Source organism: Lytechinus variegatus, chromosome 4, assembly GCF_018143015.1.
Source record: "Lytechinus variegatus isolate NC3 chromosome 4, Lvar_3.0, whole genome shotgun sequence".
NCBI lineage: Eukaryota > Metazoa > Echinodermata > Echinoidea > Temnopleuroida > Toxopneustidae > Lytechinus > Lytechinus variegatus.
In genome coordinates, this window is record NC_054743.1 from 62,607,313 (window position 1) to 62,721,930 (window position 114,618).

At 37.4% G+C, this 114,618-nt stretch overlaps 9 protein-coding genes across 13 annotated transcripts; 6 read left to right on the plus strand and 3 right to left on the minus strand.

The window, feature by feature from the left end:
- The first annotated feature begins 3,050 nt into the window (after window positions 1-3,050).
- LOC121414471 (protein D3-like) lies at window positions 3,051-7,479 on the plus strand. Of its 3 annotated transcripts, none has more exons than XM_041607655.1 (4): window positions 3,051-3,306; window positions 3,657-3,798; window positions 5,661-5,853; window positions 6,757-7,479. In XM_041607655.1, exons 2-4 carry the CDS (start codon window positions 3,667-3,669, stop codon window positions 7,002-7,004), a joined length of 573 nt encoding a protein of 190 aa, XP_041463589.1. In that variant the 5' UTR covers window positions 3,051-3,306; window positions 3,657-3,666; the 3' UTR covers window positions 7,005-7,479. The 3 variants fall into 3 exon arrangements, with proteins under 3 accessions (XP_041463589.1, XP_041463590.1, XP_041463591.1); XM_041607656.1 differs by having other exon boundaries at window positions 3,051-3,259; XM_041607657.1 differs by having other exon boundaries at window positions 3,051-3,193.
- Window positions 7,480-10,736: 3,257 nt separating this feature from the next.
- On the plus strand, window positions 10,737-19,528 carry LOC121412789 (protein D3-like). Its single transcript, XM_041605554.1, has 3 exons — window positions 10,737-10,868; window positions 17,100-17,292; window positions 18,245-19,528. The coding sequence occupies exons 1-3, from the start codon at window positions 10,737-10,739 to the stop codon at window positions 18,487-18,489; spliced, it is 570 nt and encodes a 189-aa protein (XP_041461488.1). The 3' UTR covers window positions 18,490-19,528.
- A 3,268-nt stretch (window positions 19,529-22,796) lies between these two features.
- Window positions 22,797-26,990, minus strand: LOC121412790 (protein D2-like). The gene is made up of 3 exons (XM_041605555.1): window positions 26,813-26,990; window positions 25,065-25,260; window positions 22,797-23,380 (listed from the first exon to the last, which is right to left on the minus strand). The coding sequence occupies exons 1-3, from the start codon at window positions 26,939-26,941 to the stop codon at window positions 23,133-23,135; spliced, it is 573 nt and encodes a 190-aa protein (XP_041461489.1). The 5' UTR covers window positions 26,942-26,990; the 3' UTR covers window positions 22,797-23,132.
- A 7,031-nt stretch (window positions 26,991-34,021) lies between these two features.
- On the plus strand, window positions 34,022-54,415 carry LOC121414472 (carbohydrate sulfotransferase 9-like). Its single transcript, XM_041607658.1, has 3 exons — window positions 34,022-34,187; window positions 48,998-49,113; window positions 52,103-54,415. Exons 1-3 carry the CDS (start codon window positions 34,112-34,114, stop codon window positions 52,994-52,996), a joined length of 1,086 nt encoding a protein of 361 aa, XP_041463592.1. The 5' UTR covers window positions 34,022-34,111; the 3' UTR covers window positions 52,997-54,415.
- An 11,718-nt stretch (window positions 54,416-66,133) lies between these two features.
- Window positions 66,134-74,106, minus strand: LOC121414473 (protein D3-like). 2 transcript variants are annotated; one of them, XM_041607661.1, is made up of 4 exons: window positions 73,771-74,106; window positions 70,254-70,385; window positions 68,434-68,641; window positions 66,134-68,008 (listed from the first exon to the last, which is right to left on the minus strand). In XM_041607661.1, the coding sequence occupies exons 2-4, from the start codon at window positions 70,377-70,379 to the stop codon at window positions 67,782-67,784; spliced, it is 561 nt and encodes a 186-aa protein (XP_041463595.1). In that variant the 5' UTR covers window positions 70,380-70,385; window positions 73,771-74,106; the 3' UTR covers window positions 66,134-67,781. The 2 variants fall into 2 exon arrangements, with proteins under 2 accessions (XP_041463595.1, XP_041463594.1); XM_041607660.1 differs by having other exon boundaries at window positions 70,254-70,389.
- A 2,445-nt stretch (window positions 74,107-76,551) lies between these two features.
- On the plus strand, window positions 76,552-87,880 carry LOC121414474 (glutathione S-transferase A4-like). Its single transcript, XM_041607662.1, has 6 exons — window positions 76,552-76,816; window positions 77,525-77,576; window positions 78,367-78,499; window positions 79,151-79,292; window positions 82,911-83,054; window positions 87,756-87,880. Exons 1-6 carry the CDS (start codon window positions 76,721-76,723, stop codon window positions 87,873-87,875), a joined length of 687 nt encoding a protein of 228 aa, XP_041463596.1. The 5' UTR covers window positions 76,552-76,720; the 3' UTR covers window positions 87,876-87,880.
- Window positions 87,881-91,820: 3,940 nt separating this feature from the next.
- LOC121414475 (methyltransferase-like protein 27) lies at window positions 91,821-97,364 on the plus strand. 2 transcript variants are annotated; one of them, XM_041607664.1, is made up of 7 exons: window positions 91,821-91,848; window positions 92,357-92,513; window positions 93,065-93,187; window positions 93,715-93,853; window positions 94,345-94,437; window positions 95,213-95,437; window positions 97,278-97,364. In XM_041607664.1, the coding sequence occupies exons 2-6, from the start codon at window positions 92,391-92,393 to the stop codon at window positions 95,401-95,403; spliced, it is 669 nt and encodes a 222-aa protein (XP_041463598.1). In that variant the 5' UTR covers window positions 91,821-91,848; window positions 92,357-92,390; the 3' UTR covers window positions 95,404-95,437; window positions 97,278-97,364. The 2 variants fall into 2 exon arrangements, with proteins under 2 accessions (XP_041463598.1, XP_041463597.1); XM_041607663.1 differs by lacking the exon at window positions 97,278-97,364 and having other exon boundaries at window positions 95,213-95,540.
- On the minus strand, window positions 96,565-100,703 carry LOC121413149 (lectin BRA-2-like). Its single transcript, XM_041605912.1, has 3 exons — window positions 100,374-100,703; window positions 98,660-98,950; window positions 96,565-97,415 (listed from the first exon to the last, which is right to left on the minus strand). Exons 1-3 carry the CDS (start codon window positions 100,690-100,692, stop codon window positions 97,249-97,251), a joined length of 777 nt encoding a protein of 258 aa, XP_041461846.1. The 5' UTR covers window positions 100,693-100,703; the 3' UTR covers window positions 96,565-97,248.
- A 7,902-nt stretch (window positions 100,704-108,605) lies between these two features.
- Window positions 108,606-109,678, plus strand: LOC121412791. The gene has a single exon (XM_041605556.1). It carries the CDS (start codon window positions 108,620-108,622, stop codon window positions 109,676-109,678), a length of 1,059 nt encoding a protein of 352 aa, XP_041461490.1. The 5' UTR covers window positions 108,606-108,619.
- Window positions 109,679-114,618: the final 4,940 nt, after the last annotated feature.

The window sequence follows — 114,618 nt, forward strand, 5'->3', positions numbered from 1 at the left end:
CATTCTTAAAAAAAAAGATGTTGACAAGAAGATGTATCTTCAGTCAGCGTCCATGCAGCTACAGTGTATATAAACCTATATAACTTTTATTAAGTTACTCGGAAATCACAGTCAAATAGCAGTTCTCACTGACATATTAAAAATGTTCATGTATTGCACACATTTATGTGCCTTGATACCAATGTATTACACAGTTGTTATGCTGCCCTCAATGTAGAGATTGTTTGTACAGTTGTCTGATAAATGAGAAAATGGAAAGCACTTGGTGTAAAGAGCATAGTACTACATGTATACTCAGATTCAATATTATTATTATTATTTGTTTGGCGTCACCTGTGCCTGGGAGGCGAAAAGCGAACTGAATCACTATGACCCGCAGGTCTCTCCTCCCGATATAACTGACTGGGGGAAATGCAGGTGGACCACTACACCGGGGTTTCCCCCTACTCTTATACGAATAGTGCAGTGGGTTCTTAACGTGCAAAGGTGGTGACTCTCCTCTACACGGGGCCTCCATTTAACGTCCTATCTGAGGGACCGAGTGTTTTCCATTGTAACATAGCCTGCATCTATGACACATGGGAGAGACGTTTACACACAACGCACTGGATTCAGTCATCCGCCCGGGGTGGACTCGAACCCACGATCTTTGGTTCGACGGGCAGACGCGTTACCGACTGAGCCAACACCGCTCTCTATAGCATTTCTATTTCATGGTTTGATATGGTCATTGTAAGGTGACATCTCTCATGTGGAAAATTTAGAATTTCTCAACTTAAATCTGTCTGATCCATTAAAAATCACATCTGTTTCACTACTTGACATGGCTATTGACTATCTCACTCTCATAGTCATGTGTACCGCATGTACATTTCTGAATTATAGGGATAGTGAAAATATCTCCCAAAATGGTTGAAATTTGGCAATTTGGGCTCCTTTTGGAGAAGACCATGATTACTGTAACTTCAATTGGTTAAAGGAATAGATATATTTCCAACACATCGGAAATAAAAAAAAGATTGTGATTCTTAGTTGATAACAATAGTACATAATATTTGTATAAAGCATTTGCCATCTTAGTTTGATGTTCAAGGCCCTTCAGAGCAAATCAAAAAGAAGAGCAAGAAATACAGTACAGGCTCAAATTTTAACAATTAATGAAATTAATGTCTCTCAAAACTTGCATTCAGGTAGGTCTTCATTCTACAAGGTGGTTGCTGATGTCTGGGTTTTAAAACTCTGGAAATGATTTCCACAGGGTCAGCCTTGCATGAGAAATTGAAACTGGAACTTATTGGTAATAATATGCAACATTTATATAGCATTTGATAAAATGTTTCTAAGCGCTGCATACTATTACCCCGGCTTTAGCACGGCTACCCCGATCGGGCGCATCGGCATCGGGCATTCAAGGAATTCCTTCCTACCGGGTACCCATTTACTCCACCTTGGTCGAGAGTGGCAAATACAGATAAACACCTTGCCAAAGGACGCTAGTGCTGCAGCGGGATTTGAACCCCGGACCATGTGGTTCAAAGTCCGAAGACTTATCCACTGAGCCACAACACCTTAAAGATCAGAGGTTGGAAATATCAAGGTTTGTGCCAAGTAGTCTATCATATAGTACTAAAGAATGGCTTAAAGTCATATTCTAGTATTTCTAAGCACCAAATTTTTATTGAAATATGCATAGTGATGATGTCAGCTTGCACAATTTAGTATGAACTTTTATAAATGTACAAAGGAAAATAAAAAGCAAAAAACCTTGTATGTATGTGTTAACACTGAGTTTTGTTTCCTCTTTTGTATAAGATTTAAGAGGTATGTAAAATACAGTTTTCCTTTTAATTTACACAGACACACAAATATATATACAAACTATGTTCATTTATTTCCTAATTAGTTAATTCCATTCACTTAACCGTCGGACAGTCTTCTATCGAAAGGCTACCCCTCGATATAGTTAAAAACTGAGCTGTAATGATAATTGTTGGATTGAAAAAATGCAAGGGAAATTTTGATCAATTTTATCAGACTTTAAAGAAATTGATAGAAAGTAAGCTATGACAAGATAATGACAATGAGAGAATATAAAGAGAAGAGGAAAATGATTGTTCGTGTGTGCAAGCAATGAGACAGAGGGGGTGTTGCAAGGAAAGTTTTGCAGTCAATCCCAAATATTCTGTTGCAATTGATTGATCACTTTTAACTTTAGCAAATCAGATTACACTCCTTGTTTCATGGAGAAGATTAGCAATCAATAGCAAATTTACAATTAATTGCATGGCATATGCTTGATTTTGGGGACAAGAATAGACTTGCAATTGATCGCAAGTGAAGGAAGAGAGGAGGGGAGAGAGAAGGGGAAGAAATGAGAGAAGAGGGGGGGAGGAGGGGGTAAAGGAGGAGAGGTGCATTAGATGGGGAGGGAAAGGAGTATGAAGGGGGAGAGTGTGGGTTAAGGGAGAATTAGGAAGAGAGAGAGAACGAGGAATGGAAAGTGATGAGAAAGGGGAAGAGAGTCCATGGGTTAAGGGAGGAGAAAAGGTTAAGGGAAGAGAGGAGAGAGCTAGAGCAAGAGGATGGAAAGGGGTGAAATTGGTAAAGGAGATGGGATAGGTATAGAGAGGGAGAGAGGTTAAAAAAAGTATGTGGGATTAAATGAAGAAGAGTTGATCAGATAAAAAAGGAGATAATGAATATGTTTATAACGGGGCCTAGTGTCGTTGGATAAATAGCAAAGAACATGGTTTGCCCCTTGAAACCTAAACAAATACTACAGGTTTCTAATCATTTCATAATTCATTATATGGTTCCCGTTTGAATAAAAGGACTTTCTAATTATAAAATACTTTTGGGGGAATCGTCCGACCCGCCCCACTTTAATTTCCCCATCTCAACAATGGTTGCTCTCTCAGGCCATGATGACTTGTATTATTGGCCATAGTGATGTATTACTAGTTTATCTCTGTGTTTGGCAGACTTGTTTGATAATTTTTTTGAAAGAGCGCCACCTCTTCATACCCAGGCCCGCTATTATTATACATGTTATACTCGGACGCACAGGGACGTACCCGCACCTCGGAAGCGGACGATTGACCGCGAGCTGATATGTAAATAACATATTTGCAACACTTATATCATGGTGACTATTATTGAATAGAAGACGATTTGGTCTACATTTGTGGACGAGGTAGGTTCTGTGTGTGGAGCAATCGACTCACTTTGAGAAAAGTTCGTCATTTCTTCGTTGTCTAAAGTAAGAAACTTTACTTTAATTATTTCTTCAGATCGAACTTCAGAGAGGTAGGTTTTACTTGCAATGCACCTGTTGACTTGAATTTCCCCATTTATTAACCTTTGTAGCTTATATACCATGTCATCATATCATTTCAAGTTGTTTTTTCTTCAGTTTTTGGGCTGACGCGAAGAGAAGTTTTATTGTATAATCCTGTACTATTTCTTTGAATAATGAATTGATATTTGAAATATGACTTAATTGTTTTGAATTAGAATGAATGTTTTACAAGGCCTAAAGTCTAATATATTTATGTATCTATTCGCCTAGGATACTTATTAACGTTGCATTAACTTGATAATAATTGGTATCTGTAATGAATGATGTAACTTCTTTTTATCTTTCGAATGTTCATCAGCTAATTACAAATGGCATCGTCAAAGTGGGCGGAGTTAGGTGTGATACCGGATGTGATTGACGTGGCCCCGCCCCTCAGAGCTGAGGTCATTTACCCATCAGGTGTATCATGTGACTTCGGAAACGAGCTTACACCAACTCAGGTAAGTTAAGGCCATCGACTCTGTGGTTTAGGCCTAATTTTGTGGTTGCAAAATTATTATTCACGTCAGTGGCGCAATGAACCAAACATTTTAAGTATGCAAACTCGACATAAATTCGTGAGTGAGAAAACATGTTGGTCTTTTATTATAAAAACCTAATTTTGGAATGTATTTAGACATTATATATTAATATAAGGATATCATATTGGACCCTTTCCCCCTTTCATTTTCTTTGTTTTTCTCTTTCTCTTTCCTACTTTATCTTGATCGTGGTAGGGTCTTCGATTAGATTGTATTATGAACATGGCAAAGTGTGTAAACTTTGTCATGAATTCGTACTTCCATTATCTCATGAATATGCTGGTAGCCATGCATCATGAGAAAAAAAAATCTTCATTGAATTCCTTTGAATTATAACCTTGTAAATGTGACTGAGAGTGGATATATATGCTGGCACTATTTGTAAAGAGTATTCTTTGTCGATGTAACAGGATGAGGCGAGGGGGGGGGGTTGATTGGTGCAAGAATTAACAATTTTCCCCCTCAATGGAATAACGGGGAGGGGTTAGCTGAGATATATGAGTATACCAGAGACCTCCTATTTTCTTATTTATCTTCCTGTTGCCCTTTTCTTCCTCCTTTCTCTCTCCCTCCATCTCTCGTTCTCTCTCTCCCTCTCTCTCTTTAAAATATTATTAATTCGTTATAGCTAAAAAGGGGCGGTCACCGGCCTCTGCCTTCTTGTAGCATACCCCCATGGACCTATTGTTACTGCCTTACTGGGGGTGCTGCGACAATGCTCAGCACACCCATTAACAATAGAATAATCCTCCCCATACCCATGTAATATATGGGGTTCCTTTAATGTCGCATTGCCCTTTAATTGTATCCCCCGATCAGAGTTTGGAGGATATTATGGTTTTGGCCTCGTCGCGCCGTCGCGTCCGCCGCAGAGATTTCCTTGTGAGCGCTCTATCAGCTGCATATCTTCTCCGATCGTCTGCAAATTTGGCTTGAAGGTTGAGTATGGTATAGCAAAGAAGCCTCTTGATTTTGGTGTGGGCGGAGGTCACATGGTAAGGTCAAAGGTCATTTTCAGGTCAACATTAAAGTTTACTTTTAAAGTCACTTTTCAACCAAACTTGGATGGTAGAAGGATTTGGGGTACCTGCATGTTATGCTGCAGTGGCAGGTAACATGGTATGGTCAAAGGTCATTTTCTGGTCAACTCTAAAGTTTACATGCAGGACTCTCATGACACCTAATTCTGCAACCGTAAGTCACTTTTCAACCAAACTTGAATTGTAGATGGACTTGGGGGACCTGCATGTTATGCTGCTGTCAGAGGTCACATTGTAAGGTCAAAGGTCATTTTCAGGACAACGTTGAAGATAACATGCAAGACTCTCTTTCTCCACAACCATAAGTCACTTTTCAACCACACTTGGATGATAGATGGACTTGGGGTACCTGCATGCTAGGGTCATTGTCGCCATGATAATTGTATTTTTGGTCAAATTTCTGTGTGAGCTCTATATATCTCAATGACGGATGACGCGTTGGGTTCGGGGGATACATGTGCTCGGCTGCGCGACCCGCCGAGCATCTCTAGTTATCAGTAACCATTTATCGAATTAATATTATTACCCGAACCTACGGGCAACTGCCAAAATGAGATCACAGAATAAAACCTGAAAAACCGATGATAAATGTTTCTGCTTTGATTGACCTCGATCTGACGTCCGGGCGGACTTCCTCTTTTAAAAAGGAAAAGGTTGGGATAGTAATTTGTTAAAAACACCTAATAATATGTTGTCCCTGAATATGTTCTATTATTTTGTTTTATATGTGAACCTAAATAGGTAAAGGACAAGCCCCATATTACATTCCCATCTGAGGAGGGCGCCCTCTACACTATCATCATGACGGACTGGGATGCATCAGAGATGGTGAGAGAGGTCCATCACTTTATGATGGTAGACGTATCAAACGGGGACTCTAAGACTGGCACTGTCCATTCTGAGTACATCGGCTCGGGTGCTCCCGAAGGAACAGGTTGGTTTTATTCCATGTGTGTTTTGGAGAAAAGTATTGCATGGCGGCCGGGTTCAGGGGAATGGGTGACCGGAATATTCCCCAGGTAGTGTGATAGACGTATCGGAAATGGGACTCTAAGATTAGTACTTTCATTCATCGGACCAGGTGCTCCTGTTCAGGAACAGGTTGGTGTATGTTTTTTTCGTATACATTCGTAATTCCGAAGCTTCGATATTCCGAAGGTTCGGATATTCCGAAGGTTCGTTAATCCGAAAACAAAATGAGGTTCGTTGTTCATTTCGTTTCCGAACTAAAGAACCTTCGGATTTACGAACCTCATTTTGTTTTCGGATTAACGACCCTTCAGAATTATGAACCTCATTTCGTTTTCGGACTAACGAACCTTCGGAATTACGACTCTCATTTCCCCGCTCATTTCCTTCTCGGATTAACGAACCTTCAGAATTACGCCACAAATATTCGGATTAACGAACCCTTTTCCGTTTTCGGATAAACGAACATCGATGTATAGGCAATTTCCGTGTTTCGGAATTACGAACCTTCGAATTACGAAGTGTAACCGTTTTTTTTTTTGGGGGGGGGTGAAGGGGATTGAGAGGGTAGAGAGTGGTCGTGAAAAGTGCAACTGGTTATGCTCTGAGTGCACATATGAATGGTGGGTCTAGCACCTGTAAATATTAAGATACAGTAACCAATGTCCCTGTTGCATCATCAGGCAAGGACCGAAAACCTCCAGTTTTCCATCATGAGGGTCCTGTGAATCGCACACTCTGGCTCCGCTCCCTGGCTCTGATGACAACTGTTCGCTATCAATCAATGTGTAGGAGAGGAATGAGGAAAAAGTTTAAAACTTAGAAAAGAAAAATGAAACGAGATTTCCTGCATTATCTTCCTCTCCAGGTTTGCATCGGTATTGCTTCCTCATCTACAAGCAACCGCCGGGATTCAAACCTGCCGAGCCGTATCGTCCAAGGAACCGCGAGAGACGGTACAAGTTCTGCTTGAAGCGGTATGCTGCAGAGAATGACCTAGGTGATCCGGTGGCAGGGAACTTCTTCCAAGCTCAGTACGATGACTGGGTCCCGAAGCAGAAGGCTGAATTGGAAGCAGCAACTACCACTCAGAACTTTCAATTTTATTCACAGTGACACTACCTTTCCTAAGGGACAGGGGACAGAGGGTGTCCCCTCAAGGAATTTTGATAGCCCCCTTTTTCGCTGTTGTAACATTTCTACTTTGAATGCATTTACACGATGCTATTACAGTGTAGACTACTTGTTCTTGGTTTATGGCAACTCGATCCCGTTGGAACTCGGCAGGACAGCATTTTGCTGGTAAACGCCAAGCTGGTGTATATATCCAATTACCTAGGAAACATTTTACGTGTAGATTAATCAGTCACAGTGGCTGACCTTCTAGACGACAGATATTACTCTTGAGCCCTTTTATCAAAGTGGAGGCAATGGCAGAGTAGGGATTCGAACTCACAACCTTGCGATCATGAGTCCAATGCTCTAACCGCTGGACCACACGACTTGGCCAATATTATTTTGAGATATCAATCGCTGATGGATGTGTTGTCGCTTTCGAGTGGATCTAACACAATTCAGAAGATTTATATGAATAATCCCGGGGGGGGGGGGGCCACTTCCATTCACGAGTGGATACCATGCGCGACCATGGGGTCTCGAAAAGCACCCTAAACACGTAATTTCCATATTCTGAAAATGCACCCCTTAACAAGTATTGGCGTGTGAAACCCTACCCTTAACAAGTATTGGAAACAAAACGATACTCTTGGCAAATATTCCCTGAAATGAACCCCTAAACAAGTACAGGAATGTTTTATTGTTTCGGGTCCTTCGGTCGTCGGCTTTACCTTATTTGGTTTAGTACGACCCCACCTTCTACACCTCGGGCAAATCGGACTCTAAACACGAAGTGTTGGGGCAAAAAGGACATCCTTTATAAAACATTTTAATTTTGTTTTATCATCCCCGCAAATTCGACCCTAAACATGTAATCTTCCTAGCGAATTAGATACCCTTTTTTCATTATTTTTGTGTTTTTGACACCCTTTTCACGTTACGTACGTAACGTGCCCTGTCGTGAAAAAGACATCCTTTTTACGTGTTTTTTTGGTCGCGCATGGTATCCACTCGTCAATGTAAGTGCCCCCCCCCCGGGTCCCACACCACCTTGCTATTTGAGTTCAAATGACGGCCTTCTGATCATGAGCAGAATGGAACTATATGAACTGGACTATTCATCTCAAAGACTTCTAAAAATTGAACTTTTTGCATCCTTATTTTAATACTCAAATTTATGTAAAGCATGGCTCGCCTCGCTGGTAGAACAGCATTATAACTTTCTTGAATAAAACATTTAATATCATTATTAGGACCTATTGATAGAATTTTTTAAAACGTGATGATATTGAATTCTTTTGTTACCAACATTGCAATAATTTCAAATAAACCCGTTCACCTGGCAAGTAAACCTTTATATCTGAAGTGCCTATAGAGAATTTATAGATAAATTAATTAATTTTTGATATCTATTCATGCCTTTCCGATGTGTACCTCTAGGAAATTGCAGCACAAATATAACGTTAAAAATTAATGTGCAGTGTTATTACCTCAGAATCCGACAGAGCATGAATGTTAAGATCTCTAAGTTTTTAATTTTTTATGTATTTCCGTATACATGTAATACAGCGTGCATTCAAATAACAATGCTATCATGTTGGCCATTGTATATATTGAGCATTCGGTATAAGTTTAAAGTGATTTGAATAATGTCATGAAATAATCCGACTTTGCTCAGATATCACATTTATATGAAAGAAAATACTACGATATGATAATGTCTGAAGTGCAGTGTATTGTACATTCTTATTTATTATTTTCATGATTATGTTGGGTATGAACTGTAATGAGATTTTTTTCTCCCATATATTATATACGTGCTATATGATGTGATTGACCAGCCTCATATAACATGTATAAAAGTATGTCTTTTCTTTGTGTAAATTTATAGACGTAATGAGAGAAGGAGAGATGTAGAGGAGGAAATGAGGAGAGGGAGAGAGAGAGAGAGAGAGAGGGGGGGGGGGCTCTGTATAAAAATATACCACTACTGATTATCATGAATATACAAACTCATGAAGATTGATTAATAATAACAACTGTCTGACTCAGCGGATTCAGGATTTAAGTAAAGTTGACAGAGTTCAAACAGATACAGGGAATGGTTGAAGAAGGGCAAAGATTGAAATAAACAATAGACTATGAATTTGTTCATAATGTATATTTGGTGTAAAATATAGCAAAGAACTCTACTAACTGTTTAAAACCTAAGCAACAATTATGCAAGGGTCTATTTATGTTATCTATTGATGTCATAAATTTTTGTTTATCCAAGAAATTTGCACAATATCCTTTGAAAGAAAAAAAGGCACTCTGAATTTTCAAGAAAACGATGAATGTATGACTTTAAATCATGTCTAGAAAATATTTTGAACAAACAGGCATTCCAGATGGTGACGTTGCTGGCTTTCCATAGTTGTAATTGATCGGATCAATCGCAATACTTTGTAAAGACGGGGCCCTAGGCTAGGACACTTCATGATACTCCTGTAAATTATATTGAGAAGAATGAAAAATGCAGCGTTGCCTCCGCCCCCCCCCCCCTTCGCACAATTAAGCAAACTTTTTCGGTGTTTTCCCTGTCTGTTACTAGTTCACTTTGTGAAAAAAAATCTAAACTGGATGTAGGAAACTATGAAGGGACGGAAGCGATCTACATTTTGGGAAGCTTCATGATACTCCTGTAATTCTATTGAGAAAACAAAAAAAAAATGACGTCAGTAGCATTGCCCCCCCCCCTCCACAAGCAAACTTTCTTGGTGTCACCCCGGCCTGTCTGTCACTAGTTTACTTTGTAAACAACTTCTGAACTGAATATGAAGATATCATGGTCATGGATATATATAGAACATGTAGAAAAGAACGTGATGTACATTCGGTAAGGGCGAGACTGACTTGTGTATGCAGCAGTACTTTTGAGGACAAGATCATCATTTTAAACGTTGTGTGTTTCAGTAAGATTTAACGTCGGATTTGTAACTTCTTTCCAATATTTTTCAACCTCTGGGATATACGTATGTGGACATTCACTCGTTGACCACTGAACCCACTTTAATATACAGTTCTATATCTGGAGGCTTACTTGAGTTGGTGAGGGTGAATATACATGAATATATTGTGATTGTATACCGAGGTCTACAGTGTATACTAAATCGACTATCCGTCGAGGGATTTCTGTGATCATGTGAAATGTAGTTGACCTTTAGTTTTTATTAGGGATTCATCCCCATAGGACAGGGGTGGTGCTAATGGAGGAACGGGAAGTGACCCCCCCCCCCGAATTTTTCCAACCTGGTAAAAAAAAGGAACAAGAAAACGGAAGAGAGAAAATTATCCAACAAAGAGGACCAAGTCCAGTTATTCTTAATATATTCTTGTTAATGAGCACCTTTTCATTTGTGAAAATAATGTGTAAAAAAATGTCAAATTGTCATCTTGCTGCCCCTTCATAAAAACCCACCGCCGCCTCCATGTGATATGGGCTATACATGTGTCATGTCAGTCCTCTATTAGAGCTACCGCGGTGTAGATTGGATCTATTTCAGGGGCGGAGCAAACATAATTATATCGAAGCGTACATGAGCAGGCCTATTCAAAATCCATATACGAAGAAGTAAATTTTGATAGCCATTATGGGATATTATTAACCTGAAAATTCGTGCCTCTTTTTTTGAATGATTTTAAGTTTCCTTTCCCCTTTTTTGTTCAAGTTATTTCATTAGCTAATCACAAATGGCCTCGCCAAAGTGGGCTGAGTCAGGTCTAATACCGGATGTGATTGACGTGGCCCCGCCCCTCAGAGCCGAGGTCGTCTACTCATCAGGTGTGTCATGTGACTTTGGGAACGAGCTTACACCAACTCAGGTAAGTTTATCAAAGAATAATAATAAAAATACAAAAAATAAAATATGCCCTGTGATAAATGTTTAATAACAGAGGTTCACGGTTCGAGCCCTGGTCACATCTTTCGGATGGTGACGTTAAATGTCGGTACCAGACGTAAATAATCAATTCTGATTGATACATGCCTGATAAAATTCAATTACACACCCACATCCCTCACACGCACTAACTCGCCAAATTGAATCAAGTACGGACTAATAATAGCATTATAAAGAGGAAAGTAATCTGTAATAAGGTATACTAAACAAGAATTCACGAATTTACGCTTTCAATTAGATTGCATTACAAAGATGGTTAATTGCCGATTCTTTTTAATAGGAAGGGGCAGATAAGGGGGGACGGGGGGGGGGGGGGGGGGGTGGTGTACCAGCGTTTTCTGCTTAATAGCAAAAAGAAAGGATAAATATGTGACGAGAGAGATAATATATATGGTTTATTGCCATTTCGTCCACTGCCATTTTGTCCACTACCCACATGGTCTAATATCATTTCGTCTACCATCAGTTGGTCCACTATCCACATGGTCTAATTACCATTTCGTCCAATCACCATTTCGTCTAATAGCCATTTCGTCTATTATTATTTGGTCTAATAGCCATTTGGTCTAATGGTATTTTTTTGCCAATTGGTCCAATAGCCACTTTGTCCACTATCATTACGTCTATTCCCATTTGGTCTAATAGCCAAATGGTCTAAAGGCAAATGGTCTAATAACCACTTGGTCTACTTTCATTTCGTCCATGTTCCATTTGGTCTAACTGCATTTGGTCTACTATCACTTGGTCTAAACTCATTTCGGCTAACAATCATTTGGTCTAATTGCCATTTGGTCTAATAACCAATATGTCCAATTGCCATTTTGGCTAATCACCATTTCGTCTAATATTCATTTCGTCTAATACGCATACTGGTCTACTATGCTGCACTAGCGCCCTCTACGACCCGAGTCGACTCTATTCGCGATTGTGGGCCTAATTAATTACCAATTCTCTTCAACTTCTTGATTTATTTTATCACTGTTGACTAGTGTTGTTCGTCATTGATTACTTTGCATTATGGAAGTGTTTTCCACCCAAAGGGGGAAGCAATGTGTGTCTTATCGAGGTTATACATACACGATACGGGCAAGGAAAAACGGAATGGTATACTGGCGAAGGAGAAGGAAAAGAAAGGAAGGGAAGAGGAAAAATAAAATGAAGGGGGAAAGAGAAAGAGAGGTGAAAAGGAAGGGGAAACGAGAGGAAAAAGAAAGGAGGGGGAGGAGGGAGTGAGGAAAGGAAAGAGAAGGAAAATAAGGGTAAGACGAGATAAAGAGAAAGGAAAGGGGAGAAAAAAGGAAGAGAAAGAAAGAAGGGAAAGGTAGAGGGGAGAGAGAGAGATGGGAAAAAAAGAAAGGCAAGGGCCTTAGGCTCCTAGATTCAAAATTTTGTTGAAGCCCCCCTGCAAAAAAAAATGAGAAAAGGGAGAGATGACGAAAATAAGAAGGAAATGAATTTAGATATAAAGACGAGGAAGAGAGGGATAAGAAGGAGGAAAAGTGATGAAAATGAGAGGAAGAGAATTGACAAATAACAGGTTCCCTTTCGGGACAGTAAATAAAATAATTTCAGCTCGCGCTTCGCGCTTGCATCAAGTGTTTATCTCATCCTTACAAAATAGTCTTAGAATGTCCAGTTTCAGACTTGAATATAACAACAAATTGCCTTTCGAAATCACATGATTTATTCAGGAAGATAGCCAGCCTTTCCATTAGATTTAAATCTAAAGAAAAATCCAATTCGCGCTTATAGCGCTCACAATTATTTTTTAAAGTAAAAAAGAATCCATGACTCATGGTCATCATGTCATTGACTCTATAAAAGTTGGATCTATAAACATTGGTCGTCGGACGTTGGTAATCGGTATCTCTCGGTAATAAAGGGCCTCCAGACCCCCCCCCCCTCAGAAAAGGCATAGCTACGCCGCTGAATGAAATACATTAGTTAAACATGTTCAAGAGGGTTACATGGCTCTCAAAGTATCCTTTTATAAGTTAATTTACTATTTAAAAAAAATTAAAAAAATAAATAAAAGATTTTCTAACCATTCGAGGAAAAAAATATAAGAACGTATCGTTTTTAAATCTGAATTTAAAAAAATCAGATCAGGCTGCACGCTGGTTGATGAGTGAGGTCCGTCTCATATTCATGCGCGTATTCTGGGGGGGGCTTTGGGGGCCCGGGCCCCCGGGGTAGGCGAAAGGGGGCGCCAAAAAGGGGAAGGAAAGAGAGGAAAAGAAAAGGGAGAGAAAAAAAGAGGGAAAGAAGAAGAGAAAGAGAAAAAAATGGGGAAGAAAGAGAGAAGGAAAAAAAAGGAAGAGGGAAGAGGGAGAAAGAAAAGGAAAAAAAGAAAGGGAAACATCTCATGCTTCGCGCTCGCATTAATAATTTATTGAGATATGTATCCTGTACATAATAACAAAAGAAAAATGATTAAAATCTCCCATTTTTGAGATCTGAAAATAGGGAAACAGCTTCAGCTCTTGCTGCGCGCTCACATTTTTATTTATGATACATCCATCTCTTCTTGAATTCCTTCAAACAATCCTTAATCTGTTACTTCTTTATGTCAATTAACCAACATTTTCGGCAATAATTGCAGTAATTGTTCATTTTAAGATAATTATGTATCCTGTATTACAGGGAGTGTTCAAAGTGTCCTGAAATATAATTTTTTTTAACTCGCCGTGCACATGTTTGTATATTCATTTCTAAACTGGATATATAGTGACGTGGATTGTCAATGTCTAATTCCTTCCTTCAGCTTTTTCTCGTCTCATTCCCCGTTTTCTTTTCACTCCTTCCCTTTTTCTCTTTTTTTCTCCCCCACCCTTTTCTCTTTTTTGAGGCCGTCAATAAGGAGGGGCGGACGCTTTGCCCTCCTCGAAATGCCTATGTATCCACTTTATGAATGCTTACAAACAGTCCTTAAAACGTCATTTTTCATGTCAGAATATCACAAATTTCGACCCGCACTCGCATTGTTTATTTAGATGTGTATTATGTACAAATTTACAAAAAGTGATTAAAGTACCCGTTTTGAGGTCTGAATATAGGAAAATTTCAGCTCGCACTGTGATGTTGCATTTACAAAAGTAAAATATGTATCTTCAAGAATTCCTAAACGCAGTCCTTAAAACGCCCCTGTTTCATGTCAGTATATGGAAAATTCTCAGCTCGCGCTGCGCGCTTGCAATCCTCGCATTAGTTATTAATCTAGAGAAATGTTCAGGATTTCAAACAGTGTCAAGACTTACGATTTTATGTGTAAAATAATAGTGGGCCTACATGAAATACAATGTTTATAAAAACAAAAAAAAGATCAGCTCGCGCAAGCAAAAAAAAAACAAAAAAAAAAAACACGGAAAAAACCCTCTTCGATCCGCAGACAGGGGAATAAATGAATGAACATTTTTCGAGCAACAGCCCCCCCCCCCTGCCCCCATTAGCAAAAGCTAGATCCGCGAAGGGATGTGTTATAATTATACCCGGCAGGCCTATATACTCGCGTCAAAAAATCTACTCTAGTGATTTCAATACCCCCCCCTTCCTGTAAACTCCTGGATCCGCGCCTACGTAGTAGTAATTATTTTAATTATGTATATTATTTCTATTATGATTATCCTTATTATTATCATTTTTGTTAATATTAGTAATATGATCATCATAATTATTATTATTAGTAGTATTATTGTGAATTTTATTATTATTATTTATTAGTATCATTATGATGATTATCATTCTTATTATTATATCCATTAATTGCTACAGCATGAGTATATCACAAACATTATACTCATCGTTATTGTCAATACTACTAGGCCTACATTTATTTTAGGCGCAGGCGGGCTTCTAGCGACGGGAAACGAACAAAAAGGGAGAGGATAGTACAGGGAAAGAAGATAGGACAGATCGGGAAGAGCTCTTTTTTTGGGGGGGTGGGGGTATATTGATCAATAATATTTCTTTAAAAGGCTATATTGTCTTTCATCTGTTTATCGTATTTTGATATCGGAATACAATATTCTCCTTTCTTTTTTTTAAATAAAAATTGAGCGACAAATTAAAATAAAAGGGCCCTTTTCCATTTTCCCCATCTTAGTTCCCCCTTTTATATGTGTGTGTGTGCGTTTTAGGGGGGTGGGGTGGGGGTGCCTGAATTGCTGTACCCACTGAATCGACCCTTGCGATAGTAGTTATCATCATAGTTTTTAGGGTTTTTTTTAAACTAATATCATCAATAATTTCAAGGTATTAAAGTCATTTCGCTCCCCTCCTCGGATAACGCAAATTATTTGTATTAGACGAAATGGCTATTGGACCGAATGGCTATTAGACTAAATGGCTATTGAACGATTTGGGAATTGGACGAAATGATTAGTAGACGATTTGGTTGGTAGACGAACTGATTATTGGACCTAATGGTTGATGGACGAAATGACTATTAGACGAAATGGCAATTGGACGAGTTGATAAGTAGACGATGTGGATATTGGACCAACTGAAATTAGCCGACATGGCTATTGGACCAAATGAACGGTGGACGAACTGGTTAATGGACGATTTGGCATTAGACCAAATGGATTTAGACGAAATGGTTGGTAGACGAAATGGTTGTAGACGAATTGGCTATAGACTAACTGGCTATAGACTAACTGGCTATTAGACTAAATGGCTATTAGAAGAAATGGTGATTGGACGAAATGGGTGGTAGACGAAATGTTGATGGACGAAATGGCATTAGACGAAATGATGATGTAGACCATGTGGTGAGTGGACGGGATGGCAGTAGACGAATTGGCAATTTACCTATATATGGGCCTAAATGTAACCATCACAGAGGCAATATTGACCCCCAAATGAAAAGGTCGACAGGGCCCACAGCCCCCCATATCTGGAGGGTCTTAAGATTTGAATGCTAGAATTTTCTTTAAATTACTTTTAGTTTTTATCAGGGATCTATACATTCCTACAGACAATTACCATCCAAAGTAAAGCGAGATAGGATGCTTTCTTTTTTTGTAACGAGTCAGCATTTAGTTATGGAAACTGTCTTAATTACTGAATGTAATAAGTTGCTTAATTAAGTCATTTCAACGGTAGCCCCCACCCTACCCCCCCCCCTCCCCGCAATCGTCATAACAGTTCCTCTCAGTCCCTCAAGTTATTATTCTTTCACAAGATATACCTGGGCTTCGTCTTACAAAGAGTTACGATTGATCCAATCAATGTCAAATATATGGAAATCCATCATTGTCATAATATTTTCTTTAGAAATTTTTTTCAATGTCCAATGAAAACAAAAAAAAAGCATACTGATTTGTCGAGAACGTGTGAACATACGTCATTTCTAGAAAATATTTTGAACAACCATGTATTTTAGATGTTGATATTGCTGGTTTTCCATAGTTGATTGATCGCAGGACCCAAAACTTGGTGGCTGTTATGTAGGAGTTACACATTGATGTAGGGATTCGAGGTTCGACCCCTTGTCAAGTCCCCATGGAAGACCAGCCGCACATATAATTGGTGCAGCTGAATATGGGTTATCCAACCGTCTCTTGTCTTAAGTTTGATCTTTTAACTCTCTTAACATGTTTCAATCAATCATTTTTTCCTTTTCTTTTATAATCAATGTTTAGAATTTACTTCATTATGTATGTAGATGTTACTCCTTGTATCTACTGTATATATATTGTTATGTATTTTTATGACGGAAATCAAACAAACAAGTCTATCGGATGGTATACTTAAGAGGTCGGTCCCGAATGCAAGCCTAAACTTCTGATTAAAACTAGGTTCCGTCTTTGAAAGAGAAATCCATCAGTGTCACAGTTTTTTTCTGCAGGAAATTTGCAAAGTGTCCTTTGTAAACAAAGGGGAACCCACCAAATTCACAGGAAAACAGTGAATTTATGAATGTAGCTGTGTATCATAGTATCATACCTAGAAAACAGTTTGAACTAATATGCATTTTAGATGTGGGTAAGATGTTGCTGGCTTTCCATAGTTGCGGTTGATCAGATCAATCGCAACTCTTTGTAAGACGGGGCCTAGGTCTGTAAAAATGTGATCACACATACGTACCTATCCTCCATCGCTATGAACTTTGTACATAAGTGACATTCCGCAAAATAATTTTCACTTCTTTTAGGTAAAGGACATGCCTCATATCACCTTCCCATCTGAAGAGGGCGCCCTGTACACTATCATTATGATAGACTGGGATGCACCAGAGGCGGTGAGAGCGATACACCATTTTATGATGGTAGACGTATCACACGGGGACTCTAAGACTGGCACTGTTCGTTCTGAGTACATTGGATCAGGTGCTCCCGAAGGAACAGGTTGGTTTTATACCATGAGTTCTTTGGGGGAAAAGTATTGCATGACGGGAAGGGGCTACCGGAATATTCCCCAGGGTGTGTGGTAGATGTATCGAACGGGTACGGCTCGGGTGCTCCTGAGGAAACAGGTTGGCTTTATTCAATGTGTGCTTTGGAGAAAAAAAAATGCATGACGGGGAGAGGGATCGAGGGTGACCGGAATATTCCCCAGGGAGTGTATAGTAGACGTATCAAACGGGGACCCTAAGACTGGCTCTGTTCGTTCTGAGTACATCGACTCGGGTGCTCCTGAGGGAACAGGTTGGTTTTATACCATGAGTGCTTTGGGGGAAAAGTATTGCATGACGGGAAGGGGCTACCGGAATATTCCCAAGGGAGTTTGGTAGACGTATCAAACGGGGACTCGACTCTGTTCGTTCTGAGTACATCGGCTCGGGTGCTCCTGAGGGAACAGGTTGGCTTTATACCATGTGTGCTTTGGGGGAAAAGTATTGCATGACGGGGAGGGGCTACCGGAATATTCCCCAGGGAGTGTGGTAGACGTATCGAACGGGTACTCTAAGACTGGGACTGTCCATTAGTACATCAACCATGTTTTCCTGGGGAACAGGTTCATTTCATTGCCTGGGTATTTTGGTGAAAAGTTTTACATGACGGAAAGGAGAAGGGGCGGGTGATAGGAATACTCCCCAGGGAGTCAAGAATGTACATGCACTACTACAGATACTATAAAAAAATGTAAAAAAGTCGTATATAAGATTGAAAAATGTTATATTACTTATTTACCACAGTTTTTGTGTTTGTTTTCAATTAACCATATCTCATTGACCGTCGCCCTGTAATGAGAGGGTCGTGTTTTTTTTTTTTTTTTTTTTTTTTGATGAAGCGCACTCCAGATGACCGAGGTAATAACTGTGTAAAAAGCGATTTTTGTTTCGGTCATTTTGTGCAGGCTTGCATCGATATTGCTTCTTTGTCTTCAAACAACCGCCAGGATTTAAACCTGACGGGCCATATCTTCCAAGAAGTCGAGAGAGAAGGAAAAAGTTCTGCTTGAAGCGGTATGCTGCTGAGAATAACCTAGGTGACCCGGTGGCAGGGAACTTCTTCCAAGCTCAGTACGATGACTATGTCCCCACGCAGACGGCTGAGTTGAATGCGGCAACAAAAACTAAGAATTTAGATTTTCATCAATAGCGATTTAGGTAATTCTATTGGAGCGGCATTCCAGGTTGGGGGCGAGGTACCACCCCTCTTACCACCCGCGATGTTTCAAGTAGTAAGAAAAAGAGGACAAAACAAAAATATGGGAGAAGAAAATGAAGAAGGAGAGGTATTAGAATAAGAAGTCGATGGATGGAAAAAGAGGTGCTCAAAGAGACATCGTACTCAGTAGCGCCTTTGGCCCTGTACGATCCCTAATAATAAGATCAAGCTACGATCCCTGAAGAAATAGTACGGTGACCGTAAATAAAGTAAATGCAAAAAATCTTAAACACCTACAATGACTAAATTTTCAGTGATATTCTTGTTGGATATTTCTCTTTTTACTCAAATCAACTTTTTTGTTGGGGGTGGAATCGTCCTTAAAGCATGACCTTACTTTTGTAAGGTCAACACCCCAGCAGATTTATCAGGGTATGCATAAATAATGATAAGCCAAACTGCAGTAGGGCAAGTTCTGTTAAGATTGAACTATTAAAGCAAACTAGTTTTTCATTGCTTTTCATAGCTTCAAATTGCGTGAGGAATAGTGCATGATAGATATAAGTTTATCATAGTTCACAATTTGAATTAGATTTCAAAGACAGTTGTTGACTATTATTTTTTTTCTTTAACATAAAAATCATCAAATAGTAAGCATGATTGTGAAGGTCGTGTGTGCTTTGTAATATTGTCTTATTACTTTTACACTTCGCATAATTTATCAAACATGCATATTCTTGAAATCGCCACATTGATCCGTTTTGTCTGGTGTTAGTATGTACTCCTCAAATGAGGCATATTAATCATATTTATATGACGTGTATGATGTAGTGACTGTCACCATTCCAGTTTGATCAAATAGCATGAACAAATAACATAATATTTGATCGCCCTTTAGCTTTCATCACCGCTCATACACACATCTTTTGGACTTCGTCAGGTAGCCGATCTTCAACAAAGTGCTTATTTGATTTTTTTTTATTTTAATTTCTCGTTGAGCTATTCTTCCCTTTTTTTCAAATAAATTCATTACTTTTGTAATATTATTACTATTTTGTTTCGCATGATATGCTACTTATCGACGCTGCTAACTTTTCATTTCTTGAAGACAAGTAATCAATTTATTTTACGTGTAATCTCTTACAAATTAAGACCTAATATTTTTTTCATTCTGCAGACTCAACAAGCGATGTTTTTTCAATGCAGGTTCTCTGATATCTCACCATATTTTTAAAATTAATTTCCTTTAATTCCAAATCTCCGCATTCTTTAATTCAAAGGAATGATTATGCCATATCTTATAAATATAATGTTCAGTCTTCTGATATCCCATTTGTGAAAAAAATCAACACGCGATTAAATATATAAAATGAATTCGGATTAAAAAAAAAAAAAAAGAGTTTACCTGGCTTTAAAGCAGAGTGACCCAATGAGTCATGGGGCGTCATAGTCTAGATAAACTGCCGACTCGTCAATTGCCAACTCGTCCACTCGTCACATGGTCTACCTTCATTTAGCCTAATGTCATTCCGTCCAATAACATTTCGTCTATCAGCCATTTGGTCCAATAATCACTTCGTCTAATCCCCAGTTTGTCTATGACCATTTCGTCTCGTAACCAGTTGGTCTAATACCAATTTTCCTTTCATTCATTTTGCCCAATTAATACTTAGTCCAATTAGACCAAATGGTTTATGGACTAATGGCTATTAGACTAACTGGTTATTAGACGAAATTATGAGCGACAGAAATGAAAATTAGACAGAGTGGATAGTGGACGAACTGATGGTGGACCAAATGATAGTAGACGAGTTGCTAATTGGACGAATTGGAAATAAACAGTCTAGATGGCTTATACTTTTAAAAACTTGTTCAAATAACAAATGCAACATTTCCACTGACATAACAACGCGAAGACGGGAAGATTTGGATTAAACATGCTTGTTTCTATTGATACAAGATTACAGGTATCATTACAACATAACAATGTGTGTCAGAAATGTTAAACATATTCACACTTTGACCATAGTAAAACACCAAACTCGTTTCTATTGGTAACATTACACTGACATGAATGTAGTATTACAGACAATGCCGTTTTAGGAAAATGTATCATGAATTGCGGAAGCACTGTATGTCAATAAAATGTGAACTTTAGTACGAAACAATAACCATAAAAACCATGCGCTCTGAACATAAGAAACCTATATGTTTGCGAGCATGTTTTAGATCAATATTGTAGAAAATATACGAAAATACCAATTGAAATAACCAATATAAACCGCAAGGAATGTACAGTACATAAATATAGCACTGAGAAATGTTATTGGACTATCATAGACTATTCGAACTTTCATGAAATTCTAAACACTAAAATACACATTAGCCTATAAATATTTTTTTATATAAATCAATATAAGATAGAGAATAAACACTTTTAAGCCCATGATCATATATAATACGAATAAGCATAAAAAGTAAGTTGATATCACAAATTTATTTGTATAAAGTTTAAACATAACAATCGGTCAGATTACATCCGTCTGTATCGTAACAGTACTTGCAGAAATGCAACCACCATCTATGATTATATCATTTCGAAAAGCCAATATATATCTTTGTGGGAAAAAGAAAATCGTGTGAAACTAGTATAAATTTAGGGCATTAATAGAATTTGACATTATTGGCATCGTAGTAAGTCAAGATCAAGACAATGAGAACTTAACGATTTGTTTTCATGGATGTACTGAAGACTGTAGATAAGAATAGGATCATGTGAATCACTATAAAAAAATGGCCATATTGCACATCCTACAGGTTGCACGGGCCTATTAACAACGGGAAGGCAAAAAGATGTTCATCCGAGCCAACCATTCTCATTTTCTTATTTTGATATAGCTGATCGACGAAGTGAATAAATATGATTGTACTTCTAACACTGAATCTATGGAGGGTAACTACTAAACTCCCTTTTCCCAAATTGGGAAGAAGTATCACCAACTTTAGAACTATATTCGACTGGCGGAAGGATTAGGGTTATTTTACTGTTTCAGGTGATGAATTTGATCCCCGGGAGATGTCTTCATTAATGCCGATTTATTTTTAAAATGAGCCGGTCGGGGGACCCTTTTTCTCGTCAGATATGGATTGTCAGATATATACCTATATACCCAACGGTAGTAAACATTCGACCCTTGAATTTCATCCTTATTATTCATGATTTTTTTTTAAGTGCTAGTTTAACACACGAGTATATGGGAAATGTTTTAGGCCCCTGACACCTATATAGTGAAGCATTTCAGGATCTCAACGTCCACTTGCGTTTCCATATGTCAACGACACATCCTGTTCACAGAACCAGCGCCATTTTGTACGATTTAAATGGGTAACGAACTGATCGCCACTTTGGTCTGTCATTGACTGTGTGTAATAAATAGCTAGTCTTAAAATACACCTTTTGAGGTAATTCAGAGAATGAATTGCCACTAATTTTATCGATAAAGAGAAACAAATGTTAATGAGAGGGAAGTATATATTTTGCTCCTTTGTAACACAACTATGTTTGGTATATACGACTTACGAGTCTACTGAGTAGCGGGTTAGCATGTTATCATCCAAGGGGGCTATTTTCGAGACTATATTGTTCAGAAGTTGCATAATGGGATGGGAACCTGGCTGGAATTGAGTACTTTAGGACTTGAGGTGGTGCTATATAAAGGCTGCATGCTCGCATTTGCTTTAACGCCATGAATGTTGGAAATGGAAATAAAAGAAATGAAATGAAATTAATAATGTCATTGAGACGAAACTGGTCAGCGTTTGCGCATGCGCAATACGGTTTCCGATTGAAATCATTGCAATGCTGACGTTGTTCTTCGAGTTCTTCCGTCTCCCATGGAACCGTGATGAATCGTAAACTCCCTATCGTTCGTGATCGTCTCTACATTGTATCGATATCAGTCTGAGTCGTGTAAGAAGTGGCCCTTGCTTCGGGCCCCTGATGCCAGTGGATGAACCCCATGATTTAAAAGTTGCCCGAATGTTCAAGCACTAGCTTTGGAAAAATAATGGACATAAATGAAGGTTAAAAGAATAGGAGAATCTCTCCATGGAAGACGTTTTTGTTAGGGATTGATTGAAGTTCAAATAGGGGATAAAATGTTTAAATACAGTAATTTTAATAGTTAAAAAAGAGATTTATTCTGCAAGGTAGAAAGCTGTTTTGCCACATGTTGGAATAATGATAAAACATTGTAGAAAATATATATAGGGAAGAGGAATATAATATTGCATAATTGGCAATACATCTTCAGAAATGGGAACAGGTTGATTTAGGGTAACGAATAAATGCATATATTTTATTTTACCTTTTTTCTTTTCCAAGTATGTACATGTATTAAACAATGTTTTGTAACATTAATCTTATGTTATTATGTAATTTTCAGTAAGTGCGATCAAATGTTACCTTTAATAATTATTTGCAATATTTATATCGCTTTGTAATGTTTTGTTATAGATCTATGACATGTTTGATTATGAATATATTAAAATTAAAAAAAAAATGTTTCAAAACAAAAAAAGTGATGAATCGTAAACTCCCTATTGTTCGTGATCGTCACTATATTATATCGATATCAGTCTGAATCGTCTAAGAAGTGGCCCGTGCTGCCAGTGATCTCCTGGATGAACCCGGGAACCGATTCATCGAACTCGGCAAGGTAGAAGTTTCCCGCTATCGGTTCACCGAGGTTACACTTCTTGGCGAATTCACGGGTGTTCCAAGGCTTTCGGCCGTCGAGTCGCCGGGGCTTGTAGGGAAACTTGGAAAACGGGTCGATCTTACTTTCTTGACGGTACACCAGGTAAACATAGCGATGAAATCCTGGAATTAATTTGGAAAAAAAAGTAATTTTTCAGATAAATGAAATAATTTTCTCAATTGATTATTTTTTTCTCATGTACAAAAAGATACAATTATTTGAATAAGATCGTTATCGAGTGAGGGATTGTGTCCACATTTCAAGTTGCAAGCCCCCTCCCCATACATAGTATACTTATAGCTATATTCAGGGTTTGGGTTTGGGGTTTGCACAAACCACTCCCTTAGAAAAGTAGATAATTTCGTTTGATCATTTGGGAAGGAAATTATGACTATTTTTCAATCGAAGGATAGGCTTGTATAGTTTTATTTTTTTCTTTTCTGTTAGTCAGGGGCCGCGGAAGTGGGGGGAGGGGGCTTCAGCCCCCACTTTTTTTCTCCGAAACTTTTGTACAAAAAAGTAAATATGACCATATGATTGTGATTTCCTGCATGGTCAACCGCTCCCCCCCCCCCCCACTTTGGCTCAAGTGAGGTGGGGGGGAGGTATTTATCCCAATTTAGCATTGATTAGATATTTCCGATTTTCCATATGGGATTTTGCTATATGGTAAAAATGTGATATCGTTCTTAATATCGTGAGATAGGACACGTGTTATGTCTATTGCGCTGTCTGCTTTCACACGAGACGATATTTTTAGAACAATACGATTTTGACACCTTACCCTGGAAAAAATGCACGTGAAATCGGAGCAAGGCACCTCTGGTTATTTAAAAAAGGCCTGGATATTGATTTATATAGTAACACTGCTTTCATTCAACAACAATGAACTTTGATTATAGTCAGGTCTTAGGGCTGTTAAAGGGGCCTAACAATAGTCGCGCGATTATTTGTAACCCTTGTGGTCGTTTGCAATTGTATTGCAATATATATATAATAAAATTGCGAAGATGCACGTTCTGTTTACAAGACAGTAGAGAGTTTCGCTCCTCGATGCATGCCCGATTCGAAGACACAGTAAATGTATTGAAAATGTCATTTAATTGACAATGAACAGCTGGGAATCTTCGTCGAAAATTGGTGACTTGCACTTCACGGAACAGCAGTTTCGTCCTAAGTTTCGGAGCTGACCAAACATTGCAAACAAGTCATGTCGTTTGTTCCAGAGTCATGGACGAAACTGCTCTTTTGATTAACCAATATTCGACAAAGACCTCTCGGTTGTTCTTTCGGGTATTTGACAATACATTTTCTATGTTCTTGAATTCGTCGTGCGCCGTGGAATGAAAACTCCCTACTACCAAGAGCGGACGCCATTTTGTCTGAACAATGTCATGAAAACCATCAGATTGGTGATCGGATGATTTATCGCTTTTCATGCACAGTTTGCATAGGAAATGTCACAGTCACATCAATACAACCGATTTTAAACCGATCAAACATAATATCATTGGAAATATTGGGATAGTTTTGATGGACCTGAGATCGGGTCCCTCAGTGTGACTGCTACATAATGAAAGGGTTCATGACATTTTCCCGCGACAATTGCTCCTCTGTATGATCCACATATCATTTTAATGACCAACAATTTACCCTTGTCATGCACCACACCTAAACCTACCATTTAACACTATTGCAACCCTAACCCTAGACGAAATAAAGTCCGGAGCAATTGTCGCAGTAGCAAATGTGTCACCAAGAAGAGTTCCCGTCTTGTATCGTAAAGTCCCTATAAAAAAAAATTACCCGTTCCTTCCGCCGGGCCCGATTCAAGGTACTCGGCATGGACCTGGCCCTTGACCATGTTTTCTCCGGGGACGTTGAAGACCAGCCAATGCAGCTCCTCGTCGACCGGCTCACCCACGGGTCCGAGGTGGACGAACACGATTGTGTGGAGGCATTCGTGGCGGGCACGCCAATCGATGACGGGTATGGTGTGGACCTGAATGAAGAAGAGTAATGAGAGGGTGATAGAAAGAGAGAGAAAAGGAGATAAATTTATAGATACAAATAAGGAGAGGGGGAGCAACGGAGGGAGAGGGGGGGGGGGGGGAGATTACCACGCAGGTATAGGCAACACATTTCTTTATTGAATAGAGAGAGGGGGGTATACAACCCCCCCCCCTCCTCTTTTCACAAAATAATGCGTGTGTTTTAATTACGCGAATTTAAACTACAAAGTTTGGATTTCAAAGAGGCCTTTTTGGAACCATGATGGTTTGTCGTTGCTAGAAGCATATCCAACAACATTGGCAAATACATACAGCTGTGGAAATGTATTAACGCAACCTTGAACACAATTACTTATTGAACTTTGGAAATATCCAATTTAAACATATTGTCAATGCACTGCACAAATCTATTGACATTTTCTTTTTCTTTCGCACTTTTGTTTGGTATACAATGGAAATAAAGTCAAATAAATTCACCCTTGAATAAGGTATTTCATTTTCGATGTAGATGTCAACCCTCGAATGCTAACGTTGAAAGTTGATGGATTTTAAGCACAATCAGAAGTCATAAGGCAGACTATGACTTTTTAATGTAGCAGAGGAACTCGAGTAACGATCAAGTAACATACAAAGTCCAACTCTACGTGGATAAAGTTTAGTGAGATACAATGTGCAAAGTATGTTTGTTATTTTCTCTAGTAGTATAATCAGAATACCGAAAATGCATGGTGAATAACTGCAAACAAATTCTGGCGTAAAGATAGAGAGAGAGAGGGGGGGGGGGGTATATAAAGCAGAAAGACGACGAGAAAGGGGGGGCAAGATACAACTGGGGAGAGAGCTGGGAAGAAAGAGGGAGGGGGATAATGATGTATTTGATGATGATTAAGAAGTGTTTGATGATGATGATGGTGATGTCCTTGATGATAGTGGTGGTGATGAAAATTTTTATGATGACAATGATGATAATGATGATGGTGGCGATGACGATGATGTGTTGATGATGATTATGATGATGGTAACGTTGGTGGTGATGTTTTCGATGATGATGGTGACGATGTTTTTGGATGATTATGGTGATGATGATGGTGGTGATGTTGTTTTTTTATGATAATGATGGTGATGTTTTTGATGATAATGATGGTGATGATTTTTTTTAATGATGATGGTGATAGTGTTTTTGATGATGGTGATGGTGACGATGCTATTGATGATGATAATGTTGATGATAATGATGATGATGACGATGTTATTGATGATGATGGAAATTATCATCATTGTGGTAATGATGGTATAGTAGTAAAGATGTCTGAGATGGTAATGGTGATGCAAAGACGGTGGTGATGATGATGCGGAGGATACTGATGATGATAATAGTGATGATGATGATGATGACGGTGGCTATATAGACGATGGTGATGAAGAAGATGATTGTGCTCATGATGATGATGATGATGATGATGACATATAGCAGTACAGTGGTGGTGATGAGAACGATGTCGTGCTAGCTTGCTAGGCCTCGTTTAAAATGACTTCCCTTACCTGAGTCGGGGTCAGAGTATCACCCGGGTAACACTTTGTGCGAGTTCTTTTCCATTGCACCGACAACACTTCCACTGGCCGATCGTCAATGATATCAGGCACGATCTTGTACTCCCGAAACTTATCCATTCTCCCTTCCTAAACCAGAGCTCCCTTCGCAGACAGTAAACGCACACAAATGAAGAACAAAATCACCAAAACATATGTAATATGAAATTATAATATCGGTGGAGATGCTATCGATCATTCATGCATGAACTAATCCCAGCTGTGATGGGTTAGTCACACTATTACGATATCGAATATAATATCAATGAAGGCGCTATCGATCATTTATGTATGAACGAAACCCAGCTGTGATGGGGAGGTCACACTTCAACGATATTAGAATAATATCAGTGAAGACGCTTTCAACCATTTGTGTAGAGGTCACACTTCAGCGATATCGAATATAATTTCATTGGAAGGGCGTCTCATTTGGATGTTGCACCAGGCCTAAGTGTGTTTTTATATTGATTTAACACTGGCACAATTTTCATTTTTTCTAACCCCCCCTTTTTTTTTTGGGGGGGGGGTCAAGATGCAATGAGGTGTGGCAACTTAAATCCTACAAATTACTTGCCAATGAGGATATTCCCAAAATACTCTTTTATTTTATCAATAATAATAATAATTGGCATTTATATAGCGCTTTATCAATCTACGACTGTTCAAAGCGCTTCACAATTATTATTACCCGGTTACTGGATTCATAGCATTATTCAACTTGGTTCTTTTTATATCAGGAAAACTTCACAGTATATATAGCATCCCCCTCCCTCCTATCTAGAGAAAAAATGTCTGATCTGATTGTAAAATTATGCAATCGTTTTCATAAAACCGATTTTAAAGATATAATTTGATATGAATATCGCTGACACTTTTCTACACCTGGCTAAGACCCATATTAACATTGAAAAGGATAAAATGTTGGGAAACTATGATAGGTCGTCTTTATATTGTCCTGCCATAAATTCGTGATGAGTAAAAGCCATGCCATACTATAAGCATTTTATTTCTCAAATTATTCATTTAATTTTATTTACTCATAATACGTACTAACCGTGTAAATATAACGAAAGACATGAAATGATACAGAAAGCTTAGATGATAATAAATGCTATTATCACAAGAATATAAAAACAAGCGAGTGGGAACAAATAAAAAGAATAGTAAGTTTTGAACTTAAAGCTGCTCCTCTAGTGAAGTTATATTGCATGATACAGTATATCAAAGGGATTAATTTTTACAATTGAAAACCAGTGTACGTACTCTTATGTGAATCACTTGTGCACTTTTTGTCAGTGAAGCAAAGACTAGGTGTGAAGCAAGGCTTGTTACAATTATAACAATATCATTTACCAACTGCCCATTTTTTGTGAATGAATAAATGCATTATAGATCGTTTAAAAAGTGAGAAATAATTCGATTGCTTGGGGATGTTCACATTATTTAATTTAGTATTTAACTTGAGACTATTGATCGATTTGAATATTCACGGCATAATCATTTCACTTTGAGCCGAGATTGAAATCGATATTTCTCTCGGGATGGTACTTTTGGATGGGAGGGGGTGGTAGGGAGTTTCCTTTTTTAAATGATTTTTTAGTGATTATAATAGAATAGAAAAGAAAAGCGATAAAAGAAGGAAAACAGGGTAATGGAGGCAGGATAATCTCAATATAGATCACCCCGGCATTGCCTTGGATCCAGGATGGGGGGGGGGGGGGTACGTCCCGTGCCCCCTTTAAAAGTGATAGCCAATATTTTGGATGTAAACATGTCGTTCATACACAAATGACCCCTCCCATCAACTATTTTTATTGGGGATATATCATTTTTAATTGAAAATCTTTTTTTTTGGGGGGGGTGGGGGCTTGTCAAATTTACTTCGGGAAAATGAGCCCTCTCGTTGGAAAATCCTGGATCCGCCCTTGGGCACCGTCCCTAGGTTCCCAAAGGATAATTTAATGGTTTCCAGGGGCATTCATCCCTGCTCTAGCAGAAAATAAGAATTGAAGTGAATTTTCAGAAAACACGTATTATTTTTTATTTATCATTATTTATTCATATTTTGGATGAATAGCTCTTACCTTTAATTGTTTGACTGCTGAGATGATAAGGAAGGTTTCAAATGGATTGCACGTACATATCTGTACTTTTACGACGGGATTTGATACTACATACTCCAACTCCAAACTACAATTATTAGCATGTTTGATGGTGAAAGTCCATTTTCTTTTCAGCATGTGATTTCCTTATCAGTTTTAAATAACATGTACTCGTGGTAGAGAAAAATCGATTCGGTTTTGTTTTTTTTTTCGGTTGGAAGTATTGGAATGAAGCCATAAACACCAAACCATTTTTTTGTTACAGTTTACACTGAAAGCCTCTCTCCTACATTCATTACATAATAAACTGCGGCAAAGGTTTACACTAACAAGCTCACACTCTCTATATTGAAGGCTCGCACCCACACCCTCACTGCATACACGGTTTTTTTATTGAAGGCTCCCACACACTCCATCACACCCACACTAACGCACACTTTTTTAAAAAACAAGTGCACACCTAGTTACCAATAATGCATATAGCATTTCCATTTATTTGAAAGCAAGATAAAAGAGCATTGTAGATTAAATGCTTTGCTCACGGGCTTAGGTGCCGCGGCCAGGGATCGAACCCCGGACTTTCCATGTATAGCAAGGCGCCTTAGACCACTCGGCCACGGCACCTCTACACACGTGCACGTGGGGTGGGTGTGAGAATGTGGTTGCACACACGGCTTTATTAAAGGCTCTCACACACTCCATCACGTCCGCACTAACGCACACACCTGGAGGCTCACACTTTCACACCCACCCACCTAACCACGCCCACCTTATTTTGAAGGCTTACACCCACACCCACACTGCAAATACTTTTCATTGAAGGCGATCACAACATCATCACTGCCATACAAACGAACACACTCTGATTGCTCCCACTTTCACACACACACACATCCATCACGCACACTTTATCTTGAAGGCGTACACCAACACCCTCACTGCACACACGGCTTCATTGAAGCCTCTCATAGTCACGAAATCCATTACACTCGCACTAACGCACACACCCTGGAGGATCACACTCCCACACCCACCCACCTCACCGCACACACTTTATCTTGAAGGCTTACACACTCACACTCACCCTCAATGCACACACTCTTCATTGAAGGCTCCCAAAAATTCCATTACACCCACACTAACCCACACGCCCTGGAGGCTCACATTCACACACACACACACCCATCCCAGACTCTTTATTTTGAAGGCTTACACCCACACCCACCCCCACACTGCTCTCACGACCCACAATTGGCTCTGAAAATTCAAGCTCACACCCACATGCATTCACTGTAATAATAATAATAATAGGCATTTATATTGCGCCATCTATCTATAAGTATTCTATCCCGAGGCGCGTTGTTATTATTATCATTACCCCGGCTTTAGCTCGAGCTGCCTCTCAGCGCTCGATGCATTCAAGGAATTAATCCTGCCGGGTACCCATTCGCCTCACTTGGGTCGAGTGCAGCACAGTGTGGATGAATTTCTTGCTGAAGGAAATTACGCCATGGCTGGGATTCGAACCGACGACCCTCTGTTTCAAAGTCAGAAGACTTATCCACTGGGCCACAACGCTCCACATAACCCACACACCCACTCTACGTTGGAAGCTGCACACACCCACAATCACTAAGCACACGCCGCAGGAGCCCAGCCACAGCTTACATTCACTATTCACACTCTTTCCATAATAATCAAAGTCTTACATCCACATTCCCACACCCACCCCACGCGCACGTACTCTACACATCTTTGCGCGTTTAAGGAGCACACATCCATGTTATAAGCCTTTACCATTACGCGATAATCGGTGGTTCAAACAGAAAACGCTAACCGGACACGCCCAGAACACCCGTTGGGCCACTTTGTAAATCAGTTCTATAACTGAACGGGCTACCCTACGTTAATAAAACTGAAATAAATACATAAATTCCTGTAAACATAATAGTCGCATTCCGATGACCGTCATATTTGTCCCAATTTTTGTCAATTATAATTTCACTTAGAACCATTTTGCTGGTAGTTTTTATAATACTCACTTTGATACTTCAATAGCTCGTCGGCAGACATTTGAAATAAAATCCAAACGTAATAACGGAAATAAACAACAACAATAAAAAAGAAAAGAAATGCAACATTTGGTTAAGCTTTCGTATTGCCTTCATTCATTTTGAAATGTATAAAAAATTTTACAGTCGATATCCCTTGAATATTCTCACCTGCTCACCACACAAAATAAACCTTGTTTACTTCTTTATAATATCTGTCTATTATTACTCTCGACAGTACTGGCCCTCGAACGCCGAGGATGTCTTTTTCACGATAGGTCACGTTACGTACGTAACTTGATAAGGGTGTCAAAAACACAAAAATAATAAAAAAAGGGTATTTATATCGCTACGAAAATTACGTGTTTAGGGTCGAATTTGCGGGGAAGATAAAACAATATTAAAATGTTTTGTAAAGGATGTCCTTTATGCCCCAACACTTCGTGTTTAGAGTCCGATTTGCGCGAAGTGTAATTGACTACAATTCGTTATTATTTTTATAAACTTAACTTTTTGTATTATCACCTGGCAATAATTACGATTATCATGTTTTATGTATTTATTCATATAAGTTTGGTTGCCTTTTACTTTGTACATTTGATTAATGGCACGGCCCCAATGTAAATCAGACTGTGTATCTGTTTGGATTTTTTACCCTGTGAAAATAAAATTTATCTATCTATCTTAGTTGGGGTCGTACTAAACCAAATAAGGTAAAGCCGACGACCGAATGACCCGTAACAATAAAATATTCCTGTACTTGTTTAGGGGTTTCATTTCAGGGAATATTTGCCAAGAGTATCGTTTTGTTCCCAATACTTGTTAAGGGTAGGGTTTCACACGCCAATACTTGTTAAAGGACATGGCCACCCCAACAAAAACTTTTGAATAAAAAGAGAAAAATTCAAAAAGCATAATACTCAAAATTTCATCAAAATCGGATGTGAAATAAGAAAGTTATGACATTTCAAAGTTTCGCTTACTTTTGACAAAATAGTTATATAAACGAGCCAGTTACATCCAAATGGGAGAGTCAATGACATCACTCACTATTTCTTTTGTATTTTTTTTGCCCTTCCTAGTGAGACTACTGAACAATAATTCAAAGTAATTAGTCACTGGATGAGTCGTATTAATGTGCAATATAAATGGATATGACATATGTTTCAATGAATTTGATAATTTAATCATTTGTAATTATGTTTGTATTTTTTTTTTTTTTTTTTGATAAATATACATTATAATTCACTTTTCTGTATACCCATTTCCAATCCAATATCCTATTCTAGGTGATAATACCAATTCTCAATTCAATTCAATTTACATTTCATATGCTCTTGGAAATTAAATTTACAGTCGTCTTTTATTTTACATTCTTTCTTGTAAACTACACTACCAGTCGCACTTCTTTGGGGCCTGTTTGCCTGTTTCAGCCGGAGAGCAATAGTGTTAGCTGTTGTTCTCTGGTTGGGGAAGGTAGACAGGTGTCGGGGAGGTGTGACTGGTACTGTATGTAAAGTGTATGTGCAAAATAAATGGAAATGTAACTTTTTTGATGAATTTAATAATTTAGTAATTTGTAGATATCATTTTTCTCAATAATTATATATAATAATCCATTTTCTGTATATATTCAGTTTTAATCTAACTTTCAATTCTAATTGGTATCAAGTCTCATTTCAATTTGCATGTAAATACTCTTATTTTGATATGGAAATGAAATTTACAACCGATTTCAAAATTTGTATCAATCCGCTTTAATTTTGAGGTAATTTCGAGTTTATAATGAATCTTCACCATGCATACCAATCAAGCCTAATTTTTTCTTAATATAAACTTCTTTCATAAATTTGGATGTACATTTGAGTTTTTAAAGTTTTTAAACTGTTGATGCATTATTTTCATATATTTTTGAATTCATCTAATTATGTTAAATTACTAGAATTTTTCGAGAATACAAGGCTACTCAAATATGCACTCCGTGAAACCTTTATTTTTGCAGTTTTTCCATAACTTTCTACACGATATTCAAATTTTTGCAATTTATTTCTTAAAACACTATTCTTTATACCAACAATTTCAACTTCAAGTAAAACTATATATAAGTTCATACTCATTGGTTTATCATGTCTCAAAATTTTACTGGAGTATTAATTGGTTATTAGACATTTCTTTCAAAAAAATTGTTTATTTTCAATGTTGTTGCGGTTATCATTTACACAAATATTTCACTGTTTATGTTTATATATTATGTTTTTACTTTGTAAATCTTTCTCAATTCAGCCACTGGCTGCGATGAAATGATAATAAAACCTTCAATTCAATTCATATGAAATATTTGTATTTTCTCGTCATTGTCATGTGAAATGAAGTTTCATTCCTCCCTGAACGCGTGCAATTCCATTATTTTAACATTTTGTGCTTCAGACAAGGAGGTCCTAATCGTCAAATTCGTAAAAATTGAAATATTGTATAATTCAAACCCTAAAAAACAAAAGAAATAGTGAGTGACATCATCGACTCTCTCATCTGGATGTAACTGGCTCGTTTATATAACTATTTTGTTAAAAATAAGCGAAACTTTGAAATGTCATAACTTTCTTATTTTATATCTGATTTTGATGAAATTTTCAGCATTGTGCTTGTCTGATTTTTCTCTATTGATTCAAATCAACATTTTTCTGAGGTGGACTTGACCTTTAAGGGGTGCATTTTCAGAATATGGAAATTACGTGTTTAGGGTGCTTTTCGAGACCCCATGGTCGCGCATGGTATCCACTCGTAAATGGAAGAGGCCCGGGGGCTTCGAACACAAAGAAATATACGTCGTGTAGACGAAAAGATGCATATAGAGCTTTGGTGCAGCATGTGATCTCTAAAAGATGACGTAATCGCAGCGGTTGTAAGCAATAGCAATTGTGAAAGGTGCTTAGGATGAGCCCAATATTTACTTTTATTCTCCAACTCGCATCTCGCCGACGTGCATGGGGGGTGAAGCGATGGTTTGGAGTAAATAGTTACAACCTTCAAATGGGATTGATACAAAACATCGCACGCTATCCACAGTTAGACGATAAATAGCACTACATTTGGTCATCATGGCTCGAATTAGAAAACCACTCTTTACCTTTCTGTTTCTTGCAACATCATCTGCAATCTTATTCATTATGAACAGTGAGTAATCACCTTCAGCATTCTTTACAATAACTTTTGGGATAACTTGATTAATAGACAAATCTATGTTAGGTCTATTGTCGTTTATTCGGTAGCTTATACTCAAGAATTATACATACCGCCCGTACATACTATCAAAAGTCAATATACATAAGAATTCAGACGCAGAATCGTCTTGACCGGAATAAAGCTTCGTTATTTATTTATTTATTTATATATATATATTACCCGTGTCTGTCTTAGATTCCATGCATATTCATATTTAAAGAGTAATTGATAAGCAGTATTTTATTTTTCTTTTACCCCCATTAATAATTATATGATGGGCTCTTAAATACGTATATTTGTCATTGTCAAATATTGTCATATAACTTCAGAATTCATTTGAAAAATTAACATTTAAAACAAGCAGAGAAAGCTGCACAAAGATGAAACAGAAAGTAAAGAACACGCAGAAAAAGAAAAAAAAATTCAGGACTATCTAGACTGGAAGTTGATGAATTAAACCCACATCCATGACTAAGAGTATTCGACTACTGAGTTTAAATGTACGTGGAATTAAAGAGTATACTAAAAAGTAAAAGGTTTTGGCAAGTTTTTGCAAGATAAGAATGTCGACATAATCACATAGTACAGCTAATAAATATATATTTTTTTTGGAAACAGCAACTAAAAGCCAATCTCTTTTTTTTTAGTCACGGAACGAATAACAGCACTGGAGTCCTTATAAATTTCATTTACGGACTCATTGAAGAATGCAGCTATAGACCTATCAAATATTATTTTTCCTGTTGAATTGGTTTAGCCAAAGCAAAGTAAAAAGTAAACATTTTTTGATCTATCGGTAGCGAAAAGAGTACATTTAGACTTCAAAACAGATATGATAGTCCGGGTGCTGGGAGAGTTTATTCAGCTGATCGAGTACATAAGGTTTGATATTCCAAAGATGTTGGCATGATATCAGTGGTCAAGAAAATGTGTTACTGTCGGGTCATGTCGTGTACTGAAGGCCCAGAAGCCCCAGAAGACCCTATTTTTGTCGGCTATCTTGGATTTTTGATGAAAATCAATTATTTTCATATTTCTGCACAAACAATTGAAAAATATTAAGTGAATACGCATTCCACATTGATTTAGACAGTAGAAATCGATTGCAAGCATTTTCTGGACAGTCCTGTCAATATTTTTTGAAAAATATAAGAATTTATGCAAAATGTTCATGTTTTTAGGCAAAAATTTGCGTGTGCATTTATATCTTTCTGTTTTGTCATTAATATCAACAATTAATGTAAAATATAAGCATTCAACACGAAAGAGAATATATTAACGAGAATATTGATATGCTTCATAACGGTATTAATACCTTAACTTTCTTAGATATAGGGAAAATACCTCCAAGTGTACACCAAATAGCAACCTCCGTCACTTCCGACTTCAATGCGCTCGCTAGCTTGCCTTTCAAAAGAGTGCAATATGCTCAATCGGTCTTGCCTCGCCTTTGTTAGTGTGACTAGCACGCATAAATGCAGATAATGAGCGTCGCGAAAGAAAAGTGTATATTACATGTACATAATTGGTATGAGGGCAAATGGCGTTCTTATACATATTTAAGCAACTTTTATGTTAATGAAACCTCTTGGAAAAGTTAGAGGAGGCATTGCTCTGCATGTCGTAGGTAATTACATTCGGACACCTTAAAAAAATAGTCCCGCGAGAGCCTGTCGAAGGTACCCCACCCTTGTCCGAAGCTTGACTACTAAAATATCTTGCCAATAGAAGTGGTATCACTACATAGTAGAAACACTTTTCTTATTAATGTGGCTCCAAAATGACGAATTTTCCAAGAAATGGGCAAAATACAAAAAAGGGGATGGGTGACTTGGGGCAGCCCCCTAAGAGGATAGACTTTGTTGTGCCTCACTTCTTTACATGTAGCTGATAGGGAAAAGCCTACTCTTTCGTCTCCAAGTGATTTTAAGAAAATAAAAGTTATTTTTTATCTAACCGAAGCATCATTTTGCCACATTGAGGGCTCCATAAGGCAAGATGTTTCAATAGTCAAGCTTATATTGGTATTTTATTGAACACTATTGATGTAAATTACAGAATTTCAGTTCAAAGTATTAAATGATATTTTAAAATTGAACTATAAGTTGTATAAAATGAAATTCATTACTTCACCTTTATGTCTGTAATTCAGAAAATGAAACGATCGAACATTTATTATGGAGCTGTCCATTTACACAGTTATTTGGAAGCATCTAGGAAAAGAACCTGTTTTTTTTTCATTATTGAAGGAAAAAGTGTAATTTATACTCGGTATGTCATGTATGTCATAAAAATATCCTCTTTTTAATCATGTTCTAGTTATTGCAAAGAAATCAATTTATGTTAGTAGATATAATTTTTGTATACCAACAATTTCTAATTGTGTTGATTTGTAAACTAGATCGTATAAAATGGAAAACATTTATAGCGATTCGAATTAACAAAAGGACTGTCCAAAACGCATGTGGTGAGACATGATAATTTATCATGTCTCGCATTGGCGGCGGAAGCCCAAAAATTTAAGGGGGTCCACCTGAAATTTTGGGATGGACACAGGTAAAAAATTGGACAAGCGTCCCCAAAAATTTTAGATAAGCAAAAAAAAAAAAAAAAAAAAAAAAAAAAAAAAATCATCAACCTAAATTTTAGGGGGGGACAACACACGTTTCAAGGGAGGTCCACGTGACTTTAGGGGGGGGGGGACGTTGGGAAAAATTGACAAGCAAAAAAAAAAAAAAAAGGTTATCACAAAAAATTTTAGGGGGGACCGTATCCCCCCCTCAAATTTAGGGGGGACACGTCCCCCCCGCTTCCGCCGCCTATGATGTCTCGCCACCTTAATTTAATATATATTTCTTATAATGTATCATTTTTATATTTGATTTGATTTGAATTTATTTTTCCACTTTCGTTTACAATAACAAATCAAATATGACAATACATATCAATCAAGAAATAGTTACACAAAATCGAAAAATTAACAATAATTTGTCAAAAAAAGATAACAAAAGTGGGGGAACCTAAATTAAAAGCAAAGCTTGTATTGCTTAGGACCCAGTGAAATAACATTTTTTATTTATACAACATTAACAAAAAAAATAAAAACAAATTTGTTGGTTGAAAAATACTTGATTTTGTAAGAAAAGAGAAAAAAAAAATAATGATAACGGTGACAATATTTATAATAGCAATTATTATGCTATAGTAACTATAATCCTGCGAAGACGGACATGTAAAATAGAATATAGGACAGACAAAATTACAAAACACAAACATATAACAAGAACAAAAAATTATAGCACAAAAATTAAACGAAAATTAAATATTTCATACCCTGAAGAATTACTGTCGAAACAAAATTGTCATAGCATCAGATAAAACATTTTAAAATTTAAATATTTAAATAAGGTAACACTGCGCGTATGGAATAAATAATAAAAGAAAGCAAGAGTGATAATGCAAAATCATTCAGATGATCAGGACAGATAATGTATGGGTGCGCGCGTAGCAGGAACAATAACTTAATCTTTGTATTTTAAGAGTAACGATAATTTCAATCTATTTTTAAATACATGTAAAGAAGGAGAATTTTTTAAGTAATCAGAAAAGGAATTCCAGAGGTTTGGACCTTCATATATAAACGTATTTTTAGCGAAGAGAGTTCTAAGCAAAGGCAAATGAAACTCTTCTGATCGTCTCGTTGGGTAATAATGAATTGCGCGATTTCTTAAAAACATATTCTCGAAAGAATTTGGCAACAAATCGTTAGTATACTTAAACATAAATTGACCTAATTGAAGCAGATATAAATCTTTTACTTTCAGAATACTACTATCATAGAAAAGTGGATCAGTATGAGCACGAAAATCTACTTGATTAATAATTCTAACCGCTCTTTTTTGCAACATTAAAAGTTTGTCTAAGATAGTTTGGTGAGCGTTGCCCCAAGCAAGTAAGCCGTAATTCAAATACGGTAATGTTAGAGAAAAATATAATGTTAGTAAGGCAGAAGGTGGAAGTTGGATCTTTAGTCTATTTAGTATACCTATGTTGCGTGAAATCTTTTTAGAAATATTATCGATATGAATCTTCCATGAAAGCTTATTGTCAATTATTACACCAAGAAACTTAGAATATAATACCTTTTCTAAGGGAGTGTCATCAAAAACTATATCAGCTGGTAAGGCATCAATTGAATTACTAAAAAGGATATATTTGGTCTTTTCTAAATTTAGAGATAATCTATTTGCTCGAATCCACTGAGTAATGTTTTTTAGTTCAGTATTCACAATTTCAACAAGGGTGTTTGGATTTGAATGAGAGAAAAACAAGTTTGTATCGTCAGCAAATAATATAAAAGATGCCATATCTGATGATCTATAAAAATCGTTGATATAGATAATAAACAATAGAGGGCCTAGCAAACTCCCTTGAGGGACACCACAAGTAATATCCCGCAATTCAGAGGAACAGCCATTCAGAAAAATATATTGTTTTCTATTGGAAAGATAACTCCTGAACCACTCCAAAGCCTTCCCACGTATACCATAATGTGAAAGTTTATGAAGTAAAATGTTGTGGTTGATAGTGTCGAAGGCCTTGGAGAAGTCCAGGAGTATTCCAACCATATGAGAAGATGAATCGAGAGCATGGGCTACCTTTTCAACAAGTGATAATAACGCATGATTTGTACTATGTTTTGCTCTAAACCCATATTGATTTTCACAAAAAATATCATGATCATTTAAAAAAGCAATTGTTCTTTTATATATCAATTTTTCTAAAACTTTTGAGAGGGATGACAATAAAGATATAGGGCGATAATTGTTCACATCTTGATTGTCGCCTTTTTTAAACAATGGAATGACCTTTGCTATCTTCATCGTATTTGGCACTATCCCATCTAAAAAAGACAAATTAAATATATGTACGAGTGGATCAACAATAAAAGGTATTATCCCCTTTAATATAACATTGTTGATACTATCAAAACCAGAACTCTTTTTGTTATTTAAATGAGAAACAATATCCATTACCTCATTCCTGTGAGTTGGAACAAAGAAAATAGAGCTTGAATTTGGAGGATTTAAAAAATCTCTAAAAGATTTATTTGATGTAGGTATTTTTTGTGCTAACTTCTCACCAATTAAGGAAAAATGTGTATTAAACAGGTTAGCAATTAGGTTGGGATTATCGATTACATCATTATCTCTTTTTATCTTAGTAATTTCATTTTTGTTTTTGGTTAAATTCATAGCTTGTTTGAGGACTTTCCAGGTATTCTGCATGTCGCGTTTATACAACTCTAAGCGACTTGTAAAATATTTCTTCTTTTCAAAACGCAAAATTCTGGTTAAAGCATTCTTATATGAAGTATATTTTTGTTTTTTTCTATCTGTAAATTCGGATTTGTATTTGTAGTACAATTTATTCTTTTTATTTATACACTTTAAAAGAGATTTCGATATCCAGGGAAGTCTAGGAGTAATTTTATAATTTGTTTGACATTTTTGAAGGGGAATACACGCATCTAGTTCTTTATTCAGAATATCTAAAAATATGTTGTACGAACTATTAACATTATCAGTGTTGTAGACATTTGACCAGTCTACGTGTTCTAAACTCGCTCCGAGTCTAGCTATGTTTTCAGGGGAAGCTTGACGTCTTAATTTGGGAGGCTGTCCACCACTACTTAAATTAGAAAGAGTAAACTGAGAGAAAATTGGGTAATGATCAGATATATCAGACAGTATGACATATGAATTGGGATGCGGAATAATGTTACTGAAGATATTATCAATCAATGTTGCCGATACATTAGTGACACGAGTTGGCTTAGTAACAAGAGGAAAGAATGCATTTGATAAAAATGTTTCTAAAAAATCATGACATGAACTTTCATTATTATATTTTAGTAAGTTGATATTGAAGTCGCCCATTATACAACAATCTTTATTATTCATTACTGGATTATGCAAAATATTCCTGAGGGATGACAGGAAGTCAATGTTATTGCTATTTGGAGGGCGGTAAATTACACCAATTATCATATTTCTCCGGCCTGGCAATTGGATTTCAATAAAAAGGGATTCTAAGATATCATTCATTATAGTAACATCCTTGCAAATGTTGAAAGAATATTTTTTTGAAACGTATAGGCCAACACCGCCCCCAGACTTTTCTATCCGACTATTGAAAATAAAATCGTGTTCATATAAGGCAAAAGGTGGGTTAGGATTCGTGGACAACCAAGTCTCAGTGAGCCCAATTACAGAGGGAAGACATTGAGATGAATTATCTAAGAGCAATTGAAAATCATCAAAGTGTCTATTAATGCTTCTAATATTCAAATGAAATAAAGAAAATATATTTTTATCGTTATTATTGCACAAAATGTTTTTAAATTGCTCGTTAGAAATATACTCAGTTAAGGAATTGGCTATAGCATCGTCGTATTGATCATCTGGAAGAGAATTAAACGCTAAATGATTATGTAATGTATCCATTTAAACCATTGATAATACGAGCGTTTTGTGACGGGTAGAAAATACAACAAATATGATAAAGCACAGTATCCTGGAGAGGTGATTCAGAGTATAGACCTACTATTCCGGCGAGGGTATGAAAGAAAAAGGTAAGACAAAACAAAACATGTAAATGTGAACAGATACAAACGGAATACAATCACATAACATTTACAAAAACATATGAATTAAAAAAGATCTTCGCAGGATTGAAAAACACATGACTCAGGTATGAGAAATCGTAATACATCATTACAAAAAACACGAAATTTGAGCTCCCTGGTAGTAAACGAAGTTTAAGAAATAGATTTTCAATAAAGCAGACAGAAAAAAAATGAGATTTTTGTAGATGTAAAGGAAACACATTATGAATTAATACTTAATGTAGGAAACAAAGGAAGGGGAGAGAGAGAGGAGATTGCAAGTGAAAGGGGAGAAACAAAATTGTATCTTCTTCAACGTCATAGTGAAACAAATATATGACAACTTTGCACTAACTACAATATATACACTATCAATATACTCATATCAACTGACTCTTACGAACATAAGAACAGAACAAGAACAAAGTTAATTTTTTATAACATGCAACAATTATTGGAAAAATTATCACGACAACTAAGAACTGTCGAAAAAAAATCTAAGAATGATTTGATCTGTTAAAGATAGTTTTCTTCTATTTTTTTTTTTATTGAAAACGAGATTTGTTTATAAAAGAAATCAACAGAAAAAAAAGGATAAGGATAGTTAAGATAATTTCAAACAGTAAAAAGTAAAACTGAGTGTCTTAAGAGAACGCAACCCGCTAAATTTATTAAACAATTACGCCATCCATAAAGGACGAATACATTTAATTTGTGCTACCTAGATGAAAATCTAATTAAGTATTCCGTAATGGCCAACAAATCTGCCATACAACAGATGCATTTAGCATGCCACGAAGAAATGAAAACAGATGGAAATAAATAAGCGAACAAATAAAAAAATAAAAATACATAGATGCATATAGGGAGGTTCATATACAGCTTTCAGAGTATAGGAGTAAATACATCAATAATTATACTTCATTAAGTAGGCGTGACGATATAATGAATACTTGCCAACATTTATGAAGCTTGTCATTAGAGCTGTGATAGAACATGAATTATCAAAAGGTAAGGTAACGGTCATTGCCTTGGTAAATCAGTAAGGTATTCAATTTTGTCTCCCTGATCGTTTGCACCGGAGATGCCAACCATTCCGGAACACTCATGAGAATAAAAATAAAATACGACGAGCCGAAGAGCCAAACAAAATAGTTTTAATCGTAAGAAATCATGAAGTGCAGCCAGACTCCTTTGCCTAGCCATCAATTTAAGAAGAACCGTACCTACATGAGAATAAATTGTATTAAGTGTTCCACATGCCTAGCGAATCTGTGTATATGAGCATGCCATAATAAAGGGATATTCTCAAACGTAACAGACACCTACAAAGAATTAAACTAATCAAAATAAACAAATGCACAACAAAACGCATACCACTTACGAAGTCATTCTGTGCAACGAGAATGAATGTTACGTAATAGCACGTGTGGGAAGAGAAAAACAAAAACGAAAGAATAATTCAGTACGACCTCATCATTAGACCTTGAACAGGCCAAAAGGATGAATTAACAAATGGTCATTGCTTGAGTATTTGTATTCAGCTTGAGTATTTTCACTGCGAGCAGTGAAAAGCTGATCAAAAGGTTTGCACATGCAAACAATGACAAGATCAATTCCTTCACCCGTCATCAATTCAGGAAGAGCGTAATAGAACATTTTGGATCTAAAATAAAGTATGCCGCAAAGGTCGGCAAATCTTTATTATAATTTCATTTTGCGAAAAGAGTTCAACCGAGGAACCTTGTTTGCATGAACTGAAAATAAGCAAACAACGAAATTAATCGAAATAAGAACAATTTTTTGGTTGTCCAATGAGTGGAATTTTTAGTCGGAAAAAAGGTTTTTATTTGAGAATGATTTGCAATTTTTGGTCGGAAAAAATTAATTTCGTAAAATATTTATTATTTTGAAACATTTTTTTTTTTTTTGGGGGGGGGGTGGCAGAAATAACTGTCAAAAACCTTCCAAAGTAGTTTTTTAAAGCTATAATTCATAGTTCCATTTTCAGAGGGTCTGTCGGTTGAGGACAACAACCAAAAAATAATCTTATTTTTGCCTAAATACGGGGAAAGCAAAACCTTTTCAAGATATCTAGGATACATGCATTAACAATGGCATTAACACGACGTATTTGAACACATGGAAACAAATGAAACAAAATAAATAAAAAAAAATGAAAACAAATGACCATGCATTGAATGTCAATTGGAATGATCAACAAATATTAACACAACTCATAGTTGAAAAAAAAACATATAAACTGCATCATTGAATACTTAAATCATGACAATTTGTGATCCCATGTATAGAATATAAAGTAAAATTGAACTGCAAATGGAAACATTGGTAGAATTACATGTTGGCAATTCATCGAATTTCGAATAGAGTAATTCAGAAATCCTGAAAAAGTTAATATATTATAATGACCTGAACATTTTTATATTGTTCTGTTCATGATTTCAACAGTTTTGACCAGTTCAATATAATAGTTCGGCATTTAAAACTGAGATTTCTTCGAAAATAAGTTGTGGAGAAATTATGTATGACAGACAGATTACTTGACTTCACAGGTCTTGTCAATGTTCAGATGCAGTGGTTGCCATGTTTGAAGGAAATCTCTTCGTTCTGTTTATGCGGATTCCTGTAGACAGATTTTCCTCGCTGTGGAGCTTGAATGCAGCTACAGCAAGATAGACGTCCGCGTTCCTCGGGGATCGTGGCCATTTGCAATTCCATGTAGATAGTGTGAATGTACAGCAAATGAAACATTGGTAGGCCTATATAAAAACATGACACTCAAACACTCTCAGATCGGTTGTCATTTCATCAAATTTGAAAAAGGTAATTTATAAATCCTGAGAAGTGAATACATTATAATGATCTGAAAATCCAGTGTTCTGTTTATGATTTCGATAACTTTGATCAGGTTGGTAGACTAGTTCGGCATACAGTATAAAACGGAATTTCTTCGAAAATAATTTGTGAAGAAAATTCAATAATTTTTAGCAGTTTAAAGTTTGGCATATAAAACTGGAAATTCTTCGAAAATAATTTGTGAAGAAGTTATTACATAATTATTAAAGACAAGATTACTTAACTTCGAAGTTGGTCCACTTTCCGGGTCGAGTCGATGTCCCAGATGCTGGTTGCCTCGTTTGAAGGAAAATCTTCGTTCCGTTTATGCGGATTCTTGTAGACAAACGTTCCTCTCTGCGGAGCTTGAATGCAGCTGCAGCGAGGCGTCCACGTTCCCTTTTCATGGCGGGTGGGAGATCCGTTCTGATGGTGACACGGGAGAATTGTTCATCGGGCGTGGTCATCTGATCGGACGTCCCTGGCGTGGTCGCGGCCTGGGGGATGTTTCGAGTAGGGTCCTGGCTCGTAGAAGGCATGTCATCAGCCTGCTTGGGGCGTTGCCTTGAAGACTGCTCATACGCGTTCAATAAGCGATCGCGATCCGCCATTCTGACGAATCGTATGATAATTGGTCGAATCGTGGGCTGGTTACTAGCTCGTTGGGGGGCAGGCAGACGATGTGAATTTACGAGGGGAATCCGGACAGCTTCAGTTCTCGAGATTTTCATAAAATGAACAAAGATGTCATAAACAGTTTCATACACATTCTCATTAATGCCCCGCTCCCCGACTCCATACACCAAAAGATTTTGCTTTCTTTCGTGAATTTCTAAGAGAGTTATCTTTTCCTCCAATAGTTTAGTTTTTGAATCAATCTCCTCTTTCAACCTGGGCAATTTTTCTTTTTCTACTTGATCAATCCTACCCGAATTGAAGTCTACCGACTCTCTCAGCCCCTCAATCGCCTTCCTAGACTCAGCAATGTCAGCCGAAACAGAATCGAAGCGTTGGCTCATATCGGCAGAAAGTTTGGCGAATAATCCCTTCATTTCGGTGATAAGATTGCTCCCAGTTGAGTCGCTTTGCTTATGTTGATCCGAATTGGGCGGGATCGCGGGATCTGCGGTCACGTGACTATTCCCGCCAAGGTCGTCGGCGTTTGCGTGTAGTTGCGTTAAGGCACCCTCATTGGTATGAAGAATTTGAGGTTCAAGTACTTTTTCTGAAGCAGAATTCGATGTAGAATCCATTTTTTTCTTTGCTTTCTTGGTCACTTTCTGGTGATGATGAAGTCTTGGTGGGTGTCTAAGGTTGTAGGACCTGTTGCTCATCTCAGATCTATTTCATATCTTTAAAGCGGTACAATGTTCGGGAGCTCAAAAATACGCGTGTGTCACCTACGAGAGCATGTTGTCGAAAATGAATATGCTGAACTGTAAAGAATTGAATGTACCTTGAAGTGACCAATAAAACATTATTCAAATACAAAAAAAGATGAGATCATGAGAAGATGTCATGCCATGTCGACAGGTCACCTCGTAACATATACATGTACGCGATTATGAGAACATCTTTCTCATATACATGCGTGTGGAAAATTAAAGAAAACAAAAAGAGATCGAACATATAGATGAAAAAAGGAAGGGGTGAATTAATAATCAAAATAATATCCACACAATATTCTGCCATTGTTCTTGGTCTACATGTATAGAGTACCGAAGCGCTGGCGTCTGTTGCCATGGCGTCAGTTGCCATGGTGTCATTGCCGCCTGGTTCCACACAAAATGAACACCGGGGTCGTTTCATAAAGCTGTTCGTAAGTTAGGAGCGACTTTGAGAACGCTAAACGCGCTAAACCATCGCTAATTTACCATTTGGCCACAAGAAAGGATCACCAGTCGTTCTTAAAGTCACATAACTTACGAACAGCTTTATGAAACGGTGCCCCGTTATGACTCTCAAAATGTTGGTAACGATCAGGAACAAAACACATCACCATTTTTGCAAATACAAATGTGTCTCGACGATCGTGCAGCTGCGACTGACTTTAGAACCAGCCGGCTCGTTGTCATGACGTGACGTCACACTTCTGTACTCTATTATAATATCGAGTGGTTCGTGCATTTGTATTAGTCATATCATATCTCTGTAATAGCTCCATGGTCATATCATGGACCTACTAGAGATGTACATTCAACGCTATCACTAATTTGATCGAACGAGATCAACCTCGTGATTTTGTGCATCTTAAAGGAGAATGAAACCTTTGGAACAAGATCGCTTGTGTGAAAACAGAAAAATCAAAGAAACAGATCAACGAAAGTATAATAATAATAATGAGAAAGTTATGATCATTTGAATATTGCGATCACTAATGCTATGGAGATAGCAAATTGGCAATGCGACAGAGATGTGTGATGTCACTTGTGAACAACTCTCCCCATTACTTTAGTATATATTTCACTAGAATTGCCTCTTTTATCACATCTATCCATAAATCATGTGTTCTGTCTACATGAGGGCATGTAATACATATTTTTTAAGAATACATCATGGATAAAGAGTTTGTATCATCATAACAAAAAGCAAAAAGAGACATTTTGAGGGTATTTTATAGTCCACCAAAGGGAAAGTTGTTCATCAGTGACATCACACATCCTTGTCGCATTGCCAATGTGAGGATCTCCATAGCATTAGTGATTGCAATATTCAAATGCTCATAACTTTCTCACTATTTGTCTGATTTTTCTCAAACTTTCTTTATTCTTATTCTTTGATTTTTCTGTTTCTACACAAGCCTATTTGTTCCAAAGGTTTCATTCCCCTTTAATGAGACCATGCATACAGGTGTTTTGACAATAGTACGGAGTATCTGATCATTTACAAAGGCACAGCTTTCCTAGTTTTGGTTTTGTTGGATGATGCCCTGTGTTAGAAAATGCTTTTCAATCAACATGCTTTAGATTTGTGACATAAAATATGTGAATATTTGATCCGCATACTTCCGCACGCACATAATCATCTCAATAACATTAAGGGATAAACGCTCTCTACACGATATGAGCCCCATATCTCGGGAATATTAGGAGGAAAATAGGGTAAATATGAATATAAATAATAGACAATCAATCACAATATTGCCTCTATCTTAAAATATGCATACATTTTCCCCAATAAAACACATTGAACTAAGATTGCCAAATGTAAGCCAGAACTGCACATAGATTTTCCTGGATTGAAGTGATTTATTATCTTCTGCGCATAATTGCAGTTTGTGCAATATCAATGTCTAATCACGAATTGCTTCTTTCACCTCAAGGCCGAATTGACAGCGGAACATGGTATGATGAAAGCAGAACATGAAGAGAATGTTATTCAGAGCACAATGACGGTCACATGATAGTGAATCCATTGACCATGTTAACCATTCGGTGCTTGTCCATCTCTTGTCCATCTGCCTGTCCATCGCTTGTCCATGGTCATATTAATTGCAAGATTTGGGTTCTCCTGAAATTATTGAAACCCCCACCCTCACGACCCGTCTTCGTTGTCATGATTGTATCGTGATTCGCAAACAACTATTTTGAAATTGTTTAAATGACTGATTGACTTGATGTACGTATGGGATCTAAAATAGATTAAAAAAGGAAAGGAGCGAATACACGAACAATATTTATACAATATTCTGATAGTCATTTTCATTTATTGAGATATGTCACTGTGCCAAAAACCATTTGAATTGAATTGAATTGAAATATAATGTTGTAACATAAATTCAATTCAATTCAATGTTTAGAATTCCATACCACGTAACATACGATCATACACAAATCTAGATTTATTTAAAAGATGTTTTAAAAATGCCCTCTTGTCCAAGTACTAATTATTTTTTCTCCCTATTTTACATGTTTTGAGGTCTTATCCTACGTTACTATAATGGTCTAGATATATTTTATTAATAGTTTTTTTCAACAAGTGCACACCTAGCATTTCCCTTTATTTGAAAGCAGGATAAATGAGCATTGCAGATTAAATGCCTTGATCACGGGCATAGGCGCCGCGGCCGGGGATCGAACCCCGGACTTTTCATAACCAGGGGAGCATTTCATGAAAGGACATGTCAGACGTTTCATCCGACAAGTCCCATTTTATCAGACAGTTACCATAGTTACAGTGCTTCTCAGCCAATCAAAATCAAGGAAATATGTCAGATCTGACAACTTGACGTTGATGAAACGTTCCCCAGGCGCCTTCGACCACTCAGCCACGGCACCTCCACGATCTAGATATGCCTGTGTAATATATTTTATAATTTCTTTTGAGAACTTATTCTCATAAAGCCTCTGTGCTTTTTTCTCTCAATATTATCTCTATCATTCAATTATAATATGTCATTAAGGCAATGTTTTGTTTATTTATAATGTGTTTTACTCTGTATTATATCATGCATTTCTAATTGTTTGCATTGTACATGTTTTAATTAAACCTATTTGAATTTGAATGAATAAAGAGTTAAATTGAATAAAACATAAATTGACAATCGAATGACTGCGTGTAACGTACACTTTAATGAATACATCAATTGAAATTGATGCAGAAGTTCGAGGTTCGAGCCCTGCATGGTCACGTCTTTCGGATGGTGACGTTAGAGGTCGTCCCAGACGTAAATAATCATATCTGATTGATGCACTTCTGACAAAGCTCAAATACACACACGCACACACCCACACACACACATCCTCACACACCCTCCCTCACACACACACATGCACAGTTTTTGCAACAAACGTGTACAAAAAAACGTAAAGATCACCTGATTGTGATTTATTTGGATGTCCAAAATGCACACCACCCTCTCCGCGACTGAAGAACCGGGGCCCCGTCTTACAAAGAGTTACGATTGATCCAGTCAATCATAACTCTATGGCAATCCATCAGTGTCATAATTTTTTTCTCCAGTAAGTGTGCGCAATGTCCTTTGTAAACAAAGAGAAGCACAGTGATTTTTTTTTAAGACAACGATGAATGCATGAATACTATCATAGCAAGAAAATATTTTGAACAAACATGCATAGATGTCGTCATTGCTGGCCGTCCATAGTTGCGACCGATCGGATCAATCGTAACTCTTTGTAAGACAGGGCCCTGTAATTATGTAAGTGGAGTTTTTCATGATTTCAAAGGACCATCTATGCTGAATAATGTTTCTTTTATTTATTTCATTCCCTTCTTTCAGGCTTGTTTGATGATTATTTCTTCACCGGTCAGTTTCAAAGTCCCTCCGTAAAGATACCGAAAGGACTGACCACAGGCACGAATCAAAATAATGTGACACAAAATACAACTATTAAAGTAAGTAGCATTCATCATACTTGCCCCCCCCCCACCCCTTCCTACTTGTTAACCAGTGAGCAGATTTTCCTTTTGTTCATTTGTGTAAAGGAGAATCATGATTTGAATCTACAATTCTGTGATTTATATCTTGTCTTAAATGTTTTCATCGGAGATTTCATCCGTGATATTTGCGTGTGTGTGGGTGTGTGTGTGTGTGGGGGTGGGGGGTGTTGACTATATGTTTGGATGGGTATAAAGGAGCTGACACGATACTTGCTCCACATTGTTAAAAAACACAAAAGGTTTTGCAGAAGAACAATATTATTAAAAAACAGATTTTACAGAAAGAAATAACCAAATTATTCTGTAAATTGTTATAACAGGAAAGATTTTCAACCGTTTTTCTATAATTTTACAGAATAGGTCTGGGGAAAACAGTCTTATTGCAATAAATTTGTATGGTTACATACACCAAATACCAATTTTCTGAAATTTTATACACAAATGCATGTAAGATAACAGGTTTTCTTGAGATACCGCAGGAATTATGGTGCGACTTTTTGTAATCACGAACGGGGTGCGAATCTACAGCTAAGCTCTACCCGTTATTAAGGAGAAATGTAATGTTTAATAACTTAAAAAGGGATATTTTACGCGCCATTTGTTCCTTTTGAACATGATATATATCTCATTAACAGACAATAAGAGCGCGAAGCGCGAACGGAATTTTCTCTTTACGTAGTGACCCGAATGTTTGTCTATTTTCCAAGTCTCCCCCTTCTCTTCTTTCATTCACTTTTTATCCTCATCTTATCTTTATGATTTTGGATCGGATTTGTCCGAAATCCAGTCAATAATGGACCACAGTTCGTTCTGGTCAGAATTTATCCAGAACATGAGTGAAATAAAACCGCCCCTGTTTTTTTTTCACCCGGAGCAATTAAGTGTGGTCCCTAGCTGTTGATTTGAAACGTGACTATGCGGGCTGTGTAAAAATTTTACTCAACGTTGTGTGAAAAAGTCCCCTATATATTGAATATGCCTTTTACGTTACTTGTAAAGTACAGCGTGTATGTTCACATTTTCGTAAATATTAAGTCAGTTTTCACTATAGTTACGCTGCTTTATTAGAACATATTTATTCAGGTACAAAAGATCAGCATTAAACTGTTTTTCATCAATGACCTGAAGAAAACATAAAGAACAACATAAATCATCATATCATACATGAAAATAAATTCAAAGTCTAAGTAAAAATAACAATGCTTGGTAACATAAATAAACAAATATTTTTACTTACATGATAATATGAATAAATCTGAAATATTTAAGTTATCAAAAGGGAACAGTTACTAATTATAAAACTACTAATTGTTTAATTCATTCACTGATAAAAATCACTGAAATGATAGCAATGAATTAATCATGACATGATAGAAAATCGAGTGAAACAATGACAATCAGTTATAAATGTATGTCTAAAACTAAAATATCAAAGGGTTAAGATCATTACAAATAATAGCAAGGTGACATCAATGTTAAAGACGAATAAGGGAATTGTATATTATAAAATAAAATACAGTGCGTATAAAAAAATTTACACTTAGAAAGAATCTTGTTAAATTTTTATATTTGTATATCCTGAATATTTTTCCACATCTTAACATTAATTGGTAAAGATCCACTTAAGCAAATGGCGATATAACTGTCGAAAATTATTTCCGCTTGAGTGAGCACTACTTACTTTTGAAAAGTTAGTGAAAAATGATTTTCGCAGATTTGAAATATTTATGCGAATAAAAGTAGACCTTAATCATGAAGAACACTTGGATTTTAGCTAGTAAAATTGATTTGAAGATATTTTTTACCTCTTTAAACTTGTTTCCTTGCCCAAAACACTTCGAAGAGTGCATTGCGGCCCCGGTTACACTTCGTAATTCCGAAGGTTCGTAATTCCGAAAGACGTAAATTGCCTAGTTTACCTCGATGTTCGTTAATCCGAAAACGTAAAAGGGTTCGTTAATCCGAACATTTCTGGCGTTATTTCGAAGGTTCGATGTTCCGAAGGTTCGTTAATCCGAAAACGAAATAAGGTTCGTTAATTCATTTCGTTTTCGGACTAACGAACCTTCGGAATTAAGAACCTTCGGAATAACGAAACTTCGTAATATCCGAACCTTCGGAATAACGAAGCTTCGGAATTACGAATGTATGCGTTGCGCCTACCCCACTCCCCCACACACCGAGGCCATCGTGACGATATTTGCCTTACACTGAGATGTGATTTACATAAAGTGGCTTAGGCTTGATTTTCATTTTGTTAATCATTGTCAAGCTTCGGAAAAGTGTGGAAAAGCAAATGAAAAATAAAATGTTAACCCACTTTAAATGATAAAAACTTAGTAAAAAAATATGCTGGAGATGTCTGATATAAACTTTTGTTCAGAGTCGGTTATGTCCTGAGATCCAGCTGGCGCAAAAAGGGTAAATGTTGTGTTTACTAAGTGTTGAAATTTCAATTTGGGTGGCAAAATTGTTACAAAATGCTTGAATGTATCCGTTTTATTTCTATTGACTAAAAGTGCAAGAAAAATGAATGAGAAATGTTTCGCAGGGTAAGTTTGATTTCGCCCTTCCTTGACACAGCGTGAAAACGAGCATTTCTGCGCAAACAGATTTCTGCGAGCTTTACAAAAATATACAGTGCTCACTCAAGTGTAATATTCTGTCAAAACTTTTACTTTCATTGGATAGATGAGACCCAAATCCAGATTACATGTGAAAAAAAATACCCACATGTTGTATTTTTTTTCAATTCCCAGGGCTTTTTCAAAGTGTAAACTTTTTTATACGCACTGTATAAGGGTTATTATACACTAAATCATTGGATTACAAATACTATCCGGAAAGAACTGAAGGGTATAGGAATATCGGTAATAAAATGAAAAGTAACGAACAGCTTTATGAAACATGATCAGTTAATAATATTATTTCTTTTCATTCTTAGATATCTGTATCTCTCCACGCCAATAATACTCAGCAGCAACGACGCCCACACCTCCAGGAGGCGTGTGAGGGTCTGAACGCCAAGAAACACCTAGAAAACACCGATGGTCTGAGCGCCGACACCTTAAAGAAAACGAAGAACATCATCGTCATAGATAAATTGAAAACCCTTTATTGTTATATTCCCAAAGCTGGTTGCACAACTATGAAGCGAATACTCCTTGAGTTGAGTGGTCATATAAACTCAACTTACATACCACATGAAAAACGTGACATACATGTACTTGCCGCGAAGCACTTTCGATCATTGAGCGGGTTCAGCCTGGAAGATGCAAACGAGAAAATAAAAACGTACCGTAAACTGGTATTTGTTCGCGAACCGTTTTCACGGATGTTGTCTGCATATCGGGATAAACTCGAATCAAAGGGGGCTTTCAAGAGAAGATGTCTGTCTCGTATGGTCAACAGGGATGTCAGACCATTGGCTACTGGGAATGAAGACCTCAACATTACGTTCGGTAATTTTGTCGATTACCTCGGTAATCCACGGAATACACTCGCTGATGGTTTCGAAGAACACTGGAGGGAGATGTCCCGCCTGTGCTATCCATGCCGAGTTCCTTACGATTTCGTTGGACATTTCGAAAACTTTAGCGAAGATGTTCGCGCGGGTCTGCAAACAATTACACATGATGTTGACGTAGAAATCCCCGCGTCATTGAAGCCGACTAAAAGCGGTAACATGGACACTTTGGTCAAATACTACTCGCAACTTGATTCGACACAATTGGAATCGCTCTACAAGAGACTCGCGACAGATATAGAATTATTCAACTACAGAGTTCCCTCATTCATTGCTGACCGTTTAAACTCTCCCCTACTTAGTGGACTTTAGTTTAATAGCAATTAAGTGACCAATGGCTACTGGTAATGAAGACCTCAGCATTACGTTCGGTAATTTTGTCGATTACCTCGGTAATCCACGGAATACACTCGTTGATCGTTTCGAAGAACACTACAATTTTAACTGGACATTTCGAAAACTTTAGCGAAGATGTTCGCGCGGTCTGCAAACAATTACACATGATGACTTTGGAGACCAATTATGGATCAATCAGAACAATTAGTAAGTACAAATTCACCCGCTAGTAAGAAACAAAAGTTCAGTCACGTATTAAGTGTTCCCAGAAGGATTCATATGGCATTTGCAACCTTCACTGCGAAGGAGAGAATTCGTAAGAAGTGCATAGAGAAGCTGAGAGTCACAAAGTATCAGGTCAACAACCAGGAAGTCAGAGTTTTTGTAGCCGAGGATCTTTCTAAACGAGTGCAACAACTCCGAAAGAAGAAACAGGGAAAGTTCCAGCAGCTTAAGGAGGAGGGCAAGAAACCCTTCTTCTCGTACCCAGACAAATTGTGCTACAGAAATTCCCTTGGGAAAGTTATTCTCATCAAATGAAGACTGGAAAAGGAACTTGATCTAAAAGTAAGGTCATAAAATCTTTCTTCAATATGGAAGAGCATACACTATAAAGACGCTATAGAGAACATATGAAAATGAAACTGACATCTCTCAAAGAAGGCGATTTGTTCCTACTTACAATGTATGAAAGTTTTTACATGTATTGCTGTTGTACTTTACAAAAATTAACTAAAGCTTTTCACTACAAACTATAATGGATCTTTTTTCTACAGTTTAAAGTTACATGTGTAGTAATGCTGAATTTGGAAGATTAAACCTCATGTTTAGAAAAAGATGGAATATGAAACAGACAGCTTACCGAGGTGTATTTCAACTATAATAGTTATACCCGACAACTCTGTTTTTTGTATAGTGTCTGCAACATCATCTCCATTTGGTGATAATATACCTTTTTAAATACAAATTTCAAAGAAGGTTAACAAGACTGGATGTCACAATTCAAAAACTTTTTTATGCATGTGGATTTTGGCTGAATGTCGCACTATTCGCATTTGACCTTTTGCACCCTTTCCCTGGACTGTTTTTTTTATTTGAAGTCCTGTGGCTTTTTTATCTTGTGCACCTGCGCTCTTTTTTACTTGCTTTATAATTGTTTTACATACTTTCAATCATTCTAATCTTTTTTACCCTGATTGCAGCTACCATTTTTACACAGCCTCTGATTATTATGTTAACCTTTTTTGAAACTTACCAGTGCAACTTGTTGGCAGTCACTTTGTCTCATGTATCTTTGTTACATGTATGTCATCACTGTTTAAGAACACTCTTCAGGAAGTTCAGCGTTAATAATAGAATCTTAGTCCCTATTTTTGAGATATGAATATTAAATTAGTTTCGTTTAGCTGCCGTGGGATTCAAGATTATGTGAAAAGACGCAGAGTATTTCATTATTTAAGATCTATTGAATGTGATGTCATTTTTCTTCAAGAAACCCATTCCTCTAAATCTGACGAATTTTTTTGGAAACAACAATGGGGCGAAAAAGGCATGATTTTAAATCCCTCTGTTATTACATTCTTGCCTTTACTACTATAGGGGATGAGGAATACTTAGAAGAGACAAAGTGACGGCTTTCACTACATATTTGTCAATTATTATCTGTTGATAAGCTGTACTTCTTCTAATGTAAACTAGTGTGTATGCTGCTTTTTTCTTATTGATTTATTCTGTTATATTTTGAATCACTTGTATTAATTGTATGTGATTTGTTATACAAAATTATGAAAACCCAATAAAAACTTTAAAAAAAAAAAAAAACAATTACACATGATGTTGACGTAGAAATCCCCGCGTCATTGAAGCCGACTAAAAGCGGTAACATGGACACTTTGGTCAAATACTACTCGCAACTTGATTCGACACAATTGGAATCGCTCTACAAGAGACTCGCGACAGATATAGAATTATTCAACTACAGAGTTCCCTCATTCATTGCTGGCCGTTTAAACTCTCCCCTACTTACTGGACCTTAGTTTAATAGCAATTAAGTGACCAATGGCTACTGGTAATGAAGACCTCAGCATTACGTTCGGTAATTTTGTCGATTACATCAGTAATCCACGGAATACACTCGCTGATCCTTTCTAAGAACACTACGATTTCATTGGACATTTCGAAAACTTTAGCGGAGATGTTCGCGCGGGTCTACAAACAATTACACATGATGTTGACGTAGAAATCCCCGCGTCATTGAAGCCGACTAGAAGCGGTAACATGGACACTTTGGTCAAATACTACTCGCAACGTGATTCGACACAATTGGAATCGCTCTACAAGAGACTCGCGACAGATATAGAATTATTCTACTGCAGAGTTCCTTCATTCATACTGACCGTTTAAACTCTCCCCTACTTACTGGACTCTAGTTTAATAGCAAGTGCCTGAAACATGATCTGTCTTTATTTGTTTGCTGTTGTGCCTCTATGGAAAAGTAACTATTAAAGGGATGGTCGAGACTGGAGATATCTGTATCTCAATAAATAGAGTAAAATTCACAAAGCAAAATGCTGAAAATTTGATCAAAATCTGATTACAAATAACGAAGTTATTGAATTTCAAATATTTGCATTATTCACGAGCGCTAAAGGCGCTGTCACACCTTGTAAGGATTGTCACTGTTATTGTCAACCGATACCGAGATGATCGTCTGTGTGATCGGGGTCGGGGGCGACTGCAAGATGGAAGCTTCTCGCCAAGTGACTTACCGTGATCTTCAGAGATTAATGTTGCTTGATTAAAGGTGTTTTCGTTTTAATTCCTGTCTGATTTCTGGTTATTCCTGTCTGTACTTTTGGATCCCTTATAGTGCCGCTGCGAGCAGGGTCATTGTGCTATGGAATCGAAGAAATCGGGGTTTTCCTGCCTGAAAATGCTACGTACCGTACCCGGGGCGGGGGCCACTTTCATTGACGAGTGGATACCATGCGCGACCAAAAAAACACGTAAAAAGGATGTCTTTTTCACGATAGGGCACGTTACGTACGTAACGTGATAAGGGTGTCAAAAACACAAAAATAATGAAAAAAGGGTATCTATTTCGCTAGGAAAATTACGTGTTTAGGGTCGATTTTGCGGGGATGATCAAACAAAATTAAAATGTTTTATAAAGGATGTCCTTTTTGCCCCAACACTTCGTGTTTAGAGTCCGATTTGCGCGAGATGTAGAAGGTGGGGTCGTACTAAACCAAATAAGGTGAAGCCGACGACCGAAGGATCCGTAACAATAAAACAATCATGTACTTGTTTAGGGGTTCATTTCAGGGAATATTTGCCAAGAGTATCGTGTTGTTTCCAATACTTGTTAAGGGTAGGGTTTCAAACACCAATACTTATTAAGGGGTGCATTTTCAGAATATGGAAATTACGTGTTTAGGGTGCTTTTCGAGACCCCATGGTCGCGCATGGTATCCACTCGTGAATGGAAGTGGCCCCCGGGGTACCGTACCTTGCGAGTGAGTTAACCGCTTCACGAAACTTATGTGTGCCCATGTATTGTTTTGTGTGTGAGCTGCCCTATATACATGCAGTAAATTCGCATTTGATACGGCATGAACTTGATGCTGTTTTTTTTGGAGTAGTTGAGAATTTAATAGTGGAAAATGACATGTCAAAGACAGATAAGTTTCTGAAAATTCAGTTCAGGATTGAGTTTGTCATTTTGTAGTGTATGTTTCAGCTCAGACTCAGTTCGATTGCCTTGGGATGGCTTTCCCGAATACAGAGTAGATACAAATTAGTTCATGGTCTGAATCTCAAGCTTGGCTGGCTGAGTGAGGTTGTCCTCGCTATTCTTGTTGTTGATTGGGTTTGACAGTTGAACTTGAAGTGGATGTTCATGGAATTTAAAGCCATTTCATTGATCTACGTGTGACCGATGGTCGTTGGACTTTTGTATACTTAATAGGCCTTGGAAAAAAAAATCTAAATGAATTTGTAAAAAAAAAAAAAAAAAAAATCAAGCGGGAAAATAAATTATTAAATGTAGATCTAGTCTAGTGTTAATGAATAAATAAATGAACAAGGAGATAGACCTAGAATGAAATAGAAAAGGAATAGGCTGCAAGTAATTAAGAAACGCGAAATACATGTAAACCTTCCATCAAGGTGTTGGCTCATTAAATAGTAATAATAAAAATAAAAGTAGGTCCAATAATAATAAATAATAGTAATAATAAAAAGACCATCAATTATAAGTAAACAAACTTGAACATGACAGACCGATCAGCGTACCTAAGCCGGTTGTCTGCCGAGCACATAGCACATTTGTGTGAACTAAATCACATAGATATCAGTAGTGTCAAAACTAAACAAGAACGTATTGCATGCTTGTGCGATCTGCCAAAGCTGGTTGAGGATGAGCCTCAAGGTGCTGGTGTGGGTATGCAAGACCTCTTGGAGGTCATGAAGCACATGGAGAAGTCCCATTATCAGGAAACTGAAAAACTTTGCCAATCTCTACTGTCAGCTGCACTCAAAAGTTCTGTACAAACTGATCCACCCTTGAAGGGACTACATCAGCTAAGTAGTGATGATGATATTGTGTGCTACCTGAGCACATTTGAGCGACTTGTCCTCCAGACAGGAAAGCCTTAGAGTGATTGGCCAAGATTGTTAGAACCATACCTTACGGGACGGGCCCAACAGGCTTTCCATGCCCTCAGTGCAAAGGAGCAAGAGGACTATGATGAGGTTGTTCTAGTAATCAAGAGGCGCTACCACCTCACCCCTGAGGCATATCGCATAAAGTTTAAAACTGAACATAAGAAAACAAGTGAGACATATGAAGAATTTGCAAATAAATTGCAAGATCACTTCTTAAAATGGATAGAGATACCCAACAAAATGGTAGAGATGCCCGAAGTTGGAAGGGGATTGAATTTGATTATGATTGACCAGTTTCTAGAAAGGGTGTCAGATGAGGTGCTGCGGCTGAAACTGAGAGAAATTCAAGCCACATCTCTTATTGTACTAGCTCGCAAGGCAGATGAGTTGGTTATTCAGAGAGGAGCGAATGTTTCAAATTCTGGTTCTGGAGGTGACTCCTCCACACGGAGACGGGCAAGTACAGGCAATGCATCAACCGGGCGTAGGTACTTTAATGGTCCTTGTTATCGGTGTGGTCAGCTCGGGCACAGGATTGCTAACTGTCCTGTACCCCCAGGAATCGAGCCTCAACACTTGGCTGCACAAGGCCCAGATCAGGTATCACCACAGAGATGCAATTTTATCTCATGGAACAAAGGTGATGTAACAACAGCAGAGGTTGTTATTGAAGGTCCAGTTGACAAAGTCACAAAGACTAGAGCCCTGTTGGACTCAGGATCAGCAGTGTCCTTGATTACCTCTGATCTGTGTAATGACCTTGGTGTGCAGCTTGTAAGTGAATCAGATGGAGTGTTAGGCATGATAAATGAGACTGAGTTAGTGCCTGAAGGTTTGGCGTCTCTCCAAGTTGGTCTAGGAGGCAGCAGTGCAAACGTTGTTTTTCACGTAGTTAACAAACTGCCAGTACCTGTTCTACTAGGTGTAGATTTAGCCGAAAAGGTGAAGCTTGTCATCGATTTTGGAAGTGGTAGTTTTAGCACCAGTAGCACTGCAGCCGATGAGCGGCCAGTCAAGTTTTCCTTGGATGGAGTAACTGATGTGTCACCGGTCAGAGACGAAACTGACGGTCATTCTGGAGCTAAAGGGAAGTTAGAAAAGCTTGATGTGAATGAAGTAGAGCAAGAGAAGTTAAATCAGATTTTCCTGGATTTTCCGGGTCAATTTGATGAAGAGCCTGGTCATACAGATGTGGCTACCCACAGAATTGATGTTGGGGAGACTGCTCCCGTTCGTGCTCATCCCTACAAGCTTAGCCCTGAAAAGAGGCAAGCCCTTGATCAGGAGATAGATAGGCTTCTTCAGCTGGGTAAGATTGAACCCTCTGACTCGCCATGGGCAGCTCCTGTAGTTATGGTCCCAAAGAAGAATGGGAAATATAGGATGTGTGTAGACTACAGGAAATTGAACAAAGTGACAAAGGTTGATGCTTTTCCTATGCCTACCGTTGATGACATTTTGAGCTCCCTGCATGGAGCCTCGGTGTTCTCATCACTAGATCTACGCAGTGGATACTGGCAGATGAGAGTTGAGAGTGAGGATATGGAAAAAACTGCCTTTGTTTGCCATAGGGGTCTTTTTCACTTCAAGGTCCTCCCTTTTGGTGTTGTGAATGGTCCTGCAAGTTTTCAGAGGTTAATGTCTAAGGTACTTGAAGGGCTAATAGGGCGTAATTGCTACGTCTACTTAGACGACATTGTGTGCTTTTCTCGTGATGTGGAACAACATCTCTATGACCTTCGCGAGATATTTGGTCGCTTACGTGAAGCGGGACTGACCGTGAATGCTGACAAATGTGAGTTCGCCTGTGGAGAAATGAAATATCTTGGCCATGTTGTCAGTGCAGATGGTCTGAAGATGGATCCTGATAAAGTATCCACCATTGTCAACTATCCCCAGCCAGTGTCAGTTAAGGAATTAGAGAGGTTTCTTGGGATGGTGGGGTGGTATCAGAAATTCATTCCTGGTTTCTCGGATCTCGCTGCACCCCTTAACGAGCTGGGATATCCTGATGAGTACTCCAGGTTTTCTGTACACACCGATGCCAGCGATGTGGGCATTGGTGCAATCCTCACACAATGTCAACAGTCTGGTACGCGAACAATCGCATATGCAAGTCGCTCTCTCTCTGCCGCAGAGAGAAATTACAGTACAACAGAGAAAGAGTGCCTGGCCGTGGTGTGGGCCCTTGAGAAGTGGAGGCCATACGTAGAGGGTAGAGAATGTCGGGTGATAACTGATCACCAAGCTTTGTGCTGGTTGTTCAGAAAGAAAAAACAGAATGGCCGGCTGGCCCGCTGGATCCTGAGGCTTCAGGATTTCAGATTCCAAGTCATATACAGGCCAGGAAAACAACATCATGTGCCAGATGCACTCTCTAGGATCCATAAGGCAGAGGTTGCTCCCATGGTGGGAGTTGTTAGTAAGACTTTCGTTAACAATGATCATGAAAGTCAAGAGGAGGAGTATTGTGCAGCTAGTGATTGTACTATCCCAGATGATAAGGTGGTTGACTGGATAGAATGTGATGATTGTGATAAGTGGTATCACCAAGTATGTGTTCATATTGACCCACAGGAAGCTAAAGATCTCAAAAGATACTCCTGCCCATCTTGTGCAAATCAGTCACGAATCAGTGAAGGAATTGCAGTTTCCTCGGAATTGACAAAGGCTTCTATTTTTAGAGCTCAGAGGAATGACCCTATGCTCTTACTAATGATTCAAAGGATTGAGAAGCAGGAGAATAATGGAGATGTGAATCAGACGAGTACGGCTTTCAATTTGAAAGATAGAATGTTGTATAAGGATGAGTGTTTGGTTATCCCTAAATCACTTCAGAGTGCTGTATTAGCCGAGTGTCATTGCAAGCCCACAGCAGGGCATCTTGGGAGAAGGAAGACTCTTGAAAGGTTGAAGTCCATGAATATTTGGTGGAACGGTATGTCACGATCGGTGAGAAGCTTCATCCGCGGTTGTAAAGTTTGCCTTAAAACCAAACCCTCATACCAACGACGTCAGGGAAAAATGTTGTCTACTACCTCATTTTGACCATGGGAGAAAGTTGGTGTGGATCTCATGGGGCCTCTCCCAAAGTCATATGCTGGACATGAGTACATCTTGGTGGCTGTCGACCACTTCTCTAAGTTCGTAGAGATTCTACCCTTGAAGTCAGCTAGCAGCCAATCGATGGCTGCTACTCTAGTGAGGGAACTGTTTTGCAGGTATGGACCTCCAAAAGCCTTGTTGTCAGACAACGGTCCCCAGTTCAGGAGCAAGGCTTTGAATGCTGTCTGTGAGTCTTGGGGGATTGAGCAGATCTTCATCACACCCTATCACCCCCAAACCAACTGGGTAGAAAGGGTGTACCGTAACATCAAGGCAATGCTCCAAGCTTACTCTGAAACTGATCATCGCCAATGGGACATTCATCTTGCAGAGTTTGCATTTGCCCTCAACAGCAGTAGCCATGACACTCTTGGGGTGGAACCATCAGTGGTAATGTTTGGACGACGCTTAGCTTCACCTTTGACTAATCGCCTGCAGGTGGAACAAAGCAAGGACATTCCAACACAAGAGGAGACCTCAAACAATCGTCAGAAAACGATCAACAGCTCCAAGCAATATTATGACCAGGGTCGTGATGCGTGCCACATAGCTGAAGGAGACAAAGTCATGGTTAAGACTTACCCTCTGACAAATGCAAAGAAAAACTTCTCAGCAAAACTGGCGCCTCGGTGGACTGGGCCGTTTCGCATCCAGGAGAAACTGACCCCAGTCAACTTTCTCGTCTGCAATGAAGCAAACAATAAAGTGACACGCATTGTTCATGTTGACCAACTAAAGAGGTGCTAATTCCTTCAAACTTTGTTTTTCCACTTTTTGAACAGTTTTGTGAGCCGTACAATTCAGTGGGATCATGAACTTATATGTTTGGATCATTTGTTTTCATGACTAGATCAAGAGCAGACTTGAATTGATTTGGATAGCAACCCTTATTTCCGGATTGGATTTGAACAATGATAGATTTATATTGAAACACTCATATTCAACCACGGACCTTGATAATACGCATGTTTTGCTGGAAAGTTACCTTTGTGAAGTTGTGAACCCTATTAACGACTCAAGATGTCTACCATAAAGTCTTGGGCCATTCTAAACGACATAATTCTCATCACATGATGTGATTTCTTCATGCATTTTGCTGAGCTTATTAATGCTGTGCTACTTGTCCAGCTTCAGTTAACTATCTGGACTGTGCTTGTGAATGATATCGTGAAAGATTCACTTTTTATTATATACATGTATTGGTTGGATTTGCGAATTTATATACATATGCACCCACACCTTCAAAGGAAAAAAAAACTGAAACAAAAGGAAAACAAACCCAACAAATTACAGTTTCTTTACGCCAGTGTTTTTCTTTGGTGAAGAATATGGAGTTATAACAATTTGACACTTGTTTGTTTTGTTGTTTTGTATTTAGGACTGTTGCTCTTCGAAGTTTTGAGCACTCTGACACATTAAGCTGTGCTGGTGTTGCACTTTTGGCTCTTTTTTTGGAAAAAAATTCTTTTTATATTCTTGTTCGAGCTATTTTGTGCATCAGGTCGGGGGCGACTGCAAGATGGAAGCTTCTCGCCAAGTGACTTACCGTGATCTTCAGAGATTAATGTTGCTAGATTAAAGGTGTTTTCGTTTTAATTCCTGTCTGATTTCTGGTTATTCCTGTCTGTACTTTTGGATCCCCTTATAACCTTGGCCTTTTAGACAGCATATGCCCGACGTATGAGGAATTTGGCGAATACGCTGGCGTACGTCGAATACGTTACGGGTAAGATTTGCATACGTTAAGAGTACGCTAAAACACGCTGGTATACGTAGTCATACGGCGAGGTCGTCGAGAAATTTTGTGCAAGCTCAAAAATTTTCGACGTATGCCGGCGTATGGCTCATACGTCCCACATACGCGGGCCATAAGTTGTAGGCACGTTACGCGATCGTTGATACACGTTGACACACTTTACTCATAGGTTAGAAGTAAGTTTTAGGGTACGCTGGACATTATCTCGACGTACATCGACTTATGAGTAACGTGTGTCAACGTGTATCAACGATCGCGTAACTTGCCTACAACTTATGGCCCGCGTATGTGGGACGTATGAGCCATACGCCGGCATATGTCGAAAATTTTTGTAAGGATTACGTTACTCATAAGTCGATGTACGTCGAGATAATGTCCAGCGTACCCTAAAACTTACTTCTAATCTATGAGTAACGTGCTTTGAACGTATGTGTAACTTAACTCCAACGTATATTGACGTATGAAGACGTATGAAGACGTGCTCCGGACGACCACAAAACTTACTGAACGTGTTTATAACTTACAGCTACCGTATAATGGCGTATTGACAACGTTTATAGGAATTGGTATATAAAGGTGGGGTTCACAAGAGTTTTCTTCGGCATGGCGGTGGTGTTGATACGGTGATGTATCGTGCGGTTATGATTTGAATAGTCGAGCGGCAGCCTTTTTATATGCTACGACACGTGTTCGTCAGGGCATAAGTTGTGTACGCCAGCAAAACGCTAAGCATTCGTTGGAATACGTTACTTATAAGTTAACGAAGCGTTCGATATAAGTTACTAATACGTTATGTATACGTCCAACTCGTTATGAATACGCTAAGTATACGCCCAGAGTTGAAAAAAAAATATCAAAGTTCAGCGTATGCCGACGTTTTAGAGAAATTTTGATACGTCGGGCATACGCTGTCTAAAACGCCAAGGTGTGACACCACCTTAAGTACCTTGCAGCCGGGGTCCAGGTTTCGCTAAAAGGACCCAGGAAGTTCTAGGGTTCTAGATGCTCTCAGGCTATAATTGTTCAATATATGATGGCACCGGTGGCGTGATGAGCCAAAAAATTTGAGGGGTTAGATATATGACGTATCGTATAAAATTAAAACAAAGTTGCGAGCGAGCGAAGCGAGCAAGCAAAAACTGACAATTTCATTTTAAAAATCCAACCTTGTGATAGACTTTGACAATCATATGAAAGAAAATTATATCATATTTAACCCTTTTCTCTTCTTGGTCGTTATTTTTATTTATTTATTTATTTATTATTATTATTATTTTTATTTTTTGGGGGGAGGGGAGTGTACGTCTCAGGATGATATTAAGTAATCAACAAATCAATGAATCAAATCACACACGAAGGCCATACAAGGGCCTAAGGAAGGATGATGCTAACTAGCTAGCTCGCGCCCGCTAAATTTACGAGTACGAGATCGCGCGGAGCGTTGACGCTCTATAAGATTTAACTTGAATATCGGCTCGGATATGAAAATTTGAATTAGTTTAAAAAGGTGTTTAGGCGGGAAAAAGATAATTTTAAGGAGATAACACATCTTTAGGGGAAACACAGGGCCTGGGCGGGAGATATTAAATCTCGAACGGGAAAACGGGAGATTTTGCGAAAATGGGCTTTCGGCGGATAGGAGATCTCCCGCCCAAAGCGGGAGAGTTGGAGTCTCTGCAGTGGACGAATTGATGGTAGACCAAATTATAGTAGACGAGTTGGTAATTAGACCAATTAGAATTAGACCAAATCGGAAGTAAACCGCAGGAGCATTACTATTTCGTGTCACCTCCCCTGAGATCTATTTTATTTGCCTTCACGGTCGCGGATACAGTTCCGGCGACGGATCGCATATGGGTGCATGTGACCTAGGCATTTATGTCCGAAAAATCGGCACAACGTACCGTGCTGACCGGTATGATTGCATCTTTGAAAGGGCATGGCAAGCGCAACTAGTTGGAACTGAGCTGAAGATAGCGGTTTGTTTTGGGGGGAGATTTGTATATATGCCATTTTGACAAGAGTTACGACAAACTTTTGTATATACTACAATTATCTTTTTCATATTAGAAATATGCACACTATAATTCATATATGCATACATCATATTGGTAATAATATCATTATGTGAGAAATGAGATTTTATAGATAGAGTCAATGGCGACAGTATAGTCAAATATGACTAATCGCCACTCAAACCAACATAAGAAGAAGAAGCCACTGATGATCATGCGCTCGTACAGTGATTAAAGGTAGCAAAATTGTCAAATTATGGGGAAAGTGTTTTCGGCCTACTCCTGAAAATAGAATATTCCAGGCTAACTAGCAGTCAGTCGGCAAGCCCTGAAAAGTAGCTTCTTTTATCCAAGTAATATTCATGACTAGAGGGTTTTTGCATAGTTAATGAGCTTGGTGCGAACCAAAACATCTCTTTTTATTCGGCAATTGCTGCCCTAAATATTGACCAAATTTCACGTTTTTGGTATCTTTGTAAAGAAGAAGAATCATTCTTTTAGGTCATGTGTTCGGATTTTTAAAAGGATGTTGTAATATAGGAAAAACTCTTGATCTAAAACATGAAACAAAATATTTTTTTTTAATGCAACAAAAGTTGTTGTTCTCACACTTAATTTCTGTTTGAGCACGAATGATTTTTAAATCATGGTAAAGCTGAAGATCTCAGCTTTAATATGACATGATTTTTTATAAGAAGATGAATTTTAGATGGGTCAGCAGCCAGCTTTTCATAGGGCAAGTACATTTAGCAGCTCAAAAACAAGAATACTGCGCTCTGATTGGTCAAATAGACTACACACCCACGCAAATTCCAATGTTCCCCACACTGGGCCTCTGCAAGGTCACACTCACCATGTGGTAATCTCTTCAAATTACCCGCGGCTGTTGTTTTGAAAACATCATTCAGCCAATCAGAACTCTGGATTTTATGTTACTAAGAAATTTCAGAAATCTCGTCTTGCATCTTGATGGAAAAAGCTAGCTGCTGACCCATCTAAAATATGCCACATATCAAGAGTGACATTGTAAGAAAGTATAGAGTTTGAGCTTTCTGATGATATAAATAATGTTGGTGCCTAAAAAACAAAATGTTGCACAATGTTCAAGTGAAAACAGAGGAAGAAAATTCTGTTTGATGCATCTTTTCAGGTAAAAAAAAATCACCTATTTATCAAAATATTTCAATAAAAAGAAATGACCAATATACAAGAGTAACATTTACTCTTGCCCATGTAACAAAAATGATCAATATTACTCAAGGAGGAAGTGGTTAAATTCTTAGAGAAAGGAAGTCTCACAATTTACGAGATTTTGCAGGGACATGAATTCAGCCACGAGAGGACTTGGATAAATCTTGCCCATTTGCTCATTAACACAGGGGCTTGCCGACTGACTGTTAGGGTAGTAAAAACATGACAGAACACTTGTTTGCATGTTTAGATAGGATGTTTGTGTTCTTTATGAATGTATGACAGCCCTGTCCCATGGTCCTGGAAATATTTTACAAGGGTGCTTATGTAAATTTGACAAGCAACAAAAAAGTCCCACTACAAAATGGAGGTTCAATTTCAAGTTGTACTTTATTCAATTCCAATTTTTAAAATCATTTTACAACGCTTTGGATAGAAACATGCAATTCAAAATGAAATAAAGCAATTCAATAATAATATACATAAATCTTAGTATAGATAGTGTATTAAAATTAGGCGTACATTTAGCTGTACAAAACCATAAATGTTATGTAATGATGTCGTTTGGGACACGAGAATATTGACAAGCAAAAAACGTTCCTCCACAATATGGACGTCATTTTGTTTACGTTTCTCCATTTTGCCACATCTACCACAATTCTAGGGGTGCTGCCTATGGAAAATAATACCGTGCCGCAGCAACTCCAGGGCAATATTTGGGGGTGCTTCACCCCCAGCAGAACCGCCAGCACCCCTGCTTGCCAAGGGCCATGTGTAACGAGCGAACAAAACTTGAGGGCTTAATAATAAAATTAACAGTCTGATTTTATTTCACAACCATCACGGTTCTTGAAAAGTCTGTTTCGTCTCCATATCTATATACCCCCCCCAAAAAAAAAAAACCCAAACAACTAAGAATAAAAAGAACTTGACTTGGTACAAAATCAACAAGCCGATTTTTTGGTATATTTCTACTCTACGTGTGATGCGGACAGGGGTGGGTGGAGGCTCTTTTAGTAGGGGGGGGGGGGCGTTCATATTTTCTCACTTGTATTGTGGGGGTATTGTAGAATACATGGTACATCTAGGCCTCTACTTTTACAGTCTTCCTTATTTCCGTCTATTTTCACTACATGAAAACTAATAGGGTCAATCGGCTCTCTGCCCCCCCCCCCACCCGGCAGCGAAATTATGATTTCCGGATCCCAATATGGATATTCATGACTTGCGTCTTCAGAATAGGCATGCTCGTGGACTTACTAGGCTATGGCTAACCGAGGCTAGGTCGTTAATTTTATCTCATTGCATGGTTTAACGTAAGTACACGTTTAGTTCGGAATTATCCAGCTCCCAGTTTAGGTCCTACCATAGGGTTAGCTTGGTCCAGATAAAAGTTAATACCCTCGCCCATAGGCTAGCCATAGCATAGCCTAGACTAGCATTTTCATTGTCATTAATGGCAATTTAATAAATGTTTAAGAATTGGATTTAGATATAGATCTCAGCCTAAGCCTATAATTTGAAGGTGCTGATTCATTCATGGCAACGCGAACGACCAAAATTTTGTAAAATTTTGTAGTCCACGCGCATGCTAATTGGAAAAAAATAATTTCGCCCCCAGCATGTGGTGCAGCCCATCGATTATGCGATTGTGTTTACACTTTTAGATTTGAGATTGAAGCGATTCACTTATATCAAGATTAAATTTGATGACGAAACAGAAAGGGAAGATGTAGGATATCATAAATGTGGGTGAGATTGATCCATATTATTTTGAAAATAATAATGAGTATGACAAACAAAATTGATCTTATCAATCCAAGAAAAAGAATGAAAAGCAAAAACGACTGCCAAAAATGGAGGCATTCCCGAAACAACACTTCCAAAAGGGGAGGCACGAGGTACCGTTTTAAATTCAGTTCCTAATTTGGGTCGCTTCAAACTGAAAATTCACATTAATATCAATTGAAAATCACAAAAATTCCTTGATATTCGGGGGGAAAAATACGACGGAGAGGGGTGTGAAAATCTACTGGTTTGCCGCAGCGGCTAACAACTCTGCGCGGAACCTCGGCACGTAATCGTCATATTGCGCGATGTAGAAGTTTCCAGCGATGGGCGTCCCCAGTCCGTATTCCATGGCGAAACTTCGGGTGTCCCATGGCTTGCGCCTCTCTGGGCTTCGTCGGCGGTACGCATCGTGTGGGGTGATTTCCGAAGACTGCTTGTACACTAGATAAACATACCTGTGGAAGCCTGAAAGAGAGACACAAAAGTTGAGGATTAATACACGAAATTGTTTTTTTTTCTTCATGGGGTGGAAAGCAATGGGCTGCTCTTAATCCTTGGGAGACATTTCAGGTGTTTTTTTTATAAGCAGTTGTGCCCTTGAATTCTTCCAGGATGGCGTTGTGACCTGCACCTGTAATTCAAGCTAATTAAGTGAGTGGATTACGAATATGAGCCCGGGCCGATCATTAAAATTCGGTAGAACAGTTTAAAAAAATCGTATCTGATTGATACACGTCTAAAAAAATATCGGTTACATGCACACACGTGCACCCAACCTCCACACACACACGCAAGCACACACAGGACGCCCGAACCCTTGAATTAAACAAATATAATACTTTGCTCATTAGCCACTGCCCCCCACAACTATATTAGAATGGCGATTTTACCCGTCTCCTCTCTCGGACCCGATTCGATGTATTCCGCGTGGACGAGACCTTTGCTGACGTCACAACCGGGTATATTGAACACCAACCAGTGGACAACCTCAACGCGGTCCGGATCGGTTCGAGAAGGCGAATCGGGATCGGTGAAGAGGATCGTATAGAGGGCGCCATCCTCCGCTTCCCACTCGAGGACAGACGGTTGCTTTTGCACCTTTGAATGAAAAGATAAGATTGTGATATGTTAATGTGTTGCAGTTATTATATTTGAGTTATGGAATATAGTATAGCCACGTTGTGGATGCTGAGTTTTAGCATCATCAGTGATATTATAATTTCAGGGTTGAGTCGAAAGGAGGTGTGATAGCTCAGTCGGTTTGTATTTTGTTGTCGTTGCTCGAAAACCCCTTCTTCTTGTCAAGCTTGTGAGAAGGCAAGTTCAATTCAATTCAATTCTATATTTCATTTCCATTCAAAACATAATACAAAGTAATATAAAGTAATACAAATCAAGTACAATTTTACAGAAGGGCATTCTTACTTCGTAAAAAAAAAAGAGTATAATGTAGAGCATAAATTGAAATGAGGGGGATCGACTAAAAAGCAAAGCTTGTAAAAGTGTGGATCCCCTTGGAAATGAAGAAAGTATAGTCGACTTATTCTTATATGCGTACATGTATGTATTACAGGAAAGAAAAAGAGAACATAAGAAATCATATTGATGCAAACATAATTACTGAACAAATGCAAAGTTTTTTACACAAATGAGAGGTCTTCGTTGTAAAGGATATGTTGCTCAAGACAGAAGAAAAAAAAAACAGAAAGAGAGAGGGGATGACAAGACATAGAAGACAAGAAAAAACCAAGAGACAGGACAGTACAAAACAAGATAACTATTTTTTAAAAAGGAGGAAAACTAAGAATGGGAAAGGGCTGACCACGAACCCGCTTGATCTGGTGAAATAACAAAAGTTGATACAACTGGACAATATCATATGAAAAAAAGATAAACAATAAAGTGAAAAATGAAAGGATTATATTCAAGATAATGAAGTATTAGTTCCGTTGCGAAGAATTATAGGAATTACGCAGGATAAAACAGTTTGAGTTTACTTTTGAATGAATTTAAGGAGACACTGTCTTTAACATTATTAGCTAGTGAGTTCCAGAATTTAGGACCGTTGAATACCTCCATGATCGATTATATTTTTTCCCAGAGAACAAATTTTTGAAAAAGTGACCGCCTCCCCGGAAAAAAAGGAGACTGGAAATGCTATATACCACAATAAGTTCTACTTCTGAGATGTCAGAAAGTTGACAACCATTTTGTCTACCCGACTGATCTGTAAATGTCACTTAACATTTCGTCTCATTCACAAATCGGCCATTGCCTATACCGATTTTTTTTTTTCTAATCCTAATACACTTGGTCTAAAAATACTTAGTTTATATGGTTAAAGGTGAACTACTTATGAACATAACTTCCATTTGACAAAGTAAAACATAACTACACGAAGTGGAAATTAGACCAGCTGAGCGTTAGACCAAATCAGAGTTAGACTAAGAAGATATCAAACCAAGTGTATACCAAACAGCAATTAAACTAATTTGATAGTATACCAAATGGCTATATGCACGTAGACCAAGTGAGTATATAGGCCTATATAATGTTTATGTTTATTTAATTTCCAGGAACACATAACATAATAACATAACAAATTCTCATATGAAACTTAACAATATACAATATACATAATAACATTAACAACAACCAATGTAAACTGTTCATCTTACTGTGCCGACAGAGTACTTCTACATCTACTCACCTGTGTGGGAGTTAGTTCATTACCCAGCATGCATTTGACATCCTTGTCCCATTCCACTTTCAAGATGGCGGGTGGTGGCGCATCCAATACGTGAGGGACAACATCGTGTTCAGCGTAACTCTCCATTTTACTCTAGCTAGATAGAATTGATAAAAATTATTTGTTATTGACATTGTAAAGAAAGGATTGAACTACGATTTTTTTTTCACAGCGGCGTATAATGAACCGAAAATTTCGAACCGTGGCCAGATATGGCGGATTTAAGCAAAAAAAATGTATTTTTAATTTAAGCTATTGAATCTAGAAATTAGAGAAAGCGCAATTTTAGGGCTTTTGATACAAAAATCTATCTTTGTTTATAGATTTTAAAATAATATTTAGAAAAAAATCTTACTCTTTTCCTTACGTTATCTTCCCTTTCTCTTTTTTTTGGGTCGTGAAACTTTTGAAGGCCATATGTTTCTATGTTTCTTTTGATCAGAAGACTCCTGGAGCTCTCAATAATGCACTGGTTAAACTCCAGAATTGTATATCAGATATAAGACAGTGGATGATAGTGAATAAACTAAAACTGAATGATAATAAAACTGATTTTTTTTTTTGCGGTCTATACATATTACTTGCGCAATCTTCCAAATGTTCAACTTGATGTTGATGGTACACTCATTAGACCATCAGAAAAAATACGAAACCTTGGTGTCATATTTGATTCCCGCATGTAATGTCGTACCATATCTCTCATATCTGTAGCACAGGCACTTTTTATTTAAGAAACATTTCTAGAATCAGAAGGTTTATTGACCAGTCTGCCTGTCACAATGCTGTTTATTCATTGGTTCTGTCTCGTATTGATTATTGCAATGGGCTCCTTTCTACAATTCCCTCTAATCAATTATTCCGTGTTCAACGACTACAAAATTGGGAAGCACGATTAATTTTACAGGTTTCGGGATCATCCTTCCCAACCACTCTTAAATTCTCTTCACTGGCTTCCTTTTAAAAGAAATTACGTTAAAATTACTCTTGACTGTCTACAAAACACCGAATAAACAGGCTCTACAGTACACCAACTAGAGCTCTTAGATCGGCCAGTGATCACCTTCGCCTCACATATTCATTAACTCGTACATTAGCTGGTGAAAGAACTTTTACGGTGTCGGCTTCAAAATCCTGGAACAACCTGCCACTAATTAGACAGTCTCCATCATTAGCAATCTTCATCTCTTTCATACTTTGTAGTTTTTTAAGATATTACATCTTATTCAATGTAAGCGCTTTGGGCCTAATGGGAAAAGCGCAGTACAAATAATAAGTAATAATAATAATGATGACACCCAACCCCAAATCTGTGCGCAAGTGCGTTTAATAATAATGATTATGATAACTTAGTCTTAAAGGTATTGTCTAACTTTGTGAGCAGCCGATTTAAAAAATTCTCAAAACAAGATGAAACATGTGTACAAGTTCATGTATTAGAACTAATAAACCCTGAAAACGACCATTATTGAGAACGAAAAGCTAAAACTACAAGGCAACCCCCGATTTTGTAAATAGGCGTCTTATAGACGCCTAAATAGTACACATAAGTGTATGGGATGAAATTAAGATGGTGTTTCCGGTCACTTTATACTTCAATTTTTGAAGCACTAAATAATTATTTTTGAACGCAATTTTTTCTGGGCTTCATTTTTGTAACATATCACAGACACAGGTGACAAGTGTGACCTTATACATGTAGCTCAGATTTTTTAAAAGTCAAACCAATGTTAACCAATCACTTTAAACCCCTTTCACATTATTGGTGGTGCGACTCTCATAGGCCTACATGTCATACAACTGTTGCGACTGTGTGCAAGATAATGTGACCAAATGATCGCAAACAATCGCACGAGCGATTATATAGCGCTTTTCATGTGATGAAAACCAAAGCGCTTCACAATGTAGAGCATGATTAGGAAATATACAAAAAAGTGAATTAGAAATTACATACCAAAAAATTAGAAATATCGAAGACAGACAGTGAGGCGCTAGAATAATTTGTTACAGAGCAAAACGATCTAAGGATGTCTTCCATTTTTTATCATGCTCAATAAAGAATTACAAGACCTAGACGTCTCTATATTGAAGTATATTTTTTCTCCATCCGTCCCGTCCTATGCTTCTCTTTTCTCTCATGATATCCCCATTTTATTGAAAAAATCAAAGGTTACAGAAATATAATTATTCAAGTAATTATTGTGACCCGTATTTGAGCATGGAGGAGGGGAAAAGTAACTAGTTGGGACAAAACACATGAACCCAGTGGCGGACCGTGACCCCGAGGAGACAAAGTATTGGAGGGGCACAGCATTGTTCACAAACAATACAGTGCCGTCCAATGCTTTGTCTCCTCCTGGGACCGATTGCACGAGAGGGTCTTTGCAAGGACCGTCTTTCGTGTCGCCCATATTTTATGATACGCCATATGAAACGCATTTCAAATAAATCATCTGCAAACACATTTTAGTCGTCCGTCAAATAAGCAAAATGTTTGTTTATAAAATGATGTGATATATCATGAAATTGTATAAAATTTGATTTAAAAGCAAGGTAACGAATCTTATTTTTTTAATGATAAATTTCAGAAACGCCCCGCTTATAGCGTATCATAAAAGATGGGCGACACGAAAGACGGTCCTTGGAAAGACCCTTTCGTGCAATCGGCCCCAGGTCACGGTCCGCCACTGCATGAACCAAATCCCTGTAAATGTTGACGTGAAAGTCTGAGCAAAGTAGACCGAGGCCATTCTTGCGCGCTTCACGACACCACTTTTCATTCCCTTCACCCATTATCCAAGAAGGCAAAATTAAGCTACATTGATATTGGATGACTTCATTAATAAATTATGACAGCATGCAGTATATCTCTAAATGCAAAGGAGCTAATCTGGTCCCTAATCACCGCATTCATCTCAGAGAGGAGTGAGATGAGGGACCAGTCTGATGGAATGAGATTTCAATCCTTCAAGAGTGAACACTTCTTGGAGTGAAAGTGTAAAAGAGATCCACACTTTCACTCCAAACAAGGTAACATTCACTCTTGAAAGATTGCAATCAAATTGCATCGGGACTGGTCCCTCTTCTCGTTCTAAGAGGAGTGTGATTAGAGACCACGGACCCGTCTTACAAAGAGTTACGATTGATCTGAGCAATCTCAAATATATGGAAATCCATCAGTGTCATATTTTTTTCTTTTAGAAATTTGCTCAATGTCCTTTGAAAACAAAGAGAACCATACTGAATTGTGAAAAAAGTGTGAATGTATGGATATATGTCATTTCTAGAAAATCTTATGAACAAACATGAATTTTAGATGTTGCTGGCTTTCCACAGTTGCGATTGATTGGATCTATCGCAAATCTTCGTAAGACTGGCAACAGATTGGCTCCTTTGCATTTGGAAAGATAACGCAAGATGTCATTTCTGTAGTTCAATTACAAAAAATAATCCATCACAAGACGAATAACTATAAACTTACTTAATATTTCCTTGTTGGTAGTATTATTTTTCCTTTCTTCTGATTCCTTTGAAAGAACTCACCAGAGCGGTGTCTAAAGTTGAAATTTCTTGCAAAGATTCGGAGAGATGAAATCAGATAAGTTGTTCGGTTTATCTTCCTATTTTCTCTGGTGATATGTTGTCTTGTGAACAACTAAATTCAAAGCCGTCGGGGTATAACATGAATAGTTTCATATACGTTGAAGGTGTTATTTTCAAATTGCAATATACATTACCCGACAGGAAATATGTGAAAATGTACTGGTATAACTACTGTTGTTAATTTACCAAGCTCACACTGAATTGAGGACAGTCTTTCTTATTCAAAATTGTGTTCCACTTTTATGCATAAAGTTGTGCCTTATACCCGTAACTTTCCAACAAATGGTTCATTTTATGGGCAGTGCCAGCAGAAAAGACCTTTTGAGAGGAAGATAGTCATTATCTTTCGTGAAGACATTTAAGTAGAGGCAACTTGATAATAAGTTTCTAAATGATGTTTCTTTGATAAGAAACGTTAGGCCTCCGGTAAAGTTTTGATACAAATCAATTCATTTAATACACTGTAAAATGACACTATAGTCATGATAGTACAGTTCGTAATTATCGAACCGGTCAAAAAAAAATATTGATATAAACTCCTGCAAAAATGGTATTGATACTTTTATAGATTTTCCTATTTGTCTTCATGCTTGAATGACCATATGGCTTAATCTTTAAAATGGAATCCAGTTCTCTTTTTAGGATTACAGGTACAAAGCAATTGTTTAAGTCTGCAAAATGAAAAAAATGGGGGAATACGTCTTGAACTCTCTTCGCTTAAAAAAACTCATTTTATCATGAAAGTTCATCTGTGTTGGTTGAAAATAAGTAACCAACACAAATGGATTTTCATGATAGAATGACAGTTCCTTGAAGCAAAGAAAGAGTTCAAGACGTATTCCCTCAATTTGATGACTTCGGCCATCGCTGACGAAGGCAGCAGTTTGCAGCCGAAAATTTCGAGGTAACTTTCTGGATTTTTCTTTGTGTTGAGAGCAAAAGATTAAATTTTACTTAAACTGTCATTCTTTTGTTCAGTCACACTAAAAAGCTGTTATTTAATTTTGTTGATTTCACAGCTTTATCAATAAAGTACACTAAGCGCGAAATTTACCAATGTATACATGCAAATAAATGAACTATACTTTTATAGATATTTAACGTTTCTTTTCTTCTTTTTGAGGTACTTCGAATCTGCCCAAGGAGAAACAATTATTGATCTATTTGGATCTCACTCTACATCCTTTAAAGTAATCTTGTCGGCTCATTTCCCGTCATAATCATAGACATACTGGATGTTGCGAGAAACTGATGTTGAACTGTAAATTAAACGTAATTTACGAGACGTATCAAGAAATTTAACTTACAATTGAACGCAAATGCGTTTAATCAAAGGATTTGCGCCTAAAATAAAACTGTTCCTTTAATCGAAATAAAATATATCGAATGACATATATTAGGAATAGTGATGGAAGTTTTTAAAAGCCTAGATATTGGCCTTTTGCTTGGTACAGGTCCCATGCTGGAACACTCGATCTAACTCTTATTGTTTACGATTGAATCTACGAACCGATCCTGGATATTGGCGGAAGGCGCAAAATTCCGCGAAAATCAAACTGTTCATTTAATCGAAATAAAATATATCGAACGACATATATTAGGAGTAGTGGTTGAAATTTTCTTAAAACTAAGATATTGTCCTTTTGCTTGGTACAGGTTCCACGCTGGAAGATCGGTTTGTCGCGGTATCTGTCAAATGCTTTTGAAAAAAAAATCAAAATCAAATATTCCACCTACAAACCGTTATGGTTTGATGTCATACTCTTTTATATGCAACACTAGTTTGTGGTTGAAGAAAACCACCAGAAACATATTCCCTGACGTTGGATATTAGGCATAGTTTAGGAAAAATTTGTGATAGAACGAAGTGAGTGAGCAAAAAATCGATAATTTTGAGATTTGAAGCTTATTTTGCACTACATAATACAGAGTGTGAAATACGTCATACTGGCCAGATAATAATTAAAAAGAAATTAATTGACAGTTATATTGTTGAAAATTCATTTCAACGTTAAAAAAATATTCGAATGTGAAAATGTGGGGGACAGCAACCCCTACCCCAAATCATTCCGCCTTTTCATGAATCCATATATTCCATGACAGGCAATCGTGATATCGTCATGACAACCATATAATGTCATCAAGACTATGCACCAGTCCCTCCCTGCCCCCCCCCCCCCGAAAATATATTGCCCTCTTGGCCACTAAATCACCGCTTCTGCACACAATAATTCGAAGTCGAATTTGAAAGCATGTAAAAGAGTTAGGTATAATGATTTGATTCGTTATTATTTGTCTTCATATTATATAATAAAAGTTATTTTTTTCTGTGGGGAAAAAATTGAATAATAATTTGAACTTGACCTCGTGTGTCCGTCGTAAAAACTCTATACGCACACAACGAAGGGTCAATAATCATGGATATTTGTGTGCATCTCAAAATCTGTGCAATACAATATAATTCAATTCCAACGCCACATGTGCAACCTGCAGGGCAGACAGAAAGTCAAAGTCCATAGTTCTATAGTAGATTACCTTATCCAATAAGAGTTGTGTAAATACAATGATCGTCTCGATCGTCAGATTTTGTACAGTCTGTTTATTAATGTATGGATGCACTTTGGGGACTTTGGTCTGTTCAGTGAAACAAATAAAAGTCGGGCTGAATCCCGGGGTTGAATATATACAGTGCACATGAACAGGTGACCGTGAATGCATCAAGGCACTTGACCCACGTGTATTCGCATTCGCACAGAAGGTAGTCAACACCATTGTCAAGTTCGCATTCTTCGAGCTCGATCGTTCTCCTCTGTAAGAGAGAAAGAAAAATGGCCGCCCAGCAGCAGAAGCCGAGGTTGTATTACTTTAACGGGAGAGGCAAGGGAGAGATGACAAGGCTGACCTGTGCTGCTGCAGGTATAGAGGTAAGATTATATCTCTGACAAAATATATATTTCTATATTTTGTGGCCTGTCAATATTATAATATTTCATAAACGTATCGCATTCTTCCGACAACAACAACTACTACTACTACTACTATATTACTACTATTATACTACTTCTACTACTACTACTACTACTTCCTACTACTACTACTTCTACTACTACTACTACTACTACTACTACTACTACTACTACTACTACTACTACTACTACTACTACTACTACTACTATAGGCCTACTACTTCTACTACTGTTATAGGCCTACTACTACTACTACTACTATACTACTACTTTACTACTACTTCTACTACTGCTACTGCTGCTGCTACTACTACTGCTGCTGCTACTACTACTTCTACTACTACTAATACTACTACTACTACTACTCTATTGTTATTTCTGCCCCTTTACTTCTATTACGACTATACTATCACCTGCAGTATTTCTAGCCTCTTAACCTATATACGCTTCTGTCTTTCCCCTCCCAACTTCCCCTTCCCTGTTTTCACCTTGTACCTTATCTAGTTTTATCATTATAATCATCATCAACTTCTTCTTCTTCTCTGTCTCCTCTTTTTTCTTCTTCCTCCTCTTCCTCTTCTTTGTCTTTCTCTTCTTCTTCTAACATCAAAATGATGTCTGAAATGATTTTCAACGAAAAAAATTGATTTGTTTTTCAATTTGCAGTTCGATGAAACCAACCTGAGAACAAGAGAGCCATTCCTCCAGATGATAAAAGGTACGTTATGAAGAAGAATAAAAAGGGTGATAATAATAATAACGATAATAATAATACAAATAATGATAATAATAATAATAGTTATAATGATAATAATGATAATAATAATAATGATAATAATAAAAATAATAATAGTAATAGTAATAGTAATAATAATAATGATGATGATGATAATAACAATTACAATAGTAGAGATAATAGAGTAAATAATTATATCAGTGGTAATAATGGTGATGATGATAGTAAGTGCTAGTAATAAAAGCAATAATGATAATGATACTGGGCATACTACTGCCTATAGCAGTGATAACTGTTATGATGATAGATTGTTGTCACCGTGGTTACGAAGATTCTCATTTGTTTTTATGTTCAACACCTTTTTTTATAATCGCCATCAACCCTTTTTGTAATAGCCATATCATTATTCGTTTTTCCCTCTTTCCCCCAAAAAATATATATATACGTTATATGCTTCAAATTCAATCCAAAGACTCCGGTGTTGATTTAACACCAGCCCGGGCTCTATATATGTCCACACCAGAGAAGTGTTAGAGAACACCGGTTTTGCTATTAGTCTAAACACCAGATAGGCCTAGGTGTTTATATAACACCAATTAGTTTTAAAACAGCATCGATTTGATTCCAAACTGGTGTTAATTCAATACTTCTCTGGTGTGGACATATATAAATTCCGAGCTGGTGTTACATGTAAATCAACACCGGAGTTTTTGCAGTGTATTTTTATACATAAAAAGACAAATGATTTGTTTCAAATTCCTTTTTTTGTAAGATGGCAAGCTGCTTTTCGGGCAACTGCCACTGTTGGAAATGGACGGTATGAAACTTGTCGGGAGCGACTCCATTGTAAGACACTTGGGAAGGAAAGCTAAACTCTACGGCGACAGCGATGCGGATAGAGCAAGGTACAAACTTATACCTCGGTCACATTTGCTCTACGGTGCCCGTACGGCGAGTCGAAGACAGCCGTTTTCACATTATTTTTACCATCTACTGGTTTGAATTAACATTGATAAAACGGCTGTTTTCGATTCGCCGTACGGCCGCCATACAGCAAATGTGACTGAGGTATTACCTACGAGTTCATGATAAAAAAACAGGGTGAAAGAAAGGGAAAATTAAAAGAAGAATGTGAAGAAGGAAGAAGAAGAATACAGGAAGATTGGGGAAGAAATTGAATAAAAATAAAAATAAAAGGAAAACGAAGAATAGGAAGAAGAAAGAAGATAGCTAGACGGATGAATCTTTAGAAGTAAAGGTAGAAGTAGGAGGAGAAGGGAAAGAAAAGGAAAATAAGAAAAAAAAATGAAGAAGAGAGAGAGAGAGTTGAAAAAGAAGAAAACTAAGTAGTAAAATCAGAAAAATGGACAAAGGAAGGGAAATAAGTAGGAATTAGAGGAAGGATATTTTTTTTTATAACAGTCATACCTATTTTTCTCTGAAAGAAAAAAATGTCAGCTTCATTCAATGAAAGAAAATGCTATCACTTGAAGATGAATGTTTACGTTTAGATTTGTGAAAGAATCATTATTTTCGATTCGATTATTTATTTCTAGAATCGACATCCTTGTAATGGGGGGCAAAGACTTTTTCGATGCTGCCCTTGGGGGTTACCTTTTTTCACCGAACCCAGAAGAAACCATTGAAACGAAAGTCTTACCGTCGGCCAACAACAAATACCTCCCAGCCTTCGAAAAGGTAAGATTGTTTCGCGTATAATGGATACATTTGGAATTAAACAACAAATGTGTTATGTTTACTGTTAAAGGTCAAGTCCACCTCAGAAAAATGTTGATTTGAATCAATAGAGAAAAATCAGACAAGCAAAATGCTGAAAATTTCATTAAAATCGGATGTAAAATAAGAAAGTTATGACATTTCAAATTTTCGCTTATTTTCAACAAAATAGTTATATGAACGAGCCAGTTACATCCAAATGAGAGAGTCGATGATGTCACTCACTATTTCTTTTGTTTTTTATTGTTTGAATTATACAATATTTCATTTTTTACGAATTTGACGATTAGGACCTCCTTGCCTGAAGCACAAAATGTTAAAATAATGGAATTCCACGTGTTCAGGGAGGAATAAAACTTCATTTTACATGACAATGATGAGAAAATAACAATATTTCATATTTCATATAATAAAATACAAACGAAATAGTGAGTGAGTGATGTCATCAACTCTCTCATTTGGATGTAACTGGCTCGTTCATATAACTATTTTGTTGAAAATAAGGGAAACTTTAAAATGCCATAACTTTCTTATTTTACATCCGATTTTGATGAAATTTTCAGTGTTATGCTTGTTGAATTTTTCTCTTTTTATTCAACTCAAGTTTTTGTTGGGGTGGACTTGTCCTTTAACAATTTAAACAACGCTGTTTAACTATGTGAATCGCACTGTAGTTGGTTAAACATTTTAAACAGGTATTTAAAATCTTAAACAACAAAGTTTAAATTCAAATATTTAATCATCAATAAATTAAGCATGGTTGTATAAGATTTTAAACCCTTGTTTAAACTGATTGAACAACTACTGTGCAATTCACATAGTAAACATCGGTGTTTGAATTATTTTTAACAGTGTAAATCAGTGGTCTTGTATAATCGAAGGGACGCAACGAATGTGGTTATTTTTCTAGTTTGACTCCTGTGTATGAATTAAAGAATGAAATTGATCATATAGAAATTGTCACAAAAGTAATTGTCAATATTCTCTAAATGCATTATAGATTGTAAGAGATTGCGATCAGTCCAATCCAAATATGGGTTGAAATTGTCAATCTAATATAGACTTAGAATTCATTCTTATGAATTACCACAATCTATTTAGACAGACTTTCAATCTACGGAATTGAGAGTGGAATAAATTGCTCAAAATGGTATTTGAAAATAACATAAATTTTACTTTATTTCAATCTGATATCTGATTTTCAAAGAGCACCGTCTGAGATGCACGTAACAAAGCTAATATGGGGTTGTAAAGAATAAAATTGCTTTCATTTTTTCTTATTTATTTTTAAAAATTTGTTTGTTTGTTTTTGTTTATTTCCTTTTCTGCGATAAATGTTATACAGTATATAGATTGTGCTAAGATTATAAATCCCAGTGACCTAGGGCAGATCCTGGGGCGGTATTCTGAACATTGTCTTATCTCCATATTTTATCTTATCTCAGAGATATGACAAAATCGGTATTCTGGTGGATGTCATAACTTTTGTCACAAAAATTGTCATAAATTTTGTCTTATCTCTTTGGCGCGCACCAAAAATACGCGGCTTTAATGCGCGTAATCCTTTTATACAAGCAAAAGATATGACAAAAGTTATGACAGGGGGTAGCAGTCATAAATTTTGTCATATCTTTTGGTACCAAAATATCCCGATACCCTGCCGACTGAATGTCAAGCATATAACGATATCATTTAGATTAGATTGTGGCATAAGTTTCACTCATCATCCACGACAATTTTTAGAATTATTTTGTCATGCTACAATTAGTTAGGCCCTACATATTAATTTCTCCTTTTTTTCTCTGTTTTCCTTATTTTTCTACTTCTCCTCTAAAATCCTTCACAGCTCCCTGTCTCTCTTTGTAATTAAGCGCATCAATATTCGCGTAGTTGCGCGATGCCAGCAACAGAATTGGGGATATCCCCTACCTGTCACGGGGCATTCCTATTGGCTAGAAGGGCTCCCACTGGGAACTAACGATGATTTTGATTGGATTGCTTCCGAAAAGATGGGAGGGAACTTTGAGAGATATGACATGGAAAAGACAATGTTCAGAATACCGATTTGTGACAATCATAGCGGTGTCACATCTCGGAGAGAAATGACAAAATTTATGACAAAAGTTATGACAGAGTTACAGAATACCACCCCAGGATTTTCCAAGGGGAGGGGGCACATTTTTCCTAAGAAAAATTTGACAAGCAAAAAAAAGGGTTTTAACCAAAAATTAATGATGTTGCATCCCAGAAAAAAATAGAAGAAAAAAAGTCTTCTCTATCAAAGGGGGGGGGGCACACTTCTGTTGTAATGGCTTAACATTACAGATTTTAATTTTGCTTCTCAAGGGGGGTGGGCACGGGCCGGCTGTGTGTGCCCTCCCCCCCCCCTGGATCCGCCAGTGCCAATGACCTCAAGGCCGAATTGATAACTTCATGTTATTCATATTGATTGTGAGAACATACAATGTTGATCGGAAATATATAAGCATCCAGAAAACATTATCAAAAAACAAATACCTTAAAGAACAATCAATGTGAATGGCAATTGTCTGAGAATGGTTCAAAGGTTTTGTGATATAGAAAGCTCGTAGTCATGCTACGTGAGTGTTTGAATGAATTTAATTGAATTATAAGATCATTTAAAAATATCAAAATTTGATGGACAAGGCCCAATTACCTATTAGTAATGGTGCAATAACAGAAAGGCAATACTTGCTAATTTAATGGGAATTCATGATTTGCCCGTAAATTAAAGGGGAAGTTCACCCCGACAAAAAGTTTATTGTAAAAATAGCAGAAAAAATAATAAAAAATATTGCCGAAGGTTTGAGAAAAATTCATCAAATAATTAAAAAGTTATTAGAATTTCAATTATTTGATTTGTGACGTCATATGCGAGCAGCATTCCTACATAGCGAATGGTAAAAAATCAATGAAATGTCATTTTCTCAGAAAATTGAAAATGATTTCCACTGTACCTTTTGTATATCAATAGACAAATCATTTCACACCCGATCATGAAAAGAAAACAAAATTAAGTCATCAGGAACCATACAAACTTTGAAATTCATGCATTTTATATTACATAACACATGGGGCAGCTGCTCGTTTATGACGTCACAAATCCAAAACTTTGAACTCTAATAACTTTCTTACTCTTTAGCGGATTTTCCTCGAACCTTCACCGATATTTTTTACTATTTTTTCTGCTATTTTTACAACAAAGTTTTCTTCAGGGTGAACTTCCCCTTTAATATTAACGAACACCATACAACTTAAGAAAAGATTAGTCACATTGTAATGCATTATGATAAAGGAAATGTATCTGGACAAAAGAATAACTATTCGTGATAAAACAAAGTACTAGGCCCATGTGAAATTTTGAAAGAAAGAAAATCATACAAAAAAAGAAGGAGAAGTAATTATCTACTTCGGTCTTAATTGCTTTTTACAAGAATACAATATCAGACTGAAACCGTAAAATTTGTCTTCTTCCTTATGCTTCACTCCATTCTTCCTTCTCTCTCCCCTGTTTCTGTGTACGACCCACTGCCATTCTTCTGAAATCATCCCATGCAGACTCTCGCAGAAAGTAGTTCCGGTTTTCTGGTTGGATCACGTCTTTCCATCGCAGACATCGTTCTGTTCGATTCCTTGACTCACATCACCGACTCACCCTACCCAAAACTTTCCTCAGTGCTCCAAGGGTATCCCAAATGCGCGGTAAGTACATAGGCCTATACTTAGATTAGACATGTTAGATTTATTCATTTTCTGTTCACAAAGCACAACAAAATCAAACAATACATAGTCAAATTTAAAGTACAACACCAATCGGAATAATGCATAAGAATTAGAAGGTATTAACAATGAGAACTAATGCGAATGGTGTAATAATGGTACTAATGGTAATGGTACTAATGGTGTAATTGTATGCACCCTCGAAGTCAGAAAGTTTTAGGATGTACACCTGCATGATATGGGGTATAGAGCCATGATGTAGACAATTCCCTTTGCTTTTTCATTTAGGGGGCACCACAAACTATGAACTTTTATTCCTATAATGTGCTCAAAATATTTTTCAGGGGCGGATCCAGGATTTTGAAATAGGGGGGGGGCGCCAGCGGCGAGGGAGCGAAGCGACCGAGCGGGGGGAGGGTGTGGGAGGGGGGATCCCCCCTCCCACGGCAAGGACTTTTTCAAAAAATCATGTCCAAAAGTCGTATTTTGAGACCACCTTTAGAAGAAAAATGCACACTTAAATCACTGTAACTTCATGAATAAAAGAGACATACTGTCTTTACTGACTCATTTAGGAGCTGGTTTCCAGTCACACACCGTATAAGCGGTCATTCAAAACATACATTTGGCAAAGGCTCTTCACTTGATTGCAGGGCCGTAGCCAGAAGCATTTTGTTGGGGGGGGGGTGTACCAGCTAAAATTTGCCAACTAAAATTGGTGTGACAGCGCCAACGTGAGCACAGGGGGAGTCTGATGGAGGATGTGCCCCCCCTACAATAATCACATGTAAAAAAAATGAATTTTTAGAATTGAATTAGTGGCATTTGGTGAATACTCTAAGGTAAATTATACAAAATAGATATACAAATATATTTGCACTGTAAAAATAAACATTTTGGATCAAAATAGAAAGGCTGGTGTGCCGTAGATGCTAACTCGCAGTATAATGACTTACCCTAATGTGGCTACCGTGGGTCATGGCATGGGGGGGGGGGCACTGGCAAAATTTTTGAGTCACTCGGTGAGCGCGCAAAGCGTGCTCAATTGCATAGGCTTATTGACCTTATAGAGACATTTCAAAGACTGTGCCATTAAACGGATATGTAATGTACCTCACTGAGCAAATGATGCGAGCGCGAAGCACGAGCTGAAATTTTTTGATATTCAGACCTAAAAAGGGACATAATAGCAATTCTTAAAAATAAAAATACTTATCTGTCTCGCTAAACAAACAATGCAAGCGCGAAGTGCGAGATAAAATTTTTGTATTTATTGACCCCAAACAGAGAAAGTTTAAAGACTATTTTTAGGAATCAAATAAAAGAATACTAATCTCACCATACTCATCTAATTTGAGTGCCGAGCGCTTGCTGATTTTGTCAGAAAACATAACACACTTTTTGTTGTCATTGCAATCATGATTAAAATACGCATCTGACTAACCAAATAATAGCGAGCGCGAAGTGCAAGCTGAAAATTTTGGTAATTCAGACCTGAAGAGAAGCATTTTAAGTCTTTTTTTGTAGGAATTTACGAAGACCTTATCTATTTCGATAACAAAATGATGCGAGCACCAAGTGCGAGCTGAAAATTATGTATATATTGACCCTAAACAGGGACATTTTAAGGACTATTTCTTTTTTTTTTTAGAATCCATTAAGAGTATACATATCTCACCAAAGTCATCTAATGAATGCGAGTGCTAAGCGATTGCTGATTTTGTTAGAATCACATCTATCCAAACACATGAAGGGTTTTTGTAGTCATAGTTATAGTATCCAAGTCCCTTGGAAGTGCATATAGAGACATTATTCATAATTTTGATATGCACTATACAAGTACTGTTTATTATTATTATTACTAATCATGATTACCATACGCATCTCACTAGCGCAAAGTGCGAGCTGAAGATATAAGAAATTCAGATCTGAAGAGGGGCATTTTTAGGCTTGTTTGCGGAAATCTACTAAGACTATACGTTTTTCACTAATCAAATGATGCGAGCGCGAAGCGCGAGCTGAAAATTTTTGATATTTAGAATAGAAAAAGAGACATTTTAAGGACTTATTTTAGGAATTCATGAAGTTATAGGGTTAGGGTCAAATTATGAAAAAAAATGATGTAATATAACATAATATAACATTATAATGTACAATAATTTCTTCTTTCCCATTACGTTTCTTTCTTCTCCCTCTTTTCTCTTTTTTTTTTTGGGGGGGGGGGACCAGCCGATGGGGGAGAGAAGTAGACAAGTCTACAAGTTGTAGACTTGTCTTCATGAATTTGCCAACTGCAGAGTTACTAGATTTTTAAGTCTTGTGTTCGGTTCTTTTCAGATCTGAAACGGGGCAGTATTTGTACATCACTTTGCTGACTGGTAGTTTGCAAAGTGTTCTGTCACTTTAATAGGCCCCCTTTATAATTTGCCAACTATACTTTGGCTTTGATTATTCAAATGAAACCTTGAAAATTCATCCCATCCCATATTTCTTTACCTAGTCTTGCCTCTAATTTTTTACAAAACTAATGTGTTCGTGAAATTGTCAATAATTGTCGTATAATTTGCAAACTTACAAGCTTGTTTATATTGGGCGAGGACCGGGGGCTTACTTTGTGTGTTATTATAGCTCCATCTGATTTTGTCCTTTGTATTTGGCTGACTATAGTAGGGCTCTAAGCCTGGCTACATGGACTTGGCCCGGGACTTGGATTTGCCAACTGGTTGTCTTTACTCTATAAGTCGTAACCTTCTTCGAAGTTAGTACCCCTATTTTTCTTTCCTTTTTCTTTCTTTCTTTTTCTTTCTTTCTTTCTCTCTCTCTTTTTTCTTTTTTCTCTTCCTTTCTTTCCCTCTTTCTTTTTCTCCCTATCCTCCATTTTGCCGACTGATACATAATTTTGCCGACTGCCATGAATGTTGGGGGGTGTCACACCCCCCATACCCCCCCCCCTCTAGCTACGCCCCTGCTTGCTTGCATCGTGTGATTGAAACGTCAAATTTAAATGATACGAAACTGAGACTTGTAATCGATAAGTTCCGAATAATCCATTCTGTTTATTGTCATTTGTGTATTTACATTGTGTGTTTCAAACGAGAATTGTTTAGTCGTATGGCAACATGCATAAAATTTGGTTCTTTTTTCCCCAAAATGCACAGTAAATTGTTACAAACTACAGAAAAAAAAACGACATCATCTTCTGGTAATCAACCTTTTCCCTCGTATTATTTTCAAATCATCTTCAATAATCCAGTCATTCTGCACAACCTCAAAGTAATATAATGCTTCTTCTTAAGGGATTCTCATCATTTTTATTGTTTACGTTCAAAGTCTCCCATCGCGTTGCCATCTTAACTTATGACCAGCCAGGATGAAATTGTATTTATTTTAACATAAGATAATCAATTTTTACGAAGCACTTGTTAAAACTATACCACAAATAATTAAATAAGGTCAATGATAAAATGCTAGAAAATACATGTAAGGAGCTTTGATATCCAGTCCATAATTGTATAAGTTATCAGTGGCAGAAAATGTAACTATCAGTAGCAGAAAATGTAAAATAAACTGAGGCTCGTCTTCGGTATACAGAGTTCAGAAGGCATTTTGTAAGCTTTTCATTTATGAAATTAAAACTTGTTTAGACCATGAATTCATATAGGCTTCCAATTTGATGTTTTTTCTACATGTTGAATCAATGTATACTAGCTTTCCAACCAACAAAGTAAATGTTGTAAACTGTATTGATTGCCTTCTGTTGGGCAAAGCTATTCCTGCCAAGTTTGAGCTCAATCATGACTTTTATTTTTTTAAGATGAAAATATGGAAAGTTCATTTATGCAAGACAAACGAAGAACAGACGAAATAGTGGAATTTTGAATAATTCGTTGGAATGATTGCTTCGGCGAAACTTAGTTGGGGCGCCCTGGATAATATGCCTCTGAATCTACCAGAAAGTGTAAAAGTTAGTTTACATTAAATACAAATATGTCTGACCTATACATTTCAGTGAAAACGTACATGACCAAGGCAGAATGATAATGCTGCGCACGTGGCGCCCGATATAGGGCTTCATCTTTGAGTGAAGAATAATCTCGGGGATAGACATTATCATTCGCATCGTTGACACTTTCTCTCGCGATCTGTTACTTACAATTTACATTTATTTGCCATAAAGACGGACAAACGCATGTTACAAAAAACACAAAATTTTGGTAAAAAATGATATCCAATCCAACATCTTCATACTGGTCACTGCACTGCAACTCCCGATTACAAGTGGTGCAACTTTCCAACCAATCGACTTGCGCGCCCTGGAATTCCGGAATTTACATATTGCAATACAGTATGACAGAGGTGCATTTGTGCGAACACAAAGGCCATGGCGTAAGTTAAAATACAGTTTTGACTAGATCTAGCCCTTGAAATTGACTACATTGTACCAATCCAGTAAATATAACCATCCAAAAAAAAAAAAAAAAATCCGGCGAAAATAGGGGGCGCGCGCCCGGGGCGCCCCCCTCTGGATCCGCCACTGTTTGTTAATTCGGTAGAATTTTGACTGGAGGTGTAGCTATCTGTCCTGCATGGATTGCCAGAGCAAATATTCAAACCAATCGGGAAAGAGCCCACAAAACTAAAATAGACTTTGATAAAAGCTTTTTTCTTAAATTCTTTGTCCAGGCATTTGTTAAATTCATCGCCGACCAGCCAGGTATCAAGGAGTACCTCGCAAGCCCAAGAAGAAATCCTGTGCCCACCGCCGAGTACATCAACGATGTCAAGACGACTCTCGGCTGGTGATTTCTCATCCAAATGCTACACCATTATGAGTCAATTTCATTCAGAGTCAGAGTCTGAGTCACTTTTACTCGGAATAGAGTTGATCCCCAGCTGTTGCCTTTCCGCGTCAAATTTAACTCTGAAATCATCATTATTATGACAACTGACGATAAAACTATACGTTCTATCCACCGTACATAATAGCAAGTTGATTACGAAAGATATGAAATGTATTCATACCGCCGCTTTAATATCGTCTGGACTAAAAGCAACAAATTACATGACGCGGAATTTTTCGAAACCCCACGGATTTCAAACACATTGCTTACCTGTAATAGGTTCTAATCATTTGAAATATAATGTTTTGTATACAGATATATTTTATATAAGTCACAAGGCAAGCTGAAATAGAGAAACATGTGTGATATATTATTGATAATGATTCAAATATGAAATAACACGATCTCAGGACTTACCTCATTTTGCTTCTGATATAATTGTTACGATTATAGCAATGTATTTTATCAGTTTGATTAATATTAGATAAGAGACATCGGAGAGCGTTTAATAAAGCTGTTCGCAAGTTCCACCTTGTTTTTCTTACGACTAAACATAAGTTCCCCCGTTATGATGCAACTCACTAAGCTCCTATAAATGTATAAGAATATATTTTAAATTAGTCATGCATAAAGTCGTGCGTAAGTTACGAACAGTTTTATGAATTGAGAATTGAATTTATTGGAAAATCATTGGCATCTGCCAGTATTCTGTTCAAAACAAAAATACAACATAATACAAAACATAATTATATACAAAGTGAGGATCATTGAAGAAAAGCAAAACTGCTGAAGTAACTTTAAGGAGCAAAAAAAAATCAATCATTCGTTTATAAATTACTCAAGATTGCTCATTTTCAATCTAGTTTATGTCGTAACCAATACACGATTATTATATAAATTCTCAATATATCTTCGTACATGCAGGTATAAATGCTCTTTTTCGAATGAGTCTATATATTTTTTTACTTGACTATCAAATGCTTAATATAAATCTGTTACTGAATTATTGATTTGATTCTGATTTGAATTAAACTTGAGAAAACCAAACCATCATTACTTAAATCGGTTAGACACCATGGTTTTTATTTTTACATATATGTTAGTAACAAGAGAAGAGTATCGAATGGGGTAAGAGAGAGAGGGAGAGAGAGAGAGGGGGGGGGTGAAGGAATAGAGAGGGGCGATCATGGTGATTAACATATGAAAAATTACATCAATGAAAGGCAAGTCAGCGCACTTTCCAACAAGAATTAAAAAAAAGTTATTTAAACATGGGTAAATTTTGAGAGAATATTGATAACATAAGCGTAAATCTGTGACGTCTTACGATTCAAGTTTCGGGATGAAAAAAATAGTTCACACCCCCTCCCCAAAAATTAAGTCCACCGCTTGGAATACGTCAGTGGTTAAATAATAATTGCACTATTCGTATAAGAGTAGGGGGAAACCCCGGTGTAGTGGTCCACCTGCATTCCCCCAATCAGTTATATCGGGAGGAGAGACCTGCGGGTCACAGTGATTCAGTTCGCTTTTCGCCTCCCAGGCACAGGTGACGCCAAAACAAATAAAAATAATAAATAATATAGGGTATTTATATTGCGCACATATCCACCTTGTTAGGTGCTCCTATATTACCCGGCTAAGCTAGGCGTTCATAGCGCACACAGCTTTTTAAGGAATTACGTCCTACCGGTACCCATTTACCTCACCTGGGTTGAGTGCAGCACATTATGGATCAGTTTCTTGCTGAAGGAAATTACGCCATGGCTGGGATTCGAACCCCCGACCCTCTGTTTCAAAGTCCAGAGACTAATCCACTGGGCCACAACGCTCCACGTTGAATGGTTGAATGAGCTCCTGTTTCTTTTCTCAAATCATTTTCATTTGGTATGCTGCATGTTTTTTTATAAATTGAATTCTGAATATACTGCAAGATTATCATTATTATCGCTTTATTACGATTTTAGTAAATATATTTCGTCATTGTTTTTTTTTTATTAATTATAATTTATGTAATTTTGTTTACTTTGTGAAAATTAAGCACCTCTTTCTACAGACATGTTTATTTAATTGATTGTGTTGATTTAATCGATTTAATGAACATTCATTGGTCAACAAATAAAATGAAAAATGATCATGGAGATGATGGAATATGAAGATATTCGTAAGAGAGAGAAATAATCATAAAATAAAATAAAAAGAATTGTAAGCGTGGAAAACATCATGGCATGGGGAGTGGGATGGGGCGATAGACTGGATATGGATGGGATAGGCCTACATTATGTTTAAGACGAGTGGAATGCTGGGGAAGGGGGGGGGTGTTAAAATATTGATAATGAATACAGCATTCGTATTTTCGCATAAAGCCTAGTATTCAGAATAAAGGGAGGAATAAGAGAATGGCAGAGGGTACACTGTGAAAAAAAGAGTAAATTTACGTTGGTCATTTTTTTGTTGGGTAATATATACGTTGGTTATTGTTTTGTTGGGCATTATGTGCCCAATACTTAGGCAAATTTTTACTCTGCCGCTGCCAAAATACAGATGTCCAATTGTTGGGCTAGTAATTGCCCTGCTGAGTGGTAAATGTTGCGAAACTTTACGATCACGAGTTGCGCTTGCAGCATGCTACACACGGTCGATAAGATATGGAGGAGCTTCTAGATGACTGGGGGCTGGGGAGCCTCCCGGGGGAGCCTCGCTGAATCTTTCATAGATGAGTTGCTTAAACGTTTTTTTAATATGTTTATTTTGGACTTTACGTTAAGCATAATTTGTAAGGAATTTGTCAGAATAGGCCTACATACATGACATATATCTGACGCTGTTTTGTTTTTGCTTCAGTCACTTGAGATATGCACTTGCACTTGTATGCAGCGTTATTGTGCATGCAAAGCACTTTCGGATAAGGTCTCCGGATCGACACGGACCAGGTACACGAAGTGAGTGTAGGCCTTGCCCAGATGTTGGGTTAATAACTTTATTAAAAAGTTGGGCAAATTAATGTCCCCCAAAATGTAGTTCAAAATATTACCCAACAGTTGGGCACATTAATGCCCCAACAACGTTGGGTAAAATATTGCCCAGTAGTTGGTAGGGTTGACTATCGGCCCAACGTTGGGCAAAATATTGGGTAAAATATTGCCCAATTTTTTCACAGTGTATAAAACTTATAAACATGCTAGACGTGAGGTTATATATATATATATATATATATATATATATATAACGGAAATACATCGCCTCGCTGTTAAAATAAGATGGGTCAGTGGATCATGGATGAGTAAGCACACTTTAAAGACAAAAAACAGTCAAATTCCGAATAGACATTGTCAAGATTTGATTGTTGAATTTTTTCTGGGGCATAGGCATAGTCAACTTCGATCCAGGTGAATGTAGCCGAGTAGAGCTGAACGATGACGTCACAATTGATGACATCGGATTTGGCAGTAACAGACTCGTGCGGTGAGGGCAAAGGTATTGTATATACGGCTGTATAAATACAAGTTCATTTCTATTCCTTGCCGACCCATTCGATATGAATATCTCGGTACAGAGCTGAATACCAACACTTAGTGCACACGAGAGTATGTGATTATGGATTTCGGTATCCGTTTGTGCATTGTTTGAATTTAAACTTGGACTAAGAGCGAGACAAAATCTTTCTACGGTGATGTGAATGAACTAGTGAATATTCTCAATACCATTGCATCAATCGAAGGGGTACACCATGCAAAAGGATTTCCTACATGGACGTAACACAAGAAGTTAGATTATTTCCCGATTATTTCACTGAAGAGATCTGTATGACCAGATACCTCAAGCTCAGTTTCAACCGGCGATTTTATATCAATCAAGGAGTCTGATGACCTTTCTATTAGCTTTCTGAGTTGTATAATAGAGAGTGATTACTGATTAGATCAGGTAAATGTAAGGTAAGGTAAGCTACATTGTTTTCTGAGTAAAACACATTTTTTTTCACTGTCTTCCAAGTCCTTCCTTCCTCTCAACCCCTTTTCCCCTCTCTCATACTCCCCTTGCCCCCCCCCCTCTACTCCGCCCTCTCTCTCGATATGTCTTGTTCTATTCCTCTCTTTTACCCCCCCCCCCCCCCTCTCTCCCTCCAGCCATCCCCTTGCCTTTCCTCGAGTTCCGATTTCCAACTTTGAAGCATTGTAGATGATGAACAACCCATCATCTTTTTTTTTTCATAAATTTCTTTTATCTATTTAGGGGAAGGGATGAGGTAGCACTTTTAACTTTAAGCCTGCTTTGTTTTTTTTAATTATACGAATATTAAGAGATCGAACTTCCAAACATCAAATGAAAACAGTACTATAACCTCCTTTTTAAATATTTTTCACGTGCCCTGGGATGTAAAAAAAAATGCACAAGACAAATATCTCGAACGGATCCCTCCCCCCCCCCTCTTTCTCCCCATAGATTCTTTCCTGAAGCAATATAAAACACACGAGAGATGGCGAAGAATTCCGAAGAGCTCGCGATGCACTACCGAGAACTGACGAAAGCCCGTCCGGTTAGCGGAGATCCTCAGAAGGTCGTAGAGAGGTACGACGAATTGGCGGCAACATATGACGAGGTAATTAAGACGTAAGGCGGCGCCACGAGACTCGGGAGGGGGGGGGGGGTAGTTTGAAAAAGAGAAACAAAGGGGGAGGTAAACAAAAGTAAAATGGTCATGAAAAAGCAGGTCTTGGATGTATAATTCTATAATACTCAAGTGAGAAAATAAAATCATGGCACATTTAAGGTCTTCTTGCCCTTGTAGCTAAGGCGCTTTAAAAATTATGCCGGGGTCGTTTCATACGGCTGTTTATAAGTTAAGAAAGACCTTAAAAACGACAGGCAGTCCTTTCTTAAGAAAATTATAATTATAATCACATTAAATGTTCATTGGTGATTACTTAGCGCGTACATAAGAAAGGTTCACCAGTCATTCGCAAAGTCGCTCTTACGAATTACGAACAGCTTTATGAAACACCCATCTGCTTCATGAAACGGTTCGGGTACCCATTTACCTCACGTGAGTAATGTAAAATGTATATCACCGTCTTCCCAAATAAAAATGTATATATTTTAAAAATAATTTAAGAATATAAGCCAAAGACCCTTTACTTCCACTCCCCGCAGCATTCAAAGTTCGTCGGTTATTCGGCGCCAGCCGGAGCTTGCCGAAGAGTATGCGAAGTAGTGACGAGCAAGGACTCTTTAATTCTAGATGTCGGGTGCGGCACTGGAATGCTTGGTGAATTGGTAGGTACAGATTTGTCATTATTGTCAAATAATTCGACAACTTCTCAATAAAATCTGTTTTGGTTGGTTGATATTTTGAATATCCTGACTTAAAAGATAGATTAGAACTTCATACTCTGTAAATAGGGCTGAAGTGCGTCTAATGTATATATTCATATTGTAACTGAGGTGTTGAAATGTAAATATAAAGTACCGTACATCATCTAGATGTATTGTATCACCAGCCTGAAAAACAAAGAAGATACACTTCCGATATAATTTCTTAAGAAATTTGATATTTGTTTTTATGAAATGTATCATTAATGATTCACTTATTTATTAATTCATTGATTCTTTCATTAATTGATTGATTGATTTATTCTTTCATTCGTTCGTTCAGTCAGTCATTGATTCATTTTAGTAATTCACTCAATCATTCATTCATCCATTCTACATCACGTCTTTATGATTTTTTTTCTTCCTTTCATTCATTCGTCACTTGATCCATCAAATCATTTTCATTTCTGCGTGGATTATTAATATTTCAGCTTAACAAGGAAGGTTATAGCAACCTCTACGGCCTGGACCCATCGGAAAGGTCGTGTGACGTAGCAAGGTCAAAGGGTTGCTATGCGACCGTCATTCAGGGCGTGGCAAGACCAGATTCCCCTCTAAGTTTTAACGATGGTAGGATTTTATTTTCATTAATTAATTAATTTATTTGTTTATTCATTTATGCATTCATTTATACTTATTTATTCATTCATTCGTTTATTTATTACTTATTTCTTTATTTAATAATTGATTGATTGATTGATTTATCTATTGATTATTTTATTTTTATCCATTTATTTGTTTATTAATGATGATAGTTGTGTATTATTCTTAGTGGAGTTAATGGGATTGAAAAGAGAGCAGTATTTCTAAATCACTCCTAATGCAATGGGTCTTGATGTGAAAAAAGCCCATGTTTATTTATTTGTTTATTCTATTCTCTGTGTACCTGTCTGAAACCTATAAGTATTCCGTTTCATGCACCCCAAACATCATAATTAATTATGTGACCGATGTTATCATTAATTGGGAAGCATGGTGAAGATATGATTTGTGAATTGAATTTCGTATATTCAGTGGGTACAAAGTAACCCCGCCCCCAATATTTTAAATCTTCTTTACAGGCCATTTTGACGCACTAGTAAGCAGTGGAACATTTCAACCAGGTCATTGTGATCAAAACGATATCCCTGAACTGATACGTCTTTTAAGACCAAGTAACTATCATTTGATTTCTATTGAAATTTGAATCATTCATATTCCTTATAATTACCGCTTATTGAAACGTGCCAGAATTTTTGTTGATTTTACCACTTATTTTGGTTAGAAAATATTCTTCAACCGATTACATGTACCCTTTGGAAGAATGTAAAGATTGTCAATTTCAAATATAATAGTTGCTTTTTTCTATAATAGTCAGTTCTTGTATAGCGCATAACGCCATAGACGGCGGAAGCGGGGCGGACGGGGGGGGGGGGGACAGGTCCCCCCTAAATTTTTAGTTGACCTTTTTTTTCTTTTTTTTTTGCTTGTCAATTTTTTTTTACATGTGTCCATCACAAAATTTCAGGTAGACCCCCCTTAATTTTTTTTGGCTTCCGCCGCCAATGCATAACGCATTATAAATAACGTCTCTATGCGCTTCCAAAGGATTTGGATATTATTACCCTGGCTATAGCTCAAGCAGCTTTTACGCGCTCGGCATTTCAGGGAATAAATTCCTGCCAGGTTCCCATTCACCTCACCTGGGTTGAGTGCAGCAAAATGTGGATGAATTTCTTTCTTGCTGAAGGAAACTACGCCATGGCTGGGTTTTGAACCCATGACCCTCTGTTTCAAAGTCCGGAGATTAATCCACTGGGCCACAACGCTCCACATCTTTCTTTTTTCTGTCATTGGGACGTGACTTTAACAAATCTAGTTAAAGAAAATAACAAATTATTACAAAAACAACTCACATTATTTCTAATCAATTTTTAACTATTTTTGAAGGTGGATTCATGGTGATATCGACCCGGAAGGCGTCCCTGAACGAGACAGACAGCTACCGGGTCAAGAGCACGCTGAAACATTACGTGGACACCGGAGTCCTGCAAGAATTTTCCTACCAGGAATTCGACGATTACTTTGGATTTGCTACCGAGGATGTGACAGGAATAGTCCTCACTTACAAAAAGAAGTAGTTCGAACCATATCGAATGAACTTCAGTAACCATGGTAACCATGACAAGTCACTTTTAGCGCACCTATTTTTTTATTATTATAATTAATAAGGTCCGTTCGGCAGTATTTTAAGGGAAGAGCAATAAATCGACGTTTATTCTGACACATTCTGATGTTTGCATATTATTTGACTGATAGATATGTATGTATGTATTTTATTATTTTTTAAACCATATTCCAGTTTTGTTACAATATGTTAATGTTTTATACTAACTATAGGACCCCATTGAAAATAAGCCTTTCGGATTTCATGGGCTATCCTGTCAATGTATTCTTCAATTTCATTGTAATCTCTTGTGATATTCTTGACGAATAAAATAAATCAATCAATCATTACACTCTAAAAACACTAAGTAAAATTTTACACAATATTGGGTAGAAAGGGAACATGCGTGTTTGCTGGGTATTTTTTTTTACCCCACATTGGGCTCTTTCAGCGCAATATTGCGTAAAATTTACAAAATATTGGGTTTCACTTTACCCAACCAACATGCATGCTCCCATTTTACCCAATATCGGGTAAACCTTTGTTTAGAGTGTAAGGAGTCTTTGCTTAATGAATCAGGATGGAATCGAGAACATAGAAAATGTACTGTAAAATGTTTTTCATGACGATGAACTACCAAGAAGCCTTTGTCGAAATTGGTGAATCAAACAGCACTATATAAACGCTGGACAAACGGCATATTTGCAATTTTTCGTCTGCTCCAAAACTTAGAACGAGGCTGCTCTTCCAGTTCACCAATCCTCGACAAAGACCTCCTAGCTGTTCATTGTCATTGGCCGGGCATTTTCAATACATTTTTACTGTGTTCTGGAATCCGCCGTGTATCGCGGTGCGTAAACACCCGATTCTTGTGTGTTTTTTTCGCTATCTAACCATCAAATTACAGCAATCCGGACTTTTCGCGTTTACAACGGAGGCACTTTCTACAACGCACCGATTCCTTTGAAAATGCAAGTCAAATCACAATGGAGAGCTGAGAGGCTTTTGTCGAAAGTTGGTGGACCGTGACAGCATCGGAATCTCTTGACTCTGGACAACGACATGATATTTGCAAATGTTCGTCCGGTGCAAATCATCGGATGATCCGCTGTCCCAGTCCACCAACTTTTGATAATAACCCTCTCAGCTCTCCATTGTGATTTTAATTGCATTTTCAAAGGAATCGATGCGTTGTAGAGAATTTCCCCGTAGTAAATGTGAAAACTCTCTATTGAATGCTTTACTGTACAGAAGACACTGACTCATGTGTATTCGAGTTTGTGGTATATTGAGACACGCATCAATTATTGAGGCAATTTATATAATCTTGCTGAAGCCACCTTGCCAAGTAAACCTAATTCTAAATTTTGAGTTTTGATAATACTAAAATTCGTATGTGCTACGTAACGAAATACATTCGAATAATTGGTTTAATACGGATATCCTAAAGGAAAAGTAAAATGTTTTTAAGTAGGGATCACTAATAAAGGGAACAATATAATTTGCCCAAATGTATTTCTCAAGTTATAATGCAGAAAAACAATATTGTAATAGGTAAGATAATATATTTCAAGAAATATTATGATTTGATTTAGTTCTATTCACAATTCTATTCAACGCGTATTCTTAATTTTCACAATTGTGTGAATATAATAATTTTTACACTTGTGTGAATATAATAATTTTAGATTTGATATCAGGCCTGAAATATCTAACTCCAGACGCCGAATGTACTTGAAATTTTTAGATTACTTTAACTGATTATCCAAAGAGGATTCCAAGCTCAGTCATCTTCATCTTTGCCATCATTATATTCTTTTTATCCTTTCTCCTCTTCGGATGATTGAGCTGGTGAGAGGACCTTCTGACATATCGCTCGGTAGGACTCGTTGCAGTCTGTATCTTTCCAGTCAGAATCGTCAGAGAGTTCGATAAAGAGACAGCGGGGGCCAGCGGTGTCTTCCTCTGGCCAACCTTCTCCCCAGCCTATCAGGAGAAAGAATGAATATTAATTATAGTTATAGGCTGGTAAATAATGTGCTTATTAAGACATACGCTGTACGTATAAGCGCTTACAGATTTATTATCACCCGGGTCATCGGATTTAATCAGTCATTCCCGCACACAACGTATGCACATCATCCACTCCCTGGGGAGTATTCGAACCAGTCGCCAAGGAGCTACAGTGACTTTCACTTCCCACCGGGTAGCCACCTGGGTGGAGAGTGGCAGAGTGTGGATTGACGCCTTGACAGAGGACGCTGGGCCGCAGTGGGATTCGAACACACGACCCTCCCATTACAAGGCGAGAGTCAGAACCACTTTATACCATGGCTATCCCAAATAGAAAATTGTGTCAGGACTTTATTTGGTGTGATTTGACATGAACTTGAAACAATAAAATCAGGATAAATATTCTTTTAAAACTCTTTATCTATAGATTAACTTGTAACAATGATAAATATTCTTTTTAAAACTCTTTATCTATAGATTAACTTGTAACAAGGATAAATATTCTTTTTAAAACTCTTTATCTATAAATTAACCTGTAACAAAATAAAATGAGGATAAATATTATTTTTAAAACTCTTTATCTATAGATTAACCTGTAACAAAATAAAATGAGGATAAATATTCTTTTAAAACTCTTCTTACAGATTATTTCTTTCATTTCATTTCATTAAATGATTTCTTAAGCACCGAGACACACATGTACAATACACAGACGAACACACGAATACTAGAATTAATCATCTTTTCACCACACACTTTTTCACAACCAACCCGTCTTTTTTATTCCTTTTCCCCTCATTTACCCCCTTTTTTTAAAATCGCCTAAAAAAATCATGGTTGCCCCCGACCATGTAGTTAGACAGTAGGGGGCGCACTCCAGCTTATGTTTCACAAAATAACCCACTTGAAATTTGACAATGACAAACTCAAGCAACAATAAATTGCTCTCCTGTCTTAATATCTCCGATGGAATACAGTTGGAGTTAAAATTGTAATAATATTTTTTTTGGTTCAGATTTCAGAATAATGTAAAGATAAGGTTTGTAGGGTTTATTAGCTTTGGAGGTTGGGTTTTATGTTTGGCTTAATGAGCAGATTTTCCACGCGAGCAATTGTCGCCGGAGGAAATGTCATGCCACCCCGTGAATACCCCGACTGATTTTCTTCGCGAACCGACGTGAAATTTCAAATTGCCTGTACGGCGAGTTCAAACTTACGCCAATAGCCCGACTGATCCCCGTCACGATCCCATGTGGATGCCGAATTTGTGCACGACCACAGGCCAGTGTCGTCTTCGATGCATCCCAACCACGTATCGACATCACCCTCGAAGCCAAAGGTTTCTTCGATGAATCTGACTTCGTCGTACGAATCGATGACGAGCATTGAGGAGGAGAGCTCGCAGCACGCTTGACTCGAGGCTGTCCAGATTGCTTTCGTCTCGATCAGTTTGTAGCATTTATGGATCTCGTCACTTTCTGTGATCCATCCCGTGGGGCAAGATGAAACTTGATCAAACAGAAAAACAACAACCGCCAATACCACAACAACTTTAGTGTTTTAATTACATTAAAACGACTGTTGAAAAGTAATCATTTCATACAACTAATGTCTCCCTAGTATAGGGTCCTAAATGGGTTCTACCACAATTGCTCCGCTTTAAAATCCACTCACTAATCGAATTACCAACTTCAACCCTGGGTACGCCCTATCCTAAACCAGTCCACAAACCTACCATAAAACCCTATTTCAACCCCAACCCTATATTTTATACGAATTTAATCCCGGAGCAATTATCGCCAGAGCAAATGTCGTGTCAACCCTTAAAGGTCAAGTCCACCTTAGAAAAATGTTGATTTGAATCAATAGAGAAAAATCAGACAAGCGCAATGCTGAAAATTTCATTAAAATCGGATGTAAAATACGAAAATTATGACATTTCAAAGTTTCACTTATTTTCAACAAAATAGTTATGTGAACGAGCAAGTTACATCAAAGTGAGAGAGTCGATGATGTTACTCACTCACTATTTCTTTTGTTTTTTATTGTTTGAATTATACAATATTTCAATTTTTACGAATTTGACGACGATTAGGACCTCCTTGTCTGAAGCACAAAATGTTAAAATAATGGAATTCCATGTGTTCAGTGATGAATGAAACTTCATTTCACATGACAATGACGAGAAAAAAAAATTTAATATTTCATATAATAAATTACAGAAGAAATAGTGAGTGAGTGATGTCATCAACTCTCTCATTAGGATGTAACTGGCTCGTTCATTTAACTATTTTGTTGAAAATAAGCGAAAATTTAAAATGCCATAAATTTCTTATTTTACATCCGATTTTTATGAAACTTTCAGTTTTATGCTTGTTAAATTTTCCTCTTTTTATTCAAATCAAGTTTTTGTTGGAGTGGACTTGTCCTTTAATGGAGCAAATGATAATGGAGGTGTACTGATCGAGAAAATAATACCCTCAAAGGAGAGTCATTGAATTGATCCTGATTTTGTTTAACATGACTTCATCATCATCATCATCATATTCATCACCATCATCATCATCACCACCACCACCACCATAGCTACCATCATCATCAGTATTCCTTCGGTAGATCTTGATCCAACTTGAACGTTTTACATAATGTAGTTGGGATATAGAGGTATGTATCATCGTTATTATGATTATGGTTAAACATGAAGGGGAAGTCACGAGTTCATAATTTTTACGTTGGTATATTTTTTTGGAAAAAAATGGAGACATAATGAAATTAGCTAAATATGGTCGTATGAATTAAGTATACGGATCTCAAGTTAGAGTAATTAGTATTTCGGATTAGTTATGGTGTCAGCCGGGGGGGGGGGGGTCTCTCGACCAGCAATAACCGGGGATCCCTACTCAACATTGGTCTGTGTCTTACATGTCTTACCTGGATCCAGCGAACAACTCTCGGATTTCTGGGATGCAGTCGTGGTGATAACATGACTGGTAGAAGGAGGTAATGATGGAGGTGAAGACGTGTCCCGTGAGGTCACTGCTTCCGAGGTTGTAGTCTCTCCTGGGTCAGCTCCGTCAACGGACTTGGTTGTGGACGGGTCAGTGGCATCTTCCGTTGCAGCGGTTGTTGCAAGGTCCTCTTGAGTACTCGCAGAGGCACCAACTTCTCCTCGATAAACAGTGGCTTTTTCTGCAGTTGTGACCAGGCTCGCTTCGGATGCACCACTCCCTTCTACTATATCAATCGTCATTGTGAACTGACTTGAGGTTTCTTCCCAATCGCGTTGGGTCAAAGTAGATAGGCCTACTTCCGGTGTGGTCGTCAGGTTGGTAACCTTTGTTATTGGCGTATGCATTTCTGCGTAATAAAAATAATTAGTCACCATTTTTAATCGTTCATTGCATTCTTGGAAATAGTTAACGCCCCCCTCCAGTCCAGTAGAATGGGTCCAGAATTTCAACGACAATAAAACAAGGAGAGATTGGTAACTTCTGGAGATGCGCTTGGTTTGTTTGAATAATACCCATAAGGTTAAGGGCTATTGCTTTATTGGCGTTTTTTTATAAATAGATTAGACACTGCTAATCATTCGATCGCTAATGCACCTGGAATTTAAGATTTTCATTAAAATAACGATTTATGCTCATGTTAAGAAAAAGGAAATGGAAAAGGCGATGTATTATTTTTCACCTGTTTTGAATATCATACCTTTGTCGCATCACATTCTGTCTTTCTAGGTATGGATGCGATTATTTGAATTTAAAATCTTGTTTGGAGTCTCAGACGAGATCTCTTGCAAATCCAGAAATTACTAAACGGTATGCTGCAAAGAATATAACATTGTCTAGCAACATCGTGTGACTAAAAATCTAAAAAAATTATAGCAAGATATAAACATTATATACGAAAACGCCTCTTTTAATGTTCATGTGATTTTGGACATGGCATATAGAATTGAAAATATGAGCCCAAGGTATAGATATCACTCACGTCAAATCTTTAATGAGGATTATGGACAGCCCATGACAATGACTTCCTATCTACTTTAGATCGTGAGCATATCACTGATCTAAAATAACTGAGAACTGGGACAGACGTTGGGGAAAAAGATAAAATGAAAGAAAGAGTGAAAGAGAGAGAAAAGTATTAGATCGAATAAGGTAATACCAAAGATGAGTTGCTTGCATTGAAACAAGTTCGTGTCGTTTTCGTATGGACGCAATTTTTATTTCTGAACACAATGGAAGGAAGATGGATTTTGATTACCAATTTCACACCGGTCCCCGGTCCAATCATTTTGACAGCGGCATGAAAAGCCTTCCAGCGTCTCCATGCAGTTTCCATGGAAACAAGGGTCTGACAGACAATCTGCGGGGGAATAAAGTCAGGGAGCGACAAAAGGCAGATGATATCATAAAAAAAATATATGCGCATCAATATATATAGTGTTGCAGTGGTTGAAAGGGAAATTTTAAGGAAATCTGTAAAGGGAATACATAACAATCGTTTGATTTCTGAACATTCACGAGATACGACATTTTGATTTGTAATTGAGACGTTAAAGGAAACAAAAAGTGAAAATTTTGCAGGAATATAATTTACGAACATATGTATTTTATGGAAAACCTTTTTTTCAAAATGCATAACCGTAGGATAAAATTATTCACCTTTGTGTAGGTTATGCATGTTTAGAATTATACTCGTGTTGTTCATGGTAATATCATGGTTAATGTATTAAGTGTGTTAATAAGTCTCTACATCTCGATAGCAGAACTTTCTTGTACGTTAGAGTTCTTTCCAAAACCATAATATGTACAGTATCACAAACCAGCTTGGCTATTATGTGTATTTATCTTCGTCACGGTAGCTAATACCTTGGTCACATTTGCTCTACGGCGGCCGTACGGCGAGTCGAAAACGGCCGTTTTAACGTTTTTTGTACCAGCTACATATAGGTGGTTTGAATAAAAATGAATAAAACGACTGTTTCCGACGCGCCGTACGGCCGCCGTAGAGCATATATGACCAAGGTATAACTCATTCATCAATTATTGCTTTCATTTAATTTACCCCATTTAGTTTCCTTCATTCGATCATGTTTTTATTTAATCCTTCTAACTGTCATTCATTCATTCTTCCATGCAGTCCTTCATTCATTCAGTCATACTTCCATTCCTTCCTTCCTTTATTTCATTCTTCCATTCTTTCCTTCATTACTTGGTACCTTCCGTCTTTCCTTAATTCATCCATGCATTAAACAAAAAAAAAAACAAATAAAAACAGCATCATTGTTTTTCTTCACTTATTTCGGTAACTTTCGTTTCCACCCGCATAATATAGATGGCTTACCGGGAATTTGACAGACGACGACCGAGTGTCGAGTGCAGCCGATTTTTGCCGATGACAAAAATCGTTTCTTCGGGACCAGTCGTAAGACATCATCATCTATATTTTGAACAGCATTCCCACAATCCGGGGCTTCCCATAAATGGCTGGTTTGAACACAGCTACCTTGGCAACCTGTAAATCAATTGACCATGATTAAAATAAACATGGCAATGAGAACAATGGCGTACAGATGGGGGCGTGGGTTCTTGCTCCCCCCCAAAAAAAAAAAATCACGAAGAAGAAAAAAAATAGGAAAAGGAAAGAAGAAGGGTAAAGGTGAAATAAGAGATTATTTTTTGAAAATTATGTCAAAATCTATCACAAACTTGGGTTTTGTATGAATAAAAATAACAAAATTTATGCTTTCTGCTTCACATGGAACGTTTTGAAAAATTTTACCCGATACGCCAGATCGAGCCCCCTCAAATCTTTCGACTCATTATGCCACTAATTGGAACCAACACAATCATATCTTAAAAGGGGACTTAAAATTAATGTGCATTGTCTCTCATTGACTCTGTGTTATACATAGTTAGTCTTGAAATATACCGTTTGAAATAGCTATTATAAAACCAGAGAGTAAATCAGCATTAAATTAGGTGAGGAACCTACAACGTTTTGAAAGGGTATATATGCTTTGCTACTAGGTAACACAATCACTGCGGTATGAATGTACAGAGTAGTGAGTTAAAATGTTATTTTTCAAGTGAGTCTATATTCCAAGACTACAATAACCAGAATGTTGAATTATGGTTAAGAATCTGGCCAGATTTAAGGCTACTGGTTCGCATTTGCTCATAATTCATTTACTGTTTTTTAGGAAAAACGGTGCATGATATAATTACTTGACAATGTTATATTTCTTCTATATGAATGATTACATTTTATTTGTGTGTTATTGTGAAGATCTGTAAAATGATAATTAAAAAGTATGGTCAATGGGCCTGACTGATGTTTACTCTAGGAAATTTGCATACAGATATTTAGGCCATATGATAATAAAGTTGATGGGTGTTTTTAATGTTTCATAAAGCTGTTCGTAAGTTAAGAGCGTATTTAAGAGCGACTGGTGAAACTTTCTTAGGCGCAAAATAATCGCCAATTAACATTATATTAGTGGGGAATATCATTTACCACAAGAAAGGATCACCAGTCGTAGTTAAAGTCGTCGTTAACTTATGAACAGCTTTATGAAACGGCCCCACTTCTGCTTTAATTATTTTGATGTACACGCGCATACAGTGATAAAGGAAAAACAAACTTGCCAAATCCAGGTGGAAAGGTTTAGGCCTATACTTTTCTATTAATCGTGAAAAATTGATTATTTCATGCATTATTTAGGGGTATAAGGGAAATCAGGGGGCCGTTTCATAAAGCTGTTCGTAAGTTAAGAACGACTTTAAGAACGACTGGTGATCCTTTCTTTTGGTAAATGGTATACACCATAGGCAATGGTTTAGCGCGTAAGAAGGGATCACCAGTTGTTCTTGAAGTCGCTCTTAACTTACGAACAGCTTTATGAAACACCCACCAGGACACAAAATTTAGGGTACTGTAAGACAGGGTCCTAGGGTTTACAGGGGGTGCTAGTGTAAATTTGAGAAGCGAAGAATAAAAAGGTTTCACTCCAAAATGAAGCTCATTTTAGTTCCCCTGTACCCCCGCTTCCCATGGTCATGCCCTGAGATCGAATTATGATTGGGGGCGCACCATTAGATACCCAGGGGGGGGGGCTCTAAAATCCCCCCCAAAAAAAATACTTGCTATATGAGCAAAAATATGACTCATCTTCAGAGTAAAAAAAATGGTCCACTGACAAATCATCTCAACGGGGCAAAAAAATGTCTAAATGGAATAAGGAAAACAAAACTTTATTCAAAAAAGAAAGGAAAACAAATATTTGCATCAACCCAAACTTCCAGCCCCCCCCCTTCCCTGGGTATCTAATGGTGGGTCGCTTAGAGGGACCTGTCATAATACTCACATATAACTGCACATCCAACAAATATAAACCCGGAAATCAGACGATGTCCCACAATGTCCAGAAAATTCTCCATAAATGAAAAAGAGGGAGTAAAAAAAGGGGAAAAATAAAATATATTATACACATAAACAAACGCTCATCATAAATGATTGGAAATTCGAGCGCCGAGCGCATTATTACTCCATAGTAACTCCAGCATTATAAAACGAGAATATACAGCGGGAATGAAAAAAGGCGATCAATATAACGTGTACAATTATATCGTCTTTTAAATAGTTGACAATTTTTTCTCTTAATATATAAATGATCTTTATTCGATAATCTTCTTTTTAAATACAAACACCTTGTTATTCATACAACTTTTTTTCGCAAAAATGACACAGGCCTATTGAAATTGCAATATAGTTAATTGATCGATAAATAAACGAAGATATTAATAAACCATACTTACCATTTTCTACTTAATCCTCTCGTCTCCCTCTCGCTTTCTTTCGCTGGGGAAATCTCCCAATAAACAGTGATATCTCTTTTCACTCCTGGTGTTCAAGTGAGCCCGATTTCGTGAGCATACTGACAGCCAATCAAGTGAGGTTTGCCAACCTAATGGAGCAAGGAGGTTGTATCATCACCAAACTATAGATTTATCATACCATTCATTTGTGACACCGGCACAAGGATGTCAATCCAGAGGTGGTCGGTGATCTTGGTTTGACGAATAGGAATATGTTGATACACTAAAAAAAGGGTTTACACAATATCAGATATAATGGGAATATGCATGTTGGTTGGGTAACTGAAAGATACAATTTTTTGGTAAATTTTACTGAATGTTGTGTTGAAATTTACCCTTTAAACATGATTTTGCCCAATATGGAGTTATTATTATTTATTTGGCGTCACCTGTGCCTGGGAGGCGAAAAGCGAACTGAATCACTGTGACCCGCAGGTCTCTCCTCCCGATATAACTGATTGGGGGGAATGCAGGTGGACCACTACACCGGGGTTTCCCCCTACTCTTATACGAATAGTGCAATGGGTTCTTAACGTGCAAAGGTGGTGACTCTCCTCTACACGGGGCCTCCATTTAACGTCCTATCCGAGGGATGGAGTGTTTTCCATTGTAACATAGCCTGCATCTATGATACATGGGAGAGACGTTTACACACAACGCACTGGCTTCAGTCATCCGCCCGGGGTGGACTCGAACCCACGATCTTTGGTTCGACGGGCAGACGCGTTACCGACTGAGCCAACACCGCTCTCTAAAAAAAAAAAAAAAAAAAAATTACCCAGCAAAAATGCATGTTGCCTTTCTACCCATTATTGGGTAAAAGTTTACTCCGTATTTTTAGAGTGTATAGTGCTTGCGAAATTAGTGATCACCCTTTTCTGGTGGTTCAACCATTTGCAATGTGGAAGATATAAAGATGTAGGGTTGTTTGTGGAGTGCGAAATCTTTATCATAAACACAAAGTTATACACAGAAGGAAAAAACACTGCACTGTACACACTTTAGTGTTAAAAGTTACACCAGTTGGCGTCCTTAGAGGACCACACCCTGAGGTGTTAAACATTAAACCCTATAGAGATTGAACATAACACCAAAGAGTGTAGAAGTACCAACCCGGTGTTGCGATAACACTCATAGATGTTGAACCGACATCAAAAATTAGCACTGGAGTAGAATAACTGATGCGGTCCTCTATGTTCACTAGTTTAACACAAACTTTTTTTGCAGTGTGGCGGCAGTGTTTGCTGTGTAATCCATTTTTTTCCTGTTTGCACTCGAAAATACCCATTCGCACCCATTAATGTACAACTTGAAACATTTGTCAATGGACCAACCGACCAACCAACCAATCAACCAACCAACCAATCAATCTAGCAATCAATCAATCAATCAATTAATCAATCAATCAATCGTGTATTTAGTCTGTTCTTGCTTCACAGTTTGCAAAATGATTAGTTGAAGAAAAAAAAAACAATTTGCGCCCGCGTGTAAGTTTGAATGACGTATAGGGCCTACTTCTGGGACATTTTTCTACATTTACCCATCAACCGAGGACGTCATACAACTAGGGATGTCTTGATCCAGATAATCATGATAATCAATTCCTCATTTCATTTCTGTTTCATACAGTAAGAGGTTCCTGGTGGGCCTAATAAACTCATGTTGTGTGTGTGTGGAGCATATAGGAACCGTCCCCGTTAGCGAATATGCGCGCGTATGTCCGAAATTAGCCAAGCTTGTTAAGTCGATTAAAATCAATTTAAACACACGTCTTCGCTTTGGCGATAAACTGTGAGTCACCAATTGTCAGATTACAATAGGGTGTCTGCGCGTGTGTGAGGGTGCGTTAGGGTGTGTGTGTGGGGGTGTGTTAGAGAGGGTGTATGGGAGGTGTGTGTGTTTGGATGTGGGTGAGTGTTGGGTATACAGTGATTCACTACCACCCCCCCCCCCCCCCCCCCTCCTCCCGAGACATTTAAAAAAATTATATTGACATAACAATATTTAACAATCAACTGAACTGGATTAGAGCACAATGACAATGTAAACACAACCTTAAAATTGGCATACTTGGTATATTTCATCTATGTAACCCTAGAGACAACGCCTGCGATTCGGCTTGGACATACATCGGACTTGGTAAAATTACAATTGTATTTGACATAAAAATCACAATCCCTCGTACATCTAATGGATTGGAGACGGGTTACTGGAAAATAATTAATGGTCGAACTGTCTCGTGAATTGGATTTCATCCATCAAAACTCACATCAGGTATGTAGCTTGAAATTAATTTAGCTGTCTACATTTAGATCAATTTAGATTCTATCCCGTGGATTTGGAGAAGGTTATATGTATAGAATTATCAAATCCTAGACGCAGAAGTAGTATAGTTCATAAAACTTTATTGATTTTCTTCATAAAAGTGTAAAAATAATAGAATTCTTAGGTCTTGGTAGCGAATATAATTAGTGTCAGGTTTTTTCAGACATAAATTGTCAATATTTTGATCATTTTTTGCAAACTAACTCGACAAAGTGTTCACACTATTGCTGATTGAGAAATGTTACAAAAATGCAATCTAAGCGTAGAGAACGCTTAGATCAAAAGACTGTATAGTTGACGACATGTAACATTTTTCTATAAGATTGAAAAACTGTTATGAAAAGTCTAAATAACGAATAGAAATACTACTATCGAAAAAACACGTTTGGGGCACTTAGGCCTATAAAAATAAAGTTCTATCAATTAATGGTCATATCCTTACTAAAATGACCATAACTCGAAGTGATTTGGAAAATATGAAGTAACCATTGAATATCTTTTTTTAAGAGTACATTTATTCTAAATTAGGCATTCTTAATTACGTTTTTCTTTCTCATACCATAAAGCAAGTATAAAATGTATAGGCCTATAAATTGATTATGGAACTTACTTTTTTTTAAATAAAATTCAATGTACAGGCTGATAGATTACCAAAATTAACTCGCAGAGTTGGTCAAACTTTTTTTTCCTTGAATATGTGTTTGATGTCTGAATTAATTTGGAAATTAAGTCAATATATATCTATAACTATTAAATAGTTGTAAATTTCATGGAATGTTCTATTTCATTTTGACCGATCCAGCTGGCCACAAGCGACACTCTTGTCGGTGATGCAGCAATATTTGTGATCATGGGAAATGAAAACACATCTGAGGGAAAAGGTAAATAGGTATCACCGAACTATTACATAGTAAGCAAGACTTTGTGTTGGTTTAGGAATAACAATCCAGCGGTTGCCTTGGTAACATCATGGCTGCTCGCCTGCGAAAGTCAACCGAAGCCGAGAAATTTCGCTTCTTGAACATCGCCCTGGAGAAGAAATACACTTCCAAGATTGACATTCTCACTCGGCAGCAGAACGTTGCCATGAGTCAGATCTTCCGCGAGAGAAGGAAGATCGAAGTTGAACTGGAGCACCAGCGAAACGCGAGATTAACAGACCCAATCCCATTTCACCTGCGCGGAGGAGGAAACAGAATTGGCGCTCCGATTTCGTCAACCATTAGGAGGAACTTGGCATCGCCGGAAAGTCAACCGGGCATGCGCAGAAGCGTAAGTGAAGGTGACTTGTTGGGGTTGCCGTCCGGGATTTCGCGCGCGCAGACTCTGATTCCGCCAGTCGGAAACACTTCGAGTCGGTCGCTCGGGGTGTCTTCTAAAAGAAGGGTGCGTTTCGAAGATGACCCCGTGGTGAAAGAGAAAGAAGAAACCACACAACAGCGACCAAACCCGTTGGATTCATCGGGACATCGGACGGCAGACGTCATCCTTTCTCCCGAGCGGCTTTTCGACTCCACAAGGGCGTTGGCGGTCTACAGGCGACTTCAGAGGAAGGTCCAAGACTCCCTTGAGCACGGAAACAATTCGAGGAACCCCGAAGCTGCAGTCGAATCCACGATGAACCTCATGAAGAGGAGACAGCAGCGAAAAATGCGAGAGGAGCAAGCCGAGGCAGCAAAGAATGGCGGGAAACGACCAAATTCTCGGCACGAGCAAAACGCAGCTGGTCCTGATCGCAAGGTAAACGAGTCATCAACGAAAAAACGATCGCGAGGATGGAGAACGCCTGATCGAAGGGAGCATGGCGGTGGTCGTTCTACGAACAGAGAGGCATACCGTTTACCATCTTTTACAATGGACGACGGATCCCTTCATTTACAAACAATTACTGATGATGGTTTCAAGAAGCTGGAAGGTCGGAAGATGATGGAAAGAGAAACTGATAAGGTATATTTTGGTAAGATCAAACAGGCAGAGGAGAATAAACGGGTGACGAAAAGGATTGATGACTACCTCGCCAAATACTGACTCGGTGGTCTTTCTTTTAACAAGAGACTATTGCTCTATAAGATCGAGTGATATATTATTTCTCTTAATCAGAATTGGGCCTAGCGGGTAAATACTAGTATAGAATGAGGGTAACTCAACAGGTTAACAGCATTGTTATATTCAAGAACTAAATTATATTTTCGTATCACGCTGTTATTTCCAAAATTGGCTACATCACAATTTTATATTGATATTCAAAATAATGGACAAAACTTGTGTGTGTGTTTCTGTGTGTAAAAACAATAGATAATAAACAAGTAGCTAATTTACATAAATCTCTAATAAAATCGGCAAACAAGAAAGGAGGTAAACTGTTTCAAATTAATCACAAACATGACAAATTCATGTTTTCCGCGAAAGAGAAGAAAGAAAAATATTTACGACTGGGAAATTTAACTTTGCTTACCATCATAACTTAGTCCCGATATCTTCAATATTTGAAAGAAGAAATAAAGTTATTTGATGATGCACAATGATGAGTTAACATTGTTTCCAGTGAATTTTAACACCAATAAAAACACAAACCCATCCAGCTTCCTACCCCCCCCCCCCCCAATTCACTAAGGATCACATTTCACAGACCAATATTTCACAAATCATTTCATTTTTCATTAGGGGGGCTAGGGGTTTGCAGGGGGCATTGAAAAAAAAGTACAGAAAAAAGTATTTAAAAAAAAGGCCTGGGTTGTGTAACTCTACTACCCTTATTACCCCCCCCCACCCCACCTCCAAGGAGGTAGAACGTCAGGCTCATTAGTGTTTGTTTTGTAAAATTGAAAATGATCAAATGTGTGTGGAGTTTGATCAATAAATTTTGAAACTTCAATGAAATTGGAGGGGCACCTATTGTCTGGCAGACAAAAGGTGCCTCTCCACTTTCTTTGTCTGATGTTCCGCCGCCTCTGCTCCCACCTCAAATACTCTGTCAACACCCTTGTTCATTGCAACAAACATTTCTAAGTACTCTGTAAATGGAATTTCTATTAAAAATCATAACAAATGCACCATGTTAACTCTCCTTTGTTTATACTTCTATACTTTATTATGACAATTTATGTATGTCTTGCTATACAAAGAACTATTTACATATGCAAGTTTTCCATACAGTGCGCATGATTTAGAATATTTACTTTACAGACATTGAAATCAACAATTCCATATTCAAAATCCCACAAGTCAGCTGTATGCGCCTTATTGACATTTAAATTTAAATTTAATTTAAATTTAATTTAAAATTTAATTTATCTCCATAAGGTTCAGTCCAGAGGACTGTTTCATAAAAGACTTACAACTATGGTAACTGCCAGTATGGGACTACCATGGTAACAGGGTTCAGAAGCCAATCAGAATCAAGATTTCCATGGCATAAAGTTAGTATAATTCTTAGTCTTCGTGAAACAGGGCCCATGTTTACAATATGCAATTGCAGATTCATGTTTTAATGTCTCTCATACATTTAACCCCCCTCTAAGACATAAAAGATCAAGGTTGATTGTGTGTATCTTCTGTGACACAGTGTGGCTCCATGGGCACCAGCGCAGAGGACTATCTTTTGTTTTTAATGGGGACGCAACAATAGATGGCCCCAGAAAATTAGAGGACTATCTTTTGTTTTTAAAGGGGAAGTTCACCCTGACAAAAAGTTTATTGTAAAAATAGCAGAAAAAATAATAAAAAATATTGCCAAAGGTTTGAGAAAAAATCATCAAATAATTAAAAAGTTATTAGAATTTCAATTATTCGATTTGTGACGTCATATGCGAGCAGCATTCCTACATAGCGAATGGTAAAAAATCAATGAAATGTCATTTTCTCAGAAAATTGAAAATGGTTTTCACTGTAGCTTTTGTATATCAATAGACAAATCATTTCACACCCGATCATGAATAGAAAACATAATTAAGTTATCAGAAACCATACAAAATTTGGAATTCATGTATTTTATATTACATAACACATGGGGCAGCTGCTCGTTTATGACGTCACAAATCCAAAACTTTGAACTCTAATAACTTTCTTACCCTTTAACAGATTTTCCTCAAAACTTCACCAATATTTTTTACTATTTTTTCTGCTATTTTTACAACAGAGTTTTCTTCAGGGTGAACTTCCCCTTTAATGGGGACGCAACAATAGATGGCCCCAGAAAACTAGAGGACTATCTTTTGTTTTTAATGGGGACGCAACAATAGATGTCCCCAGAAAACTAGAGGACTATCTTTTGTTTTTAATGGGGACGCAACAATAGATGTCCCCAGAAAACTAGAGGACTATCTTTTGTTTTTAATGGGGACGCAACAATAGATGTCCCCAGAAAACTAGAGGACGATTTTTTGTGTTTAATGGGGAAGCAACAATAGATGTCCCCGCCCCCAAAATAAAAATAATATATATATATATACACATAATCCTCTCCACCACGCCTATGTCTGTATCTATTACACAAAACTTCACCTTCATTTTGATTGGCTGCTGACCAAGATTACTATGGTAACAACGATTGATACATAAGTTGCAATCAATGTTATTTTTCATGCAATTTGCCCTTGTTTTGAATCCTTAGAAAATGAATTTAATCCAATTTGAAACAGTTTGATTTTTAGTTACAAAGACCATACCATTAATAGAAGAGTGAGTATTCATGTCCTACATCCGACCAAACATATTTCTATTCAGATAAGAATATTCGCTTGAAAACCAGTAAGGCACTTTTAATAGCGACAAGTTTGTCTTGGATATATAACCAAGCTTAATTGCCATTTGTACGAGTTGTATACTATTTTCATATGCATGCTAATGAAAATTGATTCAAAATTGGAACATTTTGATTTCGAAACTTTTTGCAGAAAACATTTCAAGAAAATGTAAGATTCTATTACTGTACTTCATTTCCGACATGCAATTGCTTGGCAGCCAATCATAAAATGCAAAAGATCACAAACAAATATAAAGAGAAAACTAGATCGAAACAATAAAAATATGTTTCAAATGCAATAGTACAGGATTGAAGGCTGCTTAGCAGATAAACATCCTATTAAAATCAAACGGAAAAGAACTTGAGGTTTTTTGGTAACTAGAAAACTAGATCGAAACAATAAAAATATGTTTCAAATGCAATAGTACAGGATTGAAGGCTGCTTAGCAGATAAACATCCTATTAAAATCAAACGGAACAAAACTTGAGGTTTTTTGGTATCATTCTACACTACCATGTCTATTGGACCCGCTTCTTACAAAATCAGGTGGTATTTCACAAAGATTTAAAGGTAAATGCTAGTTTTGGTAACGATATCAAAATGAGTTCGTACAAAATCCAATTAAATGACCACCAAAGTGTCTGTTTGTATAAATAAAACGCATGTGCCAAAGGATTCTGGAAGAAATGGTGTAATTGCTGAGAAATCAGCAAATAAGCACAGGATTCGGGTAGAGCGTCGGGCCCGACGCTCTAAGAAATAATTATTCATTGTCCCACGTGCGCTTAACTGTGTTGGAGATATTCAGTGTGAACATTTTTCAGCGTAGATTTCAAGATTTCACAAAAGTTCAGTTAATGTAATTGTACCAGATCTAGATCCTCGATGATAAACTGACAATTAAGCCTTGTTTTACAGACTTTCCATGAAATCAGTGTTTACTGCAACTACTGGAATTTCTTTTAGTATAACTCAGAGTCACAATTAAATGCAGACGAGTAGATGATACGCAACACGCAATCTTATTAATCAATTTGCAGTAGTGCTTGTCCTCATAGCATGATCTGTCCAAAGCGGTCATGCCTTTAATACTGCACGCAACAAGACATATATGTGCGACTCTAAGTCATACTTAAATCTTTGTGAAACACCCCCAGGTCAACTTATTTCTTCTTTGACCAAGTGCTTGGGTAATGTACCCAAAATATAAGTGTAAACTTAAACAATGCCATGCATTCGAAAAAATACAAATTACTGCAGTCAAATGGTTTGCAAAAATAACAATTAAAATTTAAACTTTCAATATATACATATTATAATACAAACAAAACGGGGTCACATTCAACCATCCTATTTCTTGAAAGTGAATTATTAAAATGAAGTTTGAAAAAATGATCAAACTTCTTTTCATGACATGATCTTTGAAAGAAAGCTTAATTCACAGTAAACAGATAAATACATGACTGTATAAAGTATACAATCTGTCTGCAGTTCTTTAAAGGAGAATGAAACCATTGAAACAAGATAGCTTGTGTGAAACAGAAAAATCAAAGAAACAGATCGACGAAAGTTTGAGAAAAATCGGACAAATAATGAGAAAGTTATGAGCATTTGAATATTGCGATCACTAATGCTAAGGAGATAGCAAATTGGCAATGTGACAAAGATGTGTGATGTCACTTGTGAACAACTCTCCCCATTACTTTAGTATATATTTCACTTGAATTGCCTCTTTTATCACATCGATCCATAAATCATACTGTTCTTTCTACATGAGGGCATGTAATATATATTTTTTAAGAATACATCATGGATAAAGAGTTTGTATCACCATAAGAAAAAGCAAAAAGAGACATTTTGAGGGTATTTTATAGTCCATCAAAGGGAAAGTTGTTCATCAGTGACATCACACATACTTGTTGCATTGCCAATGTGAGGATCTCCATAGCATTAGTGATTGCAATATTCAAATGCTCATAACTTTCTCACTATTTGACCGATTTTTCTCAAACTTTCTTATTCTTTGATTTTTCTGTTTCTACACAAGCCTAGTTGTTCCAAAGGTTTCATTCTCCTTTAATGAAAGTGGCCCGAAATCTAAAGTCCAGTTTAAATCAAACCACACATGGTCTAAATCTATGCTAAAGTTAAGGGAAGCTGAATATATCTTAATTTGATTACATTGTATTTTTTTATGTATACTGTGCTCATTTCTCCTGCTTT

What these genes read in the sequence shown, in the direction of transcription:
- LOC121414473 (XM_041607661.1), bottom strand. Translation starts at nt 70,379, where the DNA reads ATGGAGAGTTACGCTGAACACGATGTTGTCCCTCACGTATTGGATGCG. An exon ending in ATGAACTAACTCCCACACAG is followed by an intron (nt 68,642 to 70,253) that starts GTGAGTAGATGT and finishes TTTCATTCAAAG; the next exon opens with GTGCAAAAGCAACCGTCTGT. An exon ending in GGGTCCGAGAGAGGAGACGG is followed by an intron (nt 68,009 to 68,433) that starts GTAAAATCGCCA and finishes TCTCTCTTTCAG; the next exon opens with GCTTCCACAGGTATGTTTAT.
- LOC121412790 (XM_041605555.1), bottom strand. Translation starts at nt 26,941, where the DNA reads ATGGATAAGTTTCGGGAGTACAAGATCGTGCCTGATATCATTGACGAT. An exon ending in ATACTCTGACCCCGACTCAG is followed by an intron (nt 25,261 to 26,812) that starts GTAAGGGAAGTC and finishes TTCTTCATTCAG; the next exon opens with GTCCACACCATACCCGTCAT. An exon ending in GGGCCCGGCGGAAGGAACGG is followed by an intron (nt 23,381 to 25,064) that starts GTAATTTTTTTT and finishes AATTAATTCCAG; the next exon opens with GATTTCATCGCTATGTTTAC.
- LOC121414474 (XM_041607662.1), top strand. Translation starts at nt 76,721, where the DNA reads ATGGCCGCCCAGCAGCAGAAGCCGAGGTTGTATTACTTTAACGGGAGA. An exon ending in AGCGATGCGGATAGAGCAAG is followed by an intron (nt 78,500 to 79,150) that starts GTACAAACTTAT and finishes ATTTATTTCTAG; the next exon opens with AATCGACATCCTTGTAATGG. An exon ending in AAGGGTATCCCAAATGCGCG is followed by an intron (nt 83,055 to 87,755) that starts GTAAGTACATAG and finishes TTCTTTGTCCAG; the next exon opens with GCATTTGTTAAATTCATCGC.
- LOC121414472 (XM_041607658.1), top strand. Translation starts at nt 34,112, where the DNA reads ATGGCTCGAATTAGAAAACCACTCTTTACCTTTCTGTTTCTTGCAACA. An exon ending in AATCTTATTCATTATGAACA is followed by an intron (nt 34,188 to 48,997) that starts GTGAGTAATCAC and finishes CCCTTCTTTCAG; the next exon opens with GCTTGTTTGATGATTATTTC. An exon ending in CACAAAATACAACTATTAAA is followed by an intron (nt 49,114 to 52,102) that starts GTAAGTAGCATT and finishes TTTCATTCTTAG; the next exon opens with ATATCTGTATCTCTCCACGC.
- LOC121412789 (XM_041605554.1), top strand. Translation starts at nt 10,737, where the DNA reads ATGGCCTCGCCAAAGTGGGCTGAGTCAGGTCTAATACCGGATGTGATT. An exon ending in ACGAGCTTACACCAACTCAG is followed by an intron (nt 10,869 to 17,099) that starts GTAAGTTTATCA and finishes CACTTCTTTTAG; the next exon opens with GTAAAGGACATGCCTCATAT. An exon ending in AGGTGCTCCCGAAGGAACAG is followed by an intron (nt 17,293 to 18,244) that starts GTTGGTTTTATA and finishes CATTTTGTGCAG; the next exon opens with GCTTGCATCGATATTGCTTC.
- LOC121414475 (XM_041607664.1), top strand. Translation starts at nt 92,391, where the DNA reads ATGGCGAAGAATTCCGAAGAGCTCGCGATGCACTACCGAGAACTGACG. An exon ending in CCCTCTAAGTTTTAACGATG is followed by an intron (nt 93,854 to 94,344) that starts GTAGGATTTTAT and finishes TCTTCTTTACAG; the next exon opens with GCCATTTTGACGCACTAGTA. An exon ending in GATACGTCTTTTAAGACCAA is followed by an intron (nt 94,438 to 95,212) that starts GTAACTATCATT and finishes CTATTTTTGAAG; the next exon opens with GTGGATTCATGGTGATATCG.
- LOC121414471 (XM_041607655.1), top strand. Translation starts at nt 3,667, where the DNA reads ATGGCATCGTCAAAGTGGGCGGAGTTAGGTGTGATACCGGATGTGATT. An exon ending in ACGAGCTTACACCAACTCAG is followed by an intron (nt 3,799 to 5,660) that starts GTAAGTTAAGGC and finishes GAACCTAAATAG; the next exon opens with GTAAAGGACAAGCCCCATAT. An exon ending in GGGTGCTCCCGAAGGAACAG is followed by an intron (nt 5,854 to 6,756) that starts GTTGGTTTTATT and finishes CTTCCTCTCCAG; the next exon opens with GTTTGCATCGGTATTGCTTC.
- LOC121412791 (XM_041605556.1), top strand. Translation starts at nt 108,620, where the DNA reads ATGGCTGCTCGCCTGCGAAAGTCAACCGAAGCCGAGAAATTTCGCTTC.
- LOC121413149 (XM_041605912.1), bottom strand. Translation starts at nt 100,692, where the DNA reads ATGACGATTGATATAGTAGAAGGGAGTGGTGCATCCGAAGCGAGCCTG. An exon ending in GAGTTGTTCGCTGGATCCAG is followed by an intron (nt 98,951 to 100,373) that starts GTAAGACATGTA and finishes TGTTTGATCAAG; the next exon opens with TTTCATCTTGCCCCACGGGA. An exon ending in GGATCAGTCGGGCTATTGGC is followed by an intron (nt 97,416 to 98,659) that starts GTAAGTTTGAAC and finishes TTCTCCTGATAG; the next exon opens with GCTGGGGAGAAGGTTGGCCA.